The sequence below is a fragment of the Gossypium hirsutum genome, chromosome A01 (assembly GCF_007990345.1).
Source record: "Gossypium hirsutum isolate 1008001.06 chromosome A01, Gossypium_hirsutum_v2.1, whole genome shotgun sequence".
Classification (NCBI taxonomy): Eukaryota; Viridiplantae; Streptophyta; class Magnoliopsida; order Malvales; family Malvaceae; genus Gossypium; species Gossypium hirsutum.
In genome coordinates, this window is record NC_053424.1 from 113,031,158 (window position 1) to 113,175,336 (window position 144,179).

A 144,179-nucleotide genomic window follows, 5' to 3' on the forward strand; every position below is an offset into this window, starting at 1 on the left:
ATCCATTTTCCACATATTCTTCAGGAGGGCTATATCAGGGTAGGATCACCCGTCCGGGGTAGATCCTTTTTACCGTCAATTCCTTCTCAGAGATCCATCGAAATTTCCTTTCATTCAACCGGGATTTCTTCCCTTTTTATCAAATATATCAACGTTTCATAAATTTTCATACAATGAACTTTCAAATAATATTCACATCAATAACATACATTTCAAGCATTTAAGAATATAATTCAAGTTATACGAACTTACCTAACGAAATTGCAAAAATATTAAGATTCAGGGACATTTTAGTAATTTACCATTTTTCCAATTTTCACTCGATCTTAAATTGACAATTTCATTCAATTTATTAATTTAGATAATAAAACAATCCATTCCCTTCAATTTGGTCATTTTGACATTTTTACAAAATTGCCCCCTGAAGTTTTACTTTTATTCAATTTAGTCCTTAAGCCTAAAACAGGCAAATTAGCCATGCTAGCTAAATATTCATAAATATTTTCCTCCTCCTCCTCTCCATTCCACTTCCTTAATATATATAACACACTTGGAAGTAACATCATCTATAATTTTTATTATTTACTTTTATGAATATTCAAACTGTCCATCTGTGTCATAGTCACTAAATTATTTATATCTGGAGCTATAGAGCTCCAAATTAAGATCCGCTAATTTTCCATGAAAATAGACTCATATATATTCTTTCCATAAAATTTTCAGAATTTTTGGTTTAGCCAATAAGTACAGTTTATTCTTTAAAGTTACCCCTGTTCTGTTGTCTGACAGTTCTGACCCTTTTTCACTAAAAATTAATTATATCCTCGTGCAAAATTCAAATGATATTACTGTTTATTTATATTGAAAATAGACTCATTCAAGATTCTAAAAATATAAATTTTAGCCCCTAATTATTTCTATCCAATTTTTTATGATTTTCCAAAGTCAAAACAGGGGAACCCGAATTCATTCTAACCTTGTCTCACAAAATTCATTATATCTCATGATTTAGAAATCCATTACTTACACCGTTTATTCTATAAGAAACTAGACTCAATAAGATTTAATCTCATATTTTATTCATCCTATAATTCGATTTATAAAAGTTTTGGTGATTTTTCAAAGTTAGACTACTGCTGCTGTCTAGAACTGTTTTAGTGCAAGATATTAATTACCATGTTATAACACCCTTATTTTCTTTTTCTACACCATTTCTCATCACTTTCTCTTATTTTCTCTTCACTAACATATCAAGAACATAGGACCTTATGTAAGAAAACTCTACTATAACATTATTTCCATGCTTTGTTAATAATAACAAACTTAAAAACATATTGAAATCTTGATGTACTTACCTTTTCTTATTGACTTCCATCTTTAACTTGATTTTTCTCTCTCCTCCAACTTCTATTTCTTGAATCCAACTTGATATTCTTGCTCCCCATCATCTCCTTGCTATCTTTGTCTCTTGATGGCTATGGAAATTCTTTCAATTTTTAGGTGAAAATAATGAATTTTTGGAGAAAGGACTAAATTGTAAGAAAAGAAAAACTTTCTTTCTTCTTCTTCTTCACACGTTAGTTGCATGAGAAAGGTGATCATATCATCCTCCCCTTTCTTTCCATTCATATATATATATATATATATATATATATATATATTAAATAAAATAATAATAAAATAATAAAATATCATTTAAAAATCAATTTTAAAGTATTAATAAACTAATATTTATTTATTTAATTTATCTAAAATATCTCCAACATCATCATTGTCTCTAGATTTCTCTCTCTTCCAATTGACCATTTTGCCCTTCGTGATCTTTTAAAATTCCATTCTTGAGTCATCACTTAATTTGGTAAAATTGCAATTTAGTCCCTCATAATTCTTCACCTATTCAATTTGGTCCTAATTCATCAATTTTCCTTGGTTTCTAGATCATTCCACCCTTAAAATATTTTCACTATTAGTCCTTCAACTTTTCAAATTTACACTTTAATCCTTCAAATTTTGAGTATTTACTCTTGGGCCACAAAACTTTTCTCACTTTTACAATTTAATCCTTTCTTAAATCAATATGTCATAATATACTTCCCAATATTGACATAACTCAAAATTTCCCTTTTTGTCACTTTATTTCCTTATTTTACTATATCACGGATAATATTTTACTATAAAAATTTTCGGGGTATTACATTGCCAATAGGAAAATTTGAGAATTGTTTATGATATTAATGGTGCTATGTAGGGTCATACGGGTTTCTTTTTTGCTTAGGTTAGATGTGGATGTAGAGTAGGTTGTGAAAAGAACCCAATAAGGTTCACGTTCGCAACTTTGGCTCGGGCGCCCCCTTGCAGAGCACAATCTCCCTCCTTCTGTGTTGTCATATAACATTTTGGGAAGACTTTTATTTCACAATATGAAAAAAAAAACTCCAAAAATATACATTTCTAAAAGTTATTTTTACAATATATTTTAGGGATATCTCGACATTAAGGTAGTTTTTGTTGCTTCCCTATGTTATGATTATAATGGAATGTGATTGCCAGAAAAGTTACTTTATAATATTTAATATACATTAAAATGTATTGATTAAAATCCCAAAAAAGTTACATTATCAGGTTTGATTCACTAACAACTTTTCTAGGAATGTAATAATAATTTATAAATTTACCCTTATTAAATAAAATGCAATATTCATATATTTATTTTTATAATAAACCTTATTCTTAACAAATATTTGAGTTAAGTATTTAATATTGAATGATAATTTTTACATTTTTCAAAGCCTCAGTGTAACATAATTTACTTTTGATATTGAAAAAAAAATATTTACTTAAATAATACATAATTACTTTGAAATTTGATTTATCACTTGTCTTATCTATTCTACTTCTAAATGGATGGTCAATCATTTATTCATTCTCGAAAATCATTCTAGTAAAATTCTCAATCACATACAACAAATCATAATTCAAATATAAATTATGCAAAAAGGTTATGATCAAATCAGTTTTAGAGCTAAACTTAAACCTTAATTTTTTTTCCCTTTTGCTTGTAAAAATTCATAAATTTTATAATAAAATTGAGTTCTCAATTAATATAACGAAAAGAAAATAGAAAATATAGATAATTAAATATTGATATAAAATATAAAATAAAAGAAAAAATTACATTCCAAAAATCTGTTGAAGTAATAAAAAATCAAGTAGTAAGAAAAGGGAAGCATGTAATAGCTTCTTCTTGTTCTTTTTATGTTCATTAGTAAATTAATATAAAGTATGGTTACTTTTGTGTTGATTTTTTTTTTAACTTTCCAATTTACATGGAAAGTAACTTGCTCACAATTTATTTTGGAAAACACATTGCCATGTTTATGAGAAAGTAACTCCTAAGGAAAAGTTAGATTATAAGGAAAGTAAATAAAATAATAAACTATCAAAATAATCATTTTTGTTTATCTCAGGTTACATTTTAGTCACTTATGTTTGAAATATTACGCTTTTGTCACTTACGTTATCGTGTTGTAACATTTTAGTCATAGAGAGTTAATTGTCATTAATGGTGTAATAGTAAGCTAACGTGACACGTTAAATCATCATTTCAAACGAAAATTTTAGGTTAAATTATACAATTGGTCCTTATATTTTTTTCATTTTAAGCAATTTATTTTTTTCTTTTATGTTCTTTGAACTTTTTTTTTTTTCATTTTCTTCTCCTTCTCTCTTCGTTTTCCTCCCTTCTCTATTTTTTTAAAATAGTTTTTCTATATTTTCCATTTGTTAATACTAGCCCCTATACTTTTAATTTTTTGAACAATTTAAAATTTTAATTTAATTTCTTTATTTTCCTTTTTCTTCTTCCCTTCTATTTCTCTTTTCTCATATTATTCATTGTAGAAATATAATCTTTGCCCACCAAATAAACCAAGTCCTCGTCTCTTTCATATGATTCCTAAATTGAATTTTACTCAAAACTGAATATCAATCATTCTTAATCAAATCTCGATTTGAAGATAACTTAATTTTGAAACTAAAATTAGGTCTAACTAATCAATATAAAAAATCATATCCTTAATCAAATCTAAACATAAATTGAATTCTTTATATTCAAAACAATTTGTTCCGTTTCTAAACTTTTACAGAATCATGTAGATTATTCCTTTCATTTTCTTTTATTTTTTGATGAATAAAATTAAGCAAATGATAAATTTGATCTAAACCTTATTGTGATATTCTCAAGCAAGCTTGGTCGGAAGCCAAGTATGGATGAACCGAAGAGAGAAATGGAGCGTAGAACAAAAATGGTTTGGGTAATGTAACGCCCCAATTTTCGGGAATTTTGTGAATATTGGCAAAATTTCATGCTTTGATTTTGTCATTTGTGAGTGAAATTATGAAATAGGACTTATGTGAAAATGTTTGAAAATGCTATAGGCTAATTTGTAGTGGCCAAATAAATAGTAGTGCAAAATAGGAGGATTTGCATGTCAAACCTCCCATTTTACATGAAGTGGCCAGCCATCATGTTGTTGTAGACAATATTAGCACTTGATATCCATAATTCATGGTACAAATTGATAATGGGTTAGGTAAATATTCCATGATAATGGGTTAGGTAAATGTTCCATGATAATGGTTTAGGTAAATGTTCTATGATGGGCATTTCATGTCTTTTGTATTAAAGAATTAAATAGATGAACTATGAAATTTTATTAAAAGAAAAAGGGGTGAAAAGAACAAAGTTTTGTCCATCTTTGTTCATCATAGCTGAAAGTTAGAGAAGAGAAAGGAGAGGAAAAAGCTCTTGAATGTTCGATCACTTGGGGAAGAAAATTGAAGGTAAGTTCATGGTAGTTTGCTTCTATCTTGATGTTCATGAGTTCTTCTTGATTCTACCTTAACTCTTGAAGCATATTTTGGTTTTTAGTTGTGTTGTGAGCATTTACTCATGAATTAAAATGAAGGAAATGGTTGTTGTTTCATGTTATTTTGATGAAAAATGGAAGATAGGTGAAGTTGAGCCAAACAAATGAACATGCATGTACCTTAGATGCTAAGGGGAAAAATCGGCTAACATGTTATGCTTTAAAATGATGAAATGGAGATTATACTTAAGTAAAATCATAGATATGTGATGATTGATTGGTGATATACATGTTTAAATAACAAGCATGCAAGTTAGGTGTAAAAGAGTGATTTGGTAATAAATCTACTTGGGACAGCAGCAGTAACATGACTTTGGAAAATTACCATAAATTGTGGGAGATGAGTTAGAAGCTGCATAAATTATGTAATTAAAGTTTAATGAGTCTAGTTTCAAATGGGATAAACGAGAACATATTTTGAATTCTGTACAATGAGAAATTTGATTCGTAATGAAGAGTGGTCAGATTAGTCAAACAGTGAAACATGGGAAACTTTAAGAAAAATATGGTATTGATTGGCCATACAAAAAATTCTAAAAATTTTATGGATATAAGATATATGAGTCTATTTTCAGGGAAAATTAACGACACTTGATTTGGAGTTTCGTAGCTCCAGTTATAAATAATTTAGTGACTGTTGCTCAGGAAGACAGCTTGCAGTGAAATTATGATTATGTGGTAAATATTGATAAAAATTTGTTAATGAGTTGCTTATTATTTTCTTATAAGCTTACTATGATCTGTAGGTGTGGTTGGCCGAATATTGTAAGGGGTTAATACGTAGTTTGTATTTGAATAGTTAGATTAACGTGCTAGTAATCCAATTGTAGGCGGTTCGTGTGTGGATCTCGTCAGCATATCGTCGCAAACAGGTGTGTAACTAACACCCTCTTATAGACTAAATCGACACAAGCCAAAAAGCCGAAATGCCGAAAAGCCGGTATTTTAAGATATTGCGAGTGTGTGAATACTCATGAGATTAATAGTTTTATGTATATGGTAAATTAAAGTGATAAGACTGCAGAGTGCGCGATTCTGTGCATTTCGATATTTTTGGGCTTAATGGGCCAAAAACGGGATAATGGGCCAACGGGCCCAAATTGGTAAGAAAACGCGGTAAGTGTTTCTGATCATACGTAAATGGCTATGTTATTTATGAAAACCTTAAGAATAGTTAAATTACTTGAATACCCCTATGTATGCAAAATTACCATTATACCCCTAGGGTTACTTTTGACTGAAAAGCATGACGATCTGATTCTGTATGATGTATGCCATGATTATATATCTGTTGCATGGGGACTTGGGTTATACTATGGAGCAAGCGTTCTAGTGGCTATGCCACAATTATCTGATCTGGTGGCTCTGCTACATATATCTGTCCTGGTGGCTATGCCACAATTATCTGATCTGGTGGCTCTGCCACAATATCTGTATCTGGTGACTTCGTCACAATATCTGGTAGCCTCGCTGCGATTTCTGTGGTGTGTAGCGGTTGGGTGGGTCGAGTAGTCTCCCCACATGGTGTAAGGCTGGTACGGGGGTGTTATGGATGAATCTGGGTTGGGTTTCTGCATAAACATGTAATATCTGTTCTGTTCTGTTATGGGCCTATGGGCTTTATTCTGAATTCTGTTCTGGGCTAAGGCCAACTTATTCTATTTTTCTGGTTTGAGCTGATATAGGCTATGGTTGGGTTAATTTACACACCGAGTTTCCCCAAACTCACCCCTTTTATTTTCATCCATGCAGGTAATCCCCAACCATAGTGGGCTTGGAGCTGTGAGGGAATTCGGAGTGGCCACCTGTTCTGAAAGTTTGATTTTCTTTTAGTGAACTAGACATCTTTTTATTTACGTTTGAAATTTTGGGTTTTTAAATGTAATAAGGCCGCTTAATTATTTTTGATGGTTTTAATATATATTACTAAGATAGGTATTACTTATTTTAACTGTTGAGATTGGATAGCTTTAGGGCGCATTTTCAAAAAAAAACAATTGATTTCAAAATAACACAACAACAAGCAAAGCTTCCGCAATGAAAGTATTTTCCAAAATTAATCACTTTTCCTAAAAATGACTTAATCAAATCGGTTTCCTAGAAATATCCATGACGTTAAAGTGTGGCAATGGTGGTATGCATGTCTAGGATTTGATCCGAATGGAGCTTTGTACTTAAGTAGTCCGATGGACTCACCACCTCTTTTCCGGATTCCTACCTGGTGCACAGCTTCCATTCACTTTAACCTATAATGAACTTTTAAAACATTAAGTAAGTTTTTCTGGATCAACAATATAAAATGTTTTGAACGCTTCGATGTGGCATGTCGGATTCGGTCATAACGTCTGGGTTGGGTTTGGGGTGTTACATTTAGTGGTATCAGAGCCTAGGTTGCAACAACTCGGCTGTGGAATGGGTTTACAAAAAAAAAATTCAAAAACAAAATTTTTTTTATAAAGATTGCGAAAAACGCGATTTTCAAAATTTAGATCTTTGAAGGTGGCATTCCGAATCTCCGACCCAAGCCTGTAAGTATTACTATGAACTCTTCTGAATATTTTTTTGACTTATCTGTCTGTACTGAAATCCTGCTAGGATACTCTAGATAGGATGATACTGAAACCATAGGAAAATCTAATAAGAGACTGAAATTGTAGCTAGACTTCGATTCTGCGAAAACAAACTCTGAACTACTGTCTGATTCATAAAACATCTGTAATAAACACTGGAATATTAATTGATGCATAAAAATTCGTAATCAAGATAATACGATATGAGTACAAGAGGCTGTGGACGGAGCCGAGGAAGTGCTCGAGCGAGATCTTCGTCTTCGAGACATTTACCAGCGATGGATGCACCGGTACCACTGACAACAGAAGTAGAGTCTCATGACCGCGATGCCGAGGATGATGCCCTGTCACAGTCAATGCTTCGTGTTCTGGAAAGGGTTGCCGGGGCAAGTGCGGGCAATGGAGTTCGGGGATCTATTTTTGAATGACTTCGGGCTAACGGAGCGGAGATCTTTAGGGGCGTGTCTGGTATAGCCCCGAATGTGGCGAAATATTGGTTGGAGGCTACAGAATGGATTATGGACGACTTGGACTGCTCTGAGGAGATTGTGAGTGGGGTATCTGTACTAAGTCCTTTGGGTCACTCGGTTAGGGTAGACAAACTGTATAGGGATGTACCCTTAGAAACTCAAGGTAGGATTTTCCCTGGAGATCTGATGGAGTTACCGTTCGGAGAGTTTGATCTCATTTTGGGAATGGACTGGCTTGTTAAGCATAAGGCAACCCTGGATTGGGCTGCTAAATGAATGGTGTTAAGAACCACAAAGGATGAGGAGGTTATGGTGATAGGTGAGCGAAGGGATTATTTGTCCAATGTGGTGTCGGCTTTAAGAGCCGAAAAGTGGATTCGGAAAGGTTGTGAGGCCTATTTGGCATTTGTAAGTCAGTCAGAAGAGGAGGGATTGACAGTGGATAAGGTTAGGACCGTAAAGAAGTTCCAAGATGTTTTTCTGGAGGAGCTTCCAAGATTGCCTCCGAACCGAGAAGTTGAGTTTGGAATAGATTTGTTGCCTGGAATGGCGCCCGTGTCCATCGCACTGTTAGGATGGCACCGAAGGAGTTAGTGGAGTTAAAGGCTCAAATTCAAGAGTTGTTGGATAGGGGCTTCATTAGGCCAAGCATGTCTCTATTGGGAGCACCGGTGCTATTCGTGATGAAGAAGGATGGTACAATGCGGATGTGCATTGATTATCGCCATTTAAACAAACTGACAATTAAAAATAAGTATCCACTGCCAAGGATTGGCGATCTGTTTGACCAGCTTAGAGAGGCTTCTGTATTTTTTAAGATCGACCTCCGATCTGGATATCATCAGTTAAGGGTCAAGGAGGCAGATATCCATAAGACGGCATTCAGGACTCGGTATGGTCATTACGAGTTTTTGGTTATGCCATTTGGACTGACGAACGCTCCTGCAGCATTTATAGATCTGATGAATCAGGTGTTCCAACCATTCTTGGATCGATTCGTAGTCGTCTTCATTGATGATATCCTGGTATATTCTGAAACTGAAGCAAAACATGATGAGCATCTCCGTATAGTGCTGCGAGTGTTAAGGGAGAAGGAACTCTTTGCGAAGTTCAGCAAGTGTGAATTTTGGTTGAGGGAGGTAACCTTCTTAGGACATGTGGTCTCTGCCGAAGGGATTAAGGTGAACCCTCGAAAGATTGAAGCAATTTTGGAGTGGAAGCTACCTAGGACGATGTCGGAAATTTGAAGTTTCCTAGGGATGGCAGGATACTACAGAAGGTTTGTAGAATGTTTTTCTGTGATGGCAGCACCTCTGACAAAACTCATAAGGAAAGGAGTACCGTTTGTATGGACTGAGAAGCAGCAGGAAGCTTTTGCGAAGTTGAAGAAAGTTCTGACTGAAGCACCTGTGTTGATTCAGCCGGAGTCTGGGAAGGATTTTACTGTGTACAATGACGCATCACACGTGGGTTTGGGCTGCATGTTAATGCAGGAGGGTAAGGTGGTTGCATATGCATCATGACAGCTTAAACCTCATGAAAGGAACTATCCTACTCATAATTTGGAGTTGGCGGCAATGATATTTGCATTTAAGATTTGGAGACATTACTTGTACGGGGAGAGGTGCATTATATACACAGACCACAAGAGTCTTAAGTATTTGTTGACTCAAAAGGAGCTGAACCTTAGGCAAAGGAGATGGATTGAGTTGCTTAAGGATTATGACTGTTCGATCGAGTATCACCCAGGCAAGGCTAATGTGGTAGCCGATGCTTTAAGTCGTAGAACCGTATCTGATCTGAGAGCAATGTTTGCTCGTTTGAGTCTGTATGATGATGGCAGTTTGTTGGTTGAATTGCAAGTAAGGCCAACCTGGGTGGACCAGATTAAGGAAAAACAGTTGGAAGATGAGTCTTTGGTTGCTCGTTTTCAACAAGTTAAGGAAGGGGAAACTTCTGAGTTCGGTTTAAATGGTGATGGAGTTCTATGTTTCCGAGGAAGAATTTGTATTCCAAGGGACTCTGATTTAAGGCAGACAATATTGAAGGAAGCTCATGGGGGACTATGTGCCATGCATCCTGGAAGGAATAAGTTGTATCACGACTTGCGAGAATTGTACTGGTGGCCTGGACTTAAGCGAGAAGTAACGGAGTTTGTAGGAAAATGTCTGACATGCCAACAAGTGAAAGCTGAAAATTAATTACCTTCTGGATTGTTACAGCCGGTGAAGATACCACTTTGGAAGTGGGAGAGGGTAACCATAGACTTTGTGAGTGGGTTGCCTTTGACACCATCAGAGAAAGACTCGGTGTGGGTGATTGTGGATAGGTTGACCAAATCAGCCCATTTCATACCTGTACGTACTGACTTTTCGCTTCAAAAGTTAGCCAAGCTGTATGTGGCGGAGATTGTATGACTTCATGGAGTCCCAGTTTCAATTGTCTCTGACCGGGATCCCAGATTCACATCTCGGTTTTGGCAAAAGTTGCATGAGGCGTTGGGGACGCGATTGAACTTTAGTATGACTTTCCATCCCCAAACTGATGGTCAGTCAGAGAGGGTTATTCAGATTCTGGAGGACATGTTGAGGGGATGCGTGATTGACTTTCGAGGTAGTTTGGAGGATTACTTGCCGTTGGCAGAATTTGCGTACAATAACAGTTACCAAGCGAGTATTCGAATGGCACCGTATGAAGCACTGTATGGACGAAGGTGTCGTACACCTAGTTGTTGGACCGAACTAGGAGAGCGACAAGTTCTTGGACCAGAGTTGGTAGCTGATACTGAGGATAAGGTCAGAATAATTAGGGACCGGTTAAAAGAAGCATCTGATAGGCAAAAATCGTATGCATATTTGAAGCGTAAAGAGATTGAGTACTCAGTAGGTGATATGGTCTTCTTAAAGGTTTCTCCTTGGAAGAAGATATTAAGGTTCGGTAAGAAGGGCAAGTTGAGTCCGTGGTTCATTAGGCCTTATCGGGTTTTGAAGCAAGTAGGCCCAGTAGCTTATCAATTGGAATTGCCTCCAGAGTTAGATAGGATTCACAATGTTTTCACGTCTCCATGCTAAGGCGTTATCGTTCTGACCCTGCTCATGTCATGCCAGTTGCAGAAATTGAAGTTCAGACTGATTTGACCTTTGAGGAAGAGCCTGTGCAAATATTGGCTCGAGATGTTAAGGTTCTCAGAAGGAAATCTGTCCCGTTAGTGAAAGTGCTTTGGCGTAATCATGGAAGGGAAGAAGCTACTTGGGAATCAGAAGAGACTATGCGTCAACAATACCCTCAACTATTTGGATCGGGTAAAATTCGAGGCCGAAATTTCTTTAAGGGGGTAGAGTTGTAACGCCCCAATTTTCGGGAATTCTGTGAATGTTGGCAAATTTTCCTGCTTTGATTTTGTCATTTGTGAGTGAAATTATGAAATAGGACCTATGTGAAAATGTTTGAAAATACTATAGGCTAATTTGTAGTGGCCAAATAAATAGTAGTGCAAAATAGGAGGATTTGCATGTCAAACCTCCTATTTTACATGAAGTGGCCAGCCATCATGTTGTTGTAGACAATATGAGCACTTGATATCCATAATTCATGGTACAAATTGATAATGGGTTAGGTAAATGTTCCATGATAATGGATTAGGTAAATATTCCATGATAATGGGTTAGGTAAATGTTCCATGATAATGGCTTAGGTAAATGTTCTATGATGGGCATTTCATGTCTTTTGTATTAAAGAATTAAATGGATGAAATATGAAATTTTATTAAAAGAAAAAGGGGTGAAAAGAACAAAGTTTTGTCCATCTTTGTTCATCATAACCGAAAGTTAGAGAAGAGAAAGGAGAGGAAAAAGCTCTTGAATGTTCGGTCACTTGGGGAAGAAAATTGAAGGTAAGTTCATGGTAGTTTGCTTCTATCTTGATGTTCATGAGTTCTTCTTGATTCTACCTTAACTCTTGAAGCATATTTTGGTTTTTAGTTGTGTTGTGAGCATTTACTCATGAATTAAAATGAAGGAAATGGTTGTTGTTTCATGTTATTTTGATGAAAAATGAAAGATAGGTGAAGTTGAGCCAAACAAATGAGCATGCATGTGCCTTAGATGCTAAGGGGAAAAATCGGCTAACATGTTATACTTTAAAATGATGAAATGGAGATTATACTTAAGTAAAATCATAGATATGTGATGATTGATTGGTGATATACATGTTTAAATAACAAGCATGCAAGTTAGGTGTGAAAGAGTGATTTGGTAATAAATCTGCTTGGGATAGCAGCAGTAACGTGACTTTGGAAAATCACCATAAATTGTGGGAGATGAGTTAGAAGCTGCATAAATTATGTAATTAAATCTTAATGAGTCTAGTTTCAAATGGAATAAACGAGAACATATTTTGAATTCTGTACAATGAGAAATTTGATTCGTAATGAAGAGTGGTCAGATTAGTCAAACAGTGAAACATGGGAAACTTTAAGAAAAATCTGGTATTGATTGGCCATACCAAAAATTCTAAAAATTTTATGGATATAAGATATATGAGTCTATTTTTAGGGAAAATTAACGGCACTTGATTTGGAGTTTCGTAACTCCAGTTATAAATAATTTAGTGACTGTTGCTCAGGAAGACAGCTTGCAGTGAAATTATGATTATGTGGTAAATATTGACAAAAATTTGTTAATGAGTTGCTTATTGTTTTCTTATAAGCTTACTATGATCTGTAGGTGTGGTTGGCCGAATATTGTAAGGGGTTAATACGTAGTTTGTATTTGAATAGTTAGATTAACGTGTTAGTAATCCAATTGTAGGCGGTTCGTGTGTGGATCTCGTCAGCATATCGTCGCAAACAGGTGTGTAACTAACACCCTCTTATAGACTAAACCGGCACAAGCCGAAAAGCTGAAATGCCGAAAAGCCAGTATTTTAAGATATTGCGAGTGTGTGAATACTCATGAGATTAATAGTTTGATGTATATGGTAAATTAAAGTGATAAGACTGCAGAGTGCGCGATTCTGTGCATTTCGATATTTTTGGGCTTAATGGGCCAAAAACGGGATAATGGGCCAACGGGCCCAAATTGGTAAGAAAACGCGGTAAGTGTTTCTGATTGTACGTAAATGGCTATGTTATGTATGAAAACCTTAAGAATAGTTAAATTACTTGAATACCCCTATGTATGAAAAATTACCATTATACCCCTAGGGTTACTTTTGACTGAAAAGCATGACGATCTGATTCTGTATGATGTATGCCATGATTATATATCTGTTGCATGGGGACTTGGGTTATACTATGGAGGAAGCGTCCTAGTGGCTATGCCACAATTATCTGATCTAGTGGCTCTGCCACATATATCTGTCCTGGTGGCTATGCCACAATTATCTGTATCTGGTGACTTCGTCACAATATCTGGCAGCCTCGCTGCGATTTCTGTGGTGTGTAGTGGTTGGGTGGGTCGAGTAGTCTCCCCACATGGTGTAAGACTGGTACGGGGGTGTTATAGATGAATCTGGGTTGGGTTTCTGCATAAACATGTAATATCTGTTATGTTCTGTTATGGGCCTATGGGCTTTATTCTGAATTCTGTTCTGGGCTAAGGCCAACTTATTCTATTTCTATGGTTTGAGCTGATATAGGCTATGGTTGGGTTAATTTACACACTGAGTTTCCCCAAACTCACCCCTTTTATTTTCATACACGCAGGTAATCCCCAACCATAGTGGGCTTGGAGCTGTGAGGGAATTCGGAGTGGCCACTTTTTCTGAAAGTTTGATTTTCTTCTGGTGAACTGGACATCTTTTTATTTACGTTTGAAGTTTTGGGTTTTTAAATGTAATAAGGCCGCTTAATTATTTTTGATGGTTTTAATATGTATTACTAAGATAGGTATTACTTATTTTAACTGTTGAGATTGGATAGCTTTAGGGCGCGTTTTCAAAAAAAAAAACAACAATTGATTTCAAAATAACACGACAACAAGCAAAGCTTCCGCAATGAAAGTATTTTCCAAAATTAATCACTTTTCCTAAAAATGACTTAATCAAATCGGTTTCCTAGAAATATCCATGACGTTAAGGTGTGGCAATGGCAGTATGCATGTCTAGGATTTGATCCGAAGGGAGCTTGGTACTTAAGCAGTCCGATGGACTCACCAACTCTTTTCCGGTTTCCTACCTGGTGCACAGCTTCCATTCACTTTAACCTATAATGAAATTATCTTTTAAAACACTAAGTAAGTTTTTCTGGATCAACAATATAAAATGTTTTGAACGCTTCGATATGGCATGTCGGATCCGGTCATAACGTCTGGGCCGGGTTTGGGGTGTTACAGGTAAAGTTGAGGGTAAGCTTTGTACTGTGGTCGTTTTAGTCATTGAGAGTGTAGAGCTCGTTTGAAGAATCTGTGAGACAACGTAGTTCCGAGAGGGCGAGAATGTTGTAGGTAAGATAGATAAAGTGGTCGTGGCGGTTGGTAAGGAGGTTAAGGGAACAGGCTCGTGAAATATTGTTGAGAGTGGACTGTCATAAGTCATAACTGGTGAGGTCTTCGAGTGAGACGACTTTGTGGACTAGGTCATTGAGAGATCCAAATTGGTTCACTAAAATGATGATGGACGATGAGGGTTTGTAATTGTGGGTTGAGAATATGTAAAGCAAGTTTTATTTTGGTTTTAGCTTTCACCTTTTCTTTTTTCATAAACATAAAAAAGTTTTAACAAATGAAAAAGCAGAAAAAATACGTTAAAAGAGATGAGGAAGGGAGAAAAACAATAGGAGAAGTAAGAGAGAATGAAAAATAAAGAAAGAAAAAAGAAAAGTTAAAAGAACACAAAAGAGACTATTTTGATAGTTTACCCTAAATAAAATTTGACATACCAAATGTTGAAATAACTTTTCAACTAATTAAATTCTTAGAAGTGACTATTTTCTATCTTACCAAATGCTACCTAATGAATCTTAAAATTAAGTCAGCCAAAATTCTCTTTTCTTGTCTCCTCCTTAATTCCAAAAAGGCTCGATAATAAGAATTTTATACCTTCCAAAAAATACACATATACTGAGTAACTTAAAAAAATCATATATTAATAAATAACATATTGAGAGGGTTTGGTAAGGTTGAGCAAGAAAAGTTGAAAATCGATTTTAACTAAGGTGTTGTGACGGATTATAGAATGTAAGCTTAAAAAAAGTAGTCACTCGAAACCAAATAAAATTATGTTTTTTATTTAATATATATTTTATTCTAAATTGTTATGATATAAAATAAATATTTTATGATATTAAAAGTTGTTAAAAAATTATCAAATAATATTTAAAAGTTATAAAATAAAATAAATCTATAAAAATTCAAATCGTAGGGAAAAACTTAACTGAAATGTCATCTTAAAGATACCAAATCTGGGTTGGCTCTAATCTTTAACCAGCTTTCACATCACATCACCGTTTAAAATGAAAAAAGAAAACAAGTGAGAGTGAGATTAAAATTAAAAACCAATACAAGCAAGAAACAGTTTCGCAAGTAGCTACCAGTACTTCAAAGATCTACGCAGTGTATTCAACCTTTCTAATTTTCCCAGGTAAATAATTCTCTTTTATAAATCTCGATTTCCTCTTGCACTCCTATGTTCCACTGATCTGAAACTGTCATGCTCTTTCATTTTTATTGACCCATTGCATTACTCCACTTCACTTTGTTCTAAATTTTCTGATTTCCATCTGGGTTTTTATCTTCCCCTGTTTTTATTTTGTGGGTTTTTGTTGTAATCTGTCAATATATTATCAGAGCCATTCCAGCCCATAATCTTAAGCAAAGATGTTGTTTTTCGATTCTCAGACTTGTTTCTTTTGATGAAATATACAATGAAAGTGAAATTTGCTGCCTTTATTTCCTTATAAATCTACATTTTATTTGTGCAATCCCTTCTTTTTCCTTTTTCATTGGTACATGCCTAACTGCGGTACGGGGCTTTGGATTCCGTATGAAAGTATGGGATTTCCTTTTTAGATATAACCTTTTGCCCTAGGAGCTAGCTCTTGGGATGTGATTCTCCTAAGGTTATTATCAGTTGGAATTAGTGACATACACCATATTTCTCAGTTGCAATCATGCAGCAGGGTAGTGGTGCAGTGCTCTCAGGCCTAGAGCTGTTTGAGCACCGTGATTGAGGAGCATTGCAGATCGTTGTATGCCTAATGTTTGTTTCATTTATTTCTTATTTGTCTGCTTGAAACTTTTTTTCTTCGCATCAATTCTTAGCTTCAGTTGTTTCTATATTTTTTGTTTTCTGTTTGAACTTTGAAAGATTTTGATGTAGTTTATCGAAGAGTTCGATTTATTGACTTTTCTTGATCTGTTTATTCTTTCTGCAGAACCGATGTGTTGGAAATTTTGGGTAATTAAGAGATTCAGGCATTTAGCAGACATTTTACTTATCTAACTTGTGTGGGATTTAGGTGACAAGATTGAAAATTTAGTTAGGTAGTTATTTGGGTTTTGGTATTGTGAAATATTATTAGGTTCAAGTCTCAGTACCCAAAATTGTGGTTATCCTGCCCTTGCCATTCCTTGGTTCATCTGTACGAGGCTGCTCGTGGTAGTAGTAGAGTCATATATCTTTCTGTTTATATCTGAATATAGCCATGAGTCAACTGAGTGCTATATCTAATAGATGTGCTTTGGGAGCCTTAGTTTGCTTCAGGGTTGGCATTTTCTTGGGTTCTGGCTATTTATCTTGGACTTTAATCTTAAAAATTGTTTAGTTTAGATCATTATCAGTTTCTTAGTGCTTGTTTCCAAATTTGATGCATTCCATATTGGTTTTTATATTGATTTGTTTGTAGTCTTACTAATAACCACATTGCATTTGTCTCCAACTCTTTAACATTTTTATATTAAACGGTGATTCCCATGACTTGACCTTGTGTTGCTAATCCTTTTAGCTGAGAAGTTCCTTCTGTAGTTTGGTATCTGTCTAGAAAGCCACTTTTAAGTATTTATTTTATCAACAAAAGAGATTTGTTTGGCTGTGGATGAGTCTGATTGTTATTTTATAACCCAAAATGTTGCTCAATATGTTGCAATATTTCCTTTCTACTGCTTCCTTATAGAATGAAACTGATTTTTTATTTATGTTGATTTTAGACCTCAACTGGAGAAAAATATTACTTTTTATGCATGTTTATCTTGCAGCCAAGATAGGTGCATGCATATACAGGGCCTGTGAAATGCATGTATACACAATACGTGCTTGCTAATAGCTAGACCTAGTAATAAACTTGTAGTTGTTTTGTTTTTAGATGTCTAAGGATGTGGAGGATCCTGCTGACCGTGGTCCTGAAGTCTTGGTTCCCTCTGGTGATGCCCAAGAAACATGGTATAGTTGTGTACTAAAGCAAGTATCTGTCTATGGAGTGGCGGCAGGATACTGCATTTCAGCTTCTCTTCTCTCCATCATCAACAAATGGGCTGTAATGAAATTTCCTTATCCAGGGGCACTAACTGCTTTGCAGTATCTGACAAGCGCAGCTGGTGTAGTTCTCTGTGGATGGTTTAAGGTCCTAGAGCATGATCCACTTGACCTTCGGACCATGGGGCAGTTCCTACCTGCAGCCATTATATTTTATCTCTCTCTCTTTACCAACAGTGAGCTCCTCCTACATGCTAATGTTGACACTTTCATTGTCTTCCGATCAGCGGTTCCTATATTTGTTGCAATAGGAGAGACCCTTTACTTGAGCCAACCTTGGCCTTCATTGAAGACATGGATCTCATTAGGCACCATCTTTGGCGGCAGTGTCCTTTATGTTCTTACTGATTACCAGTTCACATTAACTGCCTATACTTGGGCTGCTGCATACTTGGTAAGTATGTCTATAGATTTTGTTTATATAAAGCATGTGGTAATGACTATTGGTCTAAATACATGGGGTCTTGTACTGTACAATAATCTTGAGGCTCTCCTATTGTTTCCTCTTGAGCTACTAATAATGGGAGAGTTGAAGAAAATAAAGCATGAAATCTCGGATGAGTCTGATTGGCACTCTTTTCAAGTGATTCTACCTGTGGGTTTATCATGTTTATTTGGGTTGGCCATATCTTTCTTTGGGTTCTCTTGCCGAAGGGCAATTTCTGCTACAGGGTTTACTGTTCTTGGTATAGTTAACAAGCTATTGACAGTTGTGATTAATTTGGTTATTTGGGACAAACATTCGACTTTCGTGGGGACTGTGGGGCTCTTGATTTGTATGCTAGGTGGTGTTATGTATCAGCAGTCGACAAGCTGTAAGCCCAAAGCTGTCAGTGAAGCTACAGTTCAAGAGACAGAGGAACAGCAGAATTTACTTGAAATGCAAAACAACTCACAAGCCAAGAACAATGAAAAAGAAGATACTAAGATAGAGAAGTGAAAGGGCCTAAAATATGAGCATTCTAGGCCTTATCCCATCTGCATATGGAAACCATTGTTTGATTTGGTATGGCTGATGAATTCTCATGGAAACAACAATCTCCATATGCACAAATACTTGCATTGAAGATTCAGGCTCAAGTCTTATACACCTATGGCGTTTCATCTGGTCGGTCTTCTATGCTCGAACTCGAATTTTTTTCTTTATCAGATTGATACATGATTTGTATTTCCCATCCAACAACCCGGGAGGACTGGATAGAACTTTAATTTCTTTTGTTTTATATTACTACCATAAACATTTTGGTTGACCCAATCAACTCATCATCTTATTGGTGCCTAAGGGCTAAGATTATATGTAGATATAAATGCATTTGTCAGATCATGGTTTAGCTTCTAGTCTTTGGTTTCAAGTTCCCTCCATTCATTCACTTTATTTGTTGTCTGTTACCACTTTTTGACTCTTCATATTTATACATAAATGTATTTTAGTTGTACCAATTGTTATGCATCATGTTCTTGTTCTTTGTATCGTCAATAACGAACATCAGATGTATGGTTTTGGTCTTTTAAGTAACTGTGAGACTTGAGCCCGTCCTTTTCTGTTTTTGTTTCCACCCTGATAACTGGAACCAAGACAAATCGTTACTTTGTATTCAAAATGGAAGAATGTAGCTTTTGAGTTGTTTTTCATTGCACTTGAAGAAGTCGTGGGCAAGCATCAACGGTGATGGAGTCATATTCCCATTTTCTGATTCCCAAAAGCTAACCTGGACTGGACTAGGGTGAGTGTTAGATACATGAGTAGGCTATATTGCTATTAGACTGGACTAGGGTGAGTGTTAGATACATCCACAACTTATGTCCAAATATAAGCCAGGAGTCTGGGTTCGGTAAGGACTCTTGTAAGTGTAGGATGTCTGGGGTTCAAATATGGGGAGACTCATTTTTGAGTAACTAAGCCTCAATGTATTTGTGGCTCTTCAAAGAAGATAACATGGTATTGTTGGTGTGGAGAGATGAGAATACTGGTCTGCCGGTTTTGACACCAGCAACTGTTAAGCTTCGCAAACTGAGGGCAGATGATGGTTTACAAATTACTTTGTGCAACTAGATTGTGGAAATTTGATGTTCCATTATCAGATTGAAGGTGCAATCCACCACTAATAGTTGGATGATGTTGCAATTAAAGTTGACAAAGCAAGTTGCTGTGGTTTATCCTATAAGATAAATATTGATACGAGTCACAAAAGCCCAAATTCTTGAAGGCGAGGCCCAATAAGCAAATTCTCAGCCCAATCAAGAAATCCACCCATACTTAGTTGAAAATCAGGCCAAATTATCAAAGTGGCCCAAGTTGTAAAGTTTTATTTTTATTTATTTATTTTATTTAGTTTAAATTTTTATATTCAGTCCAAGAGTCCCAAATAAAAGACCCTTGGCCGAATTTCCATATTAAAATAATTAGGAGTTTTTTTTAGTTTTAGTTTTAGTGTTCTAATTAAATTAGGAAAACATTTGAAAGGCCTATTTATATGGCTTGGCCAGCCACCCTACATTACATTACAATTACATTGAAAATTTCAGATTTGATTTGAGTGAAAATTCTCTTTGAGTTCTTCAAGGATTTTCTCTTGAGTTTTCTTTAGAAGTTGTTTTAACAATCTTTTTGATTGTGGGAGCCATCTTCAACCTTCTTCTTGCCATTGATATTCTTTGGAGGGGAGATTAGAGCCGTTTGAAGGGAGTTGTGAGATCTTTCGAGATTTCAAGGCTTCTTAGGACTTATCTTTTAATTTCTTACTGTCAATTCTTTCTTTATTTCTACTTGTGCTGAATCATTATCTAATCTATTTTCTGTTCTTATTGTGTTTTCAGCCTTTTTCTATCTTAAGGAATCAGCCCAAAAATCCCCAATTTCTAGGGTTTTTCCATACTCTTTTTGGGTGAAATTAGATTGTCGAAATTTGGGGAAAACTATCTTAGTGTTCAATTGGGCAGAATCACAATCTCCTTGAGGGTTTCAAGAACCCTAACACTTATTTCTATTCTCAATTTGATTCTTTGCTGATTTGGGGATTTTATTTCAGATCTGAAAATTCAAAAATCTAATCTTTTAATTTTCTGTTTCGTTTCAGATCTAATTGTTTAAGGGTTTTCGTAGGAGTTTCCCGTGACTTGGCAACTCGATCTTGGTCCGCGCGCAACCCCGTATCATTTGGTATCAGATTTTGGGCGTTTTGGGTGTTCTTGGTTGATTTCTAAACTGATCTCTATTTTTTAAATTACAAACAGCAGTTTTACCCAGAAAAATTTTCGAAAAAAATTTATTTGAGTGGGTAAACGTTTTCTGATTGATCTGAAATTTTACATACATATTTTTGGCACTGTTATTGAATATACAAAAATATTTCCCGCAAAAAAATAAGTCGAAAAAGTCAAAAAATTGAAAAAAGACGAAATCCAATAAAAAATTAAAAAAATATTCAGCGGGTTGAATTTGGTGCCCAAATTTTCCAGATCAAAAATTAAATATATAAGGACACTCCAGATTTAATTTCGTGATTTTTGGAGATCGGGAACACCTCGAACGAAGTTGTCAAGTTACTCCGCAGTTTTTCGGGTTTTCTGTTTTCAGCAATTTTTATTGATTCTTAGCTGTAGGTTTTCATTTGTTTACCTTTATTCTTCCTTTACGTTATCTAACACCTTCTTGTTTCTTGTGTTAGTAGGATTTAAACGTGTGCACAACTTCTTCCTCGGTGCAACACGAATCAATTGGTGTCTCGTCAGTTTTTGGCATCATAGTGCAAATTAGGATTCTTTGGTAGTTTGGTTCACACTCTCTAATTGGTTGATATAAACTCTGATAAAGAACTCACAAGATTGAATTCGACCTCATTGAGAATTTGAATTTTCTTTTTGAGTGATTAATGGTGAGGTTTGCTAACTTTTATTTTTGAGTGTTGAGTGTTTATTTTTTACAGGTTTTGAAGATGTCTAAAGGTGATAATAATGATGCACTTATGAAAGTCCAACAACAGTTAGATGGACATACTGCTGCAATCACACAAATAAATGCTACACTTCAAGCATTGAATACTACTTTGAATGAGATACGAGTGAATCAAAAACATCAATATCGAGATCCAATTAAGGAAGATAGGGATAACCAACCCCAAAGGCGCGGCCCTCGACGTGTCACTAGAATGGATGATGATTTTCATGATCGTGGACAATCATCTTTGGCAAAACCAAGGAGCGAGCAGCAACGAGAACATCTCTTTCATACTCGCTGCCATGTACAAGGTAAGCTTTGTAGAGTTATTATTGATGGTGAAAGTTGCTCGAACATAGCCAGCACGACGATGGTGGAAAAGCTTTGCTTAACCACTACCAAGCATCCACAACCTTATCAACTACAAGGGCTTAGCAACGAAGGCCAATTTAGGGTCACTCAACAAGTGCGCATTGCCTTTTCTATCGGTAAGTATCAAGACGAAGTTGTGTGCGACGTAATGCCTATTCAAGCCTGCCATTTGTTGCTAGGAGAACCATGGCAACTGGATCGAAAAGTCACTCACGATGGTCGTACCAATAGGTATTCTTTCAAGCATCAAGGAAAGAAACTTACCTTAGTGCCGCTCACTCCGGAACAAGTCCATGAGGACCAAATCAAACTGAGAAATTCTGTTAAAACAAGTGAGGAAAAAGAAAAAGAGAATGAAAAAGAGCAAAAAGAGATTGAGAGTGAAAAGGAATGTGAAACAGAAAAGAAAATTGAAAAAGAAGTTGAAGAAAGAAGAGAAAATGAGTTAGAAAAAGAAACAAAAGAAAAAGACGAGGAAAGGCTAGTGAGGAATGTTTCCACTAACCAAGATATGAATTTTTCTTGTGTTGCTACTTTTCAGGTTCCCGAAAGATCGAAAGATAACTTTCAACTTCAATACCTCTCAAATGAAAGACGCTTTCATACGATCAACTTAAGCAAAGATGAAATCACACTACATGATCCCGAAGGTAAGCGAGGTAAGGAAATTTTAGAAACCGAGTCCAGTGCAGATTTGAAAATTATTGATAAAACTTTTGGTGACTTAGTTCTTAAAAGATCCCATCATTTTGATCCGATTAATTGTTACTCTTCGATTGTGGTTGATAAAGTCATTACGAAAAGAAGCGTGATTTGTTATTCTCTTGATTTACCTTGTGTAAAATCCTTGAATTTGTCCAAATCTGTTTTGGAGAATAAGGTAACGAAATTTGCCAAATTTGTTTTCAATTTATATTCTTGCCTTAAACAGTTTATGTGGTTGTACATGAAGTTTGAGTTCCATTTGACAAAGGTTAACTCAACAACGGAGATTCGACTACACTATGCCCCCGATGAACGAAGGTTTGTTTCAAATGAAAAAGGTAAAATCGACCCTTATTCTTTTGCTTATCGAGGTAAGATGCTTGAAACCTTTGAAACACTTTTGTACTCCTCGGATAGTGATAAAGATCGTGTTGATGAACACTTAGATCGAAACATGCTTGACTGTCCTATTTTATTTATTGATGATCTATCTGTTTTGATGGTTGATAAAAAGATTCTTGTTTTTGATAATGCATGTGTGAGTGAATCTATAGACCGTCGATTAATGCATGGTATGATTATGCAACTCTGTGAACCATGTAAATCTTTTCAAATACCTACTTGTGACGATTATGTTTACCATTTGATTTATTACTCGCAATTTATTCATGGTTTGTGGGAACAATGTGAGACGACTGAATGCCTTAAAACATGTCCATCTTTGTTTCAAATATTTGACGAGGCAGTGGTGAGTAAATTAGATTGTTTGCATGGTAATCTGAATCTGTCCATTCACATGCGTTATACCTGTTCTGTTATGCTTATGATTGGACTACAAGCTTGTTTCCGTTGCTATTTACTATCTCATGGCTATTCTTTTCAGTGGACTCAATTGCCATTAGTCCCGTTCGATAGAGGAAAGTCGAGTTCATTTGATTTTTCAGATTCGAGGACGAATCTTTTTGAGGAAGGGGGGAATGATACGAGTCACAAAAGCCCAAATTCTTGAAGGCGAGGCCCAATAAGCAAATTCTCAGCCCAATCAAGAAATCCACCCATACTTAGTTGAAAATCAGGCCAAATTATCAAAGTGGCCCAAGTTGTAAAGTTTTATTTTTATTTATTTATTTTATTTAGTTTAAATTTTTATATTCAGTCCAAGAGTCCCAAATAAAAGACCCTTGGCCGAATTTCCATATTAAAATAATTAGGAGTTTTTTTTAGTTTTAGTTTTAGTGTTCTAATTAAATTAGGAAAACATTTGAAAGGCCTATTTATATGGCTTGGCCAGCCACCCTACATTACATTACAATTACATTGAAAATTTCAGATTTGATTTGAGTGAAAATTCTCTTTGAGTTCTTCAAGGATTTTCTCTTGAGTTTTCTTTAGAAGTTGTTTTAACAATCTTTTTGATTGTGGGAGCCATCTTCAACCTTCTTCTTGCCATTGATATTCTTTGGAGGGGAGATTAGAGCCGTTTGAAGGGAGTTGTGAGATCTTTCGAGATTTCAAGGCTTCTTAGGACTTATCTTTTAATTTCTTACTGTCAATTCTTTCTTTATTTCTACTTGTGCTGAATCATTATCTAATCTATTTTCTGTTCTTATTGTGTTTTCAGCCTTTTTCTATCTTAAGGAATCAGCCCAAAAATCCCCAATTTCTAGGGTTTTTCCATACTCTTTTTGGGTGAAATTAGATTGTCGAAATTTGGGGAAAACTATCTTAGTGTTCAATTGGGCAGAATCACAATCTCCTTGAGGGTTTCAAGAACCCTAACACTTATTTCTATTCTCAATTTGATTCTTTGCTGATTTGGGGATTTTATTTCAGATCTGAAAATTCAAAAATCTAATCTTTTAATTTTCTGTTTCGTTTCAGATCTAATTGTTTAAGGGTTTTCGTAGGAGTTTCCCGTGACTTGGCAACTCGATCTTGGTCCGCGCGCAACCCCGTATCAAATATTGTCATATTAGCATTAAAAATAAGCAAATTGATATGTAAACTATTTTACCAACATCATTGAAAAATGGTAATTTGATCTCTTTTACAAAATTAATAGTCAAATTTATCTAAAATAAAAATAAAAATCACATTAGAAAATTATATTTATTCATATTTTAAATTATTTATATGTTCATGCAATCAGTAAAAATTCTTCAACTTCACTTAAAAATCTCACATAACTTGTGGAATCCTTTATTTTTTTTAATATATTTAATTTTTTAATCTTTTTAAAGACTTACAGCTCATTTACAAGTTTTTATATGGGATAATTTTCTTTAAATGTAGCCAAAAGAAATTGAAAAAATGAAAATTATACTCATTTTCTTATTATAATACTTTAAAAAAAATTTATCACAAGTAATAAACTAAATTATTTTTTTTTCTAAGTTGAACGTTAAATATATCTAAAAAAAAAGCTTAACCCCAAAATTGGTATCTAAAATATCATGTTACAAGTGGTACTTGATTTTTTTTTCAAATTGGTATTTCTGATAGATTAATTGTCAAGTCTATTTTTTTAAAAAAATAACTAATTAAAATTTGACATATGGCAAAAAAGGACAAAATATCATTTCCTCTTTTATATATATATATTTCTTTGTTTAGAATCGGACCAATGGTTAAACAGGTTAGGATACCAGATCTTAATTTGATCAATTCTTCATGTTCGATCAAATAAATTATTAAAGATTCATAAAAATAAAAAATATTTAAAAATAGAGAAAATCAATTCAATTGTTTTAGCTTGGTTCAACTAGCCTATATCAGTTTGTAGGTTAATCGGTTTAACCCCTATCTTTGGATCGATACCTCAATCAATTCAATGGGGCGTTCCAATTTGATTTTAAAAACACTAGTTCTGATCGATGAAATAACTTTTTTAATCTTGTCAGGTCAAGTAAGCAAGCGAAGAAGTTCAAAAACAGAATTAATCGCTAGCATCTCGGCCTTATGAAAGTAAATTTTTAGCATTGTTGGTATTATCATACATTACAAAAAAATAAGAAAAAAAAACAGAAAAAAAATTAGAGATATATAATGTAAAAGAAAAAAGGAAAATGAAAGAATTAAAAAATATTTTTTTAAGTTTACATGACATGATAAATTATTATTGGTTGAAATTTTTTTAATGGATATGACATTTTGTGTAAAATGAGTAACAAAATAATAGTTTAGGTATCACTTATGATAAAAAAGTATTGATATAATGATAAATTTAGTCCTCAATGTTTATACATTTTCTATCAACTTGGCCCTTATTTTTTTTTTGGAGTTAAATTTAACTCTTAGCTTACAAAAAAGAATCAAACCGCCTTTTTATAGCAAAAATGATGTCTAAAACAATAATTTTTAAAATTGTTGGTGTGACAATTCGCATGCACATCTGTTAACATAAACATCATTTATTTTATATGTTGCGTCAAAAAATAATTCAAAAATTATAAAAATCAAAATAAAATGAAAATTTTAGGAAATAAAAAATTCATAAAATTGCAAAAAGAAAATTATCATAAAGTACAAGTGAATTATCATAGAGTCTGACATTTTAATTAGTATTCTTCTTAAAAAACATTTTTAGACTTTTTTTTTAAGAAAATTGATGGATTTTAATTTTTTTTAAAAAATTAAAGATTAAATTTAGCTAAAAAAATCTAAAGATCAAATTAATAACTTATGTAAAGTTAACATTGAGATTACACTAAAAAGATTTAGGTATCAAAATAGGAAAAATAATTAATTTGGGTTATGCTTTTATAAGATTTAAGGAAAAATAATAATTTAGATATAAGTCGATTTTTGAAGTTATTAAACATAGTTGATTTCTTTATTATTTTTAATATTAAGTGCACTATCAAATAATTATTATATCTCTATTACCATGTTTATATTATTAATTTTTTTCACGTCATTGAAGTCCAACAAGACATTATGCTAAACCAGAGAAGATCATTTTCATGTAAGTCGAATTTGTATTAGGCTACAGATCCTGCATTATTCATCGACACATGTTTTCATATTAAAAAAAGAAAAAAGAAAAAAAGAAAGCCGCTGCGGCTACAGTTAACAAAAAGAGGAGAGCAGGTTGGCAGATGAAGCATCATCCCTCAGTCAAAGTCCACAGTGGTTCTTTTATGAAACTGGGTATCTTTGTCTTTGCTCAAATCCCTGCCAAAACACAAACACCATTCAAAACTTGATACCCCCATTCACTTTTTTTTTTTTTTTAAGAAAATGTAAACAACAAACTTACACCCTGGCCTTTTCAGAGCTCATCTTTAAGCGACTCTTGATGGACAGGTTTGTCCCTGTTCTTTTTAATGAAGTCAACAATGTCTTCTTTGGTTCTATTACCCAAATATGGAGTAATATTTCCATTAGCTGATCTAAAGTAGACAGTTGGGTAACCTCTAACATCAAAGTTCTCATCCAATATATCATTTGAAGTTGCGTCCTGTAATGGTGAACAAGTTTGGTTTTAAACCATTTTCTATTATAAAAATATAGAATCTAAACTGAAATTGAAACCTTAGAAATTGAAAAATATACAATAAAAACTTACAAATTTTGCGATCAAAACATCGGCATCTTTTTCATAATGGACAGCAACTTCATCCAAGATTGGTGCCAATTTTTTGCAATGTCCACACCAAGGGGCATAAAACTCAAGCAGAACTGCAGAAATACAATTCCATACCAATTCTAAGCATTCATCATACGGGGGTAAAAAGCATAAAGCAAACTACTAAATAGACGCACCATTTTTCCCTGATTTGAAAACCATGTCTTGAAGGGTGTCAGCAACCACCACTTTCACTGGTTTATTGTTCTCCTTGGGAATAGGTTCAGACTTCACGTACGGTACAACTTTTCCTTCCTGCAGTTAACTTTGGTGAGCAAAACAGAATACAACCACTAAAGAGAATATCTCATTATGCTTGATAACCATCACCAAAATTCATTACCTTGAAATCCTTCACCCATGGTGCAATGTCATCAGCCTTCAAATTTGGTTTAAAATACTTCTTCCCATCATCACTCTGAATGATGATTAGAGGTACTTGGCTTTCTTCAACTCCAAAATACTATTTTCCATCCAACAGAAAAGTTTAGACTAAGGTAGCAATTAGCGAAGGCATTAAACATGTCGCCATTTTCGAGTAGAGACTAACCTGGAAGGCAGCTTGGCTAGCCTCAACATCTCCCAAAAGGAAACTAATGCCCTTTCCTTTGTATTGCTCCGCAACTTCACGATATTTTGATAGCAATGAATCAAATCCTTCAGTACTCAAGTCAGCAAACAACATAGCCTACCCAGATTCAGAAGTCATATTAGTAGACGAACTTAAAAGGATGAATAGAAATTTTTATATGGTAGTTTAGAAAACATGAATAAAGTTAGTACTCCAAGATAACGCTTTTTATGGAATGAATACCAGTCACACTCTAGTTTCTGACTTTTGAATTTACCTTAGCATTGGGACTGTTATAGAACTTCGCAACAAAGGGGTGATTGCTTGGGTCATTGTTAAACAGAGTCACAAGAGGAATGCTAGATTCTTCAATAAACTTCTCTAGAGCTTCCGGTTTAAAATCCTGTAAGCAATTAACTTCTGTAAAATAGCTAATCTTAAACAACAGAAACTTATAGATATAGATACATTCAATGAACCAGTTACCTTAAAGTCAACAACGAGTTCATCAAAAGGCTTGAAAAGTCTAACAAGAGGGCCAACAACTGATGATTCACCACGGGGAAGTTGTTTAGCATCCAAAGTATGACCAAAGTCATAATCAGAACGTAATTTCTCAGCGAGTGCCATATAGCTCTCAAACTCTTCCCCAGAAAATTTTGGGAACACCCCAACCTAGAAAAAAAACATGTATATACATATCAGCTAATCTTTGTGATGAAAACCCAATGAAACAAAAGAACAGAGAACAGAGAGCTTACAATTACTATCTTCTTGTCATCAATAAGGTTACTGGCATCTTCTGTTAATTTTATTTCAACAGAAGCAAGGCCACTTTGTTTCTTTAAATACTCTACAATACCATCAGCTTCACGTGGACCTTTGTATTCTTGAACATTCTTTCCTCCATTTCTCAAAATTTGAAGCGTAGGGTAGCCCTTGACATCATATTGGCTTGCTAAATCTTTGTTTGCTTCATCATCGGCATCAACTTTAGCTAGAAAGATTGGAGGATCATGTTTACTCAAAATGGATGCTGCTTTCTCATACTAGACAACAAACAAGAAGTTTAATCATTAGCAGCCATTTAAACGTATAAATTATCAAGAAAAATCAATGCTTTTCGGGGAATCTAATATTGTCTACCTCGGGAGCAAGATGCTTACAGTGCCCGCACCTAAGAGTACAAGGAAAGAAGATTATTTAGTCATAAGAAGGTAAACGACACTAACAAGGTATATCAGGAAAACAAAAAAAAAATGTAAATTGAAAAACAGGTAAAATCTCTCGCAACGGAAGCATTTCACTGCTAAATTAAAGAATAAGTGTACAGATCATATATCTGTAGGTTGTCAACTATGGATCATGTTTGCTTTACTTAGATAACAAAATAGGATTTTCATGCTAGTTACAAGAGAAAGTAGGATTTATGAAAATTTCTCGCTGCTTCAATAGTAAATGATTGTTTCCGTTTACGAGTTCAAATTATATATATATTTTATATAATCATTGCATGCACTTTAAGAACACAGATTAAAATAAAAAATCGTCCGCTAAACTCATTGCATGCACTTTAAGCTCAAATTGAAAATCATTTCCAAGAAAAAGAAATCATCAGAAAAACAATTATATCTAATTTAACATCACCATTTAAAAATTTATAAGACAAACTCCTTGAGTTCTAAATCGTCTACTAAACTCATTGCATGCACTTTAAGAACACAAATGAAAAAGCTTACCAAGGAGCGTAAAATTCGAGGACAATGAAATCGTGCTTGCTAACAGTGTCAGTAAAATTAGAGTGATCCAATGTCAAAACGAATTCTTTCGATTCACTGCTTTCTTCAGCAGAAATGGCCGATAAAGAGCATACAATTGCAGCCAAGGCAAACCAAACGCAAACACTTCTCGCCATTATCGCAAAGCTATAATATACCTTCACCTTTTTTTTTTTTTCTTCTTCTTTTGGTCCGTTCTGTCTCTTAGATTTACAGAGCTTTTAAGGAGTGATGATAGCAGTTTAAAAAGTGAATGACACACAAAAGGTAAGTTGCTAGATCGCGAGTACAGAGCTGAAATCATACTCGCTCTTGTGTGCGGCGATTTCCTACGTGGAGGGTTATTATTGGTTGAAGTTTGTCATTGTAAGCTGATTAGGAAAGTGATTGGTGATTTAAGGCAAGTATATCTGGGATTTAGTGCCTTCGGATTTTCGTGGGCTCAAGTAAGAAATGTGTGAGTGCGAACTCCGTGGCCAAATCAATAAAAACTTGCCACCTCATTTTTATTATATTTTTAATTGGCTTTACTATTTTTATGTTTAGGTGGTTTTGACCGCATTGGATACAAACGGCTACGTTCAGACATAGTATGTAATATAACCATATAAATGCCAATCCACCCCTAGGAGTCTTCGCCAAAGTTGAAACTATGGAATGAGATGTTTTAAGATTTATTTTCATTTAATTTTTAGGTTTCTTTTTAATATTTTGATTTTTATTTTGGGATTGTGTTTGGTGATGTATTATAATTAATTCAGATATACATTACTTATAATTACGTTTATAAACATTTTAAAAAATAACATTATTTTTTTTTTGTGAAAAAAAGAACAAAGTAAGATAAAATTATATGAGATGTTCAGAAGGAACAAAGATACTCCCTTTGTCAGACTTAAGGAAATCTAACACTTCATCTAGAGGGGATTCAAACAGATGTAAATCCTCCTTTCTTCCAAAAGCAGTTTGGCAATGTATTCTACACAATGGTTATCCTCCCTGGGAATGTATCTTAAAATCCAATGACTTTCTTGGAACAAGATTCGGTATATTCTCCTGATCAAAGCGGAAGTTGAGCTCTTCGAACTGTTATCATGAATAGCTTTGACAACTTCCAAGCTATTTGAATAAATAATCACGTTGTTATAGCCTTTGCGTTGGATGGGTCTTAAACCATCCAGAATGCCCCAGAGTTCTGCATCAAAAATCTAGTAGTTTCCTAAGAATCTGTTATAACCCATCACCTAGTTACCAGTGCCATTTCATACCACTCCTCCAGCAGCTGCTCTTCCTGAAGTTTTTTGAACAGCACAATCAATATTGAAAAAGATCTAATCCTTGGAAGAAAGCTCCTCATGGGATAAAGCTATACTATCACTCAAGCCTTCTCCGGAAGTCAAAGACGAATGCTTGGCCCAACACATTGAAACTTTAATGATCTCACTAGAGCTCCATGATTTCCTTTGAAAAATAAAGAGATTGCGATTCTTCCATAGTCTCTAAGCTAATAATCCGAAGAGACAAGCCCAATTGATGTCCCCATCAGAAAGTATCAAAGTATCCTGTAAATTGAAAGAAATCCAATCGTGCAAAGAGTTAGAAAAAAAATGATGTTGATGGTTTCTCAGAACAACCTGTTTCCAGACATCCTTAGCCACTATGCAGTCTTGAAGAATATGCAAAATATCTTAAGAAGCATGTCAACATATCAAACAAGAGGAATCAATACTTAAGCCATACCTAACTAGTTCCACATTAGTGAGGAGTCTCTGCTGAAGAACTATCCAAAAAAATAAGCGAACTCTTTGCGGACCCAGAATTTTTCACGCTCTCTTCCATAACTCATCTCTAGAACTCTAAGAGTCCTCATTTAGCACTTTGTATGCGCTTTTAACAGAGAAAGCTCCAGTTTAAGTATGTCGCCAAGACAGCCTATCAAGTCATTTATCTGGATGAGGAGGAGGAATTCTCATAATGTGAGCAATAACCTCCTCTGGTAGCCAATCTTGCAAAAAATTAAGGTTCCAATTGCCATCTCTTGTGACCAAATCACTAAGCAAACAATTAGTATTAATGTTAGCACAGGCAGGTAAGTAATTAATCAAATGTCTAACAATAGGAATCCACTAATCTTTCCAACACCGAACTTTATTACCATTACCTACAGACCACATCAGATTATCATGTAGAAGGTTCCAAACTTTTGAAAGCAACTTCCAAAGGAAAGAGCTCTTCACCTTTGCTATACTAACTAAAAAGGGATCATTCACCCTAGAGAGCTTCGTCATCTGAAACTAATTTATAACCAAGTTTCAGCAGGAAAACGATGTTCTGATCCCGTAATTGTCTCATGCCAAGTCCTACACACCACTTTGGTTGGCAGATAGAGTCCCAACCGACTAACGACATCTTTTTCTTACCATCTGAGGTCCCCAATATGAAATGCCTTACCAGACATTCAATCTCATCACAAATCTTCCTAGGAATCATCATGGATTTCATGAAATAACTGGGAATGGCTAGAAGAACTGATTGCGCAAGAGTAGCTCAACCAGCAAAAGATAACTAACGAGCATCCCAACTTTGTAACTTCATACGAACTTTCTCGATCACAAAGTGAAAAGTGCTATTAGTGACTCTCTTATGAAATAGAGGAATTCCAAGATAATGACCAAGATCATCCACCTTCAGGAAGCCAAGTAAATTACTGAGAAAATCAGCTATGGGCTCCTCAACTCCTTTGGAAAAGAAGATGTTAGTTTTCCTGGAATTAACCTTGTGACCTGAAAACTCACAAAAGTTATTTAGAATAATTTTTAAAAGCCTTCCATGCTGTTCATCCGCTTTGCAAAATATAACAAGATCATCAGTGAAGAAAATGTCCGAAAGAACTGGCCCAGAACGAGATAAACATATAGGTTTCCAAACCCTTTTGGACAAAGCTGATCTAATAAAAAACTTAACCATTCCATACGAAGTACAGAAAGGTAGAGGGATAAGGGACAACCTTGCCTAATTTCTGTAACAGGTCTAAATTTAGCCGTCGGAACTCCATTCCACAAAACATGCATGGTAGAGTTAGAAATAGCAGAAACAATAACTTTTCTGATATAATTAGGGATACCTGCCGCTTGAAGAGACGTATCAATAAAATCCCAACACACCCGATCTTAGGCTTTTTCCAAATCTATTTTAATCGCCATCCACTTCCTACTCTTGTAGCTTTTCATAGAATGGATAACCTCTTGCGCAATAATAATATTATCAGTAATATTACACCGCGCAATAAAGCCTGCTTGTTCTTGTGCAATAATTTTTGGAAAAATAATCTTAAACCAGTTAGCTATTACCTTCATCACCAACTTGTAAAGAACAGAGCAAAGGCTTATGGGGCGAAATTGAGCAAACTCCTCGGGATTCATAACATTGGGAATAAGAACAATCAAGGTATTATTAAGCCTAAGGTCAATATCGTCTCCACTAAAGACCATTTTCACCCAATCACAAACATCAGGACCTATTGTATCCCACTGCTTCTGGAAGAAAAGAGCATGAAAGGCATCACTACCAAGAGCTTTCAAGGGAGCCATATTAAACATAACTTTTTTAATCTCATCGTCAGTGACCACTCTTCCTAAAAAATCAATATCAGTAGAATTAAGTTGAGGGAACCCATTAACAGGCAAACATATCATGGGCCCAGGATCTTCCCCATACAATTTTTGGAAAATTTGGATGCTTCCAACTCAATGGCTTCAAGATCAAACAACCAATCACCCAGAGAGTTACGAATAGCAGAAATACGGTTATTTTTCCGCCGTTGCATAGTGCGAGCATGAAAAAACTTAGTATTCCTATCTCCTAAATGCAACCAATCACATCTAGCATTTTGCTTCTAGAGAAGTTCCTCATGATGTAACCCATTTTCTAATTCGTGTCTTATCTCTATTTCAACGGGAGCCAAATGATTAGTACCTAATAGATCCATTTCCTTTTGTATGATCGACAACTTATGGATTAGGTTTCTCTTACGGGTAGTAATATGACCGTAGGTGTTCTTATTCCAATCTTTAAGATTACCAGTGATCTTATCTAAAGAAGCCAACATGTTCCCTTAAAAATCCCATTGATCTTTCACGAAATTATCAAAATCAGGGTGCTCGGCCTATCCTGTTAAAAATCGGAATGGTCTTCCCCTAGGCAAAGCAATAGCCTAGTTTAGATTTAAGAAAAGAGGTCTGTGATCGGACTTAATCCTCGGAAGATGAGTAATAAGACTATTTGGAAAATAATTAACCCAAGCCTCATTTCCCAAAGCTCGATCCAATCTTTCAAACAAATTACCCCTGTGTCAAGTAAAAGGAGGTTCTCTAAACCCCAAATCATGAAGATTAGCCAATTCCACAAAATCACCAAAGTAAGGACATCTCCTTCCATCCGAGAGACCACTTGTTTTCTCATTAGGGGAGAGAATAGCATTAAAGTCTCCAATCGCCATCCAAGGAATTTGACCACTAGGAATAGAAGCTCTTAGATCCTACCAAAGAACTTTTCGCTTTTGACGATTTAGGCTTCCATACATAAAGGCAATCCAAATCAGGTTTGAAGAAGAATTAGGCCAAACCCGCGTAAAGATAAATTGAGGGTGATTATGTATAACTTCCACTCGAACAGAATTTTTCCAACCAATCCAAATGCCCTCAGTATAACCAAAAGCCTCCACACGATGTGAAAATTGAAAACCCAACTTTGCGATAATTTTATCAGCTTTGGACCCACTAACTCTAATTTTCAACAGGCTAATGATATCTGGTCTGTGTTCCATATTATACTCATGAAAAATACGAGGAAATCTAGCATTGGTGCAACCCTGACAGTTCCAAGAAAAAATCGAGAGATTCATAAATAACAATATTATATGAAAAGAAACATACCACTACTATCAAGAATCATTCAAACCACTAGGGCCAGATTAAACTAGAGCTCAGGTTCCAGCTTCCTTCGATACATCAGAGGAAATAAGCTTCGTCACCTCTTCCATAGAATCAGCTAAAGAGACCCCACATTGGCGGAAGCTTTAAAGCGACTCCCTCGTCCCCTTAGAACATTATTATTCTTGCGTTCTCCTCTAGCAACGCCAAACTTCCCATTAAATTTTTAGACCTGAGTTCCTGCACTACCTGCGCTCATAGACTCAATAATACGACCTTTAGACTGATTAGGAGAATTAGAAATTTTTTTAAAAATAACAACAGAATGCTTCCCTGATCTAAGATATTATCGGTCAACTGAACTGCAACCTCAACTGGACCTTCAAAGGCCGGGTTGAAATGTACTTTGATTTCATCCAAATTTTTAGCTTGCAAATTTGAGTCAACACCATTTACAAAATTACCTACATTCGGCAAAGCATTTCCAATTTCAAAATTAGAAAAATTTAAATCAAAATTAAAAGGGACATGAGAATTATCGGTATTCGACATCGCATGAAATTGCTGTTGGTCATTTATAAGCCTGTATAGAATCAACGTAGAATTTTGCTTCCCTACATTCCCATTTTCGTGGTTATCTGTGGCCCCCAAATTTAAAGAAGCACAAGAAGCAGACTGACCATCATCTGTTAAACAGACATGCTGACCAAGACTAATTGGGCTTGTCTTAGAGTGCGACCCAACCATAGATCCATTAAACCCAGTATCATTTTTACTCCTTTTCCCAGGCTTTTCAGCCTTAAACTATTCATTTCTTGGCCCGATTGGGCTCCTGTCCCCATGCGCACAGTAACAACATTACCGGTCCTTTTTTGGGCTTTAGAATCTATCCCCAAACCTTTCACAGGCCCATTATGTGAATTAGACATGATTTTAAAATTTCCTTTATCCTTAGAATCAGGGATATTCATTTCAATTTCTACCGACTGAGTAATCAAACCCCCATTATCTTCCTTCATCATTCTTTTTTCACCGCCGCTCGTCTCTTCCTCATTAATAAGGGCATCAAATCTAGAGCCCAATCTTCCTTTTCCAGCTACCTTGCTACCAGATTCTCGCAAATCTCTCAATTTCTGTTGGGATCTACGCTCCACCAGCATCCAAGGTCCGAATGCCGGTTCGGTTTCCTTCCCACGTTTATCGTTGTTTTTGCTAAACTCACAGTCGGCCATAGTTTTTCTCCCTCATTACCAGATGCTTCTTTCGACAGTGAGCACATCTCCCTTACATGTCCGTATTTGCCACAAGCAAAACAAACTGTTGGTAAGCCTTCGTACTCCACCCTTTGAATATTGCCATTAACTCGAATTTGAGAGACAAGAGGTTTGTCCAGGTTAATGAACACAACCATCCTGGCAAATCTCCCTCTAGTTCTATTATCAGTCTTGAAATAAAACTTTGCAACCTTATCTATTGTGTTACCAATCACCTCAAGAATCTTCTTCTTATACATAAATCCAGGTAGTCCAGATAGCCTAATCCAAGCCATGACCACACTTGGGTAAGGTTGAAGAGTGGAAAAGTCTTTTGTCCATGGTTGAACTGTCAAATATTACCCAAAAATTATCCATGGTCCCTGGGTTAGAACCTTTTCATAATCATTAACTGAAAAGGTTGTATAGGCTTCCAAAGGTTACTAACTTGATTAAACAGAACACCGTAGCTGATATTTCGGCCTAGTAGTTTCAGAACCACTGTCAACTCCATCTCCTTATATAATATTTGTTTGACGCGATCAGAAAATTCAATTCTCGGGATTCCATTAATGGTGGATCTGATAACATTATCTTCTAGCAGAATGAAATCTCCATCACTTCCCTCATCAAAACCAGCAATTCCCTGGTTAGCCCCAATAGAACCAGACCCTAATAGTTTGTCCTTCCAAGACATTATCATGCTCGAAGATGGAGCAGAGTCCACAGCCATATCAACAGTGACCCCATCAGATCCATCTTTGAATCTTACGTTCTTGGTATTGCGATCTTTCGATCACTTTCCATATCAACCGTGAATCACCGTCACTTTCGATCACTTCCAGAGAGTTCTCCACCACTTTACACAATACATAAATATTATTTTAATTCCTATTGAGGTTGCTATAACATCATTATTATTAAAAAGTTAAATTATATTAACAATCACTAAATTATTAATAAATTTTTTATTGATTATTTAATTGTAGAAAGATACAAAATATATATTCGATTATTTAATTCTTTTCTTTTTTGTTCACCAGCTAATAAACTTATTCATAGGTCAGGTTAATTGCTCAATTTTGAAGGTCCACTTGAAATTTGAGAGGATTTGAGTAAAAAGATTAAGCTCAAAAAATAGGCTTATTCAAAAAATTAGGCCTATTTAAAATATGGGTCAAGCTCGAACTTAAACTTTCAAAACCCGAGCTTGGCCCATTTTTGAGTTTATAATATTTTATATTATGTTATTTTTATATATTATGAAATTTAGAACACATTAAAAAGATAAGCCTATACTAAATATATAATACTACTCTAATGTAAATATTAAAATAATATTAAAATGATTATATAAAAATTTTCAATAAATAAAAAATGTATAAAATTATTAAATATTAAAATAATATAATATAAACATATATTTTTAAAATTTAAAAATAATATGGGCAGACTTAAAATAAGTTTGGGTTGGTCTTTTGCAAATATGGATGAATTTAGACAATTTTAAACCCATATTTTTGGTCGAACCAAGATTGGGTAAGCATAAAGTATGTTAATATCATGTTTAGGCCTAACCTAACCTATGAGCACCTCTATCAGCTAACTAATGGTGACAACTTTAAAAATTGGCTTGATAGCAACTTTAACCCTCAGTATTTATACATTGTGTCAATTTAGTATTGATTTTAAAAAATCTAACCTTCAACATTTACATATAGTGTAATTTAATATTTTTTGCAGTTTTGTTTTTCTTATGGGCTAAATTATAAGATTAGCCAAATCAGCGCGGTTAATGTGGGAAGAACTAGAAAATAAGATTTTTAGGAGGAGAGATCCTTAATTGGTAAATATCCCAAGCTCATCTAGGCAAAATGGCAAAGGAGGGATTGGTTACTCCACCATTTTCACGATTTCTTTTATTTTCAATACAAAAATTCTCTTAATTTTCTCTCGACTCCTTCCATTAACCTTTGATTATCTATCTGTTCAAGATTTTAGATAGGTGAATTCATTTTTCAGAAAAATACTTGAGTTAACTCGATAATTGATATAATACTTCACATCTGATCGATTTTTAGATTGAGTGTAGAATGTAACATATATTTATTATCATCATTAGTTGGTCTTTACCGAGTATAAATAGTTAATAATAAATATAATGTAATTAAGTAAAGTCGGTGATTTATATCAAATACTAAACAATTTAGTTGAATATTTTAATTTACTAAGTTAAAATATATGTGAATTATCACTCATCAACAAAAATTTCAAATTATTTAAATAAAATTAGTAAAATAACATATAATCATATTTTTAAAAAATAAAATATATATAAAATTAAAACAATATTATTATTGTATAAAAATAATCTTAAAATCAATAAGTGATTGGGTATAATGGTAAAACACATTACATTCCTAAAGGGAAGACCCAAGTTTAAACATTGAAGACACAATATTGTCGGGAGAGATAGCCATGACTTCTGAATATGGACCGTAAAACGGACATAAAAAATATATATATATATAAAACAACTTTTTAAATCATATACTAGTTCAGTTGGAAATCCTCAAAGTAATTAAATTTAAGAGTAATTGTTTATAATTAACCGCGTAATTATCACAATTTTTATCCTTTAAGAATCGGATTGTGCAATTGAAACCATCAAACTACATTAATTCAATGGTAAACTGATTACCCAAACATGTCATACATGTACAAATAATTAAACTCAAATCTAATTATTAGGTAATTTTTCAAATATAATAATCTATTTTTTTAATAATTATTAGATTATGTTTTTCTGAAAAATCTCTTATTTTTCTTTATAAAGTGATATCTAAGTAAAATTTTAGTAATATTATTCTGCCAAGTTTTGAATGGATTTGATTATTGTTATCGTTAACTAGATTGATCCACAGATACCAATTAATAGGCGTTTACACTTCACATATATAAATGGGTGATTAGATTAAACAGAAAAAGAAATGGTGATTAGTGCAATATAATAAGGAAGCTTCTTAGTGGTGATATTAGTAGTGGAGCAATCACAATTCTATTGGTAGATTTGTAAGTTATTTAGGGCAGCCCTGTGACACCAAATTGGCAACTTCAATTTTACAACTTTTTATTTACACAAGTTAAGGTAATGGTTATTATGTTTTATGATTACAATATCAAAGGTTATATTTTATGAATTTATGGTTAGATAATCTAAAGAAAATAAAGTTATTTTAATTAAAAAAAGGATTTTATTACTTTTATGTTTAAAATGTGGGTAAACCATCTCGTCTTAATTTAAACACCCCAGAAAAGGATTGATCAAATTGATTACTCCACTGTTAAATGGTAATGGAAATCTAACGGTACATTTCCACGTAAGCCACTCTAAAATTAAGGTAAACTACCTATTAGGCACTTTAAATAGGTTCATTTGTATTTTGGTTACCCCAAAATTTTTCAATACAAATATTTTATTAATCTTTCGTTACAATTTACTGGTGAAGTGATTTATTTAATACCGTTTACTGGTGAAGTGATTTATTTAATTAATTTTTTGAATGATCAAACTAACACAAACTTTTGAGTGACCAAATAAAAACCGCCCTATTAGAATGATTAACTATCAAAAAGTTTTTAATTTAAATATATATACCACTCATTTCAATTTCCCATAACATTAATGTTAAATACTTTAAACCCTTAAAATTTTTAACAATAATATTAAGGTATAATAATTTATTTGTTCTCTAATTTTATAATAAAAAAATTATTTTAACTCTCTATTTAATTTTTTATTTCTTTTAATCCTTAAACTTGCATTGTTTATCAATCACCTTAAAATGGATGAAAAAAAATATGTTTGTTAACTTTACTAATGTGGCAATTCATATGTATATCATATTAACAATTAATTATATTTTAAAAAATAAAATATTATTTAAAAATATTTTTATTTAAAATTTTTAAAAAATAATTTTATAAATTTTATAAATATAATCAATTGCTTACGAGACATCAACAAACATTAATTTTTTCATTCATTTTGAGGGTGATTTGACTAAAATACAAGTTTGTGGACTAAAAGAAGAAAAAAATAAAAAAAAGGCTAAAATGACTTTTTTTTTAAGTTAGAGGGCCAAATAAGTAATTATGTTTAATATTAATGGTAAACTACCTCGTTAGTCACTTTGAATAGTGATCGGGTCACCTCAATTTTTTTTAAAATAATGAGGTAGTTTACTTTACCTTAATATTAAGGGTAAACTACAACTAATGTCACTAAACTATTAATAAGTTTACGTTTTAATCACTGAACTTCAAAAAGTTACAAAATGACCAATGAACTATTTAAATTTTTTTATTTAAGTATTTGGATTGTTAAAATCATCGTTGTATATCCTCTATTAGTATCACTAGCACCAATCGAAATCTCTCATTCCCCTCCTCTTCTAAGATTTAGTTTTTTTCTATAAAATAACTTTGAACATCATGAATTAACTGTAACACCCCCTAACCCTAAATCGTCACCGAAATAGGGTTACAAGGTATTACCGAACTTATACACTAGAATTTATACAAAACTGAGTCATACATTTTCGTTCCAAATCAAAACCTTTCAAATTTCACCATAAAGTCCTTAATATGGGTCTACGAGGCCCAATACATGATTTAGAAATAATTCAGGATTAAACCTGCAACTTTAGAAATTTTTCCTTAAAGATAGGGGCACACGCCTGTGTGGCCTGGGACATGGCCGTGTGGCCAGTCCGTGGGGCTCCCATGGCCGTGGGGCCAAGCCGTGGGCAGATCTGACTTGCACACACGGCCGTGGGAACAACACGTGTAACATAAACAGAGAGCCACACGGCTTGAGCACACGCCCATGTGACTTGGCCGTGTGAAAACATGATTTTTGACCATTTTTAAGCTATTTTCACAAGCTAAACACATCCAGTTCATGCTCAAGCATTTACTAATAGTTCTTAATTCAAATATCATTTATTATGCCATTTAAACTTAGCAAATATTCATTCATTCACTTCAATACCTCTTAAGGACTATGTACCACAATTCATATCAAAATTATACTACATTAACATACTAATCAAAATCATGTAAGTTTAACTTCTAAAATATGCATATTTCATACCATGCTTCAACAACTTTCATGTATATTCACTATCATGTACAAAATAACACCTTAACAACCTAGGTATATGCCATTTTATCAAAAGAAAAGTATTCACCACTTTAAGTCTGGGATTGGCTTGGATGCTGAATCCTTAACTTTCTTTTGTACCTAATCCTGCACACGGAAAATAAATCGTACGCTGAGTATACACTCAGTGGTATTTCTATAAACTAATACTTAAAACATTAATAAGCTATGTATATACATTATAATTTAAACTTTTTACTTTCATAATCTTAATAGCTTCATCACTTACCTTTAACTTATAGTTCTTAAATGAAATTAAACAATTCTTTATATACATTTCATATCATTCAATATCTTTCAATACTTGTATAACATTCACAGTCACATAATTAATAGTAGTCAGTCTTTGTTGTTAGTACTTTCATTTATCCCTATTAACATAACTCGGACTTGGACGGATACACAAATCCAACACATACACCGGGGATAATATATAGTGTTTCATCGCCCGAAAACGGAATACACCGTAGGGTAACAGTAACAGTAACAGTCATAATCAAGTACGAAGTACCTCTTCGGAACGAATCCGGAACAGTCACAGTAGTCGACACATATAGTGTATCATCGACACACAGTCGAAATATCCCTGAACACTTCCAATACTATGGCATGCCAACTATATCCATCTAGCTCGACACTGTTAATAGGGTATTCAAATCATTTCATTTTGATACAGAAACAGTAACAATTTTCATCATTTTTTTATCATACATGTTAACAATTAAATATAGCAATTACTTTTATTAAATTATTAAGCATAGTTTATAAAAATACAAACTGAAATTATCGAGTTTACTCGATATCCTCGTTCACTTTCTCCTTTCCCTTCTTCGATGACGTTTTCGGTGCTACGTTAGCTACGGAAAAATTAACATTTAAAATCATCAATACATATCATTTAATAACACTCTTCTATTTTTCATGTAACTTTTATAAAAATTTCAATATAGTCCTTCCACCATAACCATTATTTTTCTTCAAATAAATCTCATATTTTCATTTAATAGCTACTTTAAACAAGTTTTAGTTCTTCATATTCAATATAAAACATCAATTCTACAATTTAGACAATTTAGTCCCTACTATAATAAAACTTATATCTCTTTTTACAATTCAATCCTTCTCCCACTTCTAACTTGAATTTCTATCACCTTATATCATAATTCATCTATTTATTCAACTTATTAAACATCTAAAATTTCACTATCTTCCTAAATTTCAACATAATTCAAGTAGGGCTTTGTTCTAGGATTCCAAAAACATCAAAATTACAAGAAAATGAACTAAATTGACTTACCACTTGAACTTCAAACATCAAAACCCAATTTTTCCTTTCTTTTTCTTTCTCTTTTTCTTTCTTTCTTTCCCTCCTTTGTTTCGTCCCTTTCTCCCCTCCTCTGTTTCGTCCCTTTCTCCCTTCTTTTTCTTTATGTTTTATTTCTTTTATTCTTTTATTATTATATTATATCATTATTATATGTTTTTATATTATAAATATTATTTCTTATTTAATAAGTAATTACATATTTATACATACATTTGTACCGATCACAATAATACAAATGCCCTTATACATACCACACACTTGTCACATAAGGCTTATTTGCTAATTTAATCTCTTGACTTTTCTATAGTTTATAATTAAACTTTTACCCTATATTCAATCTAGTCCTTTCACTAAATTAGCTTTAATTAAAGCTAATTCACTTAACCAAAGTCTAATTAACTACACTACTAGCTTCGTAAATATTTCTAATAAATATTTATGAATTCATTTTGCGGAAATTATAACCCGAAAATACAATTTTCCGATGACCTTAAAATTTAGGTCGTTACATTAACGAACCAAAATTCAAATAGCTTTCTCCTCTGATCTTTGACATCAATCGGTTAGATCAGCTTTAATATAAGATATGTTCTTCTACTCGTCGAAGAATGCTGTTCCATCGTATTGGTCATTGAATCATCACTTGGAGTTCACCTACCGGATATTAACTCCTCTTATGGTAAAATTTTATCCTAATAAAAAATCTATTTAACTCCTCTTATTGTAAAATTCTACAATTAGTCCCCATACTCTATGAAAGTTATAAATTTAGTCTCTATATTTTAATTTGATCAATTTTAGTCTTTGCACTTTTCGAATTGGTTATTTTTAACCCTTACAATTTTTGAATGTTAAAATTTTAATCATAACCAAACGGTAACAGTTAAATCTATGTGGTTAAATTCTACTATTAATCCTGTATATGCGTAAAATTATAGATTCAATCCATATTCTCCAATTGGATCATTCTTAATAGGTATATTTCTCGAATTCTAAAATTTTGGTCTTGATGCATATGACCATTATTAAATCCATTAACTAGTTTTCTTGTGAGTAATGTGTAGAAATAGCATGCTAACATAACATTACAAATGCAATGATATGTTTGCCGCATCAAAATTTGAAAATAACAAAACTTAATGAATTTAGTAGCTAACATTTAGTCAAGACTAAAATTTTAAAAATAAAAAAGTAAAAGGATTGAAAACAATCAAATTAAGTATAGGGACTAAATTCACGACTTTCGCATAGTACATAGACTAATAACAAAATTTTATCCTAATAAAATGATTTATTTGTTAGTTAGACATCAAGTTCAACATATAATCATTTTCAATGGAAATATAAATAAATGAAAATTTTACCTATAGCTATGGGAAGACACCAAGTTTGTTTTGAATGTACAGTGAATATCTCCATCATCCTCCCAAAAGTAAAGCAGCTACATATTCAGCAATCGCCATGCTTGAAGTCAGCCCGGGTGACTCGATACCGAAAAGATTTACAAGACCACCCACTCCATGAATGTCTTCTCCCTACAGAAAATAGAAATTTATGTCAAAATAACCCAATAGATCCGAATCACCAAAATCCACTCTAAACTCTTAACAGGTTTAGAATGGATAGTATCTGTATATCTATACCCATGTAAATCATTAGAGACATCATACTTTTCCTCCAAATTCTTACTGTTTAACATAAACCTATGAAACATATGCAGTTATCTTCGCATAAAATGTATGTACCACAAGTCACAAGTTTATTTAAATCATGAGAAGCAATAAATATATAAATTTACTATTACTATTTCTGTTATTGCACGGTTACGATTATTAATTATCTTTAGGATTCAAATCTAGAGTTAGGATTAAAATTTTATTTGTAATCTTAGAATAAATAAGCTTTAAAATATTTACAACAACATCCTTATCATTTTCTTGATTTAATAGAAACAAACTAGAGGTTCTCTATAAACCCTATGTTTTCTAAAGCTGTAACTTCTTTCTAACTTGTTTATTTAGACCTAATTCTATTGATTTACTACTATTTTCCCATTAGATCCTAGGGTTTATATTAGGGTTTGCTATGAAGCTATCATTGGATGTGGTAGAGGTCAAGGAAGACGAAATTAGCGTCAAGAAACATAATTGGCTGCGACAAGAATAAATGGGATCTCATTGTCTAGCAAGGTTAAACCAATATATGAGGGATGAGACAGGAGCCGTTCAGTTATTGGACCTTGAAAATACATGAAAACATGCTTTAATGGCTGAAAAACGTATGACAGTATGGTGCAAGAAAGCCTATATCGGGAAGGATTGAAGGAGTAGCAAAAAGGGGGCTTGAAGCCATTTAAGGCATTAAAACTAAACTAACAACCTTTAAAATTAACAGTGAGCTTCCTTTAAGAAACATGTTGATGGATTGGACCTTGAAAATACATGAAAACATGCTTTAATGGCTGAAAAACGTATTTGACAGTATGGTGCAAGAAAGCCTATATCGGGAAGGATTGAAGGAGTAGCAAAAAGGGGGCTTGAAGCAATTTAAGGCATTAAAACTAAACTAACAACCTTTAAAATTAACAGTGAGCTTCCTTTAAGAAACATGTTGATGGATTGGACCTTGAAAATACATGAAAACATGCTTTAATGGCTGAAAAATGTATTTGACAGTATGGTGCAAGAAAGCCTATATCGGGAAGGATTGAAGGAGTAGCAAAAAGGGGGCTTGAAGCAATTTAAGGCATTAAAACTAAACTAACAACCTTTAAAATTAACAGTGAGCTTCCTTTAAGAAACATGTTGATGGAGGAAACAAGGGCAATATTGAGAGGAGTGAAAAGAGGAAGGCTTTAGTTGGACATGGGGTTTGAAAATAAGGCTGGAGTCAGCTGTACAGAATGCTTCTTAAGATGGCAGCAACTCAGATTAGTTGTTTTACTTGCGGGAAAAATGGCCATAGTTCTTACTCTAATCGTGAACAAAGGGTGAACTTAACTAAGAATAGCAAGAGGATATGTTAGACCCTATTTATGATGAGTATGTTTAAGGAATAGAAGTAAAACTATTAAATAGGACTACAAACTTAATGCTCTTACTCAGTGGTTCAAGATTCAGTACATTGGCTAAAGCTTGTCCATTTAGCTTATCCAAGTAGTGAGAAGGGCTAGGTTGTAGTTTGTTGCTCGCTACGTTTCTTACCAATCATAAATTGTGGACACTTCTTTTTTGTTATTCCTTTCTTAGAGAAAATTCAGCAAGGCAGTATTTCTTAATAATAATAAGAAAAAGAGTAGCTCTTTGTACCATAAATGAAATTCAGGCATATGGCTTGACAAAGGTATATATCAGTTTTATTACTCCATATTAAAGAGAATACATGAAACAAACCTGTATTACAAAATCACAGGCAGACTGTCCAGGTCCATGAAGTTTTGGTCGAATCCCTGCATAACCTGGTATTAGAGATCCATCTTTGAGATTTGGGTAGTACTTCCGAATCTCTGGATAAAATCTTGCAACACGATCAACACTTACAGAATAGTCAAACCTGAGAGCATGGAACCACTAAGCTTAGTTTTTGACCAAATGACAATGATTTTCACGATACAAAAGAACTTAATCAGTTGCTTTTATGCAACAAATGCAGCAACTAACTTATCTGAATGAACTCAAGAGCAAAATTTGTTCTCTTTCTTATTTCAAATCCAGTGCATTTGCAGAGCCATAAAACAGCTAGTGATGGAATGGCTCAAACCGGTACCACCCCCCCCCCCCAAAAAAAAAAAGAAAACTCATCCCCTCTATTGAAATAAAATGGAAATGTGCTGAAATTTTAATTTTAACCTCTGAAAGAGGGTTCATTAACCAGCCAAGCTACTAAATCAATAAAATTCTTGGAGACCACCTCTGATGCCAACACCCAATATAGCTCTTCTAACTTCAACAAAGGAAATATCAAATGAAGTACAGACTTCCTTAACGAATAAGATTACAACTAAGACTTTGAACAAAACTTACTGCACTATCTGCTACCGAGTTCTAGAACAAACTTATTCTAAGAGTCAGATTTCCACCTCCAGGACTATTGGATACAAAATGGAGTGTGTTTGCTCAAACAAAGCAAAGAGAAGCATAGCACAATCAAATTACTTGGTCCAAAAAGTTCTAGCAAATGAGAATATAGTATAAGTTATATTGAAATTTAATTAGATGCAATTGCAATTTCTACTGCACAAGGGAATTTTCTTACTCAAAAAGAGTTTCTCAAATGTGATCATGACAGTAGACAAACTTCCAAAACATAAATGAAATGGAAAGAATCCTAATATGAGATAAATATTCTTCCAAGTTAGGCATCAAGAGATTTCTGCCAACCACTGTATTAGTTTAGGACATTGGCCACTGTAACAGAAAAAAGCAGGACTGACAATCTAAGTTAACACACAAACAAAACAATGAAAGTTATTGAAAGGAAGCTGGCTCTGGAAGAAACGATAAAGTAATAACTATAACAACTCTTCATCAAATTACAATAAATAAAAATAAAAATGATGAGCAATGAGGACATGAAATCACAAAAGGAAGAAGCACCTAGCATAGAGATGGAAACAAAGTGTACAGTAGAATAGGAAGAATTTAAGGCACAACATCAGTATAAACAAATGATACATACTGAACTATTGATGCTGGGATAATTGTTATGCATGACATGTTTTCCATTGCCAGCAAACAAGAGAAAGACAAAAAAAGAAGAACAGCAAAACCTACTGTGATTTTAATCCAAATTACTCACTAGCATGTATTTTGTGTTTTAATGAATATACCCTCAAGGGAAATGGCGCCTTCTACTATTACTCTCAAAACTTAAGTAATCACACCTGTTATAATCATAACCATTTAAAGGAAGTAAATCACTTATTCCTCTACTGCTCTACATGGGACTGTAGTCTTGTTATTTTAAGAAATACAAATCTACAAATTATGGAACTTGTATAGGTTGTAAACAAATAAAACTATAGAAAATTCATAATCACGAAATTGGGAATGGAAAAAAAGTATTACACCCAAAGCAGCATAAAAAAATTTGGAATGGGAAGAGAAAAGAATACTTATTAAGGAAGTTGGTTTTATCAGGTACATGAGGAATCCACTCAACATCTGGGCCAAACTTGAGCTGACCATCTAAGTCCAGAGTAACATGCACTCCAAGACCACCTTCCTCTGGTACAGGATATATCAAGTGCTTGAAAGGAGGATGTCTAGTAGAATTTGCATTTGAAAGGATAAAGTAGGAGCCACGAGCATAATATGCAGGAGGGATGATAGCTGTGTTTAGACCATGGAATCTCTTAGCCAGAGTGAGAGCACTCAAGCCTGAAGAATTGACTACAATTATAGGCATAAGTAGGAGGTCCGGTTGCAATGGAGTGTTTCCATCCCAGTTTGTAAGTGTTTTGGTTTCACAAACGTGGAGGACCATTTGATTTCCTTCAAGATGACCTCCAATGACAGCAGTGTTGTAAGAGAAGGTAGCGCCATTAGTTTCAGCCTCCCCCTGGATCGTGGTAATGGTTAGTCACTTAATTAAGTAAGTCTATCACCAAATTAATTGAGAATAAAAGAGGCATACCACTAAAGACAGCATCAGAGAATGGGAATCCAGAATGCCAGAAGCAGGGGATAGCAAAGCTTTGACACAGTGCAATTCAGGCTCCATTTTGATAGCCTCAGAAGCGTCCAACATCCGAAGATTTTCAACCCCATTTTGAATCCCACGATTGAACAGTTGATTTAACTTTGGAATCTCGGAAGTACCTGTGGCAACTATGAGTTTACCGATCTGGTTATGAGGTATCCCACGCTGAGAGCAGTAGTGATAGAGTAATTTTCTTCCTCTCACACAAAAACGAGCCTTGAGAGAATTGGAAGGATAGTAGATGCCGGCATGGATGACCTCGCTGTTGCGGCTGCTGGCGGCTGTTCCGAAGGTGGGAGCAGAGTCCAGGACCAAAACCTCTTTCCCCTTCAACGAAAGCTCTCTGGCCACTGCCAGTCCCACGATTCCGGCTCCGATCACGACGCACTCTGCTTTCTCTTTTGGGGCATTCCGCCATGTTTCAAATGGTTTTGGTAAATGAAATCTCCTCTTGACCCCCCTAACAAAGACCTGTTTTAGCATCTTTCTACCTTCTTATTCCGCAAACGTCAATCATGCTTCCCATTTGATACTGTTGAAGCAACAAAATGATGATTCATTAGGGAACCCAAGATGGAGAATATCGATAGCCTTGTGATTTTTCTGAAAGATATGAAAATCGAAAAGTGTCGAAACATGTTATTTACTGTTGGATTTTAATTCACTTTTTGTAAAGGTGTAAAATACACCAACAGTGGGTAAGAGTTTTTTTTTTCTTTTTCAATTTTTTCTTTTCGACATTAATTAATAGCTGTTTTGTCACTTTTTTTATAATATTATTAATTATTTTATTATTTTTTAAAAGTTAAATAAGTGAAATGATGATTATTTTATTACCTACTCTAAAATTGAGTAACAGTTATACTTTTATAAATTTGTCTGACTGATTTCCCCTTTATCCGACAAGTAAATGCATATAAGGACTGTAGAAATATTAGGCCAATTGGCATATTTCCCCGCTCGCTCTCATCTGAATATTTTATCATATCATATCAGGTAAACTCGAACACACACACACACACAACGATGTTTTGGCCATCAATTTCATTGTCACCAACAGCAATAGCATCGCCCCCTTTCCCTCTCACTGAATTATTCTTCCCTCCGCTTTCTCCTACTCCTACTCTCACTCCTGCTAACTTCAAATTACGCTCTTCATCCACTTGTTGTACGAAAACAGACTTAACAAGTCAACATGAAGAAACACCACCAAATCCTTATCCAAAACAAGACGAAACGCCACAAGCAGCAGCAGCAGCAGAAGAAGAAACCTTTCAAGTGCTGACAGCCATCCATACGCAATACAATGACATTCTCATTTTCGACACTCCTCAATCTAGGATGCTACTACTCGATTCCACTCGTACGCTTTTTCTTTTTCTTTTCTTTTTTAACATTTGTTGTTAGACAGTGGATTGATTCATCCCCAAATCCCTATGCAGATAATGTCCATAGCGTTCTACAAAAGGGTGATGAGAAATGGACCGGATCATATTGGGTATGCTGTGAAGAAGCCTCTTCTTTTGTTCTTTCATCATGTAATCAATTTAAACATGTTTTGTTTTGTTGTAATCAATTTAAACATGTTTTGTTTTGTTCTTGAACCTTATAAACCATTGATTTTGTGATTGTAATTGACAAACTTGTTCAAATTGATTTTTCTGAACCCTGTTTTAACTTTTTTTTCCCTTCTTTCTCCCCTTTTCAAAATTAGGACGAATTCGTTAGTTTGCCACCAATTGTACCTGAAGGTCCCATTGCAATCTACGGATTGGTAACACATTTCATCTCATCTGACCTGCAATTTCTTTTTCTTGTTAAATTGAAATTCAGTGAATTTGTTTGTGAAGCTATATATCATACTGTAGGGCGGCGGAACAGCTGCACATTTGATGCTTGACGTGTGGCCTTCATTGCAGCTTGAAGGTTGGGAGATTGATGAAATAGTAAGAATTAACTTATGTTGACAAGTGCATAATATACATTCTCCAATTATCACATTAATTGTTTTGGCCATACAATGTTTTGATTCATGATTTCCCTTTTCCTATTCACAGTTACAAATATGATTTATATTGTTGATAGCCACCGGTAAGTCTTAGTCTCCTATTTGATGAATTTTATAAAACTTCTATTTCTCGGATTTAGATTTTAGTGTTGGATTTGGGTATGTGTCTAATACGGGTACACTTATATTTTTCTATGTCTTTCATATATTTGTGGGTTTGAACCTCCATGGATGCTTTATGAAAAAGGAAGAGTTAGAACAACATAGTTTAAAACACTAGATAGGCACAATAGAAATATTACAAGTAGCTGAATTTTTCATCTTTATTTTGATTCATTTAAACAAGGATCTGTTTATTTTAGTCATGGTCTATCCCTTTCCTTCTATGCCATTTAAAGCAATTAAATAATGTGGCATTTGTTCTGGTGAAGACTTTGCTGCTAAATTTATTAGCTATATTTTCCGGGTTTAAATATTTAAATCAATGAAGATTCCAGTCTCAATTGATTCCTTTCTTGGTGGATGGCTATTATTTCCTTTTTTGTATTTTTTTACAACAGTTAATTGATAAAGCAAGAGAATATTTTGGGCTATCCAATCTTGAGAAGTGTAATGACGTTGGTGGTCAGCTTCAAGTTCACATTGATGATGCTTTTTCACATGAACAACATCGTCCTTCAGGCTATGCTGGTGAGATTTCAATTTTAATTATATGCATTAACATGTGTATTTGACATTTTGAGATCACAAACACTCACAGACATGCACTGAGTTTCTCTTGAGTAGATGATTGTGTTTCACAGACTAACTTGTATGAACAATTATTGTTCAGGCATCATTATTGACTTGTTCTCTGATGGAAAGGTTCTTTCACAGTTGCAAGAGGTATGTACAATGTGCCAATGATGAAACATATGTAGGTGATTGTAGAGATTATTTTTGGATTTAGTTAAGGGAGATTTGGTGGGGCTATAGAGTTATTATAGGGCTGAGGTTGAGTGCAGAAAATAAGGGATAAAGAGCTATAGTTTTAGTACTGTGAGCATTATTTGGGAAAATTTTGCATTTGGTTCAACTTTTTATGAGTGTGGATGTAATTTAGGTTTTAAATAAAAATATAATTTTGTGTTTTATGAGATTATCCTTTGTCGAATTCCTAGTGAAGAGTACTAAAATTGAATAGAAAAGGTGAATGAATCACTAAACTTAGCTTGGATCATTCATTTGACATCTAAGGTTCATCGTTTTGTCAATTGGACTAGTTTCATTTCCTATACAATGACTACCCTCAAATGCATTGCCATGTTCTAATCCTAGTCGAACAAGGACTTATCAAGTTGAAAGCTAGCAAACTAACTCAAAGCAATATTAAGTTATTGTTGTTATTATGGATATTAGGGGATTTCTAAATCCCATAATATCATCTCTCATCAAATCAAGAATTAAATAGGATATTGTGTTTATGATTTTAAGGGATATGATAAAGGAGAATTTCGTAATTAGAGATTCTTTGTTTCCAGATTTTCCCTTGCTTTATGTGCTATAAATAAGGTTGTTTAACAATAGCCCTATGCAGAAAAGTCAGGAAAAAAAAAAACACAAATATATGCATTCTCTTGGCCTTTTTCTCTCCATTTCTTCATGGCGTCAGAGCTGTTTCTGAAACCAAATCCCTTTTGTTTTTCTTTTGTAAATTCTTAAATTCTTCTTATCTATTAAGTTCCCATGGCAACCAGAGAACTTTGCCCGCTTATTCTGAAGTCACATCCAACCAAGATCCTGCTAATACAAACACCAATGGAGGATTTGAAGGGAACTTACTACTTGTCACCAGCCACAAATTAAACTGGAACAATTATTTGCAGTAGAGCCAATCAGTAATGATTTTTATTTACGACAAAGGAAAAGATGATCTTATTACTGAAGCTGCTATGGTAATGTCATTAATTCTATGAACAATGAAATTGGTGAAAATTTTGTTCTTTAAGAAACTGCTGAAGGCATTTGGGATGCAGTTAAAGAAATGTATTCCAATAATGAAAATAATTTGGTCTTGTTTGAAGTTGGAAGCCTCCTTCACAACTTGAGTGAAGGAGGAAATGCCAGTGATAGAATACTTCAGTACTCTTACTAAGTTTTGGTAACAAATTGATATGTACTAGAAAGGATCTCTATTTCATGAGAAATACCGGCCAAGAGTTTGAAGTTTTCACTAATGTGCACTGGGTAGGCTTAGTAAAAGATCGACACTCAACTTTTGGATATTGTACATCTGTGGGGGGGGAACTTATCACCTGGAAAAGCAAGAAACCATGTGTAGTCTCCAGAAGTAGTGCTGAGGCAAAATTTAGGTCGATAGCACTTGGAATATGTGAAAGAATACAACTTGAAAGGGTACCAAAGGAATTAAAGGTTGAAATCAACAGTTCTATAGAGACGCTTTGTGACAATCAATCATCCATCAATATTGCTAAGAATCCTGTACATGATGACTAGACCAAGCTAGTAGAGATTGATCATTATTTAATACAGGAGAAAATAGAAGAAGGGAGTGTCAAAGTACTCTAAGTTCCTCCATCAACTCAAGTTGGCGATATCTCAACAAAGGTTCTTCCAATAAACAAATTCAAGATTCTTATTTCCATGCTTGGCTTTTTCAACATCTACAATCCAGCTTGAGGGTTTTTTTGTTATTATAGATAGCAAGGGAATCCCAAATCCCATAAAATCAGGAATAAATTAGGAAATTCTATTTCTGATTTTAAGGAAAAAGGTTAATGAAAATATAGTAATTAGGCTGAATTCGCAATTATTCTTGTTAGATGTTTTCTTCCTATATGTACAATAAATGTCTATGTAGCTTATGTAGAAAATCAAGAAATACAAATACAGAACATTTTTTTAGCCTTTTTCTCTCAATTTCTTTACTGTCATACAATTTTAATGCACTCTCTAACTTGTACCTAGTGCCAGCTTGTTTTTAGTTACCATTTACATGTTCCATGTCCATATTTGACAGGTTGCAACATGTTTTATAATTGCCTTTGTCAGGTTGAAATATGGTTGGAATTAAGTGATAGATTGATGCCTGGTGGTCGCCTTATGGTGAATTGTGGTGGTGTAAGTGAATCATCTTTGGATGGAAAAGTACAGCATCCATCCATTGATGACATTTGGATGCAAAATACTACCATCAAGGCATTAGCTGAAGCATTTCCTGGACAAGTATGTTGTTTATTTCTCTGTTTTTCTTTCTTAAGGACATAACATTTTTGTGATTATTAATAATGCTTTTTAGGTAAGAATGGGTGACGATGCTATTTTCCGGTAATATCTTAGCAAACGGTTGAATAGTTTAAAACGGATGAAAATATAGAGCCACCTAGATTATCTGGCTTATGCTTTTTTTTTTTGTTTCTTTTTTATTATTTAACACACTTGATAAGTAATTCTTGAATGTTTGTATTAGCACGTGAGCTTGGGAGTGAAAGGGAAACCAAGAAAGAAACTACAAATTGAACCAAGAAACAAAAAGTTGAATATAGACTGAAGGGAAATTGAATCACATTGAAGTCAAAGATCTTATCTTGTATACATTACACATACTAGCAAAGTGTTGCTGATATAAGATTATTACTCAAACCTTCTTGGTTGCTATGTGCGATTGAAGAATTGTCTCGTGCAATTTATGTGCATGCCCTTGAATTAAACACGGGTAACACAATGCATGTGAAAGAGCAAGAGTATCCTATGTATGATGACTATTCTGAAGAAAGTGAAAATTTATGTATATCTGGTTGAGGGAATGTCTTTGGTTGTTCATTGAATTACAGTCACAACCTCAGAAGAAGGTGTAGATTGTAGGCAAACCTGAAATCTTTTGATATCTCAAGGGAAACACAAGTGATAATTTGGAGTAAACAGAATCAATTTTGTTCAAACAATTGAAACTAAATTTACTAAGAAAATTCAACGTTGAGCTCAATAAAAAGCATAAAAACTTGAAGGCAAGTAACATTGTGAAGGTAAGGCAGCCTGTTGGAGAACAATTGCTTGCAATCAACATGAAAGCTGAGTTTCTGAAAGCTGTTTTTCCAATTGAGTTCGTTCCTGGAGAAAGTTAATTGCTAGTGGATGAAATTCATGAGAGGTACAAATGAGGACATTTTGTTAATACTTTTGCACGACTGTTTTTCCTAGTGTCTGAACAATAAATATTTGCTTGAAGCTATATGGGACAATATTTATTTGGTCTGTTTCAGTCTGTCACATTCTTTGTGAAAGCACTTAAAAGGTGGTTTGAACATATAAAATAGCTTAACAGCAAGTCCTATCCCGCATCTAATGGCTCTTCATCAGTCTTGGATGTTTTATCCCCTTTTAAAACCACTTTGTGCTATACATTCCATTTGGTCACCATTCATATTCCAGGTTGTGGCCAAGACATCTAGTGTCTATTCAAATACCTTGAATTTTCCTCATGTGGTGTTGATGATATGACAAAAAGCTAGCATATTTGGGTGAACCTGGGTTTCACTTGAACTATATACCTACACAAGAAGTATATTGGTTGCTATAAATCCTTTTCAAAGACAGACATTTATCTGACAATTGACAAACAGGAGAAGCAAAAGTGCAAAGGCGTAACTTTGGGTGAGTTGAGCCCACACCCTTTTGCAGTTGTGGATCCTGCCTATAGACAGATGATCAATAAGGGAATTAGCCTAGCAATTTTGGTAAGTGGTGAAAATGGAGTTGGTAAATATCTAGCCTCTTTGGGAGGGAGAGTTAACAATGCATTGGAACAGTCTGTGAAGCAGAATGTCTTGGAGTCTAATCCAGCTCTAGAAGCATTTGACAATACGAAGACTGTCAGAAAGAATAGCTCAAGTCGCTGAGGCAAAATTGTCATAATTCAATTTCATCAAAAGGGCATGGAGTTGCAATAAGAACTTATTTTCTAGAAAGATTTCATATTTTCCAAGTGTCTAGTTTAGAGAGAAACTATCATTGCTTTTATACGCTTTACACTGCACCAACAAAGGATGTTGAGAAGTAAAAATCGAGGATTCCATGAACTTTTCATTATTTAAACCAATCAAATTGTATTGAGGTGGATGCTCTAGATGAATTAGAAGAGTATCCTGCAACTAGGGGAGCTATGGATGTTGTTTGGATCAGTCAGACAGAGCAAGATGCAGCATTTCTATTTGTGGTTTCAAATCTACAATGAGTTGTGGAATGGATTGAATGTTTTTTGCTGAAATGGTGGAAGTTCTCACCAAAATGGTGTAAAACCTTAGTGTTAGCTCAAAGTGGTGATGAAATCAAGAGGTCGGGTATTTATGGAGTTACCATAAACACTAGGATCATGCATCTTCTCCATTAGCCGTCATACCAAGGAATTTCCAATTCTGTATTTGAATTACTACATTTTTCATGGTAAATAATAACTTTTACACTCTTTTACACTTGGCTATTCATGTATTTGTATCGTGTTTGTGTTATAATTGTGAATTTTGATAAGTTAATAACGCATATTATATAGAGTTTGAGACATTTATGTATTCCTATCACTTTCTCTTGTCATGTCTGCTATTTATATTCAGACAGAAACTTCTATTTTCTATCCTATGATAGAAGGATCTGAAAACCTTTTATCGTATAAGTTGACATGAAGTGTCCAACTCGGACTTTAGTACCTAGATTTCCTTTGTTTCTTTTACAGTTCCAAGTTTCAAACTATCATGGTGACGAAGATCCTACTTGCTAGAAGAACAATATTGCATAAATTACTAGGTCATATATGATATGGAGAATCGCTAACCATGAATCATATATGATTTTCACAATCAAGTTATTGCTTATTTTTAATCTTATGCAGATCAACAATTGTGAATTTAACTGTTGGTGTGGATATCTATTTTACATTATCTCTTGGATGGAAATGTTAAATTTGACTTCTTTCTGATATAGGTCAACTGGAAGAGAATGCCTGAAAGCCAAGGACAAAACTATCTTGCCCTAACAGGACCTTTGCCAGATTTGACCTCATGGTCAGCTATGGTCCCAAGTTGTCTAAGTGAAGCTGTGAAACAATGGAAGCATTGTAGGCCCCTTCATTGATAACATATTAGGAGGAAGATGTGTATTGTGTGGCAAGCAAAGGATTTCGCTCATACATGTGCAGCACAGGTTTGGAATTCTCAACATGTGCCACACCACTAGGTTATGCTTTTAGTCATGTAAGAATAGGTCATTTCTTTTCATTCTTACATTGTACTATTCTTTCATGACAAATGATTACTCTAAAGAAAATGTTATCTAACACTAATTTAGAGCTAATTTGTTTCTTGTTCTTAAGTAAAAGCTTCTTGTTAGTGTCATTTTCGTTTATTTTCTATTTTTAAGTCTATTTTTAAGGTAGTTTTTATCATTTCAAGGTAGTTTTTGGTAGGAAAAATAATAATTTTGGAGCATATCGACTTATCTCAATTTGTTATTTGAATCTAAGAGTTCCCAAATACTTGTAGAAAGAAGCGAACCCCTAACATTTTTAGCATTACCTCAAGTTTTAACCACCACTCTAGAAATTGTCTACTCTCTGAAAATTTGTCATGAATGACACAAATTGATATATAATATATCAATATGATAAAATATTATTTTTCAAAATTAAATATAATTATTAATTATAAAAAAATTAATTATAATTAATTATGTTAAATATCTTTCAATTTTAATTATCAACTTAATCAGTTGAATACTTTAAATAAAAACTTAATTGATATTTATAGAATGAAAATGACAATAAATATTATAATATGTGCATTAAAAAATATTATATTATAAATTTATGTTTTAATGGGATAATTATATTTAGCATATATTATATTATAAAAATTAGATTTTGCTCTCTTGTACTCAGGTCTCGAGATATGGCATGTTAGCCTTGAGACAGGCAAGTTAGTATCCAAAATTTAGCTCTAGGGTCCAAAGACCCTTAGTCTTGAGACAATGCATGTCAGTAGCTAAATTGCTATGGTGATAGGCCATGTCTAGAGATATAGGCCTTGCACCTATAAATTGTGTTTTTATGCCCGAAATTGATTTAAAAGTTTTCAAATTTTTTTTAAGCACAACTTGAGTTTTGAAATGAGTTTTAAATATGAGATTTGAATATTTGATCATCTGATTGAATGATAGAAAATTGGATGATGTCTCTGGATATTTAAATGCGATCACTTACTCAAGACTGTTGTTAGTCTGGGTAAGGAGTGTTATAGACAATGTTTATAACACAAAAATTATCGAATAAGAAGATGATGGTCCACTCATGTACAAAGATGTTATGCAGGATGTTGATTCTAAGCTTTGGTAAGAAGTTATGGATACTGAGATAGATTCTATAAAATCCAATATGACTTAAGAAATTGTAGACTTATTAGATGAGATTAAATCTATAGGTGATAAGTGAATCTACAAGAGAAAATGAAAAGTAAAAGGAAATGTTGAAACCTATAAAGCTAGATTTGTAGCAAAAGGATACATGCATAAAGAAAGTATCAATTATGATGAGACCTTGCTTCTAGTGATGATAAAGTATATGCACATTCTTTTATCTATTGTTGCGACTCTCAACTACAAGACTTGGCAAATAGACGCCAAGATTGCATTCTTGAATGAATAACTTAACAAGAGCATCCATATAGTGCAACCTAGTGATTACATGCTAAAGGACAAAAGTATAAAATTTGCAATTTGCTTAGATCCTTTTATGGATTTAAGCTAGCATCTCACTTATGGAATTTAAGATTTAATCAAACGATAAAAACCTTCAGATTTGAGCAAAATATTGATGAACATTGTATTTATAAACGTATGAAGAATAGAAAGGTCGTTATATTCTACTTATTAAAAATGATATAGCGACACTACCATTGGTTAAACTATGGTTAACTCAAAGTTTGACATGAAGAACTTGGGTGAGTTTAATAATGTTCTAGGTATTTGAATATACAAGAACCAAAAGAACAAATTGATAATTTTATCACAAGCTTCATACATTGGCAAGATCTTAAAACAATTTGCAACGTCTGGTACGAAGGAAGGCATTCAACCTTCTACATCAAGTTTTCATATTTATTTGGATGATTATCCTAAAACAACAAAAAGAAAGAGAACATATGAGAAGTATTTCATATGCATCAATAATAGGAAGATTTATGTATGTTATTCTTTGCACATGCCTAGAAACCTTCTACATTGAATGGTGAGTTGATATCAGATGTGTTGGAAAAATCTGGTTCCAAATCGATTTTCTTGCACAACAAAAAATAAAAAAATTGAAAACGAGCTGGTTTGTGATATTTATAGCAATAAACCCTTTACTGAAATCGCACATGTGTTTTCAACTAAACGAATCCTTATTGTTCCTGGCTTTCAATCGAACGACATTTTCCACTATTCTCGTACCATGAACTGCTTTGAGTGTGGGCTTGAATGATTCGAATCAAACACAGAACTTAAAATAGTTTTAATAACTTTTAGTGTGAAAACAAAAAAAAATCTCTTTTCCATAGAAACCAGTAGAATTGTTATTCCAAATTCTTACTATTTTTTAGCAGAGTAACAATATCTTAAAGTTGTGTAAATAACCCTACTAGTGCTATCTATTTATAAGGAGAAAAAGTAAAACCCTTATTGAATTGCAGAAGTTTATTTCAATTAGAAAAACAAACTCCTAGTCTAACTAGAAGTATAGAGGGCGACAACCCTAGTTAATAATACTAGGGTTGTTGTCTCTCCGTTTAACATGAGGGACTTTTAGGCCTCTCCTATATCGAGTCCAATTACAAGTACTTGAACTTTTAACCAATTCTTTATAGTTCGATCCAACCTGATATTTGTTCTTCTATTTCTCAAAATAAACATATCAATTTATTTCCAATTAGATAATCTTCTCAGCCCAACCCTAATCTCGTTAAAATCATGACTTTATCGTAAAAGAGTCTATGAGAGTATTTTCACATTCAATGGGTTTACCATGACTAAATGATTTAATTCCATTTTCGAACTTCATTTTATTTGAAAAATATAAATTTATTTCCAAATATTTTTCATTTTTCATCTTCATTTTGGAGAAAACCACATTAATTTCCAAATGGTTTAATTTCTCCATTTTCATTAGAAACATTTGGAAATGATTATTGTCTTCTCCAAAATGAAAATGAAAATAAAGAAATGAAATCATTTGAAAATGAATGTAGTTTTCTCCAATATCTTCTAAACGGTATGGCTATGAGAGTAAAGGAAGGAGTGGTCATCTTGGAAGGGCCTTAAATAAAACGATTCATGGATGTGGGAGACGTTTTATACTTGCTGACAATTCACATGTCCCACTTCTAGAAGCCATAAATTTTATGGAAAAGTTCCTTAGTGCACAAGTGGAAACTTCAACAGATAAGGCTGACGCCCAAGATGATGGTGTTAAAACGTCTGCTACGTCCTAGTGGTTGGTTTTCCTACCTCTTTTTACTTTATTTATGAATTTTACCACTTTACCTTGGAATTTTCAAGGTTGTGCCAATTCGAAGTTTCTCCGTGTGTTCCATGAGTATAACCAAGAACATAGACCAGATTTGATTGACATTTTAAAAATGAGAGTCAGTGGTGGGAAAGTAGATTTGATTATTGTGAAGCTTAGTTTCCAGTGTTCTCATTATGTGGAGGCAGTTGGGTTTTCAGGTGGTATTTAGATTGGATGGAGAGAGTCGATTTGTGTTGAGGTTCTCAAAAGTCATCCCCAATTTGTTTTAGTTAAAGTCTCTGGTAATACTTTTAGGCAGTCCTTTTTGGTCACCTTTGTATATGGAAGCGCTGATAGCCATAAACGGAGACAACTCTAAGGGGCCTTACAAAGTACTATTCCAATGGATGGGTCTCCATGGATGGTGATTGGAGACTTAATACTATTCTTTCCTCTAGCGAAAAGAGAGAAGGACAGACCGTAGGGAAAATGTGTCTACTTTTTGGTTATTTTATGGATTTGGCTCAGTTGCACAATTTGGGTTTTCGAGGTTCGTAGTTCACATAGCAGAGAGGAAGGATTGTTGAGTGATTGGATATAGCTATTTGTAATAATGCTTGGAGCTTTGCTTTTCCACATTTATGCTAACGCACCTGCCGCGGCTTAAATTCGATCACAGACCATTAAGCTTGTCTTTTATGCCTGAATATCACCTCTCAATAGGGCATCCTTTTAGGTTCTTAGTGGGTTGGGTCAAACATCCAGCCTTTTCAGATTTTGTTAAAGAAAATTGGAGAGTTTTTGCTAACATGTTGGCAGTACACTCTAACTTTACGAAGCATATTAAATGATGAAATACAGAGTTGTATGGTTACATTAGTACTCGTAAGAAGCATTTGACTCGAAAGTTAAAAAATATTGAGATTGCGCTTGATAGAGTGAACTCTACTTATCTTAATTAGGTTGAAATAGAGGTGAGATAAGAATTGGAAAATGTTCTACATCATGAGAAAGTTTCATGGTATCAAAAGGCACGATGTGACTGATTGGTGTTAGGGGATTGTAACACCAAAATTTTTCACATGCGTGCTTTGAGGAGAATGAAACAAAAGAGAGTTGATGCCTTGAAGAATGATATGAGTGAGTGGATTTTGGATGAGGATCAATTTGAAGTTTGAAATGGTTAATTCTATATGAAATTGAATAGTGAACACCCAGGCCCAATGAAAGGATTACCCCCTAATGCTTTCCCACGCCTTAACGATGAAGATGTTACTCTTTTAAATAAACTGATCTTTGATGAGGAGATTAAAGTTACTCTTTTTGATATGGCTCCGTTGAAAGCTTTAGAAAGTGATAGCTATCATGCTTTATTTATCAGAACCAGTGGGAATATGTAGGTGACTTCGTTTGTAATTGGGTTAAGAGCGTTTTCGATAGAGAAAATATTTACTCTAATTTGAATAATTCACTTATCGTGTTTATCTCTTAAGTCCAAAATCTGAAAGGTTTCTCTCATTTTCAACCAATCAGTCTATGCTCTGCTTTTTACAAACTAGTTATGAAGGTCATCGCAAACCGATTTAAAGTGGTCTGTCCAAGAATCATAACTTTCGAACAAACTGGGTTTGTAGTAGGAGGAAATATCACTGATAATGTTGTCATCGCACAAGAAGTTTTTTTTTGAACAAAAACCAGCCCAAACAGGCTTAACTTTCATTTAAAGCATCCTAAATAACAAGATTATGTAACTCTCTAGGGTAGTTCACATCAAAAGCCCACGTACAATTATTTTTAAGGACAAAATTGCTAATAAAATCAACAATCCTATTGCTAGTTCTAGGCACCCACGTGACTATCGCAATCTCAAAAGTCTTCAGGTGCCTAAAAACATCATTTGTGCGCTGCGCAATAAAAGTAATATCCTGCCCCTTTCTGTTAATTTTGTTTACAATATTAGCATTATCAGACTCAAAATGAACATTTTTTAAGTTCATATTTTTTGCCCATAAAACCCCTTCCTCTATAGCTATAATTTCAGCCCAGTCACTGTTAAAAGCCGATTCTTTAATGCTTCCATAGCCACCCAGCACAAAACCATCTTCGTCCCTCACAATAACCCCTAGCCCCATTCACTCCTCAACAGTGGCCGCATCCACATTTATTTTTACAACACCCCGAGCAGGTTTCTTCTACCCACGAATAGCAGGATGTATAGGTATCATCGACTTTTCTCTGAGGTTATAAATCCTAAAGTCATCACTTAGAGCCCGAGCTTTATTCCAAATCGTGAGTGCACTCTCCTCTTTACCTTGGAAGGTAAACTTCTTTTTGCTGTTCCAAGAGTTCCAAATTAGAGTAATGAAGTCTTCCATGGATTTTTATCAAGAATTCTCATAGCAGCTTCCAACCAATCAATGCATTGGTTGAAATCATCTCTTACCAGTCTATCATCACGCCCACTACACACCAAAATATCCCTAGCAATGGGGCAATCCTTTAAGGCATGAATAAGAGTTTCCTTTTCGGCTCCACATCGCTAGCACTCCAAATTTGTTGCATGCCTAATGGAAGCAATTTTAACATTGGTAGGGAAGATCTCATGTCCCACTCTCCAAGAAAAAACTTGAATTTTGGGCAAGATATTAAGCTTCCAAATTTTCTTCCCAAGTAACCTATAAGGACCCATGCCCATTTTTTTGAGAATGAGCCAAAAATATGCTGATTTAGTCGTAAAAATCCCATAATTACTGTGAAACCAGAACAGAACGTCTTTCGAAGAATGACAAAAAATGAGGATATTACAAATTTGGTCCCCCATATTATCCCCATAAAAGTCACACACCCTATTTCTGTACCAATGCATGCTGTTTGGGTCCCAGAGTTCATGGACTTTCCTCTCACCCACAAGCACCTTTTAGCAAATAAAAGAGTCCCCATTCAAGCCTTCGAACCCCCAGTCGTCATTGTGAATGTCCACCCTTTTTCCATCGCCCACCATCCACTCAAAATCTTGTTTTAATCTCCTAGCCACTGTGGATATACTTCTCCAGGTAAAGGATGGTTTCTCCACTGTTTTAGGACTGAAAATGTTACCTTTCGGAAAATATTTAAACCTGAGAACACGATAGCAAAGTGTTTTCATATTTGTGAGGAGCCTCCACACTTGTCTACCGAGAAGCACCAAGTTGAATAAGTGAAAATCTTTAAACCCAAGGCTTCCCATACCTTTTGGAGCACACACATTGTCCTACACAAGTATGGCCCATCCACGATCCTTAGTTTTGCTTGCCCACCGCATTTTGCGTATCTTTGAATTCATATATTCAATGACACTTTCAAGAGTAAGAAAAATAGAGAAAGCATAAGTGGGTAAAGCCTGAAGAATAGATTTAATAAAAACTTCTCTACCACCATAAGATAACAGACTTTTGGACCAACTATTTATTCTACAATAGAAGTGGTTAAGTATGTCGTTAAAAGGTAATGATTTTTTCTTTCCAAAATGAAGAGGTAAACCAAGGTAATTATTTATCAATAACCCCCATGCTAAGCATATTACTAAGGTGTTCCCTCTGATTTGTAGGAGTCTTCGGGCTAAAATAAACCATAGATTTTTCATAGTTTATTTGTTGACTAGACACCCTTTCAAAATCATTTAAAATTTTTATGAAAGCTTCAACTTTCTCTTTTTTATTTCTAATAAAAAGGAGAGCATCATCAGCAAAAAATAAATGGTTAATTCTTGGCCCATTAATACTAGCCCGAACTCCTCGGATAATCTCATCTTGTTGAACACGATTGAGCATTCTTGAAAATGTCTCTATGCAAAATAGGAAAAGATAAGGAGATAGGAGATCCCCTTGACGGAGGCCCCTCTCTGGAGTTATAGTATTTGTTAAAGTCCCATTGCACTTAACCACATACTTAACCGAACAAACACACTTCATAATTAAATTTATCCAATTATCAACAAAACTCATATTCTTTATAACGGCTTCAAGGAACTTCCACTCAACTGTATCGTACGTCTTGCTCATCTCAAGTTTAACCACGAGCCCTTTATTTTAACCGTTTTTAGAACTCTGAAGGTAGTGCAATAATTCATTCACAATTAGAATGTTGTCGTGAATCATTCTTGTAACACCCCTAACCTGTAACCGTCACCGGAATAGGTTAGAGGCATTACCGGACTTATAACTTAGATCAAAACCATCAAATATCAAATATCCTTTCATTTCAATAAACATAGAACATTCATAAGTCTAAATCATACATTCAAGACTAATTCGATAACATAAGGAAGTTTCAGAACTTAGAAAAATTTTCAACTATTAAAAGGTCATACGCCCGTGTGGACAGGCCGTGTGCCTTACACAGTCTTAGACACGCCCGTGTGTCTCAGCCGCGGCAAAACAGGGCACAGCTACTGACTTTCCCACATCACCATAAGACACGCCCGTGTACCTTGGCCGTGGTCGAGCCTGACTTACAATTTTAGGGTACCCAGGGGACACATAACAGTGCAACATAGCCGTGTGTTGCAAACGGCTGAGACACACGCCCATGTCTCTACCCGTGTGGACAAAAATAGGCCATTTGAATAGCCAATTTGCCACCCCAAATTGGATCAACCTACAAGCAAAGAAACAAGCATTTATGTACCACCATTTCAGCCAATTTTATGCCAAAACATTCATCATTTATATCATAACAATATCAACCATTTTCCTACTTATAAACCTTACCAATTCATGCCAACATAAGATAAAATCATACCAAAACATTTCCTTCCATTCATCATTCAATCTCAAGCTAAACTTACCAAACTTATCAACTAAAACATACCATAATTGCATATTAACATCACATACTATAAGTCATTATCAACTATGAGTTTAAACACCAACTAGCCAAATCACATGGCTAAGTATATACATCACAAAACATAATCCCACAACTACTAGCCTATACATGCCATACTTCAAAATTATACATTTTCAAAAGTACCAAAATGAGGTTCGATAGTGTGGTGACGATTTTTGACAATCCCCAAGCTCACAGTAGCGTCGATATCTATAAAACAATGCAAATACACACAACATAAGCTTCCAAAAGCTTAGTAAGCTCATACCAAAAATCATCAATACATAATTATTTACAAATTCTCAAATCATTTATATCAACACAATCCATATATTCATACCAAATCAATGAGCTTCAAATACATAGTATCATTTACCACATAGGTATCAAACATACCTGAATCTTCCCGTACTTATTCACGTTCATTCTCACCTTTCGTTTAAATATTTTAAAACTGTCCGTAAATTATTCATGCTTTTAACATCTGCACACTTAGTGCTGCAACAGTTAGCCAGAGCTAGAATGATTCCGCACACTTAGTGCCATGTCAATTAACTGAAGCTAAGTCAGTATCGCACATTTAGTGCCTCATATAGCCGAAGCTAGTTTAAATCGCACATTTAGTTCCAATTACCATTAGTTTATCATCGTATTCATCCAAATCAAACACATATATGTATAATCTATGTATAATCAAGCATCAAAACATACTTAACATCATGTTTTAAGTACAAACTTACCTCGTACACGAAATTGTCGACTCGGACTATTTACTCTACAATCTTCGACTTCCCTCGGTCTAAGTCTGAATTCCTCTTTTCTTGATTTATATGTATTAAAAAATTAACCCTTTTATTCCTTAAATCATTTAAAATAATCCATAGACACATATTTAGGGAATTTTGCAAACTGGCCCTCATATTTTCACATTTCGACACTTTAGTCTCTAATTCACAAAATCACAAAATACACACAATTTGCTTATACACAAGCTTAGCCTGATTTTCATAACTCTCATTTTAGTCCACGTATTTCATTTATTTCATATTTTAGTCCCTCAAAATAAAATTTTTGCAATTTAGCCCATTTTACTCAAAATCACCAAAAATTCAAAGACAACATATGTTAACACAAAAATATCTTTCATAATTCATCAACTAACATCAAAAAGCTCATAATTTCATCAATGGAATATCTCAAAATCATCAAAAAATTCAACAATTGAGACATGGGCTAGATAGTACTCGAAGCAACGATTACAAAAACGTAGAAATTATCAAAAACCGAAAAAAAAACTCATACCTTAATGAAAGAATGAAATGGCCGAACCTTAGGTGTTCTTTTTCTTTTATTTTCTTTGCTATTTTCCGGCTATGGAACATGAATAATAGCCAATTTCATGTTTTGGTTTTATTAAACATATATTAATTTATCATTTACCATTTTGCACTTAACTTTATAACATTTAAAACATTAATAACAAGGCCATTAATGTCCATTCATAAGTTCAATGGTCAAATAACAACATAAGGACCTCTCATTTAATAAGCCAAGTCAAATAGGCACTTTTAACAAACAGCAGGCAACTTTTATATTTTATGTGATTAAGTCCTTTTTGCAAATTAAGCACACAAACAGTTAAATTTTTACACGAGACTTTCACACATGTCAATTCACTTATAATAGGCACGAAAAATAATATTAAATTATTTTTTAACTCGGGTTTGTAGTACCAAAACCACTATTTCGACTAGGGTCGAAACCGGATTGTTACAATTCTTCCCAGTACAAAGGCGCTTTGATTCTGACTTATACAACTAGGCAACACCTTCTTCAACCTATTCTCCAAAGTCTTTAAAACAATTTTGTAAATAACTTTGCATAAACTAATAGGCCGAAAATTAGACATATCAGTAGGTTTTTTAATTTTAGGAATGAGGACAATTATCGTTTCGTTAATGCAAGAAAAATCTTTTTGACCATTTAAAAAATTATGGCAAAGGTTTAGAATATCTTTACCCACAACCTCCCAGTTTTCCCAAAAGAAAACACCGGAAAGGCCGTCAATGCCCGGAGCCTTGCGAGGGTCCATCTAGTTGAAGGCATCTAAAATTTCCTCATTCGTAACATCCTTCATCAAACATATTATTGGTATCATGGTCAACACACTTAGAAATATAGCTCATCTCCAGCATATCATTATAGTCAACGTTCAACTTGAACAAATTTTGGAAATAATCCTCGGCCATCTTACAAATGCCCTTAGTATCGCACACCTATCGGCCATCATAGCCTTTAAGTCTTTCAATATTGTTTTTATTCTGTTTGTTAGTGGCCCTAACATAGAAGAACTTCGTATTCCTATCCCCTTCCTTAAGCTAGCTGATTCTGGATCTTTACATCCAGTAGCCTTCTTCTTTAGCATAGAGATTGCTTAACTTCAAACGAGCTTCCCTTAAACTGTTAATATTAGAATTAGTAATAGGCCCATCGATAGATCTATTGATTTGCTCAGTCAAGTCACGAATTTGGGCATTCATATTGTTGTACTTGTTGAACTGCCAAGGAACCAACACCCTACGCATCCCATCCAATTTCTCTAGAATATTTTCACCCCTTCTACTCTAACTTTCCTTGATTATCTCCTTTTCTCTCTTGTCCTTTGCCCAACACATATCATAACGAAAATAAAGCCTAGGATCTCTTTGGTTCATTTTTGGCTTTTTACCCATCGTATCCGTGAGAACAACATCATGATCCGATTTAGTCTGTCTAATAGTATTAACATCTATAAACGGGAAAAAAGCAACAGTATTAATAGACATAACAAACCGGTCTAACCGCTCTTTTACAAGCGCATTACCATCTCTGTTGTTGGCCCAGGTGAACCAGCCCCTTGTAGGTTTGATATCGACTAACATTAGCTCCTCAAGCACCTCTCTAAACTCCTCCATTTGCATTCTCCACTTCCTTCTCCCTTCTTCTTTTTCCGCATCATCCAAGATAACATTGAAATCTCCCCCAACGATCCATTCTTCTTTGACAATTCTACCAATACTTTTTAGGATTTCCTAAGATTGAGCTCTCGCACTAGGATCCGCATTGCCATAAAAACACATGAACTAAATATTGAATTTATTATCCACCTTCACTAAAGAGTCTATATGATTGCTCAAAAAACTTATGATGACCACCTCAACCTCATCGCTCCAGAGCATAGCAAGCCCACCACTCCTCATATTCGAGTCAACCACTAAACAATTCGGCCTGCAAACATTTTTAATTCGAGAAAAGAAATTAGAATTAATTTTAGTTTCACTTAAAAAGACTATATCCGGAACATTTGCAACTAGGAGTTGCTTCAATTCACGAACTGTCGCAGGGTTTCCAACGCCACAGCAGTTCCAGCTAATTTGGAACTGATCACCAGCCGCCGCCTTAAAAGGTGAAACCTTATCCATTAACTTTCTCCTCACTAATTTGGATGGACTCTCATCTATATTATCTCCATTCGGGCCCTTCTGTCTCTTTCTCTTATTTTTGAAACGAAATAAACCATCCCTCGTTGCTTTATGACTCATTTTTCTTCAGGCGAAGTAGACATTGAATCCTCTTCACACTCCTCTTTTCCTTTTTGAACTAAATGTCCACTGTCTTCCCTTGTATCTGTATTAATTTTCTCTTTATCCTCAGTCGACAACGTCTTTGTCAACACTATTTCAACTCCATTACGCCATGTTCCCCTTTCTTGGTTCAGGGTTACTATATTTGCCCTCATCCACCTACCATATTGTAATTTTAACGCACTTAACTCGGGACCTTGCACTTTGTTTCAGCAAATTTTAGTGGTGTGTCCAATTAAGCCACAAAAATGCAGAAATCTGGTAGTCTCTCATACTTCAGAACACATATAATTTAAAAACCTTCTCTTCCTACAATTTTCACAATCCTACTTAAGGGTTTTGATGTATTGATTTGAACTTTTATTCTTATAAATTCAGTCCATCCTCCATTTCTATCCTTCTATTCAATTGCCATCAGTTCACCTATGGATTTTCCCACATCCAACGCTGTTTGACGGTTCATATATTCTAGAGGTATGTTGTAAATCCTTAGCCAGAAAGGGGATATATTAAACTCATAGGAAGCAATGTCTTTGTCTTTTACAAAAGGCATCATTGAGAATAAGCAGTTTTCAAACAACCAGGGCATAAGGTTGAGGATTCTACTTCTATCTTCCAAACAACCAAACTTAACGATTATGGCCTCATCCTTCAAAGCAACAAAATTTACCTCTTCTTTCATGAGCCATAGTGTCTTAAAAACCCTATACATTGCCTCCCTATTCAGCTTTTCTTTTGCCATAATTTTGCCCACTGCCCATGATTCATCTCGTTGATAGTTTTTTTTCAACATTTGTACTAATAACCTTGGTAGCCTCTTGTTTCAAAAATTTTTGTTTTTTCAAGAACTCGTTTATATCATCATTCATCATTTCCTTATTACTAATAGTACTCTCCTCCATCAGCTCGTGGGAGCTGAAAAAAAGGCGACTTAAAACCCAAGGAAACTCCAATGCCAGAATCCAAATATGACAATGAAAACCTATAGGTAAACCAAAAAGAAGAAAACCACAAGAATCGCAAGAACCAAAAGAAAAACAAGGAACTGCACTACAAAACTAACAGAAAACAAAAAACAAAAAAAAGACGCAAAAGAACAACATCAAAAATAGAATGATGAAAAAAGAGTTAGCAAGACTTTCAAAGCACTATCTAAGCTAATATCCAAAAACTCTATTATTTAATACGTAAAACCCCAATGCATGCAAAAGTAACTAAAATATAAAAAGACCTTTCGAAATACCCTGTTTTCATGAAAACAAACAAAGAGCAAAACAATTACGGAAGATAATAGAGAACAAATCGTGGGCCTCTTAAAAAATTTACCACAGAAATGACAAAACAAGCACAGCACACAAGAAAAAAAAGGGAACCCCTTACACGAAAAGAAAAAAGCTACTAAAAGAAAAGAAAAAAAAAGAAAGAAACCAAACAAGATTACCGATAAACCCAAAGAAAACCTTAAAGAGAACCTTTTACCAGCTACTGTCTTTGATAGAGACATTCCACGACAAGTCACTGGCACCAAACACCACCGATAAAACATAAACAAGAAATAATCACGATACACCAACACACATGAAAGCCCCCTTTACTACCATAATATTCAAACGAATAAAGGCAGGCCCACAAAACAAATCAAGAAGAAAAAGTACTAGAATCTTGGAGAAAACCTGTAATCTTGTTCTGATGTTACTGTTTTCTAAAATAAAAGACAAGCAACTAACCTTTTTTAATTTTCTCATCGCACAAGAGGTTATCCATTCTATAAGGAGTACGCAAAAAATAGAAGATGGATGGCCATCAAAATTGATCTAGGGAAAAAATATGATCATGTGCATTGGGAATTCATCGATGCCTCGCTTCAAGCTGCAAGTATTCCTAATTTTCTCCGTAATGTTATTATGTTTGCAATTTCAAGTTCCACTATACAGGTTTTGTGGAACGGAGTTCCAACACAGAAATTTTGGCTTGTTAGGGGTGCTTGCTAATGATGTCTGCTGTCTCCTTATTTGCTTATTTTGTGTATGGAATGGTTGGGCCAAAGTATCCATTCTGCCATAGGCTTTGGTCCCCTATTTGTTTGGCTCGCACTGGCTCACCGCTAACTCATCTCTTCTTCGCAGATGATTTGATCTTATTTGGACGTGCTGAAGAACATCAAGCTGGGTCATCAAAGACATTCTTGATAAGTTCTGTGAATATTCGGGATATCGGATTAATATGTGGAAAACAAATATCTTCTTTTTTAAAAGCATTGATGGTAGCTTAAAGAGATGTATAAGCGGATACTTTGGATGTCAAGAAGTACGAAACTTAGGGTCTTACCTTAGATGCCCCAATTCCATGAGAAGGTCACTAATAACACTCTGCATTTTGTTGTTGACAAGGTGCATAGTAAACTGTCTATTTGGGACGTTAGACAACTCTCTTTAGTTGGTAGGTGACTTTGGCTCAATCGATTTTGCTTTCAATTTCAAGCTATTTTATGCAGACAATGATGGTTCCTAAAGGCTTGTGTGATGAGATTGAGCGACCAATTAGGAAGATAGTATGGGGGTCCTATAATGGTGGTAAAGCGGTAAGTTGAGACTCGGTGTGTCAACCTAAATCGCACAAAGGTCTTGGTCTGAGGCACTTGAAGGACCATAACACTTCTTTCATGATGTATGTTGGATTCAACATTGTTTCAAATTCTAATGCCCTTTAGGTTCAGATTCTCCTGTCGAAGTATGGGGTTACAAGTGGTTTGCCCGAGAACTTATCAAGAGGACGTAGTTCTTTTTTAATGGAAATCCCTTTCTAAGGTATGACCCCTCATTCACGAAAACTTATTATGATCTATCGGGGATGGGAATTATGGACCCTTTCATAAATAGATTCCTTCCACTTCTAATCTTAATATGGATTGTCTTCTTAGCAATATGATTACAAATGATAGATCGTGGAATTTGGACCTTTTTATACTTTGGGTTTCAGAAGATGTCATCAATAAGATTATAGTTGTCCCACCGCCTCACCCATCTTTTGGTCCAGATAGAATTAAATGGAGGACTATTTTGACTGGCTCTTTCTCCCTCAAAAGTGCTTATGGTAAGATTCGGAAAGGTACATTAAATTCAAAAGAGCCGATTTAAGAACTTCCTTAGAAGTTTAAAGGCCTGTAATGGGTTCGATTCTTCATTTGGCTTGTTCTCAAGCTACGTGTGCTTATGAATACAGAAAGGGCAAGGTGATGAGTTGGTAATGACAACACATGTGGTTTTGGTGGGCATGGATCTGAGGAGGTGTTGCTTGTTATCAGAGATTGCCCTACAACTAGGAATATCTAGGACAAGCTCATTCCAGAAGGAACGCCCTCTAGATTCGACATCGGATCCCTCCTTGAATGGATGATGAAAAAACTTTAAAACCATTAAACTCCTTTTTTGGGTGAGGTAGATTGACCGTGCCTTTTTGGGATTATTGCTTAGAGTATTTGGAAAAACCACAACTTGTTTACATTTCAAAGTATTTCCTGAAGTATTAACGAAGTCCTTAAGGTCTCTCGTAGCTGGGCAAGACAATGTACTTCAGTTTCAAAAGTATCACCTCATAAGATACAAAGATCTTTAGCTAGCCCTTCTATAGCTAGTAGTTGGGTGTGCTTGAACACGGATGGTTCAATTAGGAATTAAGAAGGTTTTGCTGCAGCTGGAGGATTAATGTGTGATCATAATGTTGGGTGGATCATTGAGTTTTGCAGATACTTGAAAAGTTACACAGTGATAGAGGTTGAGCTTTGGGGCATCTCAGATGGGTTGAAGTTTATTTTAGATAGGAGATTAGAAAGAGTCTCAATTCAAACAGTCGGCCCTGAGGTAATTAATGTCATTTAGGATGGTTATTCTAAAAACGCTAATTTTGCTCTAGTCAAAAGAATTCATCTACTCCTGAAATTGGTAAAATAGCGGAAGATTCAACATATCCCCTGGGAAGAAAACACAACCGTAGATAGTCTTATTAAGATGGCTTGTGATAGAAGAATAGGTTTAAAATTGTTTGGGGATCCCCTTTTGAGGATCTAGTGTAATTGATTTTGTCTACTTTTATCTTTCAAAAAAAAAAAAAGTTGGAAAATCATAGTAATAGGAATTTATTTCATTAACAAAGCAAGCTTTTACAAGATAATTTATTCTCTCATCACATAATATAAAACTCCATATAAAGAACTCTCTTTTTTTTTTTTAGAGAGAGAGAGTTCTATATGGGCACTCTTGATAACCGGGAAAGGTAGCTTAAGTAGGCACATAAATATAACACATAGTAGGACAAAACATTAGAGTTTTGATCCTTGGTTGGGCAAATATACAGCAGCAACACTCTCTTAAGCATCCAAATGAATCATGCATCTCAGACCTATACCCTGGAGCATGTAGTCGAATGCCTTGTTTATATCGGCAAAAGGCACAGAGTGTGTGATGAACTTGTCCATATCCAGCCCCAGCTCCTGCAGCAATATCAACAAAACCATCATCGAAATGAACTATATTCTGTAATCTGTATAGAGGACATCACCTTACCTTGTTCAAATATTTGTCGACAACCATAGGAATATCAGTGCGTGGTTTATAGTTGCCATAAAAAGCACCCTTAAGGGTCCTCTCACTTAGTAGATTCATTGGATGAGTTTTGAATGCATCGTCTTTCTTTGGCACACCCACCAGCACACAAACACCCCAACCCTGTAATTCAAGAAGAAGCATATATGCGTGTGACAATTAATGCAAAGAGGTAGTATAGTTTTTTACTGGAAGAAGCTAAATTACATCATGGACGCATTCAAAAGCGGAAATCATGGCTTGGACGCTCCCTGTACACTCCACACTGCGATCCACTCCTCCGCCGGTCATCTCCACAATCACCTCTTGAACAGGTTTGTCGTAGTCTTTTGGATTCACAAATTCTGTAATCCCAAACCTCTTAGCTGGTGGCAGGCAAAGAAATATGATCAGTATATTAATATTTTTAGTGAGGAACAACGACAAATCATATAATGATATAAATGATGCTATGATAGGTACCTTCTTCAAATCTTCTGGGGTTCACATCAACAGCGATGATCCGAGAAGCCCCACAAACCCTTGCACCTTCAGCGGCCTAATTTATATGGATAAAAGTGAATCAAACACATTTACCAAATAGCCTAGAGAAAAACCATAGGTGAAACAAGAATAAACTCACGGCAAGACCAACGGCACCCAGTCCAAAAACTGCAACAGTTTGACCCTTTTTGGGTTTGGCAACATTTACAGTGGCCCCAAAACCTGTACATATCCCACAGCTAATGGGACAGACTTTATCAAGCGGGGCGGTTGGACTGATCTTGGCAACCTGGCCAACATGGACGACAGTATATTGGCTAAAAGTCGAGGTTCCAACAAAGTGGTAGATAGGCTTGCCGTTGATGGAAAATCTGGTTTTCCCATCAGCAAGCATAACACCTCGGTCGCAGTTGATCCTAAGCAGTTCGCACATGTTATTGCTTTCTTCTGACAGACAGTGGCGACATTCTTTGCATTCTCCGGTGAAGATAGGAAGCACATGATCCCCAGGTTTCAAATCATTCACACCCTCACCCACACTCTCCACGATCCTACAATTATAATTGTAAGATTATATTGATACAGAAAAATATATAAAAAAATAAAATGGTTTTAACTTTCATACCCTGAGGCTTCATGACCAAGTATACGAGGAAACAGAGGAGTGTAACCCTGCCAAATTAAAGAAAAACAGTGACAAATACTTGTAGAAAATAAATGTTGTAATATTCATTTTATCGTACAGTAATACCTTACACTCCCAGTAGTATACATCAGTGTGACATAAAGCAGTGAAGAGAATCTTAATACGGACTTCATGTTTTTGGGGTGGTGCCACTTCCACTTCTTCTATAGATAGTGGCTTCCCGGCCTCCCATGCCACCGCAGCTACAATCAAAACCACACTATTTTTACATATTTAATGCTATGGCATGAATTCAAGTATATTGTAAATGTTGTCAGAAAAGAAATCAATGTAACCCGAACAAAGAACAAAAGGTATATTTGGTCATATGTATGTAGGAGACAAGGGAATTAAGGAAAAATTGTAGTTGTTGGGGTAAGGGAGAAGAGATAAGAGGTTATCATCACCTTTGCAACGAATAACCTGACCGGCAGTGCTCATTGCGTATGACTTTTTTCTTATATTTTAAACAAGATTTTCTTCTGAGCGTAGTGAGAATAGCAGCTTCAAATGGTTGTATTTATAGAAAAAATTGTAGTCCACTGTTGACTGCACAATAAATAATATTTGAATGTACGAGAATATCTGCTTGGGATTTTAGTTCAATTATGTTTCATTTATATTGATAATTAGCATAAAATAAATTTTTTAAAATTATTTGGCACATCTATACTATTATTTAAAAGTTTTCTATATTATTTGGTACTTGAGTATCAAAATATATAACTTTAAAACCCTAATTTAAGCACTAAAAAGTTGACATTATTACCATTGAGCACTAAAATATATAACTTTTGTCAAATATTACTATAAAATTGAACAAAAAAATAATAGAGATACCACATTAGAAAAAAATTTTGAATTTAAGTACCGAATTTATTGTCACCCATCATGAATTCCAACTTAGTTAAAAAATTACTAAAACATATTATTTTATAAATAATAAACCTTAGCACTATTAGAATTTTTTTATTTTATATTTTGTGAAAATTTAAAAAGAAATTGCACATAATAATATTTCAACATAAAATATGATAAATTTCAATATTTTAAATCTATCATTTCAATAAAAAAATGCATCTTGCTGGACGTGTTTTCGTCAACTAGGTAGGAAAGCACATCTTACAAGGTATGCTTTTAGACAATAGTAACATCCCAACGGTCAAATTTCAAATCCTCCTAACGATCAATTTTTAAATCCGCCCATTAGTCAAATTTCAAATCCTCCCAATGGCTAGTTTGTTTCCTATATAAACCCAACCATTTCCCCATTTTCATTTAAATCTAATGGTCTTAATTGTCTCAGTTCTCTTAAGATTTTAGTTTTAAATTTTTCATTAAATTTCTCTCAAAATCTTGTTGTTTTAATTTTTTTTTTAATTCGTAATTTATTCATTTCAATTGATTTTTATAATAGCAATTCTTCTTATTCGTTTCGATGACAACTATATTTTTGGCGTGAAATTACAAATGATAAGGAAAAAATTGTAATTTTTTAAATTTTAATTAAGTTCATTTTTAAGTTGTTAACATTATTAAATTTATATTTTTTTGTTGATAAAATCAGGTCGAAGATCGAATTTTGGAGATGTACATACACAATCTATCTGCGAGGGCACTGTGTGTAATTGAACCTCAATTGTAAGAGGTAGGATTCTTGTTTGTGTCTCATATGCTCGAGGGGTGTAAATTGGATTTCACACATATCAACACTTTGGTGGAAAGATGGAGACTTGAGGCACACACATTTCATTTTCCATGCAGTGAGTGTACAATTACACTCGAGGACGCAACTTTACAACTCAGTTTACCGATGGATGGGCTAGTCGTTACGGGGTCAGTGGTCATTGGCGCTTGGGGTGGCATCATTTGTGAGCAACTATTAGGCAAGGTGTTGGATAAGGTTTTTGGTAGTTGGATAGAGATGAAATGGTTGAAAGGTGAAGATAAGTTCGGTTATCTCAACAATACCTCAAGTGCCCTTCAAAGAGAACAAAACACCTGAGCATTCATCCTAAGGTTAATCGAGGGTGTTCTAATGCCCAATAAATCTTGAACTCTGGTGCATTTAAGGTGGCTACTATAACTTGTTGACTTGAAAGAAGTGGGTCGACTTAGTTGGGGATCAATTGTGTTGGCCACGTTATACCAAGAGACATGACAGGCGACACAACCATAAAAAATTAAGATCAGTAGTTACATACTCCTGCTGTAGTCATGGGCACGGTATCAACTACTATTTTTACTTCCCGAGTTGATGCCCATTATACTTTTTCACTCGTAACAAGGTAAAATTCATTTGATAATATAGTTACCATAATAATTTTTTTCATTTTTATATTTTTGAATTAACATATTTTTTGAATAGGCGAAACAATAACCCGAGTTATGTTGGACTAGCGGAGGAGCTCGAGACTACTATTAGATTAATGATCAGAAGTCGAGGTTAGTTTTTTTAATTTTTCAAATATATAATATATACATAATGATTTGAAATTTAATATTATGTAGATAACAAAATTTATAATTTTGTACTACAGTTTGAATGGATGTCATATGCTGATCAAGAAATTCAAACATGCATCTCGGCCAAATTTTTGGCCAATTGGCTGCGGTTCGACATGTGTGCACTAGGGCTGAGAATCAACGCTTAAAACAATCAATAATATTGCGATATTTGCAAGTATAACATGTAAGTTGTAATATTTATAGTGTTTAATGGAACACCAAAGTATTCCAAGGATCGAACCTAATAGAGTCAGTGATTTAATGATTCCTATTAAACAAGCATGCAAGAAAGAGGTTTAGCTAGCTACTCACTAATTTCTATATTATGACAATGCATAATTTGAGGCTAATTAAGCTAATTGATTATCTAACACTAAAAAGAACTAAATTGCAAATACAATTGAAATTTACCATTTCTGATTTTTTATGATTATTAAAGGTAATTGATAGGTTTTTAATCTTGGTTGTTAGTTGGAACTATTTTATAAAGTGAAATTGGTTAGTTTTAAGTTTAGGGACTAAAATGATAAAATAATAAATTTGGCATTAAATTATTGTATGAATTTATTAATTATGGTCTGTATGAGGGTCATAGAGAATTCAACCATCTTAAATTGGATTTGATTGTAATAAATGTGAAAGTTTCGATTTTAGGGGCTAAATTGAATAAAAGGTAAAAGTTAAGGGTAATAACATAAAATTTTATTAAAGGGTCAATTACATGAATATAGAAATTTTAAGGTATTTTAATTGGTTAATTGAGTTAAATTATTAAATATGGATCAAGAAACGGATCAATCGGTTGATAATCGCGGGAAAGGAAAAGTTATTGAGTAGTCCTTGTCAAGGTGTTGGTAGCTACTACATTTAGGTAAGTTCGTATTGATTTGTTATGCCTATTGATGTTTTAAATTCTAATTATATATGTGTATAATGGGCATGCTTAATTAAGGTAAGATTGAAGGTGGAAACAAACGTTTGAAATGTAAATAATGGCATTTGTACTTGCTTAAATTGAATCATGCTATTATATGGAATATTTGTGATCAATTTGATCATGGTATGAGGTTATAATTATGAAAAGATTAAGATGTACAAGTTAAGACCCATGTGAACTTAATAAATAACTAGGATACAAATAACATGTCATTAGGATGTTCCAAGCACTAGGTGCAGATGATTACAGTTTTTAGGTACTAAGTACCGGTGTTATAGTTCCAAGCACTTTGTGCCAGTGATTTATTTCTAGATACTATGTACTAGTGGTGGATACCATACCGATGGCTGGAATCTAACATTCGTTGCAGATTCTTGTCGGCTTGTGTGAGCAGCATTCTGTATTGGTTAACGTTCCAATAATTAGCTCATATGAGCATTTATTCCCCATGTATCCAAAATTAGTTATCAAAGTTCTTTAGGCAAAACAATTAATGAAATATTCAGGAATGGAACTCATGGCATGATTGGTTATTACTTAAATAAAAATCAAATGGTATGTGAGACATATATCTTGTGATCTTGCCAATGTTATGAAGTTCACTAATTTTTTGGTATGGTAGGCAATGTGAAATAAGGCAAGGATTGTTGCTATATGCTAAATTAAATTGTATGCTTTAAATGAAAGATATATGATGTTTAATTTTTACGAACTTACTAAACTTTAAGTGAGTTTACCTCGTTTTGTCTTCTTCATGTAAATTGTCAAATTCGAGCTGTTTATTGGATCATTTCTGAAGATCACACTATCCGTCAACTTTTTCTGTAACTAACTACTTTTTTTTTGCCCGGTTATAATTGACATGTAAATAGGATTATGGTATTGTATATGTGTACAAGTACTTTGGTTAAGCTTTATGCTATTTTGAATAACTATGTGTTTAAATATACAAGTTATGGTGGTTGCTTTATTAGTGATGGTTGATGATGTTTATGCAAGTTTAGTATCTTTAGTATAATTGGCTTATTGAATGAGCATGTATGGTTTAGGCCATATGGAGTACCTTATTTGATAATGTTTAAGTCATGAGAAAATGAAGTATAGATGTTGTTTGGAATGGATATGAAATGCTAATTTGTTTATGTTTGAATGGTTAATGTTTTATGTATGAATTGTGGTGCCAATGATGACATATTGGTTAAACACTTAAGTTGTATGTTATATGGAGTATTTTTGGCAAGTTTTTGATGTACTTTGAATAGGTTAAATGGCTGGTATGGCATGACTTGTGGCTTAAAGGACTATAGGTGTGATTGCTTAGGTTAGAAGGTGTTTTTAGGTGTACACGGCCTGTGACACGGTCTGCCACACAACCTTGTGTCACACACAGTTGCATGGTATGACCATGTTGTCTGTTTGATTTTGCTGCAAGTTCGTTCACATAATATCAACATGTTACACGACTTGGCGACACAACCTTGTGACCCAAGATTACACGGCATTAGTTTGTCACACGATTAGGCAACACGGCCATGTCTTAGGACTACACAGTCTCAACCTTGTCACACAGCTTGGCCACACGATCGAGTGACCCCTGTTTGCACTTTTTACCTAAATTTTTGTAAAAGTTTCAATTTAGTCCTAAGTTGATTCCGAATTGGTTTAAAAGTCTTACATGCTTAATTAATGCCCGATTTTGATTGTAAATCACACCATACTTATGTTAATGTTGTTTAATATAATTGTTGATTATTTATGCCTAATATTTTTATTACAGTAACGTTTAACAATCGTAATACCTTATAACTCAGGTCAGGTGATTGTACCTGGTATAGGGTATTACATTTAGTGATATAACAGTCACAATTTAGTCGATTCTACGGTTGAAACATAACATGTATTGAGGTTAGAAATGCATACAGATTTATAACCTATGTGTAACACCCTTAACCCAATCCGTCACCAGAATAGGGTTACGAGGCATTATCGAACTTATACATTAGCATTTGCATATTTGCATTTCAAATAAAAACTTTTCAAATTTCATCAAAAAGACCCTAATATAGTCCTATGGGACCCAACACATGCTTTAGAAGTGGTTCTGGACTAAACTGGAAACTTTGGAAATTTATCCTTGAAGATAGAGGCACACGCCCATCCCGTGGGGATCCTATGGCATTGTGGCCAGCCCGTGTAGAATTCTGACTTGCAATTTCTTAAGTATCAAAGAGGCACATGGCCTGGGCATATGCCCATGTGGCTAGGCCGTGTGGTACACTGATTTTCACCATTTTTAAGCCATTTTCACATGATTTTGACACACGACCATGTTTGAAACCCGTGTTCTTCACACGGTCAAGAAACACAGCCGTGTCTTTTGCCCGTATACTATCCTGACTTCATATTTAAGAATGTAGGGGACACATGGTCATTTCACACGCCCGTGGGCTGTCCGTGTGTCACACCGGCCTAGACACACGCCTGTGTGTCTTACCGTGTGGATGAAATAAGGCCATTTCCTAGCCCTATTTCTCACCCAAACTTAACTATTTTCCTGCATGAAAACTTACAAGTATATAACGACCAATTTAACCAAATTCCATCATTCAATCTAACATTTCCAACTTTTAAACATACCTTAAAGCTTTCCTTTACATTGATTTGTAAATCATGATTTATGAAAGGTGATTTGTATTTTATTGAACATGAACATAGTATATTACCTCAAAATACATATTACTAACCATTCCAATGGCTAGGTTGTAAACAAACATATTACTTCATCATTTGGCCTCAAAAGCTTATATATGCCATTATAACAAAATAGATTTATCATTTTTACCAAAATGAAGGGATTGATAGTGTGATGATAGCTCCGACCCAATTCCAGCCTTTACGAGCTTTGAGTACTATAAAACAGGAAAAATATAAACCTAGTAAGCATTAATACTTAGTAAGTTCATATAACCAAACTACACTTACCATTCATATATAACAAGTAAATCACACATAAGGCAATTTATCCATCAATTTAGCAAACTAGCAAATATGGCCTATATACAATCATTCAACCCAATTGGTTAGTACAAAAACATTATTTTGCATAGATGAGCTCCTCATGTCATTTCTTCTTATTTCATTTGTTAATATATTTCCGTTGAATCTTTGAATTTCTGATAGACCTTTCCTTTTCTAATTGTACACCCAAGGTGCACATTCTCTTTTTAAGTGGTACATACGAAGTGTATATACCCTTTTCAATTTGTACACACATAGTGCATATAACATTTTCAAATGTACACATATAGTGTACTTTTCCTTTTCAAGTGGCATACAAAAAGTATACATTTTCTTTTCATATGGTATACACAAAGTATACCTAACTTTTTCAAATTGTACCATTTGGGTACACAAATCCTTTTCAAGTATTACCCTTTCGGGTTACATTCCTTTTCATAATGAGATCAAAAGATTATCCCTTTTGGAACAACCTTTACTGCAACATATGCAGGATCTCATATACACGGTAATCACCTGTCCAATCGGTAATCATCATTTACACCTCACAAATCAAGATTGATTTATTACATGTACATATCAATTTCAAGTCATAATACACAATATTCAATAATCAATTCAATACATTTACATGCTTAATTTAGTTATACGAACTTACCTTGACAATTGACCGTATTTATTAATGTGAGACTTTTTCTTTCCCTCGATCTTTTTCTTTATTCGACACTTCCGGATCTATATAAATAAATTTAATCATCAATTCTATGATTTTTACATTCAATCAAACCAATTTCACATTTTAGGAAAAAGTACCATTTTGCCCCTAAACTTTTAATTAATTCCAATTTCATCCCTAGGCTCGGAAATTGAAATTCATGCAATTTACTCCTTATTCCAAGCTAATTCCAAATTTCAATATAACTTTTACAGTACATGTATTTCGTAAATTTTATAATTGTTCCAAGAATTTCACTACTTTGCAATTTAGTCCCTACACATACTTTCATTAAAAATCACCTTGTAAAAGTGATTTCTCTATCAATAACCTTTCATTTCCTATCATAAACTTTCAATTTATAGCATATTCATCCATGGGTAATTTTCTAACTTTTATTTTCTTTCAATTTAATCACCCAAATAAAGAAATTAAGCTTTTCCGATCTCAAAAATATAAAAATCACTAAAAACGGGACATAGAACTTTACAAATCAAGATTGAGAATTTTCATTTCTCTCTCCTAGGGTTTCCATGTATTTTATGAAGAAGAAGATGATATAAAATGGGTTTAATTCTATGTAATCATTTCTCATACTTTATTTAATTCAATTTCGAATTTAGTCCTTAACCTTTTTCAATTTTTCCATGGATGACTCATAAAAATATCTACATATTTTTCATCAATGGTCTAATTGCCATATAAGGACTTCTCACTTTTAATCCTATAACTATTTAATCCTTATAACTTCTAGGATTCAACTTTGACATTTTATTCAATTTAGTCCTTTTTGCAATTAGACACATAATTGATAAAATTTTTCGATAAAAATTTTCATGCAATATTCCTATCATAATACCTATCATTTTATGAAATTTAAATAATTTCATTTTTCGGACTCGAATTTGTGGTCTCGAAACCACTATTCCAATTTCACTGAAATTGGGCTGTTACAACTCTCCCCTCTTAAGGATTTTCGTCCTCGAAAATCTTACCAGTGAAGAGATTCGGGTACTGCATTTTCGTGATATCTTCAGGTTCCCAAGTAGCTTCTTCAATTCCATGTTTCTGCCAAAGAACCTTTACCAATGTTATCTTTTTATTTCTCAACTCTTTTGTTTCCTGTGCTAAGATCTTAATTGGTTCCTCACTATATGTCATGTCGGGCTGAATTTCCACTTCTGTTGGAGAGATAACATGTGATGGATCCGATCGATACCATTTTAGCATTGACACATGAAAAGCATTGTAAATTCTTTCAAGTTCTGGCGGTAAAGCTAACCAATAAGCTACTGGTCCAATTCTTTCAATGACCTCATATGGTCCAATAAACCGTGGACTTAATTTTCCTTTACGGCCAAACCAGTGAACCTTTTTCCAATGTGACACTTTCAAGAATACCTTATCACCAATCTTAATGTAATACCCTGAAAATTTTTACAGTAAGATATTATCCTTGATATAGTAAAATAAGGAAATAAAGTGACATAAAGGGAAATTTTGAGTTATGTCAATATTAAGAAGTATATTATGATATATTAATTCAAGAAAGGACTAAATTGTAAAAGTGAGAAAATTTTTGTTGCACAAGAGTAAATACTCAAAATTTAAGGGGTTAAAGTGTAAATATGAAAAATTTGAAGGACCAATAGTGTAAATATTTTAAGAGTGGAATGATCTAGAAACTAAGGAAAATGGATGAATTAGGACCAATAGTGTAAATATTTTAAGAGTGGAATGATCTAGAAACTAAGGAAAATGGATGAATTAGGACCAAATTGAATAGGTGAAGAACTATGAGGGACTAAATTACAATTTTACCAAAATTAAATGATGACTCAAGGATGGAATTTTATAAGATAATAAAGGGCAAAATGGTCAATTGGAAGAGAGAGAAATCTAGAAAGTAATGATGATGTTGATGATATTTTATGATTATTTAATTAGATATATATTATTTTAATGAGATATTTTATTATTATTTTATTATTAATTATTTAGTATAAAAGGAAGGAAAGATGAAGAATTTTCATCATCTTTCCATGCATGCAGCCAACGTTAGAAGAGAAGGAAAAGAAAGAAATTTTCTTTTCTTTACAATTTGGTTCTTCCACCAAAAATTTACCATTTCCACCTAGAAATCAAAAGAATTTCCATTGCTACTAAGAGAGAGAAATGTTAAGGAGGCCATGGGGAGTTAGAATATCAAGTTGGATTCAAGAAATAGAAGCTGGAGGAGAGAGAAAATCAAGTTAAAGATTAGTATCAATAGAACAAGGTAAGTATATCAAGATTTTAATATGTTTTTAAGTTTGTTATTATTGATAAAACATGGAAATAATGTTATAGTAGAGTTTTCTTAGATAACGTCTTATGTCCTTGATATGTTAGTGAAGAGAAAATAAGAGAAAGTGATGAGAAATGGTGTAGAAAAAGAAAATAAGGATGTTATAACATGGTAATTAATATCTTGTACTAAAACAGTATTGGACAGCAGCAGTAGACTAACTTTGAAAAATCACCATAAATTGTATAAATCGAATTAGAAGATTAAAAAAATATGAAATTAAATCTCATTGAGTCTAGTTTCTCATAGAAGAAACGGTGTAAGTAATAGATTTTTAAATCATGAGATATAGTAAATTTTGTGAGACAACATCAGAATGATTTCGGGTTCCCCTGTTCTAACTTTGAAAAATGATAAAAAATTGGATCATCATAATTATGGGCTTAAATTTATATTTTTAGAATCTTGAATGAGTCTATTTTCAATATAAATAAATGGGAACATCATTCGAACTCTGTACTAGAAGATAATTAATTTTTAGTGAAGAAGGGTCACAACTGTCTGACAGCAGAATAGGGGTAACTTTAAAGAATAAACTGTACTTATTGACTGAACCAAAAATTCTGAAAATTTTATGGTAAGAATATATATGAGTCTAGTTTCAGGTAAAATTATCGTATATTAATTTAGAGTTCTAGATCTCCAGATATAAATAATTTAGTGACTATGACATAGATGGACAGCTTGAATATTCATAAAAGTAAATAATAAAAATTATGGATAATGTTACTTACAAGTGTGTTATCTACATTAAGGATGTGGAATGGAGAGGAGGAGAAGGAAAAATATGTATGAATATTCATCTAGCATGGCTAATTTTCATATTTTAGGCTCAGGGACTAAATTGAATAAAAATAAAACTTTATGGGCAATTTTGTAAAAAGTCAGAAATGACCAAATTGCATGAAATGGATTATTTTATTATTTAAATTACAAAATTTAATGAAATTATTAATTTAGTTCAAGATCGGGGAAAACATGTTTTAGGGATTAAATTGAAAAGTGTTGAAATTATGGAAAATTCTGATATTTTATAGAATTTATGGACTGTTATCAATATATATATGAGAATAATAGCTGGAAATAAGGATTAAATTGCAAGAATTTTATTTTCCTGACCCTAAGGACGAAATCATCATTAATTAAAAGTTAGGGGCAAAATGATAATTTTCCTAGAGCATTAATTAAATGCATTAGAATATGAAATGAATGAAAATGATGATCAAATTTATTTATAAAGATCCGGACGACTCAAATATAAGACTTGATCGTGGAAAAGAAAAGATATCGGACTAATGAAATTATAAACACAAACAAGCAATGAGGTAAGTTCGTGTAACTTGAATTATATTCTTAAATGCTTGAGATTGTATGTTATTAATGTGAATATGATTTGTGTGTTCATTGTATGAAAATTTATGAAACATTGATATATTTGATAAAATGGGAAGAAATCCCGGTTGAATGAAAGGAAAATTCGATGGATCTCTGAAAAGGAATTGACGGTAAAAAGGATCTAGCCCGGACGGGTGATCCTATCCTGATATAGCCCTCCCGAAGAATATGTGTAAAATGGATTTAGCCCGGACGGGTAATCCGAATTAGGGTCTGAATTTAGCCTGGACTGGTAATTCAGATCCAAGCTCATTAGAGTAATTGTCGTTGCAGGGGATTTAACCTGGACTGGTAATCCCGACAATACTCTATGAGTTTATATTACAGGGGATTTAGCCTGGACTGGTAATCCCACTATAAGGATGAGGTTCGCGGGAGTGTGCTCTCTGATATGAAATGTGTAAGACCATGGCTGAAAGATACCATGGCAACCTGATATGAAATGTGTAAGACCATGGTTGAAAGATACCATGGCAGCCTGATATGAAACGTGTAAGACCATGGTTGAAAGATACCATGGCAACATGACGAGAAATAAATAAGACCATGGTTGAAAGATACCATGGCAGCGTGACATGAAATGAATAAGACCATGGTTGAAAGATACCATGGCAACATGACAGAAAATGAGTAACACCATAGTTGAAAGACACTATGGCATCATGTCAAAGATAAATAAGACCGTGGATGGGAGACGCTATGACATCTGTTGAACAATTGATATTCAGGTAATATGTATCAGATGACGAATGGTTATATGAAATAATTATAAAGATAGATAAACAAAATAAGTATAAGTACATGGAATATAATTTATGTTAAGTTTGATATAAACTATTACCGGAATAAATATACATAAAATATATGGAAATGATAGAGCATGAAATATTGATATAATGAAATGAATGATATATGCTTATGAAAAAACGGTAAGAGCATGATATGTTTCATGACATGTACATATATGATTATCTTTGATATGTTGATACAAGGAAATTATGTAAGTTGAGACTATTATTAAACTCAAGTGCGATATGTCGAGAAAATAGATATATCAATGTTGAATTTATATGAGATATGTGCAAGTATACTAACAATGCTGCTGTTTGATGCTTATACAAGTGTCAAAACTGTTGATTGAATGGTAATATATTTATTTATATGATGCATTGAATCGGTAAGTATTTAAATTTTTTTTAGTGATCTGTAAATGGTAGTAATGCTCTAAAACCCTGTTCTGGCAGCGGATACGAGTTAGGGGTGTTACACTTAATCTCAAACTCAATTTATTTTCTTTTAAGATCAGCATAAGACTTTTGTCTGTCTGAAGCTGCTTTCAAGCTGTTTTGTATCACCTCTACTTTTTCCTCAGTTTCTCGAATTAGATCAACCCCATGAATCTTCCTTTCACTAAGCTCTATCCAGTACAATGGTGTTTTACATTTCTGACCATATAAAGCTTCATACAGTGTCATTTTAATACTGGATTGGTAGCTATTATTATAAGCAAATTCAATCAAAGGCAAGTACCTTTCTCAGTTTCCTTCAAATTCAAGCACGCAACAATGTAACATGTCTTCTAAAATTTGGATCACTCGTTCTAATTGACCATCAGTTTGAGGATGTAATGTAGTACTAAAATACAACTGTGCCCCTAGTGCTTCTTGCAATTTATACCAAAATCGAGATGTAAATCGAGGATCTCTATCAGAAATAATAGAAACTGGTACACCATGCAATCCAACAATTTCAGAGACATACAATTCAGCTAATTTATCCAATGAAAAGTCCATACATACCGCTATGAAATGTGCTGTCTTCGTTAATCGGTCAACAACTACCCAAATTGCATCTTTCTTTCTTGGTGACATAGGTAATCCTATTACAAAATCCATGATAATCCTTTCCCATTTCCACTCCAGTATATTGATTGGCTGTAATAACCCTGAAGGCACCTAATGCTCAGCTTTCACTTGTTGACATATTAAACATTTGGCTATGAATTCAGAAATATCTCTTTTCATTCCTGGCCACCAATACACCTTTTTCAAATCATTATACATTTTATTACTATTGGGATGAACTGACATTGTACCATTATGAGCTTCATACAAAATCTTTTGTACCAGTTCTGAGTTCTTCGGAACATATATTCTATTTTTAAACAACAAGCAATCATTAGACCCAATTTGAAACTCTGAATCAGAATTTCTTTGACATTACTCCCGTTTAACTTGCAACTCATTGTCACTCTTCTGTGCTTCATAGATCTGCCGTATAAATGTCGGTCTTGCTCTCAATTCAGCTACGACCGAACCATTATCTGAACAAGATAACCGAGTGTTCATTTCTTTTAAGACAAACAAATATTTCCTACTTAGTGCATCCACCACAACATTGGTCTTTCCCGGATGATAGTCAATAATTAAATCATAATCCTTTATTAACTCGAGCCACCTGCGTTGCCTCAAATTCAAGTCTTTCTGTGTCATTAAATACTTCAGACTTTTATGGTCAGTGTAAATATGACATTTTTCACCATATAAATAATACCGTCATATCTTCAATGCAAACACTATGGCTGCCAGTTCAAGATCATGTATTAGGTAATTTCGTTCATGTGGTTTAAGTTATTTGAAGTATAGGCAACTACTTTACCTTCTTGCATCAAAACACAACCTAAAACATTTAGAGATGCATCACTGTAAATTACGAATTCCTTACTCGATTCAGGTTGTACCAATACAAGTGCTTCAGTCAACAAAGTCTTTAGTCTATCAAAACTCTGCTGACATTTATCATTCCACTCAAATTTTATATCTTTCTGTAACAAACGAGTTATCGGAGAAGCAATCATTGAAAATCCTTTAACAAATTTCCGATAATATCCGGCTAAGCCTAGAAAACTTCTGACCTTTGACACGTTCTTTGGTGGACTCCAATTAATAATTGCTGAAATTTTGCTTAGGTCAATCCTGATGCCTTCAGCAAATACAATGTGACCAAGAAAGCTGACTTCTCGTAGCCAAAATTCACATTTACTAAACTTGGCATACAATTGTTTTTCCCGTAAAGTTTTCAACACAATTCTCAAATGTTCAGCATGTTCATCTTCACTTTTAGAATAAACTAAAATATTATCTATGAATACCACAACAAACCTATCTAGGTACGGCCTAAAAATCCTGTTCATTAAATCCATAAACACTGCTGGTGCATTTGTTAATCCAAATGGCATCACCAAGAATTCGTAATGACCATATCTAGTTCTGAAAGCTGTCTTTGGAAGATCTGAATCCTTCACCTAGAGCTGGTAATACTTGAATGAATATCAATCTTTGAAAATACAGTAGCTCCCTTCAACTGATCAAATAAGTCATCAATTCGAGGCAATGGATATTTATTCTTTATAGTGACTTTTTTGAGTTTCCGATAATCAATACACAGCCTCAAAGATCCGTCTTTCTTCTTTACAAATAACACTGAAGCACCCCATAGAGAGAAATTAGGTCCAGCAAAACCCCTGTTAATTAATTCTTGTAACTGTGCCTTCAACTCTTTTAACTCGGCAAGGACCATTCGATAAGGTGTTATCGGTATTGATGTTGTTCTCAGAATTAGATCTATAGAGAATTCCACTTCTCTGACAGGTGGTAAGCAAGGCAATTCTTCCGGAAACACATCTAGAAACTCACATACAACTGGTACAGATTGAATATTTGACTCGGTTACCTTAGTATCCAACACATATGCAAGATAAGCATCATATCCTTTCTTCATACATTTTGTGCTGCTATTGCTAAAATCATATTAAATAATCCTTCTAGCTTGTCAGATTCAACATGAAATAACTCACCGTCTTGACATTTCAATACAATATACTTCTGCTTACAATTAACCACTGCATCATGTTGGGCTAACCAATCCATTCCCAATATCACATCGAATTCATCAAAAGGCAGTAGCATTAAATCAACCAAGAAACATTTACCCTTTACCATAAATGGACAGCTTTTACAAACTTTATCCACCTTTACACATTGACCCAAAGGATTTGAAACTTCCACCACAAATTCAGTGAATTCAGTGGGTAAATTTTTAACATTTACTAAATTTGTGCATATATATGAATGTGTGGAACCAAGATCAATTAATGCAATAATATCAGTATCTAGTAAAGAAAAAGTACCAATAATGACATTTGGTGCTGAAGCCTTCTCGGGCTCGTATGACATATGTTCTTGCAGGAGCTCGAGCCTCAAATTTAGCATTTGAATCTTTTTTAGTGCTTCGGCTACCACTAACATTTCCGGGGTGTCTAGGTGGTCTGCCTCTTGAAGCAGTGTTACCTGGTTTTGAAGTCTGTTCAACATCTCTTTCTACTATTTCTGGACAATCTTTCAAGAAATGATCAAATGAACCACATTTGTAACATGCACTAGTTTTCATTCAACATTCCCTATGATTAAATTTGTTACAATGTTTACATTTTGGCTTCGTGTTTCCCACACTGCCAACACTAGTCACTGACGATGATGATGACCTGGGATTAGAGCGTTGAGAACCACGCACTTTACCGGAGTACCAGATGAAATAGTAAATCCTTCTTGGTACTTCTTTGACTTCTTTGAAGAAAATGATTGAGACCTACTAATAGGTCTGTTCCCAGAGGATCGGGCTTCTCGGTTTGCCTTCTTCTTTTTTTTACTTAGCTCTTCAGCTTTCTTTGCACGATCAACAAGTGCTACAAACTCTCTTATTTCTAGAATACCAATCAGTAACTTTATATTTTCATTTAATCCTTTTTCGAAATGTTTACACATTTCTGCCTCTGTTTGTACCCATTCACTAGCATATTGGCTTAACCGTACAAACTCCATTTCATATTCCGCAACGGTCCTATTCCCCTGTTTTAATTTTAAAAATTCTTTCCTTTTCTAATCTAGGAAACTTTGACTAATATATTTCTTTCTGAATTCAGATTGAAAAAATTCCCAAGTAATATTTTCTTTTGGAACCACTGAACTTACTGTTTTTCACAAGTGATAAGACGTGTCCTTTAACAAAGATACAGAACATTGCAAGCATTCAGTTGGAGTATATGATAATTCGTCTAACACTCGAGTAGTATTTTTCAGCCAAAATTCAGCTTTTTCTAGATCATCTTCGATTGTAGCTCTAAATTCCTCAGCTCCATATTTTCTGAGTTTATCCACTAGAGCCTTACCAATTCTAACAGTTTCAGTACCCGATGGTCTCTCAAGAACGGTCTGAGTATTTGGTGGGGGAGGTTGTGGTTGGAAAGCAGCAGAATTTCTTCTCAAGTATTCAGGAAACCATTTATCCAACATTTCAAAGAAAGCCTCTTTAGTATATTCACTTTGGCCCTCTGATTTGGACCTTCTTCTACTACTACCATTTACATTTCGTCGTACGAAAGCTTGAGAAGCACTCCAGCTTCCTCAAATTCTGCTCTTGCTCAGTTGGAAGACATTTACTATATGAAAAACACATTTAAAATGGTCAAGAGATATCACACTATCATCAATTATATAATGGCATGTATAGCTAAATTCACACTTGTTACGTTAGTTCAAAAATCAGCTAAATTGTAGCTCTAATACCACTAAATGTAACACCCTTAACCCGTATCTGTTACCAGAATAGGGTTACGAGGCATTATCAAACTTATACATTAGCATTTGCATAAAACCGAGTCATAAATTTGTATTTCAAATCAAAACTTTTTAAATTTTATTAAAAAATCCCTAATATGGGCCTACGTGACCCAATACATGCTTTAGAAGTAGTTCGGGACTAAACTGAAAACTTTGGAAATTTATCATTGAAGATAGGGGCATACGCCCGTGTGGCTTGGGACATGGCCGTGTGGCCAGCCCGTGGGGATCCCATGGCCGTGTGGCCAGCCCGTGGGGAATTCTGACTTGCAATTTCTTAAGTATCAAAGGGGCACACGGCCTGGGCACACGCCCATGTGGCTAGGCTGTGTGGTACACTGATTTTTCACCATTTTTAAGCCATTTTTCACATGATTTTGACACACGACCATGCTTGAAACTCGTGTTCTTCACACAGTCAAGCCACACAATCATGTCTTTTACCCGTGTACTATCCTGACTTCATATTTAAGGATGCAGGGGACACACAGTCATTTCACACACCCATGGGCTGTCCGTGTGTCACACACGGCCTAGACACGCCCGTGTGGACCAAATAAGGCCATTTCCTAGCCTTATTTCTCATCCAAACTTAACCATTTTCTTGCATGAAAACTTACAAGTATATACCAACCAATTTAACTAAATTCCATCATTCAATCTAACATTTCCAACTTTTAAACATACCTTAAAGCTTACCTTTACATTGATTTGTAAATCATGTTTTATGAAAGGTGATTTGTATTTTATTGAACATGAACATACCATATTACCTCAAAATACATATTACTAACCATTTCAATGGCTAGGTTGTAAACAAACATATTACATCATCATTTGGCCTCAAAAGCTTATACATGCCATTATAACAAAATAGATTTATTATTTTTACCAAAATGAAGGGATTGATAGTGTGATGATAGCTCCAACCCAATTCCAACCTTCACGAGCTTTGAGCATTATAAAACAGGAAAAATAGAAACCTAGTAAGCATTAATGCTTAGTAAGTTCATATAACCAAATAACACTTACCATTCATATATAACAAGTAAATCACACATAAGGCAATTTATCCATCAATTTAGCAAACTAGTAAATATGACCTATACACAACCATTCAACCAAATTGGTTAGTACAAAAACATTATTTTGCATAGATGAGCTCATTATGTCATTTCTTCTTATTTCATTTGTTAATACATTTCCGTTGAATCTTTGAATTTCTGATAGACCTTTCCTTTTCTAATTGTTCACTCGAGGTGCACATTCTCTTTTCAAGTGGTACACACGAAGTGTACATACCCTTTTCAATTTGTACACACATAGTGCACATAACCTTTTCAAATGTACACATATAGTGTACTTTTCCTTTTCAAATGGTATACACAAAGTATACCTTTCCTTTTCATATGGTATACACAAAGTATACCTAACATTTTCAAATTGTACCATTTGGGTCCACAAATCCTTTTCAAGTATTACCCTTTCGGGTTACATTCCTTTTCATAATGAGATCAAAAGATTATCCCTTTCGGAACAACTTTTATTGCAACATATGCAGGATCTCATATACACGGTAATCATCTGTCCAATCGGAAATCAATATTCAAACGGATTCATGTAATATTTCATCATTTACACCTCACAAATCAAGATTGATTTATTACATGTACATACCAATTTCAAATCATAATACACAATATTCAACAATCAATTCAATACATTTACATGCTTAATTTAGTTATATGAACTTACCTTGACAATTAATCGTATTTACTAATCCGAGACTTTTTCTTTCCCTCGATCTTTTTCTTTGTTCAACACTTCCGGATCTATATAAATAAATTTAATCATCAATTCTATGATTTTTACATTCAATCAAGCCCATTTTACATTTTAGGCAAAAGTACCATTTTTCCCTTAAACTTTTAATTAATTCCAATTTCGTCCCTAGGCTCGGAAATTGAAATTCATGCAATTTACTCCTTATTCCAAACTTATTCAAAATTTCAATATAACTTTTACAACACATGTATTTCGTAAATTTTAGAATTTTTCCAAGAATTTCACTACTTTGCAATTTAGTCCCTACACATGCTTTCACTAAAAATCACCTTGTAAAAGTGATTTCTCTATCAATAACCTTTCATTTCCTATCATAAACTTTCAATTTACAGCATATTCATCCATGGCTAATTTTCTAAACTTTTATTTTCTTTCAATTTAATCACCCAAATAAAGAAATTAAGCTTTTCCGATCTCAAAAATATAAAAATTACTAAAAATGGGACATAGAACTTACCAAATTAAGCTTGAGAATTTTCCTTTCTCTCTCCTAGGGTTTCCATGTATTTTATGAAAAATAATATGATATAAAATGGGTTTAATTCTATTTAATCATTTATCATACTTTATTTAATTCAATTTCTAATTTAGTCCTTAACATTTTTCAATTTTTCCATGGATGACTCATAAAAATATCTACATATTTTTCATCAATGGTCTAATTTCCATATAAGGATTTCTCACTTTCAATCCTATAACTATTTAATCCTTATAATTTATAGGATTCAACTTTGAAATTTTATTCAATTTAGTCCTTTTTGCAATTAGACACATAATTGATAAAAAAATTTGATAAAAATTCATGCAATATTCTTATCATAATACCTATCATTTTATGAAATTTAAATAATTTCATTTTTTGGACTCAGATTTGTGGTCTCGAAACCAATATTTCGATTTCACTGAAATTGGGTTGTTACACTGTGATAGTGTTATGACTCCTAATTAGTTTGACTTGTTTATTAGGGGTTCTGCATATTTTTGAAAAACTGAGTTTTAAGTTGAATAGTTGGATTTAACTTATGATTTTAGTTATAATGCTTAGCTTTCGGGAGAATGAAAGCTCTAACATTTGAAAAGGCAAAGCTGAGAAGGAAAAGAAGCATCAGGTGAGTTTCCATATTCCATTTCTGGGATACTGCATGACTGGTATGAATCATGAATCTATGTTTTATTGATCATATATCTTTTCCTGTATTCTTATAAATTGTGGGCTACGAAGGAAAATTTATTGATAGGATAGAAGAAGTTAGGATTTGGGAAATGATATTTCTATGTACCGCCACATGGTGTTGTTGGCTGAAAACCATGATATGTGAAGCTCCGGGCCTTACGAAGGGGACATAGTGGTGTTTGAGCATAAAGGAAAAAATGGTGAAATAAAGGTATGGGTGGATGGATAGGGAAATAAAATTCCATTAGGACTCTATCATACTATGCTGCTAGGTGCAAACCGTGATGTGCGAGGCTCCAGGCCTTGCAAAGGGACACTTTGGTGTTCGAGCATCAAGATTAAATAAGAAATGAATCGATATTGATGATTATTAGGTTCTATAGAGAAACATCGTGATGGCAGTCAATAGGCTCTATAGGGCGACACCGCGACGATGATAAGATCCTTTAGGGCAACACCTCAAAATGATTTAGGGTGTCAGACCATAACTCAGCAATGACGACCAATAAAGTCCGCTAGGATACTAAATAGGGGAATTACAATATTTAAGACCATAGCTCGACTATGGCGACCAATAAAGCCGGTCAGGATAATAAACATGGGGATTACGAGGTGCTAGTTGAAGTCCGTTGGGACGACAAACATGGAGGTATACTATTTAAGACCACAACTTGACTATGGCAGTATAGAGAGTCTGCTGGGACATTAAAAATGAGCCAGTCTACTTAGACATTAAAACCAGGGTAGTTTGTCGGGACATTAAACATAGAATGATTCACCAGGATGTTAAACATGGATTCATAATGTAAAGGAACATGGCACAGGCATGACAATGTATGGTAGTCCATCGGGACAATAAAAATGGGGTGGATCGCCAAGATGATAATCGTGGGAAATCATTCAAATAAGAAAAAAAAATTTAGAGGTAAAATGAAAGTGTTGGCAAGCGATATTTAGACAGCAGGTTTGAGGAATCCACCGAGAATGGAAAAAGTAATAGAAGGGGGAAAAGACTTCCAAAATAGCAGTCATAAAATTCAGAAGGGCATATGAATGACAACCCGACGCGATTTATACAGGGGAAATAACGTGCCAGTAATGTCTGGTGTAAAGACAAGCAAGAAGAGATTTGTCCGAGGATCACGGATAAGGATCTGCCATTAAGGACCGCTAGAAGGTGCTCAATGAAACTTTGATAAGAAAGAGAGAAAGAGAGATACCAATAAAAAGTATCTAAGTGACAGATGTGTTTGTCAAGAGTAATCCTCTTTAGGAAAAAAAGCTATTGCGCGTATAACCACCATAAAGATAGAGTCGTAGGGAAACCATCATAAAAGAGAAATCATAAACACGAATGGTGCTCAGATAACATTCTGCTAGGTGTTGTAGGCTTGAATGGTTCTCTACAGATAGATATGTTTCAACTTAAAAGTAAAGTATCATGAATAGGGTAGAATACTAGGGAGTCATCCAAACAATGTTATAGCTCGAGTATAGGGCAGGATAAAGAAAGGTGAAATAAGGTTAAGATTGCTAGTGCGGTGTAGGCTTTTTCTAGTAGGCCTTATGAATAGAATGTCAGTTTATCCACCAGAGCTAGGGTGTGTTACGAGCCAAGATAAACTAAGAAGGATATACATGGTAGGAAGTGTGAGGAAAATGAGGACAGTAGGTGATGTGTGCAAGGACATGTGAGAATCTACAAGGATGATAAATCATTTAGAATCCCACAGGATTAGTTGAATGGTCATAAGCAAACCAAGAAACGATCGCTCAACGATCATTCTTCCATCAAAGAAAGGCGGAAGGCAAACAGGAGTCTGACACTCCAAACAAAATGGGATCATCTAAATGAAACATAGAGTAGTGTGTTTAGTTATTTTCTATTTAAACCCTGTAGGATGAGGTTTATTTTTTAGTAATACAGTAAAGAAACTCATTGGGTTTATTCGAACTTACAAGGGTTTTGACCGGTGGTTGTAGGACTCATGGGATAAGGAACCCTAGAAGGGACCAAGCCAGATTGTGTTAGATCAATGATCATCGTCAGTAAGGTGTCATGCACATAGAAAGGGGGTACCTTTAGAAGCATCACCTCGAGGTCAAATATATTATAGTTAAATAATTTCCTTAGAATTGAGATTGGAGATAGCAAACTTTTGTTTTAATTTAAAAGGTTTCGACTATAAGAGGTATTTATTATTTAATAAAGTCTATCTTAAATAGTTAAGTTTAGAATTTGTGGTTGGGACCAATCCAGTTCCTTTGTGCACTCTATACCCAGATTTGGCGATCGATTTGGCTAAGGGTGATACATTTTCTCATAGATTCTTTTTACAATAAATTTTTCATGATTTTAACAGAATTAAAATTAGGTTGAGAAAATTATTTAATTTAAATTAATTTAATAAATAATATTTATTTTGGGAAATAGAAAAACATTTATTGAGTTGGATTAAATTATAAAGTGTTGGGTTAAAAGTTTAGGAAGCACATATAACTGGACTCAATATAAGAGAGGCCTGAATCCCCATAATAATACATATGAGGGGAGGCACACCCTATTAGCCGCCCCTCTCTTCTAATTCAACCAGGGGATGGTTTTTTCTATTAAATAAATATTATTTATGTTCTACTAATTTAACTAGAGTTTTATTTCCTCTCCTTATAAATAGATGACATTGGTAGGACTAAAAACATAACTTTGAGAAATTGTTTTTCTACCCGAAAATAGTTCAAATTTATTTCTAAGTCTACGAATAATAATTGTTAGTTTCTATAAAAGAGAGATTTACTTTCCTACTGAAAGTAAGAAAATTATTTCTGGCTTTGTGTTTGGTTTGAAATTGTTTGATCCTACAGTCGAAATAGTTTGTGGTACAAGAATAGTGGAGAAGGTCGTTCGGTTGAAAACCAAGAACATTTAGAATCCATCTCGCTCAAAGCACATGTATTATTTTAGGAAAAAGTTTATTGCTATAAATATCACAAATCGACTTGGCTTTCAAAATTTTTATTTTTCTGTTGTGCAAGAAAACTGCTTTCGAACCAAATTCTTTCCAAAATAGACAATTAGTCTTTATACATTAGATCAAAGAGCAAATTGATACTTTATATTAAAATTTTCATCCATTTGGTTTGTTAAAAACTAGCGAGTTAATGAAATAACTAGATAATGACATGTGGTGCATACACCTCATGCTGACGTACACTAATCTATTTTTAGCAGTAGAAGTAAATAAAACTTATAACAAAAAGACTGGTTTACTCTTTAATGTAACATATATAAATTAATTTACTCATTTTTTAAGTACAAGAGACAACATATAATATGATTCTTGATACAATAATTTTCATAATATTTCTACTTAACCCAAAGCAACGGATAAGCTTAAAGCCGCAGTAGCTGTCGCCATTAATTTTCTTTTCTTCACCTTTTGTGCAATTTTTTCCACATACTAATTGAGCATTTTTCTCTTTTATCTTTTATTTGATGAGGTGACAAAGGCTGGACTACTTTAATCTGTGAAAGATTAAGATATGATATTTAGCATCATAGTAGTGGTTTATCTAAAACATTCTTTTTTGTTTTTACATGCACAAATATCCAAGCAGGAGAATTTGGACTTTGTTTCCTCTCCAAGGGTGAAATCACAAATATTTTTTTTCTATTTGTTATGGAATTGAATTTCTTCTAAAGGAAAAAAATAGAAAATAAAATCTTATGGAAGTTTAGTGAAAAGTTTAATTCCAATAGAATTAATTTTATGAAAATGGCCCTTCCATAAAATATAGTAAATATCTTTATATTATTCGTATATTTAGAATTTAATCTTTATAATTTTTAAATTTTAGAATTTTTGTCCAATGTTTAACCTCGTTAAATTTCTTCTGTTAGATTAACTGGTTTGATAGTTTGAAATAAAAAAATTACTTATAGTCATGCAGCAATAAAAAATAATGTTGTAATGAATTTAAATTTAATAAAAAAATTTAACAATGTTAACAATTGAACTAATTTTTTTAAATCTAAAAAATAGAAAAACTAAATTCTTTGAAAAAAGGAAAATGATTTAAACAATTGAAGATTACATGAACCTAAAGCAAAATTTAACCACAAAATTATTATAGATTGGACATATTAGGGACAAAAACTACTTTGCGTTAGAATCAGCGGGCGAGATGAACGTAGTACATGGCCATCCTAAACTTTTTTAATTCGTCCAATAGAAAATGTTATTATTTATTCGAAAATTTTAATTTTTAACATTTACTCATTTTATCATTTTGATCCTTATTTTTTGGGGATAATTTTGGTGGTCAGCTTTTAAAATTTAGTCAATTTATTTATTTTTTTTATGAAAAATTTGACTAAACTATTAAAATTTTATTGGCATTGATGTATCTACTAGCGTGACATTTATTTGACAATTCATGTTAACAGTTTGATCGATTTTTCTATAAAAAAAGTAAATAATTTAACTAAATTTTAAAGGTTGAAGGCCAAAATAATAAAATGAATAAAAATTAGGGCTAAATTTAACTCTATGCCTATTTATTTGATTATTATAGCACATTATAATTATTTATGATATTTTATTCAGTTATTTGTATTTTTTTAATTTCTTTTTACTTATTTGTGTAAATTTTATTAAAGTTTATATGTTAATATCTTAAAATTCATTTTAAAGAAAAAATAATTTTTTATTAAATCAAATGATAAGGGGTTGCATTAGGTACATATTGTTTTATATAAAATTACGGCTCTGTTCCACTACTATATTTAAATTTAAGATTTTGTATTTATATTTTAATTTGACATACGTTGACTCATGTACTTTTATAATATTATTAGTTAACTAAAATAACTGACACCCTTAATTTTTTTTTAAGTGACACCCTCAGTTAAAAAGGTTAGGACAAATTTTTTAAAAAAATGCACATTCCAAATTATATCATGTCGAATTAGTTTGTGTGTGAGTTGAGCACATGTGATAAAGGAAAACCGTCTTAATAAAGGGATCAAAACTAAATTTTCTTTTTACTCTTTTATCGTTTTGGCCTTTATTCTTTTAAGATCATTTTGAACCTCGTGTACTCTCATAGTTTGTGTGTGAGTTGAACATGTGGTTAGAATCTATGGGTGAGGTGAACATAGTACATTCCAGTGGAGAGCAGCGACATCAGAAACTTTGATTTCATTCATTTAATTGAAAATGTTATTATTTATTGGCATAATGATAAATTTAGCTCTTAATATTATTCTTTTATCATTTTGACATTTATTCTTTTGGGCATCATTTTGGCTATTGATTTTTAAAATTTAATCAAATTATTTTTTTTACGAAAAATTAATTAAATTATTAAAATTTTATTGACATTGATGTAATCACTAGCGTGGCAATCCATGTATAATTCATAAAAATTAAAAATAATAAGAGTAAATATTTAAATGATTAACAAAGTTTTAAAAAGTTCATAAAAAATTTTAGAAAATTTATCTATATTAACAGTAAAGTACACGTAAAATGTCACGTGAGTTGCCACATCAATGCCATTAAAATTTCAACAGTGCGGTCAATATTTCCGTCAAAAAACAAGCAATTTGACTAAATTTTAAATGCAGAGGGTCAAAATGACTTAAAAAAGAATAAATACCAAAATGATAAAATTAGTAAATATTAGGACTAAATTTAGCTTTATGCTTTATTTAATTAATTCTTATTGTACTTTATAATCATTTATGATGTTTTGTTTAGTTATGTGTATTTTTTAATTTCTTTTTACTTATTTATGTAAATTTTATTAAACTTTTAATAGTTGACATCTTTAATTATTTCAGTTAAAAGTTTAGAGCAATTCTTTTAAAAAAATATATACACATTCCAAATAATCATGTCGAAATAGTTTTTGTGTGAGTTGAACATGTGATAGAGGAAGGCCCTCATAATAAAGGGATCAAAACTGCAAATTGACCATTTCACTTATAATGAAATATATATATTCCAACTTATTGTGATGAAATAGATTGTATTTTTTATTTTTGCTATTAGAAATATATTTTTAAGAAAAATTCACATCATTATTGTAATTGGAATAGTTAAGGATTTTAACTATTTGGATTAATTCATATCATTGTAAAAGTAAAGAATTAAATTATGTCAAATTAAATTTAAAGAATAAATTTCAAACATGAGTATAGTAAACAGATCAAATTTGCAATTTGATCATTTAATTATAGTGGAAAAGGAAAGAAAAAAAATTGAGCTAAACACGTGTGATAGAGGAAGACTCACATAGTAAAGGGACCAAAAATGGAATTTGACCATTTAACTTATAATGGAAAAGGATGGAGTTCAAAATGTGTCGTAGATGAGAGTATAGCTAGTATCGTAGTAGTGTGGACATCTATTTTTCTAGGAAAGCAATTGACACTGAAAACGACAAGTGGAAAAGAAGAAGAAGAAGAAGAAAGTTGATCTATTATCATTGTAGCCACCTACTAGAATGCCATTGGCTCTTGAAAAGCATAACTAGATATTTTGTTATATTGATATGAGACAGCTGCTCCATTATTAGTAACGATGAATTATATTTTGATTTGCATTATAATGTGGAAGTATACACTTGGTTAAGCCACCTTTCTGTTTCTCTGTTTTCGTAGTGGTGCTTGAGCGATGGTGGACTTTTCCAACTTTGTTATGTTATGATTGATGTCCTTAACTTAGGATTTTGATTGATGTTCTGTAGGGGATAAACCTAGTTAAACAATGAACAAAGTAAATATAATAATAATTGAAAAAATTGAATATACAAATTTTAAGTGAAAAACTCCTTAAGAGAGAATAAAAAATTACAGGTAAAAGAAGATTTTATTATAGGAAAGGAGAGTACAAAAGATGGAGAAAATAAAAAAACCCAAAGCCCCACAAGAAAAACTCTTCGAAACAAAGAACAAAATTCTCTTAGTCTAAATAATTTTTAGTTGTGTAAAACTTAGAGTAACAAAGGTCTATTTATAGGCTGAAATTCGTAGCATATGTAATTTTAATAACTCTAGATTAATCAGAGTTTAAGTCAAAATAAGAGACATTCTCTCGCATATTCATTTATGGTTGTTATTTTTTCTATAATTGTTGATTTTTCAATGGACGAGGTGGGCGCAGAGTCTTCCTTAACCGTGATGATGCATGTGCTATGGGGTGGGCATGTTGGTATTGGATCTTTGATGGGGCTTGATGTTGCAATGCTAAATGTTAGTTGCTGTTGGATTTTCAATTCAAGTATTCGTGATTTTCTTTTTGGATAGATTTTGAGCTGTTTTTGAATAATAATTGATAAGCCATAAAAGTAACATGTTTTAATCCCATTCTTGATGCGTTTTAGGATGATTTATTATATAATTTAGTGAATTTGATGCTCCTAATCCTTTAATTTCATGTTTTTATACTTAAGAGAGTATAGGGGAGCAAAAAGAGTAGAAAACGGGCCAAAATCAGACAAAACGAGCTATTTTCAGAAACCACATGACCTGGGCATTCTCACACGGGCTGGCCACACGTCCATGTGCCAGCCCGTGTCAATATCGCTCCTCGTTTCCCAAACACGCAGAAAAAAGCCAATTTTTAGGGTTTTTGAGCATTCTAAAGTCTATAAATACACACTAGAAGAGGATTTAAGAGAGCACGCAGAGTGGAGCGAAGAATTTACTCGAAGAACGCCAACGAATTCAACTCAGAAGCAGGATCTCCTTCAAGATTGAAGATCTCCATTCAATTTCTCTAGAAGTTTTTGGGTTTCTTTATATTGTGTTATTTTCCTAATTTTGAGATGTTTTCCTCCCAAAGTACGAACTAAATTCCCTAGATATCTAGGGAAGATGAAACCTATCATGGATCTTATTATTTGATTTTCTGGATTATATGATAAATACTTGTTCTTGTTCTCAATTATGTATGCTTATTTCTTACTTTAATATTTTCAAGATATTAATTCAAGTGTGATGTGCTTATTTCATTAGAGCAAAAGTCTCTGTTTAAGAGTAGATCTAGCATAATTGGGTGGAGTTGCATGTAATCTTAGAAATAGGGCAACAAAAATCTACCAGATTAGAGTCAAATCTAATAGGGGAATCCATAGATCGAGTTAATGCGACAATAGGGGTTTTAATTAGAAAGAGATTTCAATTAATCAACCTAGAGTTAATTGTTCTTATTCTCGAAAGAGATATTAACATAATTTAGGGATTTCTACGGATCAAGACAAGTGAATAAATAGTCTAATTCAGATTCAGAATAATAAGTGAAGTCTAGGTAGATTATTTCCTGGATATTGTCTTTCTCTTTGGTTATATTCAAGTATTTTCTCATTCTATTCTCTGTCGCGTTCTTAATAATTAGTTTAGTTAAAGTTATTAAAAACTTCCCCTTTAATTTATAGGCTAGATAATAAAAAGATAGTGATTACTAGTACTTTTAGTTTTCGTAGACATGATATTCTCGACTCATCATAGCTATACTACTATTTGATAGGTATGCTTACCTTTATCGTGAGTTTAGTTAGTTTAGTGACTTACCAATAAAGAAACTAGATAGCTAATTAGGTAATTGTTTTTATGTAGTCTTGTGTTGTAAGCCTTGGTTATGATTTTCTTTCACAACTTTTTAAATAAAATTCAATTTTGTAGAGGAAAAAAATGTTAATATAAATGTGTTTTTATTCGTTTTATGGTATGAGTTTAATTTTGTTTAGACTAAAATCGTTGCCATGTAACAAGTAGGGTGACAACAATCTGCAGTAACAACTTGTTGAAACTATAAGGTTAAAATATGTTCTAAGTCTCTATACCTTTCATAAATTTAGAATTTGGTCCCTTTACTGTTATTTCATGGAATTTAGTCCACATACTTTACATATTTTAAAATTCAGATCCAATTGTTAATGTCGTCTTATAATTATTTTGTCAATTTTCTTGGTGTAACATTTTAGATTTTTTTTTAATACTTCCTTTGTGGCCATGTAACAAACTAAATAGAGTTTTAATGAACAAGAATTTAATAGAAAAACTTTAGTGGTGTTAACAATTGAACTTATATTTTTAAACATAAAAGTAAAGGGACTAAATTCGTTAAAATAAAAGTATGATGATCAAATTTCAAATATACAAATAGTATAAAGACTTAGAGCATATTTTAACCAAATTATAATAAAGAGGGATCTACTTACACCGATACAAAATCAATTTTTATCAATATCATTAAACTTGTGACCTCAGCTTTACACAAATATAAATAAATAAATCTCTCCCCAAATTTAAATATTTGATTTTAATTATTTTTAAAATTATTTATTAATGATATTTCATTAGGTTTTATTTTTGATAAAATGTTTAAAATTGTTCATAATTTTTTTTCAATATTTAAAAAAAATAAAACGTGTTTGAGCATGCTCAAATCCTTATCTTCTTGTACCAATAACAATGTTAATACTAATCGAATTAAATCGCAATCCAATTTCATTATAATCAATTAATTGCATGTAAACTTTATATGTGATGAATGATCAAAAATAAAGTAAGAAAATGGATGACTGGAAACTGTGATTCCGTATCATTTCTATCTCTTTTAATAGGAGAATGACAAATCAGTTTTATCTTTTGATTTTTAGCTTTTTTAGTTATATTTAAATTTTGTAAAATAGAAAATTATAAATAAAAATCTAGTTTGTTATTTTTTTATTGGAAAGAGATAAATTTTATTAGAAAGAGATAAAGATAACATGAAATCACAATTTTATACAATTCTTTCTCAATAAAGTAATGATCGTCAAGATAATACCAGAATAATTAGGTGGTTGTCATTATTGTGGACATAGTTACAGAACTATCCAATTATAATGAAAAGGGAAAGAAAAGAACCTCATATAATAGCCTGATAATAAAAAATATTCACTATCTCAAGTATGGTCTAAATTTAAGTAGCGTTAATCGCATTTATTATTCAAATTTTACCCTCTTATTATAATTAAAAAAAAGGAATATTAAAATATATTTACGATCCAAAGATGCCTAAATTATTGTACCAGAAAGAAAAAACAAATGGCTAGATATCAAATCATGCCATAAATAATTGAAATATAGATAGGTGGGGCAGATGTCTATTTGCAGTTTCATACAAATATGAGATGAGGTAGGCCAGATGTCTAATTGATTATTTTGGCAGCTTATTCACTCCTTTTTCGATTTGATTTGAGAAGAAAAACAGATGATAATTTACAACATTCCCAAAGTTTATTTAGAGTAAAAATATAGTTTTATATTTTAATAGTTTATATATTTTTATATTTTTATAATTTTTAAAAAATTAAATTAAATTTTTATTATTTTTTAAAAAATTAAATATAATTTTATTATTAATAATTGAAAATTTTATAAATCTAAATAAAAAATTTTCTATTTTAAAGTTGTACAACCCTACCAATGTCACCTCTTATTCAAAGCATGCTCATCAATAATATTATTTGTTTTTTTTCACCTTGTAAATATAATCAAATTAATAATCGAAATATATTTATAACTAAATTAAAATAAATTTATAGAAAACTCAAATATAATGTTAACTTTTAAATTTTAATTTAATTATATATATTAACATTGGGAGAGCATTTTATTTATACAATTTCTTAAATTTTTGTGTATAATATTTTAACAATTCAATCATCATATTTTATATTTTTTTATATAAATTATACATGTTAAATTTGACGTAAATTAAAATTTTCTAATCATTTATTTTTATGTAAAAGACTTTTAAAGGTTCAATAAATATTAATATATACACAATTTAAATCAATATGATTGGTTCTAAACTTTACGTGCATGATAACTATAATTATATCTATAAATTCAACGGTTAAATTATTAAAAACCAATTAAGTTTACATAAAATAATTTAATAAATTCATCTTAAGATTAATGTGTAACCAAAAATTAATTGAAGTCAAATATTTTTTTTTGAAAACCGAATATATATATAATTTTATTATTTTGTAATTAAAATTAAAAAAAATAATAACAAGAATATATTTAAAATTTGCTTAGTATTTATAAACCTATATTTTACACTAAACCTAAAGGGAAAGCTTTATAAATTTGTTTAAATTAATTAATTAAAATTTTTATGTAATATAATAAATTTACTTTGGGAAGGACTTCCTTTTAAGAAAAAGAAAAAAAGAATCTTATCTTCTCCGGCCAAGGATTTTTCTACGTCCTTTGTGTTGGGAAGAAACCGAACAACCGAAACAAAGCGAAAGCACAACCGGTGTTCTTTCTCTCCTTATAACTCCTGTAAAAATTATGGCAAGCACAATAGCACAAGATATGTTCTCTAGCAACCTTAATCAACCACAAATCAACTAATGCAACCACAACAAAAATAAATAGAGACACCGATATTTTACGTGGAAAACCCCTCTAAATTAAGGGTAAAAACCACGGGACTTTAGAGTCCGATAAAGAGCTCCACTATCATCAAATGTTCAACTACAAGATCACAATATCAAGCCTACAACAAGCATTCAACTCCGACAAGGCTAACAACATGTAATCTTTAGCAAAAGAGAGAAAAATGAGAGAACATCACCAAAAACGTAGCTGCTGAAAAATGGGTATTTCCGACGCTACAAGACTCGGATGAAAAATCCGACCGTACAAAGTCAAGAACACCTTATCACCTAGCTGCTGTCCAAAAATCAGCTCAATCGAACCACGGATGGACCTTCGATCGAAGAGTTGATCACTGCTGCACCAAGCTTGAAAATCTGATTTTTTCTATTCTCTTTCTCTCTATTTTTTCTTTAGCTCTCTGCTAAAATTTTTGCCCAACACCCGTTAAAAACCCAAAATGGCTTTTTTTTTTGACAAAACCAAAGAAGGGACAAAACATTATGGCATAAAATATGGGTTTCCCACATAGTGGGACCTATACCCAACAAATCTCCCCCTCCAACTATGTGGGGAATCCCTTCATACCGGAGGTCAAACAACATGCTTCAAATTTTCCTCTTGGTAAGGTCTTCGTCAACATATCAGCACCATTATCATTAGTGTGTATCTTCTCAAGCTCTAACAGCTTAGCTTCAAGAACATCTCGTATCCAATGGTACCTCACATCAATATGCTTAGATCTAGCATGAAAAGTTGAGTTCTTACCAAGATGAATAGCACTCTGGCTATCACAGTACAGGACATACTTCTCCTGAGTAAAACCAAGCTCATGCACAAACTTCTTCATCCAAAGCATCTCCTTACACGCTTCGGTTGCTGCAATGAACTCTGATTCGGTGGTGGACAATGCAACACACTTTTGCAGTCTCGATTGCCATGCCACAGCTCCCCCTGCATAAGTGATTAAGTAACCTGAAGTAGATCTCCTCGAGTCAATGTCTCCGGCCATGTCTGAATCTGTATACCCAACAAGAACAGGTTTCTCATTGCCGAAACAAAGTTTCATGTTGGAAGTGCCACGAAGATATCTCATAATCCACTTCACTGCATTCCAATGCTCTCTGCCTGGATTAGAAAGAAACCGACTAACTGTACCAACGGCATAAGCCAAGTCTGGTCTCGTGCAAACCATTGCGTACATCAAACTACCCACGGCTGAAGAGTAAGGAATTTTCTGCATCTCTTCCTTCTCCTTTTCTGTGGAAGGACTATGCTTAACACTCAATCTAAAGTGCATAGCAAAGGGAGTATTCACCGCTTTAGCTTTGTCCATACTAAACCTTTGAAGTACTTTCTCAATGTACCTCTCTTGTGATAACCATAATTTCTTGGCCTTTCTATCACGTGTCAGTCTTATGCCAAGAATTTGCTTTGCTGGCCCCAAATCCTTCATTGCAAAGGATTTACTCAACTCTTGTTTCAACTTCTCAATTCTAGAAGCATTCTGACCAACAATAAGCATATCATCAACATAGAGCAAAAGAATAATAAAATCATCACCAGAGAATCTCTTAACAAACACACAATGATCAGAAGTAGTCTTCTTGTAGCCTTGCTCCCCCATAACAGACTCAAACTTCTTGTACCATTGCCTTGGAGCTTGCTTCAAACCATACAAGCTCTTCTTCAATCTGCACACATAGTCCTCTTTCCCTTGTGCAACAAAACCCTCTGGCTGCTCCATGTAAAGCTCTTCTTCCAAGTCACCATGAAGAAAAGCAGTTTTCACATCCATTTGTTCAACCTCTAGGTCATAACAAGCTACCAAACTCAGTATAGTTCTGATAGAGGACATCTTCACAACCAGAGAAAATATTTCTTCAAAATCAACCCCCTTTTTCTGAGTATAACCCTTGACGACCAATCTAGCTTTGTATCGTGGAGATGAAGACTTCTCTTCTTGCTTCAACCTGTAAACCCACCGATTCTTCAAAGCTCTTTTGCCTTTAGGCAGTTTCACCAATTCAAAAGTATGGTTCTCATGCAAGGATTGAAGTTCGTCTTTCATCGCTTCAACCCACTGATCTTTGCATTCACTCTCCATAGCCTCTTCATAACATTCAGGTTCTCCCCCGTCAGTCAAAAGAACATATTCATCAGGAGAATACCTGACAGAAGATCGTCGATCTCTAGAAGACCTTCGAAGTGGAACTGCTGGTGGAGCTATAGGTGTTTGTTGTTGATCATTCACAACATCATCTATGGGAGTATCAAAGTCACCTATAGTCTGATGGTCACCACTAACATCACCATGCACATCATCCTGGATAGGATCTGGTGAAGAGTCTAGGGGAACCGGATTCACATCGATCAAGTCACCACTACCTTGTGAATCCACTTTCTCCGTCTTATCAATGTCATCAATGGTCTGATCCTCAATGAAGACAACATCTCTGCTTCTCACGAGTTTCTTCTGAACTGGATCATAGAGTCTATAACCAAACTCACCATCTAGACCATAACCAATAAAAATGCATTGTCGAGCCTTGGCATCCAACTTGGATCTTTCATCCTTTGGAACATGAACAAATGCTTTACAACCGAACACACGTAGGTGATCATATGACACGTCTTTACCAAACCAAACTCTATCTGGCACATCACCTTTCAAAGGAACACTAGGAGACAGATTTATCACATGTGTCACTGTATTCAAAGCTTCAGCCCAAAACGATCTTGGTAACTTTGCATCTGACAACAAACATCTGACTCTCTCAATCAATGTTCGGTTCATTCTTTCAGCTAACCCATTTAACTGTGGAGTCTTTGGTGGTGTTCTCTGATGTCTGATTCCCTGTCGCAGACAATACTCATGAAACGACCCTGTGTACTCGCCACCATTATCAGTACGAATGCACTTCAACTTCTTCCCAGTTTCCCTTTCAACTGATGCTTGAAACTGTTTAAACACCTCAAAGACTTGATTTTTAGACTTTAAAGTGTAAACCCATAGCTTTCTTGAACAATCATCAATGAAAGTCACAAAGTAAAGTGCACCACCATGTGATCTTACTTTTATCGGACCACAAACATCTGAATGGACCAACTCTAGCAACTCTGATTTCCTATGAGGAGGATGGCTTCTAAATGAAACTCTTTTCTGCTTTCCTGCTAGACAATGAGCACAATTCTTCAGTGTAGCATTCTTTAAACCCGAAAGTTGATTCTTCTTCGCTAAACAGCTAAGCCCCTTCTCACTCATGTGACTGAGTCGTTTATGCCACAACTCAGTTGAGTTGTCATTCAGTGTCACATTCACCGTCTCTCGAGAAGTCAAAGCTTGCATCAAGTACAAATTTGAGCTCTTCTTTCCTCGAGCCACAACCAAGGAGCCTTTAGTCAGCTTCCACTGCCCTTCACTGAAAGTGTTACAGAATCCCTCATCATCAAGTTTTCCTGCAGAAATCAAATTCAAACGGACATCCGGTGCATGTCTGACGTCCTTGAGAGTTAACTTTGTTCCATTGTTACTTACCAAGCTAACATCTCCCATACCAATAACCGAAACCAAACCATCATTACCCATCTTCAATACCCCAAAATCACCAGGAGTATAAGATGTGAAGAATTCCTTCCTCGACGTGACATGAAGTGATGCACCAGTATCAATCACCCAACTAGTCTCGTCGCATGCTAGGTTGACCAAATTCTGATCACAAATAACTAACAAATCTTCACGAGTAACAGTAGTAACACGCTCGAATTTTTCATCGTCATTCCGGTCGTGTTTATCACCACCACTTTTGTTCTCTTTCTTCCACTTGAAGCAATATTTCTTGATATGGCCTTTCTTACCACAATGATGACACTCAAGATTCTTGTATCTCGATCTTGACTTGCTTCGGCTTTTATCTCTACCCTTTCCATCTTTGTCTCTGTTTCTCCCCCTGTTCTCGATAACCAACACCTCGGACTGTGATGTAGAACCCTGAGATCTTCTTCTAACCTCTTCATTCAACACACCACTCTTAGCCAAATCCAAAGTAATAATACCCTGTGGGGCAGAATTAATGAGTGAGACTCGAAAGGTCTCCCAAGAGTCTGGTAGAGTAGCAAGCAACCAAAGTCCTAAAATCTCGTCATCAAATTTGACACCCATACCAAGCAACTGATTCATCATACTCTGAAATTCACTAACATGGTCAGCTATAGACATTCCTTCTTTATATTTCAGCGCCATCATTTTCTTCAGCAAAAATAACTTGTTATTGCCCGACCTCGAAGCATACAAGCTTTCAAGCTTCTCCCACAATGTTCGAGCATGTGTCTCCTGATCAATGTGATTGTAAACATTTTCTTCAACAAATTGCCGAATAAAGCCACACACTTGTTGATGCTCAAATTCTCATTCTTCATCACTTTTCGAATCGGGTTTTTGAGTAGTAAAGACCGGAAGATGCAAAGCCTTCACAAACAACAAGTCCTTCATTTTATTCCGCCAAAGTTGATAATTTGTGCCATTCAACATAATCATCTTGCTCGTATTAATTTCCATAATTATCTGACACAATAACCAAGCTCTGGTACCAGTTTGTTGGGAAGAAACCGAACAACCGAAACAAAGCGAAAGCACAACCGGTGTTCTTTCTCTCCTTATAACTCCTGTAAAAATTATGGCAAGCACAATAGCACAAGATATGTTCTCTAGCAACCTTAATCAACCACAAATCAACTAATGCAACCACAACAAAAATAAATAGAGACACCGATATTTTACGTGGAAAACCCCTCTAAATTAAGGGTAAAAACCACGGGACTTTAGAGTCCGATAAAGAGCTCCACTATCATCAAATGTTCAACTACAAGATCACAATATCAAGCCTACAACAAGCATTCAACTCCGACAAGGCTAACAACATGTAATCTTTAGCAAAAGAGAGAAAAATGAGAGAACATCACCAAAAACGTAGCTGCTGAAAAATGGGTATTTCCGACGCTACAAGACTCGGATGAAAAATCCGACCGTACAAAGTCAAGAACACCTTATCACCTAGCTGCTGTCCAAAAATCAGCTCAATCGAACCACGGATGGACCTTCGATCGAAGAGTTGATCACTGCTGCACCAAGCTTGAAAATCTGATTTTTTCTATTCTCTTTCTCTCTATTTTTTCTTTAGCTCTCTGCTAAAATTTTTGCCCAACACCCGTTAAAAACCCAAAATGGCTTTTTTTTTGACAAAACCAAAGAAGGGACAAAACATTATGGCATAAAATATGGGTTTCCCACATAGTGGGACCTATACCCAACACTTTGTGGAACGAATTTTTCCTCAAAATAAAAAAAAATGCTACTCAAAAATAGAAAAAAGGGGTATGTACTCTTTTGAATTCAATGTTATTATGTATACTTTTATTTGATAATTTATCAAAGAGCAAGCACAAAAAATAAGAATTGAGGTTGTAAAATTATTTTTTAGGTAATTCCGTGAGTAATTAAAAATAATTAATCAGGACGGTTAATTTTTTTATTAATTGTATATAATTTTAATTGGTATTGTAAGAACGTTTATATATTTTGTGTAAATATTGATAGAATGTGTAAATATTATAGGTTAAATTTATTAAATTAAGATCAAATTAATAAAATGTATAAACTTTAAGAGTTAAAATTTTTTATCAATAAAATATGTACAATTTACATAAAACACTAACGTCGTGATTAATTATCCTTATTGAGTAATTTTATCTTGTATCTTATTAATAAGCACATTCGAGTATTTATACATACTATCATTGTTCACGACATAACCCACTATTCATGACTTGACCCCTTGACTTCACTATGCTTAGGACTGACATTCTGAGCGGACTTTAGGCATGCTGGACACGTGTTTCATTCTGGGTTACCTGCCAGGTCACACGGTCTCCCTTCTGCGAGCTTCTTAAGTATATGCAAATTGAGACCACGACCTTCCCTTGATTCGTGGGAACTCCTCTAACTATCCTTTCACAATTTATTTTACACTCAATTGTCTAGTGAGACTTATCTAAGTCACAAGAAATAACAAATATTATCACGATTTTCTTTGGAAAATATTAAAGAAGAAACGAAAGCATAAAAAACAAGAAAAATAGCAATCGCCAGTCGCCACTAAATGATGGTGCTATTACTTAAAATAATTATTAGGAATAGGAGCTTAAGTTCTCCGCGTCTCACAGTGTAACCGTACGGGTTGTCGTAGTCGTGGTTCCCATGGTCACGTTTGATTATATCGCAAAGCCGCATAAATGTCCATTGCTTTTATTCACGCCGCCCAGCACAACATGGGATCTTTAGTTTTCTTTCAAGTATAAATAACAAATTTCATAAATTTCCATACTTTTTATAAATTAAAAATTTAATCTTTATATTTTATTTTTAAAGATTTAGTCTCTTTATTTTTTAGATTTCAAAGTTAAGTCAAATTATTAATAATGTTACTTTTTGTTAAATTTATTAATGTGATTTTAAAATTAAAAACAAATTATATATAACTAAAAAAATAACGTTATAATAAACTTACATTTAACAAAATAATTTTAACAATTAGACTTCAATTTTAAAATCTGAAAAGTAGAATAACGAAATTCCTAGAAATAAAAGTGCATAAGCCAAATGAAATTAATCAGAATTCATACTTTGTTCTTGCACTCACTAGTGGAACTATTTTTAGAAAAAGATGGGTAAACGATATCTAAAGTTACTAAATTATTAGTAAGTTTATATTTTGGTCATTTAATTTCAAAAGTTACAAAATGATCTCTGAATTTTTTGAAACTTTTCATTTAAGTCACTGGACTGTTCGCATCACCTGCACCAATCGAGAGCTCTTATTCCCTTTCTCCTTTACAATTCATTTTTTTTCATGAAATAGCTTTGAGCATTACAAATATGTGAATCAAAATTCAAACAACTTTTTTCTTCGATCTTCGACACTAAGCGCCAAATTGATTTGGATCTAATGTATGTTCTTCTACTCGTCAACAGATACCGATCCACCATACCGATTGTCGAATCGTCATTTAGAGCTCACAAACTGGACTTTTAAAAAAAATTAACAACACAATGACTTGAATGAAAACTTTTGAATAGTTTAGTGATCATTTTATAACTTTTTGAAGTTGAGTAACCAAAATGTAAACTTACTAATAATGCTGTAACATTAGGTGTTGTTTACTCAAAAATATATATTTGGTTGTGTTTAAAAATTTACGTATATATATTTATATATTACATGCATGAAAAATTGATGATAAAGATGTTAAAATAAACTACATGTTAAACTATATTTCAATGAAAAAAATGTACTTAATACAAATATTTATTAATAATAAACATAATGAAAAATATTAAATTGTATGAATATTATCTTTTAATTAATAAGGATAATTTTATAAATTATTACCACATTCTCAAAAAATTATTTAGTTAATAAGACATTTTGATGTTATTTTCTGTGAATTTTAATAAATATTTTCTAACATATTTCAAATATTATAAAGTAACTTTCTCTTCAATTACATTCTTATCAACGGCCTTTCAAAAATCAGATTCTAATAGAATCTTATAATAGAAAAACACCAAAGGCCCTCTAAGAATTTTCAAGATAAAATCTCAATGAGACTTAAAACAAATTAAATTGGTTACAAACCTCAAATCAAATTTTTTTTAAAAATAATCAAAATAATTTCTTTGTATTAATCATGAATGTATAGAAATTTGATTTAAAATTGTAAATTATTTTATGTGCTCTACAATCAACGAATATGATTGTTGATTCTTTGACAGAGTTAAACAAAAATAATCCTGTTGATCTAAAAATTTATTAGTATCCTCCTAATCAGATTACTAAAGGTGTGTTACAAGAAAGTGTTAGTGACTACTACAAATTTAATCATGACTAATTATTTGATTTATTGTGTTTTCTTAAAATCGTTCTACTATATCATGTCTAAAATTAACCAATAATTCGGCGTAGGTAGTCCATCATCTCAAGCCCATTGATAACTTGATAATTTGTGGTGACAATTTTCAAAGGAAAGAGCAAAGTAAATTTAACAGTTCCTCCACTAATTGCAAGATTTCTATGCAATTCTACATCACTTGGCTCTTTGGATTGGTCTAAAAGTATGTTGTTTATCTATCTTCCAAATAGTCACATTGGGTTATCAAATATATAATCTGAGTTATAGTGACTAAAAGTCTATCACTTCACTGGAATCTTAATTAGCACATTTAAAAGAGAGAAAAAAAATTAACTCTAAAGAATTTTCTTTCTCTTCTTTTTATGGCTCTAATGAACTTACCATCATTTTCAATCCCCCTCAAAAATAGTAGCATCTACATAGCATTTTCAACATCGGTTTGCGCTTGCTCAAGTCTCAACAACAGTCTCTTTATGTCCACTCCTCGATTTGCGAAATTTTAAGATTCTTTTTTGAACAAATTTATTTTAGGTATTAATTATATATATATTTTTGACATAATGTCTAAAATTATTTATAACTCTCTTCAACTCATAAATAGAAAAATAATGCGTCTCAACATACGTTATACGCCTAAATTAGTTGTTTTTAACACCAAAACAGGTCACATGTTAGATTGGATGACAATGAAAATTGAATTGAAATTACAAAGGAAAACAAGGGAGAGAGGGGCTGAGTGGTATTACCGAATTGATTAAATGTCCAATTGGAGTGACTCAAATATGAAAAAAAAAAAGAATAAGTGAATAGAACTCAGTTTTGTATAATGGAAAATTAAAGAATTGAAAACATGGATAAAACAGAAAATTAAATGGATAAAAGCATCTCGCGAAATTCTTGGAAGACTTGTTTTTAAAAACGATAATGATTCAACAATAGATTTTTTAAGAGTAGAACCCTTAAAAATATCAATAATCGGATTTTAAACATTAAAATTGTTTATAACTCCTGGTCTTAAAAAATAAATGTTAAATCTCACAAACTCGTAACACTCTTTACATTTAGGAAAGAAAAAAAAAAGACAAAATTGTTGAAACTATTTTTTTAGAGTTAGAAAAAATAGGGATCGACTTTTAAATAACATGTGGAGTCGCCACCAATCTCTTTACTTAAGTGGGATTGGGTCACCTGCTAAAATGTTTTATTCCACTTAAAACAATTTTGTAAATTTTTTTAAAAAAAATGGTTCGGGAGTCGGTTACGCATGAGGAAAGGTGAGCACCCTCATTATGTCCAAAAATTGGTATCAAATTGATTCGATGCTATCCTTATATCAAAGATTTTAAAAAAATATCTTTCAAAGCATGGTTCTTTAAAATGTGTTAATAGTTCAAGTTAACTGTCAAAATTCTCTCGTTTCAAAGATATGCAACATCATACCCAGCACGATTGGATATGATCTTTTATACCTTCAAAGATATGATTGATTTTTGACTTTCAAATATTCGTACACTAAAATTATAAAAGGATACCCAAATATTTAGTTCACCGAAAAATCATATCCAACACGATAGGGCACGATTTCCCGAATTCCCAAATATTGGATATTGCCTTATTTCAGAATTTTTGAATAATAAGGAAAATTGGAAATTAGCTCAAAACACATTTATTTGTTTTAAAATAGATGGAATACTTAAACATTGCAACGAAACATTTGTATAGAAATGGATTAATGAATATGAAATAATATGCACACATATAGTACAATAAACCACAATTAATAAATCCAACAATTATGTACAACTATTCTAAGTAAAATGTAACCAAATTCTTAATCATGAATAGAGAACAAGTGATATAACAAATAAAACAATGACTAAATGATATACATTAACAATAAATATGGCACAATATAAAACGATACACAAAACATGTACAAACTAAAATGGAAATTAGAAATCAATGTGGTATGAGACATTTTCAAAATAATGATGAATTAATGAACACATAATATATATAATATACAAGTTGACAAATTTGCATAAAAACTAGGGATATATATAATTATTGAAATAGATATTATAAAATAAAAGTTTGAATAAAGTTATATGCAAACTATTTTAAACATAAATTCATTTAAAAATTTACAATGTACACGATAACTTAAATAATATATAAAATATGAAAGAATAGTAAAAATACATGATAAGATATAATACTCATAATAGATTTACAAAACATATATATATAAATTTAGGAATTATTTTTTATAAAAAATAGCATGAAATTAATAATGCATATAAAATTAAGTTAACCTATAAATTATATATGTACAAGTATACATAAATGCATTTAAATGAGATACTAGATAAACTATTAGAATAATATAATATAAAGGAGAATTCCAAAATAATAATTTTATATACACAAAAATGAAATTCCTAAATAATTTTACATATACATAAAAATATTAGGTGAATCTTAAAACAATAAGTATTTTAAATTAAAACTCCATTAAAATAATTTACATATAAATATACACAAAAAATATTTAAACAAAACATTATATAAATAGTTAAAATAATATGATATAAAAATAAATTTCAAAATAATGATTTTATAACATAAAGTAAAATTACCAAAATAATTTAACGTATAAAAAACTAAATGGATTTTCAAAATCAGAATGAATAAAAGATTCAATAATATAAGTTCAAGCCCATAAAAAGATTTGAACCGAATACCACGCAAAATGTTAAAATTATAGAATATAAAAAAAACTTCAACATAATTATATAAATTTATTAAAATAGATCAACACATATATAAAAATATTAAATGAATTTCAAGATAATAAGTTATACAAACTTAATTTAAATTGAACTAAAATAAAGGAGATAATTCACAAATAAAATAAGTCATTGAGGTTAAAATTAAGACCCGCACGCCATGCATGCAAATGCACAGGGACTAGAAATGGAAATAATCCAGGTCCCAAAACACTGCGTTGTGGTGCGGATCAATTTGCATATATGCACAAATAATAGAACCGAATTTGAAAACTAAATAAAGTAAATGGAGTGCAATTAAATGCCCATGCGAAGAAGAAGGACCTAGCGTGAATTATCCCTCCCCGCTAAAAACACGCTTGAAGAAGAAGAATCAGACGTCACTTCTTTTTGCCAATTAAAAAAAAGAAAAAAAAACACTTAAAACAAATCTAAGCAGCGCAGCAAACAAATGGGGGAAAAGAAAGGGAAAACCCTAGATGTTTGCCCCTTTTCAATCTGCCGTTCACTCACCACCAATCCACCATTGAAATCGGTAGATGGTAGCTCACAATGAAATCATTCTATTTCCCTATTCTAAACCTTGCCTTAATAGGTCAGATTTTAGCCTTGAAAACCTATTTCAAGCTTCGATTTCAACGAAGAAGATACGGCTTCCGATGGCTTCTTTGAAGGTATGCTCTCCCTTCTTTACTTTCTTATGCAAAAAAGAACCACATGCAAAATCTAGAAAAAAAAATAAAACAGATTCAAAAGAAAAAAATGAAGCAATTGAGATCACCTTTTAGCAATTATTTTCGAATTTTCTATTCAATTTGTGTATCAAGTGTGTATGCGTGCGTATTTCTGGGAAAAACAGATCCCCTTTACATCGTTTTTTCTGGCTTTTTATAGCCAAAAAAAGAAAATAATATTAACCATAATAAAAAATACAAGCAATTTTCTCTTAGATCTCTTTGCTGTCAATCTGTTGCAGGTACGAACGGAGCCAACTGGGTGATGGCGCACGTGGAAACGGCGAAGGAGGCGCACGTGGGGCTGGCGCGGAGGTAGCAGCGGTGCTGGAGGCTGTTGAAAGTTGCTGCGGCGCAAAGGATGATGCTAGGGTCTTCTAGAAATTTTACATTTTGGGCCAATTTGTGTTAGGGTTTATTTGGGCTTTGGTTTAGTTGTTGAGTTGTTATAAAATGGACTGTGAACACTTATTATTGAATTTTTATTTTGTTATTTTGTTTTGCTTTTTTATTTTGGTTTTGGTATGGTATAAGCTCGGGCAGATTTGGGCCTATACATAATTACTCAAAAAAAGTATGTTTCATTCAATCAATAATGTGAAGGACAGGCTAACCTATTTATAAGCTGAAATTACAAGAGGCTTAAAATGAAATATAACTAATAAATTATATAGCTAACTTATATCCTATATAAATCTTTTTAGTCCCTTAAAAATCGATTAAATGTAATAAAATCACCTATAACTTGTTTCAACTAATGTGATGTAAGATAAAAACTGATTAAATTTAATTAAATTTTGGTTTGTTATGAAAAGGGGAAGTTTTACAGTGGCGAATCTGGAGTTGGCAGGGGTGGCCCCCTAAAATAAAAATAGAAAAAAAAATTTCTATTTAAACTCTTTTATAGTTTATAAAATTTAAATTAATAATAGTAAAATTATATTTTGACTTTTAAAAATGATAAATATTTAATTTAATTTTTTAAAAATTATAAATATATATGCTATTGAAATGGTAAAATTATATTTTTATTATCGTAAGAATATACAATTTAATTTCAATCCCCTCTAAACAAATTTTCTAACTTCGCATCCTCTAGTTGAATGCAACCCAATCTCTCTCTCTCTCTTTTTTATTTTTTCTAAGCTAACCAATGTGTGGTCGACCATCCTTGGGACTTCTCAGCTAAACTTTTCTAAGTGTTTTTGGGCTCCCAATGGTAATGCTGCACATTTTCTTGTGGACTTAACCCTTTTCCCGACATAAATATTGAACAAAAGGATACCTCAGACTTAAGCTTATACACACCTCTTCTATCAATATGCCACATCATTCTATTGGAAAAACATGAAATGGGTGTGTGGCAAAATTTAAAAAACAACCCAAAATCAACTCGATTAGTTAAGAACAACAAATCATTGATAGTTTAATATTTACGTGTGTTTTACTTTACTTTCACCAATTGGAGAAATTGATTTGTAATTAATTCGAAACTACACTTTTTTTATGAAAACGATCATATCTCGGGTTATAGAACTCAAAATCAAGTGATTCAAAAATCGTTGCAAATAACTTGAAGATATGTAATTTGGATTCAAGAATCACACAAAAAAAAAATGGTTAGGTCTTGAAAAGTCTAGTCAAACTTAACCTTGTGAAATCCTTTGATTAGTTTTGAACTTCCTTTCGAAAACTGCACTACTTTATGAAAATAATTATATCTCGATCTACTAACTTCAAAATCAAGTATTAAAAAATTGTTTCTAAAAAAAACTTGAAACTCTACGATTTAGGCACTAGAGATTAGTTTTGAACTATCACTTAACATTAACCCTTATTTACAATCGATTGGATATTTTCCACTCTTCTCTAACTTACGAATCATGCAATCAGTGGGTGACATTCAAAAAACAAGTACTTACTGAAAATTCCATAAAGAGGAATGGTATCAAACAATTTATCTCTCTTTTAGTCAAACGAGTAAATTGAAAACTAGGATTTTCTAATTTTCATCTATTCGTGATTTTTTATCAATCTTTTCTCTTCAACAATATTACATATTTTATAAAAAGCTTATTAAAGGTCTAATTATTTAGAGTTACCAATAAAATAAAGAGTACAATGGCTAAACAAACAACTTGGGTGACAATCCTAACCTATAAGGACTCCTATGCCGCCACCCTTGCTTGTTTTGGCGACAAACACCCTTCCCATATGAGCAGGCCACCTTTTAGACCTATTTGAGTCACTTTAAGACTCACATATGTAATTTAGATTTTTACTCAATTAAATAATTTACATAAGTTCTATTTTAATCTCGTTAAAGTTATGATGAGTTTCCTATATAAAACTGCATACATAATTTTATTTGATTAATTTTATTCCATTCCAAATAATAATAGTAAAAGATTAATGGTTGTGAGTTACTGATAAAAGCGATGCAACTTTGGAAAACCTTGAAAATCAAGAAAAAGGCTAAAGTAATTTTTTAGAGAAAAACAATGTAAAATTGAGTGATTGTTGGATAAGGTTAAAATTAAAACAAATATTAACATAAGTGATATTTCAAACCCACATTGACATGAGTGAAAACTATCACTTACTTTCATTTTTGGGTTACAATATAGGAAGTTGAGACTCAATGTTCAACTAGATCATCGACTTCATTTTCTTTACCCTCGGGACAGATTGTTAAAAACATGAAATCCAGTTGCGCATCATCGAACCCATTTAGTCGTCACATCAACATCCATATTCACCATTATTGGAACTATCACTCGATAAGATTATTCAACCGCCTTAATCTTGTTGTTGGGATTCTTCCTCTTCTTTAGTAATATTATTAGCTTTATTATCCGTCATTTAAAGTTCAAATATATTATTGTTAAGTAGTTTGTTATTCCTCTATATATATAGGTTGGTATTGTTTGACAAGTGATACAATTAATAAAAACCTTCTTATCTAAATTACTTTATGTGTATCCCGTTCTATATGGTATCAGTTTCCTATATTAAGCGAGGTTAGGTTTCGATTCTATTGGCTATTGACAATTCCCTTTCCAACCTTCTTGACCCCAACAATCCCCTCACTATAGTCACAATCCAGAACTCTATCAAACTCAACTCTACCAATTATCTTTCCTGAAAAACCCAAATTGAATCTATCTTCATAGGCTATGACCTCTTCAAATTCATTGACGGCACACATCCTTGTCCACCAAAAACTATCACTACCAATAACATAACCTCTATCAATCTGGCATATTAGACATAGCTACGACAGGACAAACTCTTGTTTGGTGCATTAGTTGGCACCATCTCCCCAACCTTGTAACTCTAGTTTTACGATGCACAACCTTAGTTGAAACTTGGATGGTCCTCGCCAACACTTTTGCTCGTCCATCTCATAGTCATATCAAACAAATCAAAGATAATTTCAAAAACATTTCCAAAGGCTCCCAAACTATCACTGACTATATGCAAGCTATTAAAATTAAAGGCCGATGAGCTTGCTACTCTTGGTAAACTGTTAGATGCAGAGGATCTTATTGAAAAAGTCCTAGAAAGGCTTAATGACACCTTCCAACAAGTTATCGATGCTGTCAATAGTCGCAATACTGCCATCACCTTTGATGAGTTGCATGAGAAACTGATCAACAGAGAGCTCGCCTTACACAACTCCTCCTCAAGTGTATCAGTCACTGCCTACTCAACTCACACTCAATGCTCCAATCAACTATTTCACCTATCTCCTACGTCATCTGCATCTCAACAGTACAATAGACCTATGCATCCTTTTTTGGGCAAATTTCAGTAGTGCCGAACTTTGGGGCATGTTGTCACTTAGTGCTCTCTCTTTCGCCAATAGTTTTCGAATATAACCCCAACTCCACGTCAGGTCAATTCATCTACATCTCGTACGCCTCCACCATTGAAACCTCAAGCTCATTTAGCTACTTCCACTTACTCATCCTCTAATCCTTGGCTATTAGACAGTAATGCTACACACCACATCACAATCGATCTCCAAAATCTGTCTGTTCACAATCCCTACACTAGCTCGGATGAAGTAATGATTGGTGATGGCTTTGGCATTGCTATTACTCACTCTGATTCTACCACTCTTCTGCCCTTTCACTCATTTACTCTATCTAATGTCCTCTGTGCTCCTAATATGAAACACAATTTAATTTCTGTGTCTCAATTTTTCAAATTTAACAATGCTTCTATTAAATTTTTACCTTCTTCTTTTCTTCTCAAGGATCTATAGATCGAGGTAGTTCTTTTTCAAGGTCATCCTAAACATGGTGTCTATGAGTGGCCCTTAAACTCCACCCCGTTGCTTGCTTTCTCTACAATAAAGACAACACCTCTTGTTTGACATCACCGACTTGGTCATGGATCGCGATTTTGTGTGATAAGTTTTATAAATTTATAATTAATCATTCTTAAAACTAACTATTATCACGATGTAGGCAAGTGTACCTATCGAATAGTAGTATAGTTTTAGCAAGACCGGATTGTCGAACCCAAAAAAACTAAAAGTACTAGTAATGACTGTCTTTTTATTATCTAGCCTAAGAATAAGAGGGTTTGTTTTAACTAACTAATTAACTAAACTAAGAATTCACAGAAAATAGAATTAGGGAATTACTTTTGGAAAAACGATTGAATTAAGATAATACCTAAGGAAAAATACATCTAGACTTCACTTGTTATTCTGACTCCGAATCGGACGATTTATTCATTTAACTTGTTCCGTAGAGATCCCTAAGTTATGTTATTATCCCTATTCAAGACTAATAGCGTCTAATCCCTAGATTTAATAATTGAGACTTTTCTCTAATTAACACCCTAGGGTTGCATTAACTCGATCTATGGATCCCCTTATTAAGTTTCACTCTAATCCGGCAAAATTTTGTCACCCTATCTCTAGGCGCGCAATCAACTTCGCTTAATTATGACAATTGTACTCTTAGACAGGGTCTATTCCTCCTTTGAATAAAAACTTAACTTGAATCAATATCCTGGAATATCAAAACAAGAATTAAGAACACATAATTAAGAACAAGTCAAATATTTATCATACAATTTAGAAAATAATAATAAGATTCGTCTTAGGTTTCACTCCCCTTAGGTATTTAGGGGATTTAGTTCATAACTAAAAAGGGAAACATCTCAAAAGAATAATGAATACAAAACATAAAGAAAAACCCAAAACTCCTGAAGGGAAATTGAGGGGAGATCTTCAGTCTTAATGATGAATCCGGCTTCTGAGATGGATCAATTGACTTTCTCCGAGTAATTTCTTGCCTCGTACTCTGTGCTTCCCCTTTTCTTCCTCCTCTAGCGTGTATTTATAGGCTTTGGAATGCCTAAGAACCCTCAAAATTAGCCTTTTCTGAATTGGACTTAACTTGGGTTCGACAGGGATACACCCGTGTGACACGCCCGTGTGCGATACTTCAGGCTGCGCTCGAGCCTATCAGAATGGCACGGGAGAGTGTTCTACCCGTGTGAGTCGTGCTTCGATTTTCCCAAATTGACACGGCCGTGTGGTTTGCCCGTGTGAGGAAGTCCAGGCCGTGTTGATTTCGTACTTTGGCCCATTTTTTTCTTTTTTGGCCCGTTTCTCGTTCCTTTCATTCTCCTATGCTCGCCTAAGTATAAAACATGAAATTAAGGCATTAGGAGCATCGAATTCACCAATTCTAAGGAAAAATCATCCATAAAATATGTTAAGCATGGGTTAAAAATATGTATAAATTACGATTTATCAAATACCCCCATATTTAAGCATTTGCTTGTCCTCAAGCAAAATCCTCAACTCATAATCAAAATAAATCCTTTTCAACTTATAATTTCTATCGATAATATCTCAAAATAATCCATAAGTAATCATACATTGAGAATTCAACTGAAAGAACATCAAAGTTTCAATCATTCCAAGCTGAGCATTTTATCATGAAAACATAGGTATCTCCCCTTATCTAGGTGGTTACCCTTGATTCGAAATCTCACGGAGTTTAACATCCTTACTAAAGGTTCACTCAAATCACTTGGGGTGTTTAAGGACAATGAATGAAGCACTCAATAGTCAATATTGAAAAGTTATTGCCATAAGCTTGCATGAAAATCAAATCTCCACCACTATAAATTGAGATGATACATCAATCAAAAGGTCTTTAGAGGGTTGTAACGAGGCTTGGTTAGGGGGTGTGGTCTCAAGCTGAAAGAAAAGGTTAGAATCGAGATTGAATTGAAAAATTGCCTAACTAGAAAATGGCTAGTCATCAATTGTGTACAACAGAGCTTTTTCTCAGAATATGAAATTTAATTCTTTAGCTTAGAAGATCACTACTACTAAAATGTATACATGTTTTTTTTTAAGAACAAGTCAAATTACAAAATAGAATAAAACATAGCTAAGCAATTATTCCAAGTGAAATCTCGACAAAAATAGGGATCAAATTAATTTAGGGGATTTCAACAATAATGAGTTATGGGTTAATATTGAGGGTAAATCACTGAGTGGGTTGTTAGGCTCAAAGGGGTTTACTAAGGGTTAATCGTGGAGGTAGGCTTTTCATAGCATGAATGTGTTAAACCTAAGTGCCTTTATCATTTTGACATATCAAATCAAATGGTGTGGTCTTGACATGCATAATCAAGCAAGTTCTAGAATAACAATTCAATACTGACTTACTCATAATGAAAGTGAGCATGAAAGGAATAATAGATACTCAAAAGGCTCAAGATCTCACAAAAATTATGGCTTTTTGATGTCAAAACTTGTGAATTCCAACTCAAGATAATATCTAAATTTAGGGAAAAAACCTAAGTTTTTAATTCTTCAAAAATAAACATATCATGCTTAATTCCCTAATGTCTTAAAGTTTAAACAATCAATGCATAAATGCCTATGTTTTAATTCAAGATATATCAATAAAAGTCATAAATAAATCAAAATTTATCCTAAACATGATATGAGAGCTTTTCAAGAGAACAAGGCAATCATTTAGGGATTTTTCTGATAGTGAAATGAATACCCCTCCACACTTAAGATGTACATTGCCCTCGATGTACAAAGATAGATATAAGAATATAAAATAAGATAGGGAGAGAAGTGAAACTTCCTGAGTGATGAATGAATTTCCTTGAACTGGAGTTTTGGAGAATAATTGGCGTGAGGGTGGAGGAAGGTACTCCGGCGGTGGTAGAGGTTCATTAGTCCATAAGTCCTGTACCAAAAGAATATTATATCTAGTGGTAGCTATGGTCGTGCTTGAGCAGGACATGGCAGTCGTGGAGAACCTTTCCCGGTGAAGTTTTTAGTTCCTATGCAATGATGAGCTTAGGAGCTCTATATAATTGTGACAGAATCAGGAACTTTTTAGGGGATATAAATAAGAATAATTACTCTTAAAGAAATAACTGAAATCGATAATTATAAAATAAAATTATAAAATCTAATAAAAATAAAAAGTAGTTTTAATAAAATATTAAAAACATAAAATAATAAATAAATGTTTTTAAACATCTTCATCGCTGGATGGTTCGCGAGGTGGGAATAGCGATGAGATGTGGAGGTGATAAATCTGCTGTAGAGTAGCATCAATGTTGTTAAATCATTGAAAACACCACTGCTTGAATCGAGTGAGGCGCTCAGAGATGTCAGCATATGAAGCTACCGCATGAACTGGACGAGAGGGTGGTGGTGGCTGAGACGGTGGGTCCTCATGCTGTGGGGGGATATTATCAGTAATGTCCTTGGGGGCCTCCTCCTCGGTAGATTGGACAAGACGATATTGAGGAGGGTAGGTTCCTCGGCGCTTTTCGACCATCCTCATGCTTAACATGCTTGAGATGCCTTGTGGAGACATCTGGCCAATGAAGGTCAAAGATGATTCTTAGGCCGCGGTGTTAAGGAGCCCGAAGTGTCGAACCAATCGCGTCACATAGGGCCTAATGGAGATTACCCCATTCTTATGTCGCTCCATCTGGTGTTGAATGGCGAGGGCAACGGAATAAGCAAGGTCGATGACGTGCCCGTACGACATACACCATAGAAAGTAGGTGTCGTAAGTATTAACGATGTTAGTGCTCTTTCGCTCCCCCATTAACGTGTGAGCCAAAATGGCGCGTAGGTACCTCAGGGACGGAGGGAGAACCGATGCCTTGGAGCGGCTAGGATTGTAAGAGGTAGCGCCAGGGGCCAGTATGTCCCAACACTGTGAAGGAGAATAATGGATGTGGCGGTTAAGGGCATGTAATTCATTTTCCTCCTTGAACTCCTCCGTATATAAGCCAAGTGCAGTACCGAATTCTGGAACGCTTAGCTGGTGGACTAATCTACCTAGACGAAATTGAACCATGCCGAGATCATCGTAGTTCGTCATTACAATATGAAGATGAAATGTTGAGCATAATTCTATCGTGAGCTCGAGATATGTTGGCTCGATGATCTGAAAGAAAAGCTCCCAAGGGTCGGTGGTTAGGAGGGCCCGAATTGCATCAGCCAACTAAACTTGTCCTACTACAGCCCAGTCGATACAGCGGCCCGTAATTAAAGGTCGGGCCCGGAGTATTTGGAAATGTTCTTCTTGGGGCTCGATGGGGAATTGCAGGAAAAGGTGGCGAATTTTCGCGGTAGGACTCGAGGAAAATGACGCTCCCTTCTTTTTCTTTGAAGCAGGGACAGCAGTTTTTTTTCCTCGTGAAGACGACATGGTAACCCTACAAGCAAAACCATTATTTCGTCGTAAGGAATGTTCAAGGTAAGACGAAAGTAAATCCAAAAAGGCAGAAGTCATAAATTAGAACTAATAATCTCAGTTACAACTATTAGCAACTTAATCAAAAATAATTTGATAGCATAATTTCGTGACATTAGCACGGTAATAGCATGAAAATGAGCATAGTAATGGCATGGGTATGACAATAGAATGAGGTTTTCCTAACAACTCGATTCAACATGAAATTTATGATAAATATCCTAAGAATGCAAATTAAATAATAATAATGAGCAAAATGAAAATAGTATGAGAAAAATAAAGTTTATCTTTATAATAAGCATTAGAAATAAGTAAAATAGAAAGTGAAAAGAGTAAACAAACACTAAGGGAGAGAGGTTGGGCATCAAAGATTATCGTTTTAGTAGTTGCTAAAAAGGGCCTTCTTAAAATCAAAAGAGTGTTGCTATCCTCCTCTATGTCTAGAACAACGAAGTCAACGAGAAATATAAATTTATCGATTTTAACTAGCACACCTTCAATAATACCCCTAAGAAACTTATAGTTTTATCTGCTAATTGAATGTTCATCCTAATCTGTTTAGATTTCCCAAGACCTAGTTGTTTAATCATCTTGTAAGGCATGATGTTAATACTAGCCCCTATATCAGCTAATGCATTATTAACATCTAAACTACCAATTAAGCAATGAATTGTAAAATTCTCTGGATCTTTTAATTTTTTGGGTAGCTTATTCTGCAGAATAGCTGAGCAAACTGCGTTTAGCTCCACATGCGATACCTCGTCCAACTTCCGCTTATTTGCTAAAAGCTCCTTTAAAAATTTCATTGCGTTTGGCATCTGTGATAGAGCATCAATAAACGGTAAGTTAACATGTAATTTTTTTAAGAGTTTAAGGAATTTACCAAATTGTTCATCTGAGCGGTCTTTCATTGTCACGTTGGGGTATGGCACACGAGGTTTATATTCGACATTCACTGGTTTGTTTTTATCATGACCTACCTCACCTTGACCTCTGCTCACCACAGTTTCTTGCCTTGGTTCTGGCTCAGGCTCAACAAATCCTTCTTCATCGTGAACATTAATTGCGTTAAGTTGTTCCATTGGGTTGGGTTTAGTATTACTTGGCAAGCTACCTTGTGGTCGTTCGGAGATTAGTTTGGACAGCTGGCCAATCTGATTTTCTAGCCCTTGGATCGACGCTTATTGATTTTTAAGTGTTGTCTCAGTGTTCTGGAAATGAGTTTCTGACACCGAGATAAATTTAGATAGCATCTCTTCAAGGTTTGGTTTCTTTTCCTGTTGATAGGGTGGTTGTTGAAAACCTGAAGGATTCTGTAGCATTTGATTCCCTTGACCACCCCAGGAGAAATTTGGGTGGTTCCTCCAACCTACATTATAAGTATTGCTATATGGGTTATTTTGGGATCTAGAGTTATTGTTACCCATATGTTGGAATTGTTCCTCCTCGATGTTAGGGTTGAAGAGTTGATATTCTGTGCATGCTCCGCCTCCATTCGAATCGCACCTCATCACTGGATGTACCTAAGCAAAACCACACAAACCGTCAATCTTTTTATTTAAGAGTTCTAATTGGTTAGATAGCATAGTAATCGCATCGAGGCTATAAACGCCTACTATTTTAGTTTGCTTAGTCCTCATGACTTGCCACTGATAGTTATTCAGTGACATCTCCTCAATAAATTCATAGGCCACCTCAGGTATCTTATTATTGATAGTTCCTCTAGCAGCTGCATCAATCATCTGCCGAGTTGAAGGATTCAGGCCATTATGGAATGTTTGAACCTGTAGCCAAAGCGGTAACCCATAGTGAGGGCACATTCTTAAAAGGTCCTTGTATCTCTCCCATGCATCGTAGAGTGTTTCTAAATCCATCTGCACAAACGAAAAGATATCATTACGTAATTTGGCTGTTTTAGCCGATGGAAAATATTTTGATAAAAAATTTTCGATCATTTGTTCCCAAGTAGTGATTGACCCTCATGGTAACGAGTTCAACCACTGTTTAGCCTTATTCCTTAACGAAAAGGGAAACAACCGAAGACATATGGCATCATCAGAAACACCATTGATTTTAAATGTATCGCAAAATTCTAGAAAATTTGCCAAGTGAGCGTTGGGATCCTCGTCCTGAAGACCATCAAATTGAACAAACTGTTGTATCATTTGAATTATGTTAGGTTTCAGTTCAAAATTATTTGCAGCAATAGCATGTCGAACCATACTTGACTCAATTCCTATTAAATTAGGTTTAGCGTAATCATACATAGTGCGCGGAGCAGGATTCTGAGCAATCGCAGGAGGTAGCGAATTTTCTTGGTTTTCAGCCATCTCCTCGGTTGTGGTTGAAGTAACGTCCTCTTGCTCGTTCTCTGTGTATCTTAAGCTTCGTCTTATTTCTATTTGGTTTCTGCGAACTGTGCGATCGATCTCTTCGTCAAAAGGTAGTGGCCCTGACGGGTTTCTTCTAGTCATAAACTATAAAAACCTGCCAAGAGAAAGAAAAAGTAAATTAATAAATAATAATAAAAATAAAATAAAATTAACTTGCAAGAAAAGTAAATGGCTAAAGTAATAAAAATTGAGTGTTCCTAATTCTTAGTTCCTCGGCAATGGCGCCAAAAACTTGATCGCGATTTTGTGTGATAAGTTTTATAAATTTATAATTAATCGTTCTTGAAACTAACTATTATCACGATGTAGGCAAGTGTACCTATCGAACAATAGTATAGTTTTAGTAAGACCGGATTGTCGAACCCAAAGGAACTAAAAGTACTAGTAATGACTGTCTTTTTATTATCTAGCCTAAGAATAATGGGGTTTGTTTTAACTAACTAATTAACTAAACTAAGAATTCACAGAAAATAGAATTGGGAATTACTTTTGGAAAAATGATTGAATTAAGACAATACCTAAGGAAAAATTCACCTAGATTTCACTTGTTATTCTGACTCCGAATCGGACGATTTATTCATTTAACTTGTTCCGTAGAGATCCCTAAGTTATGTTATTATCCCTATTCAAGACTAATAACGTCTAATCCCTAGATTTAATAATTGAGACTTTTCTCTAATTAACACCCTAGGGTTACATTAACTCGATCTATAGATCCCCTTATTAGGTTTCACCCTAATTTGGCAAAATCTTGTCACCCTATCTCTAGGCGCGTAATCAACTCCGCTTAATTATGACAATTGTACTCTTAGACAGGGTCTATTCCTCCTCCAAATAAGAGCTTAACTTGAATCAATATCCTGGAATATCAAAACAAGAATTAAGAACACATAATTAAGAACAAGTCAAATATTTATCATACAATTCAGAAAATAATAAGATTCGTCTTAGGTTTCATTCCCCTTAGGTATTTGGGGATTTAGTTCATAACTAAAAAGGGAAACATCTAAGAAGAATAATGAATACAAAACATAATGAAAAACCCAAAACTCTTGAAGGGAAATTGAGGGGAGATCTTCAATCTTGATGATGAATCTAGCTTCTAAGATGGATCAATCGGCTTTCTCCGAGTAATTCCTTGCCTCCTACTCCATGCCTCCCCTTTTCTTCCTCCTCTAGTGTGTATTTATAGGCTTTGGAATGCCTAAGAACCCTCAAAATTAGCCTTTTTCCGAATTGGACTCAACTTAGGCTCGGCAGGAACACGCCCATGTTCGAGTACTTCATGCCGTGCTCGAGCCTATTAAAATGGCACGGGCGTGTGTTCTACCCATGTGAGTCATGCTTCGATTCTGCTAAATTGACACGGCTGTGTGGTCTACTCGTGTGAGGAAGTCCAGGCCGTGTTGATTTTGTACTTTGGCCCATTTTCTCCCTTTTTGGCCCGTTTCTCGTTCCTTTCGCTCTCTTATGCTCGCCTAAGTATAAAACATGAAATTAAGGCATTAGGAGCATCGAATTCACCAATTCTAAGGAAAAATCGTCCATAAAATATGTTAAGCATGGGTTAAAAATATGTATAAATTACGGTTTATCAGTCATCCATCTCTCTCGACATTCAAGTACATGATTTCCTCTTTTTAGTTGATGTTAATACATATTCTTCGTCAGATACATATTGTAATACCTGTCACTCTAATAAAAGTCACAAACTTCCTTTCTCTGCTTCCACCTTATCTTCATCCCCTTTTGAAATAGTTTTTTCTAATGTATGGACCTATCCAATACACTCTGTCGAAAAATTTAAATATTATATAATCTTTGTCGATCACTTCACCAAATACATATGGTTGTATCCTTTAAGGCGCAAGTCTGAGTGGTGATACTTTCATCCGTTTCAAAGCAGTGGTCGAAAAGTTCTTCAACACTGAAATTAAAACAATTTATACAGACAATGGCGGTGAATACCAAGCCTTATTATCGTTTTTCAACATCAATGGAATTTCCCATCTTACATCTCCTCCTCACACCCCTGAACATAATGGCTTTGCTGAACGTCGACATCGACATATAGTAAAAACTGGTCTCTCTCTTCTTTCCCATTCCTCAATGCCTCTATCCTATTGGTCATATGTCGTTTCCACAGTCGTTTATCTTATAAACCGTATGCCTACGCTTACCCTTCACAATGACTCTCCATACTTCAAACTTTTCGGCACTCTTCCTAACTATAACAAACACCGAAGCTTTGGTTGCCTTTGTTATCCCTGGCTACGCCCCTGTGCCTCTCATAAACTTGAACCCAGATCGACCTCTTGTCTCTTTATTGGTTACTCGTCTTCCCAGAGTGCTTATCTCTACCTTGATACGTCTTCTCGTTGCCTGTATACTTCTCATCATGTTCGTTTTATTGAAACCGTCTTCCCTTTTACACAAACTGCTCCTACTCTCCCGAGAGCTACTCTTGTTACTATTTCTAAATGGTGCTCCTTGTCTATACCAATCATTACTTCATCCGCCTCAACACCTACCACTACACCTACTTCTACTGCTCCATCTTTTTCCACCACTTCATCAGATCCAAACCTTCAGCCGTTTTTTCCAACTACTCTAAACCAAACCGTCTCACCAACCACAACACCTATTTAACCTGAATGACCAACCCTCCCCACCTCTACTCAACCTGAATTACCAACCACCACCACCATACAACCACCCTTACCCTCTCCTGGTATTGTTACTCGACCCAAACACAATATACGCAAACCCATTCAAAAACTCAACCTTCATGCAAAACTCCATCACCTTATCCTTGAACCAACCACAGTTACTAAAGCCTTAAAAGACCTTTAGTGGAGGCGTATTATGTCCGATCAATTTGATGCTCTTTTTCGTAATAGAATAAAAGAGCTTGTTCCATTGTGCCCCACTTAAAATTTAGTAGGCTGCAAATGGATATTTCGCACTAAATATCATTTTGTTGGCTCTCTTTATAGGTACAAAGCCCGCCTAGTCGCAAAAGGCTTCCATCAACGTCCGGGCGTCGATTTTACTAAAACTTTTAGTCCTGTTGTTAAACCAACCACAGTGTGTCTGGTACTTAGCCTTGCTGTTAGTCATGGTTAGGCCCTTCATCAGCTTGATGTCAATAACGCCTTGGAGGATGTATTTATGACTCAGCCTCCGGGGTTTGTAACACTTCTAACCCGTATCCAACACCGGAATAAGGTTACGAGACATTACCAAACAAAACACATCATTCACATACATTTATGTATTCATATATAAATCTCATCCAACAGATTCATATTGTCCCTTATAAGGCTCTACGAGACCTTAAAACATGCTTAGAAGTGGTTCAGGACTAAACCGATATCATTTGCAAACTTTGAGAAATTTATAAAATTTTCAAAAACTCAGGGATCACACACCTGTGTGAACAGGTCGTGTGCCTCACACGACCTCAAGACACGCCCGTATCATAGACCATGTGAAAACAGGGCATACATACTGACTTGCACCACACAGACAAGGACATGCCTGTGTGCCATGGCCGTGAGAAATCTAAAGGGGTTACTGACTTGGGTTACACGGCCGGCCACATGCCCATGTGTTAGCTCGTGTCTCACACACGACCAATAGACATGCCCGTGTGTCTAGACCATGTCAAACATATAGAGAATACTAAATTAAATTTGAAGGGCACCCCAATGGACACAAGGCCATATAACATAACCGTGTGTCACACACAGCTGAGACACACGCCCGTGTCTCTGCCCGTGTGGACAAAAATAGGCTATTTGCAAAGCCAATTTGCCATTTTTTTCTCATGCACACCTAGCAACCAAATGGTACCATTTCAAAACATTTATAGGCAGCCAAAACATGCTAATTCATATACAAATCATGTCATTTAAACATCATCCTTTTCACTACTCAATTTCACAACCAAAAACATGCCAAATCAAATTGATACTTTAACTAATATCCACATTTAGAAATAACTCAAATCATCAAGCATTTACTAAACCAAAATGAGATCCAAACATCATCTTAAATTATACCAAAACTTACCATTTCTCAAACCTTAACACACCATTAACAATTTACTAAATACTTATCATCAACCCATCAAAATAACCATATATGTCTACCAAAACATAAGGCATCATAAGTACATCACATATCACATATTAACTCATAACATAAGTCAAAGTTAACCTCATCAACATCAAAATTTACAAGCCAACTCACATGGCTAAATCATAACTTAAAACATATCAAGATGACACTAGCTTATACATGCCATAGACCATATATATATACAAAACTTCAAAAGTACCAACAAGTTGATCGATGGTGTGATGACGTTTCCTAACGATCCTCAAGTCCAAGCTAGCTTCGATAATCTATAAAACATGGAAAGAACACACACAAATTAAGTTTTAAAGCTTAGTAAGCCATATACAAATAAAGTCATTATATGAATAATTGCATATCAATTCAAATATGATAAGCATAGATAAACACATACAAGTTCACAAACCTTTCTCATTGAACACATATTCAATATCATAATTGAATTCATCGAATACTTCTCTTTCATTACTCGTATGAATCTCGTACGTACTTAAGCTATTTAACTCATTCACACATTCTTTCTCGACTTGAGTTTGCCCGTTGAACCATTCGAAAATGTTAAGGATACTCAGAAATCACATAAAGCTCGTACAATGCCATATTTGGTTTTACATGTTATCACATATTGAAGCCATTGTCCTTCACAGGGTCTTACACAAAATCATAATATGATGTCAATGTCCCAAACATGGTCTTACACGTAATCACAATACAATGCCAATGTCCTAGACATGGTCTTACATGTAATCACATTTCGATAACCTAATGTCATGGCATTCTTATCCTGTACTATTCCTAAGGTTCGTACGAGACTTTCGGATATCGTAACTTTGTCGATTCTTACTCGTATTTACTCGTTCGACATTCATAGCAGTTCAATGATAATAAAACATATATAATTCAATTCAATAACATTTATTTGCATATGAACTTACCTCGTAGTCGGAATAGAGGGACTGGATCGACTATTCTATAACCTTCGATTTTTCCCGATCTATATTCGATTTCTTTCTTTCTTGATCTATATACACTCAAAATTAACTCATTTAATCACCTATTTATTCAATTTCATCTAAAAATACCTATTTGGGCATTTTTACACTTTAGCCTCTAAAGTTTCACATTTATACAATTTAGTCCTAATATCATAAAATTGCAAATTCATTCAATTGGGTACAAACCCATGACAGCCAAATTTAATACTTGTTACTAGCAGCCCATAATTTTATTTTATTCACACTTTTTACCACAACATTTTACATTTTCACAATTTAACCCCTAATTGACATTTTTGTCAAAATTCACTTTACAAAACTTGTATATCTAGTATCAAACATTCATAAACCATCCTAAATCATCAAATTACACACACTTTCATCAATGGAAACTATTGAATTCTTTAACAGTTTTAGAAATGAAGGTACGGGCTAGCTCGTATTCAAAGCAACGATCATAAAAATGTAGAAATCATCAAAAATCGAGCTAAAACGAACTTACTATTGAATCATGCATGAACTGAACACTTGAAGCTTTGATAATGGTTTCTCCTTCTTGTAATTTTGGCTGGAATATGATGAAAACAAATAATTTTATTATTTGTTTTAACTATTATAACTTATTAACCAATTTACAATATTAACCTTTAATATAAACATAAAATAACACTTAATGGATGGTCATTTATGTAAAATTTCACTATAAATAGTCTAATTACATCATAATGACCTTTCATTTAATGTCTCATAGTAATTAAGCACTTTTAACTTATAGCATGCTACTTTTGTATTTTATGCAATTTAGTCCTTTTATCAATTTAAGCGCTCAAACGTTAAAATTATTTCACAAAATTTTCACACATATACAATCACATGCTAAAACACAAAAAATAATATTAAAATAATTTTTACCTCGAATTTGTGGTCCCAAAACCACTATTCTGATATAGCTAAAATCGGGCTGTTATAGGGTTCATCGACCGCGATAATCCTAATCATGTATGCCAGCTTCGAAAAGCTATCTATGGGGTTAAACAGGCTCTACGTGCTTGGTGCCATGAATTACGGTCATTCTTGCTATCTTTTGGATTTATCAACTCCAATGCCGATACCTTGCTGTTTGTCTTTCGTGGCCACAATGCTGTCATTTATCTTCTTGTCTATGTTGATGATCTCATCATCACCGACAATACCTCTTCGGCTATATCTCAGTTTCTTCAGCACCAATCCGCCCGATTCTCATTAAAGGAATTGATCACTTGCATTATTTTCTTGGTGTCGAAATTATTCCCCATGCTAATGGTTTATTTCTTAGTCAGCGTAAATACATTGCTGACCTTCTTTACAGAGCTCAAATGACTGAAACTAAACCGGTTTCAACACCCATGTCCTCCTTGGTGTTTCTTACAATTACATTTTGGTTCCCCATAAGCAGATGCATCTGCCTATCGCACCATTGTTGGCAGTCTTCAGTATCACTAGTTAACAAGACTCGGTATCTCCTATGCTATTAACAAGTTGTCACAGTTCATGCATCAACCCATGATCGACCATTAGATTTGTCAAACGACTATTACGCTACCTCTGTGGTACCTTGGATCATGGCTTCTCCATCCATCATCATTCACCTCTTGCCTTTCATGCTTTCTCTGATGCTGATTGGGCTGGTGACAAAGATTGTTTTATCTCTACAAGTGCTTATATTATCTATCTTGGTCGCAATCCCTTATCTTAGAGCTCAAAGAAACAGAAAACGATTGCTTGAGCTTCTACCGAAGCTGAGTATCATCCCGTGGCTGATACAGTTGTTGAGTTACGCTGGCTGTGTTCCCTTCTGTCTGAACTCGGTGTCATCATACCATAATAGCCTGTGATATATTGTAACTATATTGGTGTCACTCATCTCTGTGCTAATCCAGTATTTTATTCGCGCATGAAGCATATTGCGCTAGACTTCCACTTCATTCTTAAACAAGTACAAAGCAGTTGTCTTTGTGTGTCTCATATTTCCACTACCGACCAGCTTAATGATGGTCTCACAAAATCGTTACCTCGCCGATAGTTCGTTAACGTCTTCAACAATATTGGCCTCATTGCAACGCCGTCCATCTTACGAGGGCATAATAAGATTCTTCAACTACCTTGATCTTGTTGTTGGGATTCTTCCTCTTATTTAGTAATATTATCAGCTTTATTATCCATCATTTAAAGTTCAAATATATTATTGTTAAAAAGTTTGTTATTCCTCTATGTATATAGGTTAGTATTGTTTGACAAGAGATACAATGAATAAAAACCTTCTTCTCTAAATTCCTTTTTGTGTCTCCTGTTCTATATCACTCACTTTCATCACTTTTTTACTTATCAAACCAATATTTTGTTATTTAAAACTTACATAATTAATAGAAAATAAATGACTAATCACACCAATTTTTGCGTAGTTTGCACAAAATATTAAGAATATTGTAATAACTTGTAATCATGCAACCAGTAGGTGACATTCAAAAAACAAATACTTACTCAAAATTCCATAAAGAAGAATTATATCAAACAATCTATCTCTCTCTTTTAGTCAAATGAGTAATTGAAAACTAGGATTTTCTAATTTTCATCAATTCGTGATTTTTTATCAATCTTTTCACTTCAACGATATTACATATTTTATAAAAAGCTTATTAAAGGTCTAATTATTTAGAGTTACCAATAAAATAAAGAGTACAAGGGCTAAACAAACAACTTGGGTGACAATCCTAACCTATAAGGACTCCTATGCCTCCACCCTTGTTTGCTTTCGCGACAAACACCCTTCCCATATGAGCAGGCCACCTTTGAAACCTATTTGGGTCACCTTAAGACTCACATATGTAATTTAGATTTTTATTCAATTAAATAATTTACATAAGTTCTATTTTAATCTCATTAAAGTTATGATGAGTTTCCCATATAAAACTGCATACATAATTTTATTTGATTAATTTTATTCCATTCCAAATAATAATAGTAAAAGATTAATGGCTGTGAGTTACTGATTAAAGCGATACAATTTTAGAAAAAATTCAAAATCAAGAAAAGGGGTAAAGTAATTTTTTAGAGAGAAACAATGTAAAATTAAGTGATTGTTGGAAAAGGGTAAAATTGGAACAAATATTTACATAAGTGATATTTAAAACTCACATTGACATGAGTGAAAACTATCACTTACTTTCTTTTTGGGTTACAATATAGGAAGTTGAAACTCAATGTTCAACTAGATCATCAGCTTCATCTTCTTTACCCTCAGAATGGATTGTTAAAAACATGAAATCCAGTTACGCAATATCGAACCCATTTAGTCATGACATCATCAACCATATTCACCATTCTTGAAAATATCACTCACTTTCATCACTTTGTTACTTATCAAACCAATATTTTGTTATTTAAAATTTATGGAAATAAATGACTAATCACACCAGTTTTTGCCCTACAAAATTTATAATAATTTGTGCAAGTTAATTATATTTTGCGTAGTTTGCACAAAATATTAAGAATATTGTAATAATTTTTATAATTGGATAATATTTTGTATAATTACACAACTACATTAAATATTACAAAAATTATAATAATTTATAACTAGTATTTTATGTAATTGAATCCGGTGATACCTTAGGCCTTTTAGCTAAGTACGGCCAGATTGAATTGTTCAATTGTGGGCTTCCCAATGGGATCTTAAGCTTCTTCCTTTCATGACAAATATATAGAAAAGATATTGAGATTTCCATGTCATTTGGAGATTTTTCCAATTTGAAAGTTCATGCTTGCCTTTTCAGACGAGGAGTGTTCAATGAAAAATGAAAATCTAGTACCATAAAAACAAATCCATAGCTATTATCTTGTAAAGTTGATATTTTGAATAGCTATGGCAAACAAAGAAAGCATTTCAACTTGCATATAAATATATGCAAGTCTAGAAGCTCGGTTAGTTTGGATATTAATCAGTCTATCCCTGAGGTGATTGATGATTTTAATAATCTCAATTTAAATTCTATAGTCTATCTGGTTCATTAGCTGAATTTGGATCGGATTCATGTATCATATCTAATTCATACGTATAATTGTTTAAGTTTGATTCGATCTAAAATATGAATTTCACATAGTTTAAGTTAATTACACCAGGCATTAGTTTGAGTTAATAACACCAGGCATTCCTAAACTATGACCATCATTTTCAATTAGTTCTTAAACTTTAAAGCATTCTACTTACATCTCTAAACTATCGAGGTTATATCAATATGGTCTTTCTGTTACTAAAATCGTTAATTTAATAGTTAACTTGAAATCATATCTCGTGTGACATAATTTAAAATGAACTTAAAAAAAAATCAATATTGTGGACATGAGTGTTGTAAAAATCTTGATTTTGAGGTTTTCGAAGCTTTTATGGAAATGTTATCGCTCGCCCTCTCTTTTTTCAGTTTTATTTTATTTTTAGTTTTTACTTTTAAAAGTTATGTGACAATGTTTTACTTTATTTTAAAATTTTTGACAATGTTTTACTTTATTTTAAAATTTTTATCTTAAATTATGCCACATAAGATTTGAAGTATCATTTAATGGTTAAATTAACTATTTTAATAATGAAAGGACTTGATTGATATAATATTGATAATTTTGAAGTATAATTAAAATGTTTTGAAGTTTAGGGGCCAATTTAGAATGAGAGACATAGTTGGAGATGTCTAGTGCAATTAAATTAAAATATTTATAAGTATGCTCATATTTGTAAAATGCCTAAGGTAAAATAGAGAGATTAAAATTAGTGGTGAGATATATATTTAGATTCAATCAAAACGGTGGCGAGAGATAATTTAGAGTAAAAAAAATTTATTAAAAACATTAAATTAAAATGTATATAATAAAAAATAATTTATTTGTTATTTGTAAAATTAATAAATAATTAAATTATATATTAAATAATTATTTTATTAAATGATTTTTTATTATTCATGTAATATTTTATTTTTATTATTGATAATTTTATAATAAAAATACGTATTTAATTATTATATATATTTTAAGTTATAAGAAACTAAATTTTATATATTTACTGTGTAAAAAATATTATATTTTTATTTCTTAATTAATACATAAACCAATTTTTTTTTTTGAAAAAAAAAACTAAAAGTTGTATGAAAAACAAAAATCAAATAAAGGACCAACATGTAAATAGGAATTTTGATTGGGCTGCTCTTTTTCTGATTGTACCCTTGACCCTGGTTATAAATTGGATGGACAGTGCTGGTCTGTGGATAGTAATCCATGGTAATTGTTACTTGTAACTTTCATTATAATTTAATCATCATTTTATAATTTTTTAAAGTTAAGTGATCAAAATATAAATTTACTAATAAAATAGTGACCTTGGGTGTAATTTACCTTTTTTTACCTTTAACTCATTTTTAAGGTTGTTGATATTTTTATTTTATATGTATTTTTTAAAATATAACCTTTTAATTTAATATCTAATAATTATAGATATCTTAACCATCATATATACTTTTTTCGATTTATTAAAATTTTAAAATTAAATAATTTAATATATTTTTTAATTTTTATATTATATCTTTATATATTTAATTTTCGTGTCATATGCATTACATAATATATAAAAGAAAAGAAAAAGTAATATATTAAAAACTAAAAAATGAGTTAAGATAGGGCCGGGTCAAATTTTTAGTTTTAAGAATTAGAGCTCCAGTGCCATTCAAATTTTATAAAGATTTTTTTTATTACCTAAACTCATTTTCTAAGTCTAGTATTTTTATCTTAACCTTGTCAAATTTTAGAGGAATTTTCAAACTTGAACAAATATTTCTATCCATAGATAATTATATCAAAAATTTGTTTCTAATATTTTTCATAAAAAATAAAAAGTATATAAAATTTTAATTGCAACCAACAATCAACACAAACGAACATATGCATTGTAAATATCAAACTAGATAAAAAAATATTACAAGGTTGTAGTAGGATCTGAAAAACACCATAGATATAAAATTTTATTTTTTGCTTAATACAGTAGAGCTGCCAGCAATTAGTTCTCAAACGAAAACACTTTTATTGAGGAAGGGATAACTCAATTGGGGAAACAAGGCTGATAATTGTGTTCATAACATTGATGAACCCTTGGAATTAAGAAACTGTACGTAGCATCATGTTTTTGAATTCTTCAAAATCAATCATGCCATCCAAGTTGGTGTCATAGAAGCAAATCATGTTCCTGCAATCTTTGCCTTGCTTTTCATCCCATAAACCAAGTCTTACCAACACGCTTTGAAGCTGCTCACATGAAATGAAGCCATCACCATTCAAGTCAAACACCTTGAATGCCTTGGCAAGGTCACTGTCTCCATGATCATCATCATCATCACCGCCACCATGGACCATCATTATTTCTTCTTCCTCCTCCTCATCATCAATGGCTGCCTCAATCTTGATGTTGTGGTTGGAGACGGAATCATAGAAGAACAAGAATTCTTCAAAGCCAAGACAAGGTTTTCCCACTAAGGACTCCAATTCTTCAAGGCTAAACTGGACTTCGATTCTCTCAAGCAACCAATTAAGCTCCTCCAGGCTAACCAAGCCATCCCCATTCTTGTCAAGCTTCTCGAAAATCCGTCGCAAGTCGTTCTTGCTAAGGGGAGACATGTTGTCAAAGGGAATATCACCATTAACATGAAATGCTTGAAGCTTGGTACTTCTGTGTATCAACCAGTTATGATGAAAGCAGAGTGACGGGTGTTTTGCTATTTATAATGCAAATTATTGGGTAACGAAGCTTGCAAGAAGTTTCCTATGGAAAATTATGGAAGGAAAGATAGATATATGTGTATATATATATATATTTCCTGATAAATTGTAATTTCATTTTTCTTTTAAATGTGGTCTTCATTCATCTAAGTCCTTTTCATTGTCTTTATTTTGCTGCTGGCTGAAACACTCGTCATTAATGGGAGAAAATTCTAGTCCCAAATTTTGGATCTTGTACAAATATCATATATTTGTTTTTAGGGTAAACTACAAAAATAATCACTTATGTTTGAAATGTTACGTTTTAGTCACTTATATTATCGTTTTGTTACGAAGTGGTCACTCTATCGTTAAGTTCCATTATCTCCCTAACGGCAATACTACATGGCAATCCAAATGGGTTTTAAATACCAACTTGGATATCCAACTGGGATGACAATAGGTTTTTAATTAAATAAATTTAATTAATTAAAAATTTTAAATTATTTATACGTTGAACTGGAAAAGAACAAATGTTCGTCTCTTTTTTTTTTTTAGTTTTCTTTTCCGTTTTGACTAAAAAAACTATTCTCATCCTAATTGGACATCTAAGTTGGTATTTAAAACCCATTTGGACTGCCACATAAGATTGTCTTTAGGGAGGTAATGGAGCTTAACGGCAGAGTGACTAAAACGTAACATTTCAAACATAAATGACTAAAATGTAATTTGAAGTGAACAAAAATGACTATTTTTATAGTTTACCCTTATTTTTATACTAGAAATTCATTTTAAAATAAAATTGTTGGAGATAAGTTTGCTGTATATTACCTTTTGAGTTTAACATATTTGGAAATAAAAATCATATCGAATCATATAAGGAAGTAAAAATCTTTATTTCGTATCCTTATTAAGGCTAGAAATGAGAAAATAATATTTATTTTATCTATCTATACCAACTATATATTTACAATTTAGTTGAGTTGTTGTCGCACATCAATGGGGAAGTAGATTTTAGGATATAATCAACTTTTAGGGAAGTGTTCGGTCTTTGTTACTGAGCTATGGGGAATTTTGGATGGTTTGCTCTTGCTTCAGAAGCAAGGACATAATAGGTCTTCATCCAATTAGATAATTTCGAGGTAGGCAAAGTTTTTTGCGATCGTCATTTAGCTGGAGCAAATATTTTACTTGTTAGAAGAATCTGACAAAATTTATGTTATGAAGACAAGTGATTCGTGCGGTATTCTTCTAGAGAGAATAATCATGCAGTGGATGCATTAGCTAAAATGACTTTTGCGAATGAGGACGAGTTGACCTAAATTTAACAACATAATTTAAAAAATGGACTAAAAAATGTCACATTGACAATATTAGCTTAAATTCAAGTTAAAAAATGGCATTGTAATGAACCTGAATTTAACAACATAATTTTAAAAGTGCTAACAGTTGACCTAAATTTTGAAATTTGAAAAGTAGATGGACTGAGTTCTTAGAAATAAAAGTACAAGCACTAAATTTCAAATTTACAAAGAGTGTCGGACTTGTGGCATATTTTATCCTTAATATTATCAAGTTTTCCTTTTTCCATATACTCTTTAAAGTATAAATCATCCTAATATTACCTATGAATGAAGTTATGAAGTATTCAACATGCAGTACGATCTAACATTATTTTTTATGCTATATTGAAGTGATGTTATTAATATGAGAAATCTTTTTTAGAATAATAAATGTCTTCTCAATCTTATTTCGAAGCTTTATGTCTCAAATTAAAGAGTTTGCAAGTCATTTCCGGTGCTTGCGTCTGGCTCTATTATCTCAAATGGTATCATATACCATAATATGGTGCAACAAAACTTTTTGTATTTACATAACTAGCATCTACTATATAATATTTAAGTTCATGATATAAACAATCTGTAGCATTGATTATAAAAACTTGTATAAGTATACTAAAAAAAATAAAAAACACTTGTATAAATTTAATTTGAAAAAAGACTTATACTAGATTATAACCTTTTTTTATAATATATAAATTAGGTTAGAAATAATATAAATTTTATAATATATTACTTTTATAAAGGGTACAATAACTTCTATAACACTTCTTATAAATAATATAATTTTTTATCGTAACTTTAGAATGTTAATTTTTTATTAATAAGTATATTATTTTTAATAATATATAACATAGACATGTAAATAAGTTATATCCTTACTTTTTTTTTGTCATAACTTTTTTTTCTTTTATAACACGTAAATTATTTTCTATAATATACTTTTTGGCAATAACTTTAAATTTTTTTTCAGATTTAAATAAATTTTTTTTTGCTATAGTATTATAAAATGCACACAAACTATTGTTTATAATAATTTTTTAGGAATTATAATATAACTTTAAAAATTTTGATCATAACCATCTCGAACACTTATATGAGTTTATGTTTATAATATAATTTTTATAACTTAAACTTGTATAAAAATAATTTTTTTAAAGTTAAATCATGTATATGTGTTTGGAAAGCCATAGGGTAAAAGGATTTGGGTGTAATTACCCATGTAATTATTCCAAATTTCACCTTTCTCCTAAGAATTGGAAAATGTAATTAGGGTGCTTCAATTACACCAAATTCAACGAGATCCACTGATTACAATGATTATCCAAACATGTGACTTCCGTATAGTTACAAACAATTACATTCAAATTCAATTGCTAGGTAGCTTTTCGAACACTACCTAAATCTCAATTCAGTTGCGAAATTATTAAAAGTGTATTTCTTTTTCAAAACAAAAAAATTATTAGGAGGATATTTATGTCTTATATTTTCATGAATCTAGAAAAAGACATACACATGATAAGAATGATAAGATATAAATCTAAGACATCATAAGTTTTACTATCTCAATTTTACCATTTCAATTAAAATTATATTTGAGTTTTAATCAATTTTTTAAAATAAAATTGCTATTATGTGGTAATAACAAAAGTAATATTAAGTAAATATGAATTATTGTGATAATATATCAATGTTGAATTAATCTATATATAATACATAAAACCAATAATTTTTGAACTAACAAAAATATTACTAAATTCACATTAAAAATAATTTATTAAAATGTTACTAGTTAATAATTTTATGGAAATAACCAAAACAGAAATGATAGAATACATGTTTTGTCATATATATATATATATAAAAGGTAACATTGTCATTTACGTTAACAATTTAACTCAAAACAAAACTGAATTTTTTTATAACTTGATGACTAAACTAGAAATATGGTAATAATTGAATCACTAATGAAAAATTTACCCTTATATTTATTGATTGATTGGAGGAGAGATAAGTATGGTTGAATATTGACTCTCTGACAACAACGTTCAGCATTATATGTGGTACAAATAATGTACCAAAAAGGGTATTTTGTCTTCAACATGTTGTAACGTTTATTAGATTAACAGTAATGGCAAATTGAAGGGTGAATGTAAGGTGCTACTAATAAAATGCATATTATTTGTATAAAAAATATTAAATACCGACTGGGTTTAAATTTAGTTGTATGAGTATTATTGTCAATATAAGATCATGTAGGTTTAAATGTATTAAAGAGTATTATCTTCCTATTTATCAATTACAGAAAAATTATAAATAATTTTAAACATTATATAAAAAAATAAATATAATTAAAATTTATAATAAAATTACTAAAAATATATTTTAAAAAAATCAAATACATATTATTTGTTCAGAGAAATATTGGTGAAAAATATTGCAATATGATTGGTTTATAGGTTCTAAGATGAAACACGTGTCTTCAACAAAAGGAAAAGGTTGAAACACGTGTCTACACCACGCAACATTTAATTATTCCGGCTATGGTCGGTTTGTCATCTATTAATATAATGGAAACATCAAATTCCACACAGAAAAATAAAAATAAAAATAGAAAACGAACATTTTAAAAAAAAAAATCTATTATAATAAAAACAAGTGTGATTTCTTCAACCAAAGTTGATATTTTATAATTTTATCTTTCAATTGTATTAAAAATTGAAAATAAATAAATAAGATATATATCAAAATTTTAATTATGTTATGTACTAAATAATTACCCAAAATATTTTATCTGAATAAACATATTTAAATTTAATACTTTTTTACTTAAACTTTTTTTTATTTAATTTGTGTGTACTTCACGCATTTTTTTAATTTGACAATTATTTTTTTTAATTTAGTACATGAACTTATCATTTTTTCTTAATTTGATACTTAAGTTTTTTTTTGTTCAATTTGGTACCTAAGCTTATCAAATGTTATATAAACTACATTAACAATGTTTTTTTGCACAAAGTAGCAAAAATAAAAAAATTATGATCCACATGTGACAGAAAAGATGGATTTTCTTTTTTATGTTTTAAATATTCAATTGCTTTTAGTTTAACTAATTTATTTTAATTTAATTTAACATAATGATTTTTCCGGAGGGAAGGGTTTAAAACTCTTGTCTTCTTCTTCAACATCCATTTATTAAGCACAGCTCAAAGAAAAAAATTTAAACACAAATTTTCTTTAGTACTGATGATATTTTTGTAGAATTGAGGGCTTCGTGAAGATCAAGTCGTGCCTTAAGCATGAGGCCCCTCTTGAATCGCCCCTGCCACTAACGGTCAAAGTAATATAAACTCATATGAAAAGTAAAATTTGAGCATATTGTTTAGTGAAATAGAGGAAACTCCAAATAAATATATTCATTCCTACCGTTAATGGTTAAATTAACTATTTTAATGATGAAAGGACTTGATTGATATAATATTGATGGTTTTGAAGTGTAATTAGAATGTTTTGAAGTTTAGGGGCCAATTTAAAATGAGAGTCATAGTTGGAGATGTCT

At 33.3% G+C, this 144,179-nt stretch overlaps 6 protein-coding genes, 2 long non-coding RNA genes and 1 other non-coding gene across 18 annotated transcripts; 5 read left to right on the plus strand and 4 right to left on the minus strand.

The window, feature by feature from the left end:
- Positions 1 to 15,346: 15,346 nt before the first annotated feature.
- Positions 15,347 to 18,774, plus strand: LOC107939018 (GDP-mannose transporter GONST3). Of its 3 annotated transcripts, XM_041113803.1 has the most exons (3): positions 15,357 to 15,546; positions 16,340 to 16,362; positions 17,267 to 18,774. In XM_041113803.1, the coding sequence occupies exons 2-3, from the start codon at positions 16,345 to 16,347 to the stop codon at positions 18,374 to 18,376; spliced, it is 1,128 nt and encodes a 375-aa protein (XP_040969737.1). In that variant the 5' UTR covers positions 15,357 to 15,546; positions 16,340 to 16,344; the 3' UTR covers positions 18,377 to 18,774. The 3 variants fall into 3 exon arrangements, with proteins under 3 accessions (XP_016727793.2, XP_040969737.1, XP_016727794.2); XM_016872304.2 differs by lacking the exon at positions 16,340 to 16,362 and having other exon boundaries at positions 15,347 to 15,546; XM_016872305.2 differs by lacking the exon at positions 16,340 to 16,362 and having other exon boundaries at positions 17,252 to 18,774.
- Positions 18,775 to 26,387: 7,613 nt separating this feature from the next.
- On the minus strand, positions 26,388 to 29,695 carry LOC107939005 (protein disulfide-isomerase). Its single transcript, XM_016872294.2, has 11 exons — positions 29,388 to 29,695; positions 28,795 to 28,825; positions 28,410 to 28,697; positions 28,135 to 28,323; positions 27,926 to 28,051; positions 27,628 to 27,765; positions 27,421 to 27,540; positions 27,215 to 27,332; positions 27,018 to 27,130; positions 26,709 to 26,909; positions 26,388 to 26,623 (listed from the first exon to the last, which is right to left on the minus strand). The coding sequence occupies exons 1-10, from the start codon at positions 29,561 to 29,563 to the stop codon at positions 26,721 to 26,723; spliced, it is 1,488 nt and encodes a 495-aa protein (XP_016727783.1). The 5' UTR covers positions 29,564 to 29,695; the 3' UTR covers positions 26,388 to 26,623; positions 26,709 to 26,720.
- Positions 29,696 to 35,317: 5,622 nt separating this feature from the next.
- Positions 35,318 to 36,588, plus strand: LOC121229444 (uncharacterized). The gene is made up of 2 exons (XR_005927181.1): positions 35,318 to 35,680; positions 35,879 to 36,588. It is a non-coding gene; the product is annotated as an uncharacterized lncRNA (long non-coding RNA).
- A 4,044-nt stretch (positions 36,589 to 40,632) lies between these two features.
- LOC107939016 (L-2-hydroxyglutarate dehydrogenase, mitochondrial) lies at positions 40,633 to 48,663 on the minus strand. 2 transcript variants are annotated; one of them, XM_016872302.2, is made up of 5 exons: positions 47,796 to 48,663; positions 47,275 to 47,720; positions 45,554 to 45,713; positions 43,526 to 43,696; positions 40,633 to 40,921 (listed from the first exon to the last, which is right to left on the minus strand). In XM_016872302.2, the coding sequence occupies exons 1-4, from the start codon at positions 48,342 to 48,344 to the stop codon at positions 43,580 to 43,582; spliced, it is 1,272 nt and encodes a 423-aa protein (XP_016727791.1). In that variant the 5' UTR covers positions 48,345 to 48,663; the 3' UTR covers positions 40,633 to 40,921; positions 43,526 to 43,579. The 2 variants fall into 2 exon arrangements, with proteins under 2 accessions (XP_016727791.1, XP_040969773.1); XM_041113839.1 differs by lacking the exon at positions 40,633 to 40,921 and adding an exon at positions 41,482 to 41,691.
- Positions 48,664 to 48,750: 87 nt separating this feature from the next.
- Positions 48,751 to 56,214, plus strand: LOC107939004 (probable polyamine aminopropyl transferase). 7 transcript variants are annotated; one of them, XM_041113858.1, is made up of 9 exons: positions 48,751 to 48,857; positions 49,042 to 49,224; positions 49,304 to 49,399; positions 49,576 to 49,635; positions 49,730 to 49,807; positions 50,430 to 50,559; positions 50,702 to 50,754; positions 52,921 to 53,094; positions 55,846 to 56,214. In XM_041113858.1, exons 2-9 carry the CDS (start codon positions 49,168 to 49,170, stop codon positions 55,993 to 55,995), a joined length of 798 nt encoding a protein of 265 aa, XP_040969792.1. In that variant the 5' UTR covers positions 48,751 to 48,857; positions 49,042 to 49,167; the 3' UTR covers positions 55,996 to 56,214. The 7 variants fall into 7 exon arrangements, with proteins under 7 accessions (XP_040969792.1, XP_040969795.1, XP_040969796.1 ...); XM_041113861.1 differs by having other exon boundaries at positions 48,768 to 48,857; positions 49,304 to 49,359; XM_041113862.1 differs by lacking the exon at positions 55,846 to 56,214 and adding an exon at positions 53,339 to 55,311 and having other exon boundaries at positions 48,768 to 48,857; positions 49,304 to 49,359.
- Positions 56,215 to 72,006: 15,792 nt separating this feature from the next.
- On the minus strand, positions 72,007 to 74,238 carry LOC107939013 (alcohol dehydrogenase class-P). The gene is made up of 8 exons (XM_016872299.2): positions 74,064 to 74,238; positions 73,723 to 73,859; positions 73,597 to 73,643; positions 73,111 to 73,522; positions 72,951 to 73,026; positions 72,696 to 72,853; positions 72,450 to 72,611; positions 72,007 to 72,376 (listed from the first exon to the last, which is right to left on the minus strand). The coding sequence occupies exons 1-8, from the start codon at positions 74,095 to 74,097 to the stop codon at positions 72,254 to 72,256; spliced, it is 1,149 nt and encodes a 382-aa protein (XP_016727788.1). The 5' UTR covers positions 74,098 to 74,238; the 3' UTR covers positions 72,007 to 72,253.
- A 41,376-nt stretch (positions 74,239 to 115,614) lies between these two features.
- Positions 115,615 to 116,700, plus strand: LOC107939008 (uncharacterized). Its single transcript, XR_001695024.2, has 2 exons — positions 115,615 to 116,147; positions 116,450 to 116,700. It is a non-coding gene; the product is annotated as an uncharacterized lncRNA (long non-coding RNA).
- Positions 116,701 to 126,781: 10,081 nt separating this feature from the next.
- LOC121206750 (small nucleolar RNA R71) lies at positions 126,782 to 126,888 on the plus strand. The gene has a single exon (XR_005901923.1). It is a non-coding gene; the product is annotated as a small nucleolar RNA R71 (small nucleolar RNA).
- An 11,565-nt stretch (positions 126,889 to 138,453) lies between these two features.
- Positions 138,454 to 139,396, minus strand: LOC121229458 (probable calcium-binding protein CML44). Its single transcript, XM_041113872.1, has one exon. The coding sequence runs from the start codon at positions 139,197 to 139,199 to the stop codon at positions 138,684 to 138,686; it is 516 nt and encodes a 171-aa protein (XP_040969806.1). The 5' UTR covers positions 139,200 to 139,396; the 3' UTR covers positions 138,454 to 138,683.
- Positions 139,397 to 144,179: the final 4,783 nt, after the last annotated feature.

What these genes read in the sequence shown, in the direction of transcription:
- LOC107939005 (XM_016872294.2), bottom strand. Translation starts at nt 29,563, where the DNA reads ATGGCGAGAAGTGTTTGCGTTTGGTTTGCCTTGGCTGCAATTGTATGC. An exon ending in ATGACAAGAAGATAGTAATT is followed by an intron (nt 28,324 to 28,409) that starts GTAAGCTCTCTG and finishes TTTTTTTTCTAG; the next exon opens with GTTGGGGTGTTCCCAAAATT. An exon ending in CATGGGTGAAGGATTTCAAG is followed by an intron (nt 27,333 to 27,420) that starts GTAATGAATTTT and finishes AGTTAACTGCAG; the next exon opens with GAAGGAAAAGTTGTACCGTA.
- LOC107939016 (XM_016872302.2), bottom strand. Translation starts at nt 48,344, where the DNA reads ATGCTAAAACAGGTCTTTGTTAGGGGGGTCAAGAGGAGATTTCATTTA. An exon ending in CTCTGATGCTGTCTTTAGTG is followed by an intron (nt 47,721 to 47,795) that starts GTATGCCTCTTT and finishes ACCACGATCCAG; the next exon opens with GGGGAGGCTGAAACTAATGG. An exon ending in AAAACCAACTTCCTTAATAA is followed by an intron (nt 45,714 to 47,274) that starts GTATTCTTTTCT and finishes CCATGCTCTCAG; the next exon opens with GTTTGACTATTCTGTAAGTG.
- LOC107939004 (XM_016872290.2), top strand. Translation starts at nt 48,888, where the DNA reads ATGTTTTGGCCATCAATTTCATTGTCACCAACAGCAATAGCATCGCCC. An exon ending in GTTGGGAGATTGATGAAATA is followed by an intron (nt 49,808 to 50,429) that starts GTAAGAATTAAC and finishes TTTTTACAACAG; the next exon opens with TTAATTGATAAAGCAAGAGA. An exon ending in TTCTTTCACAGTTGCAAGAG is followed by an intron (nt 50,755 to 52,920) that starts GTATGTACAATG and finishes TGCCTTTGTCAG; the next exon opens with GTTGAAATATGGTTGGAATT.
- LOC107939013 (XM_016872299.2), bottom strand. Translation starts at nt 74,097, where the DNA reads ATGAGCACTGCCGGTCAGGTTATTCGTTGCAAAG. An exon ending in TATACTACTGGGAGTGTAAG is followed by an intron (nt 73,644 to 73,722) that starts GTATTACTGTAC and finishes TTAATTTGGCAG; the next exon opens with GGTTACACTCCTCTGTTTCC. An exon ending in TCGACAAATATTTGAACAAG is followed by an intron (nt 72,377 to 72,449) that starts GTAAGGTGATGT and finishes ATATTGCTGCAG; the next exon opens with GAGCTGGGGCTGGATATGGA.
- LOC121229458 (XM_041113872.1), bottom strand. Translation starts at nt 139,199, where the DNA reads ATGTCTCCCCTTAGCAAGAACGACTTGCGACGGATTTTCGAGAAGCTT.